Source organism: Cornus florida, unplaced genomic scaffold (assembly GCF_030987335.1).
Source record: "Cornus florida cultivar Cherokee Brave unplaced genomic scaffold, ASM3098733v1 CherokeeBrave_3.0.0_Hap2_Chr06, whole genome shotgun sequence".
Taxonomy (NCBI): Eukaryota; Viridiplantae; Streptophyta; class Magnoliopsida; order Cornales; family Cornaceae; genus Cornus; species Cornus florida.
The window spans coordinates 67,645,141-67,789,319 of NW_026775576.1; the positions used below are offsets into that span (position 1 = coordinate 67,645,141).

Consider the following 144,179-nt stretch of genomic DNA (forward strand, 5'->3'; position numbering starts at 1 on the left):
ATGAACCGAATGGAGGTAAATCTAGCGAGGAGCCTTTGAATAATAGTACAATAAGATGCGAGCGAAGGTTCGCATATGGTGTACTCGCCAGTCACTTGCTTAACAACTAGTTTAGAGTCCCCGCATATGCATAATCTCGAGATGCCCCTGTCAAGGGCTGCGAGTAGGCCAAGAATGAGTGCTTCATATTTAGCTTCGTTGTTAGAACAGCGAAAAGCGAGTTGGAAGGCCACGGTGATGTGTTGAGTTGGAGATGTGAAGACGATGCCTGCCCCTCCTCCCTTATTAGTGGAAGACCCATTAAAAGCAAGTTGCCACTCACTGTGACTGTCCTATATGGCAACAACCTAGAGTTCGTTAAGGGGTAATGCATCATTGAGGGGCTCGTGCCTTCGTTCGGGGAACTGGGTGAGCAAATCTACTAAAGCTTGGTTCTTAATACCCCGCGGTGCAAAGCACGTAATATCAAACTCTGAGATGGCTAAAAGCCATCGTGACGTTTTTCCTGAGATGATTGGCTTAGAGAGGAGGTGCTTGTACGGGTCACACCGTGTGATCAAATGGACGCGATGAGCTATAAAATAGTGTCTAAATTTTTATGCTGTAAATACAAGTGTGAGGCAATGGCGCTCGATGGTTGAGTAGCGAGCTTCAGCCTCTCGTACAAGGCGACTGAGATAATAGATTGGTCGTTCTTGCCCTTCGACTGTTTGCGTGAGAAGAATACCAATAGACTTGTCAGTCGAGGTAAGATAGAGAAGTAAAGGCTACTCCCTAATAGGTGGGTGCATTGTGGTCGAGGAGGTAAGAATGGACTTAATCTTCACAAAGGCTGTTCGATGAACTGCTGTCTAAATAAATTAGGCATTGCCTTTGATCAGTGCGCTGAAAGGGTGAGAGACCTCTGCAAGTGCTGGTATGAACCTACGCAAATATGAAACTTTGCCCAAAAAACTCTTGAGCAGTTTGAAAGAGGAGGGGCAGGGCATATCTGCAATTGTGCAAGCCTTGGTGGGGTAGAGGTCGATCCTTTAGCGATGCACTGAGAAGCCCAAAAATTTGCCTCGACTTACCCCAATTGCGCACTTAAGGGGATTCATGCGTAAATTGTACATGCGGCACCTTTTGAATACTTGACGTAAATCTTGAAGATAATTTTCTCGCTGTTTGGACTTCATCACCAAGTCATCGACATAGTCCTCCACCATGCGATGCAACATACCATGAAAAATGGCAGTCATAGCTCTTTGATATATGGCTCCGGCATTCTTTAACCTGAAAGGCATGACAGTGTAATGGAAATTGCCAAGTGGTGTTCGGAATGCAGTCTTGTGGGCATCTTTTTCAGCCATCCGTATATGATTGTAGCCACTGTATCTATCCATGAAGGAAAAAAAATGAATGCCCAGCTGTTTCATCAACTAGCGTGTCTATGATCGGAAGAGGGAAATCATCCTTTGGGCATACCTTATTGAGATCATGAAAATCGACACAGATCCGGATTTGCCCATTCTTCTTCTTCACGAGAACAATATTTGCTAGCCAAGTGGACTGTAAGATTGGTCTAATGAAACCTGCGAGGAACAAGTTTTCGACCTCTGCTTTGATCTGTAGCTCGAGCTCGGGACAATAAACTCGAGGTGCTTACTTGACGGGGCACGAGCCTGGGATGGTACTGAGATGGGGTGTCATGAGCTGAGGGTTTAATCCTGACATCTCATTATAGGTCCAAGCAAAGATGTTTGAAAATTCCTTCAAGAAGCAGATAAGGTTGTCTCACAGTGACCAGTCCAATTGCGAGGAAATGAAAGTCGTCTGTGGCTCTCATCCAATGGGGGCGAGATTAACTTCCTCGAGATCTGGAGGTTGTAGTAACTCCACGTCCGTAGGTATGGGTTCGTCAACAGGGCTCGCCGAAGCTGAGCCCGCACACCGTTATAAACAGTAGACGTATCGCCTATCCAGCAGCCGGACCCATTTACATTCCTGAGGAGTAGTGACTTCTGTGCTGCGACGGGGAACATATGGTTATGGCGGGTAAAATATGCCTTGCTATACCTCGTCCCACTTGGGCAGCAGAGTACGAATGATATACGCCTCTCCTTCTTCATCCTCATCGTCTAACTCATCAAAGAAGAAGGCCTCAGTAAAGTGCACCACGTGCTTGGCAAAAGGCTTATCCGAGCATGGGACCGAGATGACTTTGTTGCCCAAAATGCCTTTGAAACATTGGTGGTAGGTCGAGGCCACTATGCCGAAACGGTGCATCTATGCCCGTCCGAGGAGCACATGGTAGGAGGTATTGGCCTTAATGACATGAAACTTGGTGGGAGCGCGGAATCCGCCAACTGCTAGATTTTACGTAACCGAGGGTCTAGTGGGATTCATTGCCGAAACCATAAACTTCGATGGCCTCCTTGACAAGGCAATCTTGGGGCAAGCCAGCTTTCTGAAAAGTTGCCCATGGCATGATGTTAATGGAGGATCCATTATCTAGAAAAGCACGCCGGAACTCCCTACCATTAAGTTGCGCAGTGACATAGAGAGGATGATTCTGAGGAGTAGACACCCTCTTGTCAGATTCGGAGAAAGAAATGGTCAAAGGGGCCTGTTGGGAGGTATGCTGGCTTGACGCAATGGCTGCACAACACTCTTCTTCACTGTGTTGTACTTGAGCCTTCGACTGCATGGGATTGGTTTCTTCCAACTCATCATAATACGTGACCACAGCCACACCACGATGTCGAGGATAAGGATTGTGCCGTACATCCTTTGGCACGGTTAACTCGAGATCACCACCCTCTAGTCGTTACTGAAAGATTCACTTTAGAGTCCTACAGGCGCTTGTTGGATGTGTAGTGGCTTGATGGAAGATGTAAAGATTTGGATTGGCGCGATCCTGCATAGTTAGATCTTTGTGAGGAACAGGTAGCGCGACTACATTATGCTTGACCCATTGCTCTAGGGTGTTGGCGACTTCCTCGATACATACCGGGAAAGGAGGATGATCATTAGCTCGCTCAGCAGGAGGTCCCTTGGCTCTGGAATCTGCCTTGCGACGCTTCTTTGCTCTGTTATTGCGAGGAGCACTCGGCGTGTCTTTGCAAGTGACCTGTCCAGCGACCTCTGCTTTGGGAGGTGCGAGGTCCTTGCAAATGTTTCGCACAGCTGTGGTGAGGTTGCTGAAGCTGTTGAGTCCCAAGTTAACCAAGTGTATTCTGTAAGTCTTGGTCATGCCCTGTATGCAAATGTCAACTAGATCCCTTTCGCTACTACCCTCAAAACATTCCCTCGCACGGGCTTGGAAGCGAAAGATGAACTTAAAGGGCTCCTCGTGAGGCTCTTGCATTTCTTTGGTGAGTAAGAAGGTGGTGACCCTCTCGATGGCTTGGCCAAACTTGTCATGAAACTTTTGAGAGAGCTGTTACCAAGTGGTAATCGAGTCTGGCTCGAGGCTTCGAAACCATCTGTATACGAGCCCTGTGAGAGACTTGAAGAATTCTCGAAGGCGTAGAATCTCGTCATGGCTATGCTGGCTTAGAGATTTTATGAATCTCTGCAAGTGTTCATCGGCATCCCCTTTGACACCATCGTACTTGGGAAATTTCGGGATGATGTACCCCTGTGGGTACAGAGTCTGAGCGAGGCTTTTTGGGTATGGAGTACTAACACGCGTGCAACAGATAGGGCATGCTTCATAAAGAAATCACGCAACATGGATTTAGTGACATACTCCAGGAAAAGGTTTACCGGAGGAACAACTTGAACCGAGGTGGGCTTTGGGACTGTCTGGGCCTGCATCGGTGGATACCACAGTGGTGGCACTTGAGTGGATGAACTGCCTGGCTGGTCATGCTCAAGTAGGGCTACCTTTGCGGGAGAAGTGGTTTTGGCCTGTGCACTTTCTATAATCAAGGCTTCCAGTCTGTCAAGGCGATCGTTAAGGTCATAGTTGGACTGCAACAACTCCTCATGAACGGAAGGGGCTGCTGAGCTTTCCGGCATTGTGATGTGTGGTGCACGAACATTGGAAGCACATGACGGCATCTGGGACTGGAAGAGAGAGGCACCACCTCTTCCAACAGAGGGCTCTGAATGGTGAGTCTGCATATCCTGTGATTCTATCTGCTTGTATTGATATCCCCAGTAAAGTCGCCAAAATGTAGGGGTTCTTTTTTGACTAGGTACTAAACAATAATATAATGGTGATATCAGAAATACAAATACGAAGGAAAATAGAGGAAATACTCAGTGTAGGATGAGGAGGAGGAGAAGAAGACCAACTATCAAGATAAAGATGGTGGTAGGGCAAGTATACAATATCTTATGACAGCTTCCTCGTCTGGGATTGGTTATTCCTTCATAGGACAGTGTTGACCCTAAAGGTCATTCAAAGACCGTCTAATGATTTTGATGATTACAAAACATTAATAAGTGTTCTCAGACTAATGTTTATATTGAGCATGTAGAGAAAATGAATCAGATACGCAAAGCAGTTACAACCAAGCAAACAAAGACGAAAATACCATTTTGAACTAATCGATCAGATCCTACCATCTAACCGATTACATGTATTCAAACATTAAAACTCCTAACTCATCTAAACGGTTACATTGAGGTTTCTAACCGGTTACTTTAGATCTAGATCTGAAGTACTCGAGTACTTCTCACCTCCTAACTGGTTAGGTGTTCTTCCACTATAAAAACCGTCAATCACTTTCAAGTATTCTAATCGAACACAGCCTCTCTTCTACTCGAACACTCAATTATCTTCTTCCTCAAGTCACGATCCAATCACCATGGTTAGGGTTCGAAGTGGTGGTCTTCGTCCCAAAAACACCCCAATCCAAGGTGGTCACAGTGGCCGTAGCTCCGGCAGAGGCACTTCTCAATCCTCTTCCTCCTTTTTCATCGAGGAACCCTCTTCAGGAGAGGAATACAATCCCTCCTCTTCAGTAACCCAACAAAGAAAACAAAAAAGAGTTGAATCTCAGGAAGGGCCATCTCAGGATAATGCCCCAGTCCTTGCCACGTCCTATCTCACCGAGGAAATGGAACTGCTATTCAATTCTCGATTTCGCATTAGAGGAGTGGCTCAAGGTCGAATCTTTGAAGCGGAGTTTTGCATTCGAGAAAACCTATTATTTTATGAGAAATTCCAAGCTATGGGTTGGGATTCTTTTATTGGGATCGAGGAAACTTACTACCCCACCCTCATTCAAGTCTTCTACACTCACCTCACTCTCCAAAATAGGTTTCTTTACTCCAATGTCAAAGGAGTGAATATAAAGTTCAACTACAATCTTGGGGCTTGAAAACAAAGGAAAGAAAATCTATGCCTACAGATCTGAGATTAAGATTGACTGGTACAGTGAGATAATGGCAGTGATGCATCTCACTCAGAATTTTTTTCGCACAAAGGCATTTCCCCTCACCAGCACTGACTTCACAGTTAAAGCACGTCTCATCCACAATGCCCTATTCTACTGTGTCATTCCTCGAGGCAGCGGTAGAACCCATGTATCTCATCTTGATTTGTTCTTGATATGGTGCATCACGATGGGCGTAAAGCTCAATCTAGGGTACATTATTTTTCAGCACATTCTGCAGTTTCTTGCTAACCTGGATGACACCTCTTCAACTCTTGGTAAAACTACCAAAGTTGCCACCTTGCCCTACGGGATGTTCCTCACTCGAGTCTTCCGGCACTTCAATGTCCCTCTTGACTCGGAATTCCACAAAAAGGATCCAACTCAGGAAGACAAGCTTTCATTGAAAATCCTAAAAAATATGCAGTGTCATAAAGTCAATGGAGTTTAGGAATGACTTCCTACAGCTCCTGGACCTAAGCCTCCTGCATTGGCAGCTACTCTTGCACCAGAGGCCGATCCCTTTCAGCATAATCCATTCGACTTTGCTCATCTAGATGACTTCTTTCCCGAGGTCGCTATATAGTATCAGCATCAGCCTCCTGTTCCTCCCAATATCACTCAGCTCCTTCATGACCAACACGCCGAGACAATGGCAGCTATCCGAGCTCTGGGTGACCGGGTCACAGCTCTTGAGACTCGAGCTGATAATGTTGGGACGTCGCTTATCTCTCACTCCTATAATCAGTTATCCGACTTAAATGTCGTCATTCAGCGAGTTATGGAGACCTATGATCTCATTGATCGTCGGCTGGCTGTTCACAATGCCAATGCTGAAATTATGAAGGATTTCCTGAAATTGGTGGCTGAGCGTATTCAAATCATTCCTCCAAGCTTTGTGTTTCCAGAACAACGCCGTAGGACCGATGTTACACCTCCAACCCCACCCCCACCTCATAAGGGTCATGAACCTCCTGTGGAGATCATTGATTGATGTGGTTGACTTTAGATTAGTTTTTGCTGCTTTATGGACCCCCCTACCTTTTTGAGATGTCAAAGGGGGAGAATAGTGAAGTACATGATGTGTAAAAATTATATTTAAATATTTTTGCAAAAACATAGTGAAGTGAATGATATGCTTATTCTTGCAATGAAATTAATTTGAGTTATTTTTGCAAAAACATATCTATCATACATATTAAAGCTACATTTATCCTATGCACCATGACAGGGGGAGGAATCTTAAAATTGCATATAAGATATATCATATGAATATTTCCTATATGTATGAACACATCAATGTTTTGCCATTATCAAAAAGGGGGAGATTGTTGACCCTAAAGGTCATTCAAAGACCATCTAATGATTTTGATGATTACAAAACATTAATAAGTGTTCTCGAACTAATGTTTATATTGAACATACAGAGAAAAGGAATCAGATGCGCAAAGCAGTTACAACCAAGCAAACAAAGACGAAAATTCCATTTCGAGAGAAAACAAGATTCACCTCAGGCATAAAACATTGTTGATCAAATTGAAGAAAAAGGGGTAAATAGTTTGGTGAGTAATTAGGATCTTTGTCAAAGTAATTTATGAATCAGTTGAAAGCTCATATCTACAGGCTCATGCATTTACTTCAAAAACATTTTTCAAAATCTTGCATTTAAAAGAAAAATCAAAATTTCTTAGATCTTGTCACCGGTTAGGAGACACCATGTAACCGGTTAGATGAACAAAGCCGAAAGCTCGACCTGACTTAATGCATCTTGTAACCGGTTAGAAAGCTGGTTTTAACCGATTAGATCAACACACACAGAATGATACTTTCTTTCATGATCCTTTATAACCGGTTAGGAGAACCCATGTAACCGATTACCTTCACTCAAACAGAACGTAATTTTTCTTGGCCAATTATGTAACCGGTTAAAAAGAAATATATAACCGGTTATCTTCACTTGAACAGAACAACATTTTTCCTTGGCCATTGATGTAACCGGTTAGGTGTAACCGGTTAGCCTCACTAAAACAGAATGTCACTTTTGATGGGCAATCATGTAACCGATTAGGAAGTCCCTTGTACTCGATTAGTTGATCTTAAACTGGACAATCTCCTAGCTGATGTAACCGGTTAGAAAAAATCCTGTAACCAGTTAGATGAGATCCAATCTTATTTACTCGAGTTCTTCAAAGAAGCTAAGACATATCTAAAATCTTAGTATTTATTGCTCTAACGGTTACTTACACATTAAATGCTCCTCAACCTACTCCAACAGTCATATTTAAGCAATTAATGCACTTCATCTTCCTCCTCACTCTATATAAGGTCAAGCATTGAAGGAGGTTGTTGCGCGATTGAGAGAACAATTTGAAAAACCACTCAAGAGCATTTACTCCAGTACTTTTTTATTCAACTATATTAAGACTTGAGCTTCATTCTGATTTATTCATTACTCTAGTCTTGTGAGCTTACATCTGTATATCTATCTTAAGAAAGATTCAATCTTGTAATTCAACTACAATCTTTTCTACAAACTTGTAAGGGTTGGTGTGACCCAAAGAAGCCTAGGGGAAGGGTATTCTCCTAGCAAGAAAGAGAAGCAAGGACTTGTTTCATGTGAAGGTTTGCTCTCTACCCTTAAGGAGAAGCATTATTGGATTGAGAAGTCTCAAGAAGGATCTTGAGCCGAGGAGTAGAAACTTTCGAACCTCGCTAAAATCTCTGTGTCACTGTTTGCAATCTCTTATCCCTATCTCTCTTACATTTATGCTTTGTATGATTTATCTACTATAATTGTTTATTGCATACTAGTTGATTGAAAGTTGAATTTGTAAACTTGAAAAATTGCCCATTGACTCTATTCACCCCCCTCTAGAGTCAATTAGTGTCTGACAGACAGTACTATTTATAGATCCAGATTTCATTGGTTATTATCCAATGGTCCCTTCCATGCATGGTTTCTCGCATGCATTATTCCTAATCTGGATTACGTGAGTAATCCTGAAGATTTAGGAGTCTGAAGGGTCTAATCCTTTCCTCGAGTCTTGTCTTATATTGCCATGTCACTTCTCCCTTAATCAGGGGCATTAAATGTTGTTTGGCCGTCGGTTGGTCAAGCCTGACACAGCATTAATTGTGATTTTAAGGTTTGCTGTCATAACATGTATAATCCCATCATCTTGTTTGGACCTTGCTGAGAGCGAAGGCACCTCTTGACTTCTCATCCACCAATCCAAGATCCTCCTAAGTTTCCCAATCATAGATTCCCTTTAGCCATGAAAACCCTACCTTCGTCTCGCGCTATATGCAATCCCTAATGGCGTAACACCAGGACTCGAGGTATTCGAGAGTTGGTCTCTCGAGGCTTGATGGGCCTGGTGCCATGCCAGAGTTTAAGGTGCTCGAGGATCAGTTTCTCGAGGCTTGATGGGCCTGGTGTGGTTCCAGGGCTTAGAGTGCTCAAAGTTTGATTTCTCGAGGCTTATTGGGCCTAGAGCGATGCCAAGGCTTAGAGTGCTCGAAGTTTGATCTTTCGAGACTTGTTGGGCCTGGAGCGATGCTAGGGCTTAGAATGCTCGAAATTTGATCTTTCAAGACTTGCTGGGCCTGGAGCGACGCCAGAGCTTAAAGTGCTCGAAGTTTGATCTTTCGAGACTTGCTGGGCCTGGAGCGACGCCAGGGCTTGATAGGCCTGGAGCAATGCCAGGGCTTAGGGTGCTCGAAATTTGATTTTTCGAGGTTTGCTGGGCTTGGAGCAATGCCAGGACTTAAGGTGTTCGAAGTTTGATCTTTCGAGGCTTGCTGGGCCTGGAGCGATGCCAGAGCTTAGGGTGCTAGAAGTCTGATCTTTCGAGACTTTTGACTTTTCAAATTGCCACGGAGGATTTGACTAGGGCCATATTGACTTGTCAACATGCCACGTCAGCTTCTAATAAGTGACACCCATACTTGTATTCCTAATCATTTCAACGGGTGCTTTGTGGATGTGTTTCTTCCTCCTGTCCAGGTCTGGTATTGGGTAGTTAAGTTAGTTGAGAAGCAACTCTTATGGGTTAGCCATGAGTGTCTTTTTTACACAATATTAAAGTATTATTTGTTAGATTCAAATTTTGTTTGTTAGACGGGATTTTTTTTATTATTACGCATGTACAAGTATTAATTATATGCATATAATACACATTTTACATGTATGGAGTTGTTCAAGTCTTACAATTAGGCAAAAATATAAAAGTAAAAAAGTAGAATAAAAAAAATGAACCGAAAAAAAGAAACAATAACATACCAGAAATGAAGCTATTGGCAGGGTTCTCAATGTCCCCGGCCTCCACTATGATGATATTCAGAGTCATCGAGTGTCGTTGGAACATCTAGATGTAGAACAAATAGTTATTAAAATATATAACTAGTGACTTACTTCAGTGCAACAGTATGCTTATACACATGAGAGTGGTTCACAATAATTAATTTCAATAAAATAAAATAAAATAAAATAAAATAAAAGAAACTTAGTATAATGGGACTGATGTGAGCAAGTAGCAACTTAAGAGGAATTTTTTTTTTTTTTTTTTTTTGGTTAGAGTTGATGCTTCTTGGTCTTCTGAATATGAAAATGAAATTTTGCAATAAAAGTATAATTCCTATATTGAGTCATTTTAGTGTTCTTTTTATATATTCTAAGGACTTTGGATTTATAAGATCTTGTAGCATTTGGAGTCTGTAATACACATAAAGTTAAAATAGAACAGTAAAAATATAAATATATTTTTTTCATTTATAAACATATATAGTAAAGTTGGTAAAATTTATTGAATGCAATTGATTTAGGTCGATGTCTTTCCAAAAAAAAATAGTTGAAGAATAGTTTATATCCATTAAGACTAATTTGTTTTGAACCAATACAATATGCAGATAATAAATAACATAACAAGAGTAGATTAGGCGTTGCCACAAGTTTAAATTAGTTCCACTTGGAAATGCAGAGTTCATGCAAGAAATACATGCCAAAAGAGGAGTATCGGTGTTCCATGCGAACTCAGGGTAGCGACGAACCAATAACAGAGCAATATTTGTCATGAGAATTTAAAAAAAAAAAAAAAAAAGTTAATTAATTTAGTTGAGAAGAGAACTATATATTCTAATTTAAAATTTCTGATATTGTATTTGTTTGAAAAACATAAAAAGGAATGAATTACTTACCAAACAGACTATTGGATATCAGAACAGCAACAATAAAATTACCGGATTCTCCCCCATACGGCTTAGGTTCAACATCTTCTCTTGTGGCATCCAACAAGTAAAGAATCACATCCGTTTTGCAGCAAATAATAGCTAGTAGGAGAGGTAACAAATTGTCAATGCTCCGAACATTTGTCAAATTGTCAATGCTCCGAAGCAAGTAAAGTATCACAAGTGCTCTTTTTAGTGACACTCACCTTTTAATTTTATATTTATTTTTTATTTATTGCAATTTTTACTCCAAATTAACTTGGAAAAATTTTTTTCTCCAAATTCCTCAATTAATTGTTAACCACATATATCATAAAATGCCACTCAACTTGATGCCAGTATTTCAGTTCCCCTCCTTGGCCATTTGGTTATGTTTTCATTGTTTCGTCGACATTTTTTAACACCTACCATGAAAATTTATTGCATTTGGGTCAATTAATTTTACCTAATAAGACCACATTAAATTTTTGTATTGAAAGAATAGTTCACAGATTATGGTTCCCCCAGTGTCATTTGATTTCATAAAACAGGACCTTACTTGAATTTTAGCCGTTAAAGTTACCATTGAAATTCAAACGCATAGATAAAATTGTCAACATCCAATAAGTTCTCGTAGTTGAGTATCATGAAAACAAATCATCATACAGTAAGAGTATCATTTTTCTATGTGATATTGCGTCTGTTTAAAATAATTTCAAAGAGAGGTATATATAGCTCGATTTGGTTTGGTTTAGAGGTAAAACAAAACACCAAATTGATTCTTAACAGTTCCGTACAAGTTGTAAGCAAACTAAGCTATCTGAAGATACCATCTAAATTTAGATTTGCATGCTTGGAATAAAAGCAATGAGCTGCCTTATTTGTGACAGAAGTGATTCCTGTGTACAGTCTACTTCTAACTCTTTTCTTTTCTGAGTCTCGGTCACTTTAACTGTTCCTAAAATCCTGCTATTTTTACTTTTGATTTTCAATACGATTTGTCCTTATATTTGTGCTTTTGCTTTAGTACGATTTGTTCCTTTTATATTTCTATCGCTATATATTATTTATATAAAATAAGGTAAATGTTAATGGTCTTTAAAACCATTTAAGTTTTGATATGGTTTATTTAAAATTTTAGAAATGTTTTCAATGCAAAATATTTTCTAAACATAACATTTTCATGTAAAATGTTCTTTTTATTTTTTATTTTTCAGTGTTTAGCAATTATTAGTAAAATATATATTATCTTTTGTATTATGTGTTCGTTTATTACGCAATTGTCTTAATATCTCTCGATTTTAGTGCGCGGACCTAATTAACCCGTGACATTAGAATTGAAGGGTATCACAGGATACGTGGCTCCATCGCCTCACTGGTTAAACTTATGGGTTAGGTGAACATAATCTGTGGACCCCAACAGACTCATCTCGAGATGTTAGTGGGGATGTCCAAATGTTATGCAATTGTTGTCCTCGAGCCATGCGTTGATCTGGAGTGAGGGCGGAACTTACTGGGGGCGAGTGCTAAAGTGTGCCACGTGTAACTAGGGATTATGTTTCGCCCGTCTATTTATTCTTGCACTGATGTGCTAAGTGTAATTGTGGGATACGTCCCCTATAAATCATTTTTTCAAATTGGCACATGGTGACCAAAATGCATTTATACGATATTTTTTACAACACAATTTGACAAAGATGGATTTTTAGTAAAATTTGGTGAAATTTTAAATACCATTTAGCAAAAGCAAAGATTTATTAATAAATTTTAAATTGCTGGTATTTTAAAAAATGCTTTGTATTATACTTTTTATGAAAATAATGAATTAAATAAACTTAAATTTAAAATAAATGAATACTCGTATCATAAAACACGTAATTAGTTCTAATATTAATGTCCAAAAAATTTTAGGATAGTACCTAATTCACCACGAAACTGAATGACGTGGTGGATTTTATTTAATTTTTTAGTTCATATTATTATTGTTATTTTGTAGCTCAAAAAAAAAAAAAATTTCAAGCAGCGAGATGTACGTTAAATAAAGTCCAATTCTTCAGCCTTCAAAAATCAAAATTGATACCTGAAGTATGGGCCGTATGGAAAGATCTATTCTTCTTAAAAACTGACAAGAATCTTGGGCTTTTTTAACATTGCTTAGAATATAATAAGGACATCGGTTTTTATAGCATTTCTTTTGTAAATTTCGTAATTTTTTTCCCTTTTTTTTTTTTTTTTTAATTTCTGGAATGTTAAACAAGTTGTATATATGAAAAATATTAAAATAATATACAAAGTTTCAGCTTTTGCTGTATGAACAATGCGGGCTTGGCCTATTAGGCCCAAAGGCAAAAACAAAAGGAAAAATATCATACAGGCCCAAAAGGCTAATTAATGATTAAGTGAGTGTTTTCTGTATTGGCCATTTTTGCCAAAAAAAAAAAAAGTATTGGCCATTTGTCATTGCCGTAAAGTGAAAATATGAAATGAGTCTGTCTAGAGCCCCTTTTGTTTTTATATGTATCATAAATTTTGAGGATATATACCCTATTTAATTGTTGATTGTATAATTAAACAGTTTAAATTGAAAAGATTTGAACCCCATACTTTCACACATTTTTTTTTATTTATTAAACGTTGATTTGGCGTATGTTATACATTTACCTGTTTGTATTGTATTGAATTTTGATTCTATAAATAATACATCTTGAAAATATTTTGGTCATCGAAATATTTATTTAATTGTTGATTCTATTGTATATTCTATATTTGAATACACTAAGAGTGTGTTCAATTGCATATTTGCATTAAATTGGAGTTTTAGAATTGAAATTAATAAAATTGAAAAGAACTTTAATTCAATTTTCTGAGATACTTCTTTTTAATTTCACCAATTTCAATTTCGATATTTCAATTTCATATACCCGAACACAACATATTCCATTATACCACTTCACTTCTTCAGAACCTTTCATAACTTCTATTGTTAACAGCATCGTTATCTATTCTTTCACCATTTGCCAAAAAGAAATTTCCGTTTTTCCACTTTTATTCTTTCCCAATATGAACAAGACAAAAAAAAAAAAAAAAAAAAATGAACAAGACCCAATCTTTATTTTTCCTCTTTTATTCTTTCCCAATATGAACAAGACCCAATCTTTATTCCTATTCACAAGTGAGGGTGAGAGCACACATCATCTCTTATCTATTACCTCAACTCTTTCTTTATCAAGGTCGCACTAATTCAGTGGAATCTTTAAAAGTAGTAAAGTTACTCAAATACACATATTCTTAATATGTGTCCAAGCCATTGGTAAGACATGTTCTCAAAGAACATATCCAATCATTTAATTTTATTATATTATTATTTTAAAATAAGTTGAACGCCTAAAATGAACACAATGTTTTATAAAAATATTATTTTACACTAAAAATATAATTAAATAATAAAATAAAATGAATATTAAGAAGCGTCCATTTGACATTCTGATTGAAAATATGACATATTCAACACATAAATACATACATGTATTCGACACACGTTCCCAAGTCCATATAACATAGACACTATGAATTTTTTTTATTTTTTTAAATTCTTAAAAGTAACTAACAAAATGGGATACGATCATAACAGCTCAATTGTGTATCTTGAAATGTGTGTGTTCTTAATTATGTTCTCAAGTAGAACAATGTTAGTGAGGATACCGAAGTAGAGTGGGACGGGTCTGACCCAAGAGGAGAGCATCGGGTTGGGCAGCAAGTTCAAGCCCAAGCTTGAAGACTAATGCCACAGGCCCAACACCGGAGATCCACCAAATTGAGTCAAGCCCAAAAGGAAGAAGGCCCGAAGACGGAGAGTCCAACATAAGAAGTTAGTTATAACACTTGTAATTGCCTATAAATAGGCATAGAAGATATAGAAAGAGGGAGATAAAAAAATTGTGTAATGAAATATTAGAGAGATCGGGAGTGATATTTTCTTGCATTTACAATTGACGTCGTCTGTGGGAACGTTGAAGGTTGATTCTTGTTTGATCAACGTCATGTTGATTCAGACTGATTGGTGAAGACGAAGCTTGATTTCTAGAAGTTGAATCTAGATCTGAGAGATTGCGGTTTGCTCTTAAGAAGTTCTTGATTCCTGATTGATTTTGAGAAATTGGCGTTAGGTTTACGCAGCGGTGATTCATTCTATTGCGGCTCGATCTGACAAGTTCAAAGCCAGAAAAGCTCTGATCTACCAAAGGGAGAACATAATTTATAAAATTTGAGTCCAGATCTGACGTGATTCACGTCAGCGAAACTCAGATCTGACTTAGAATTTGTGATTCATGCCTTTGCTCCATTCTGGAATGATGACTAGGGGTGAGAACTCCAATACGGTAGAGAATGTCCAGCAGATGAAGCTTGATGAGTTGATGAGCATGATCGAGGCTCTCCTCTTGGCAAAGAGAATGCAAAGCTAAGGACTGAAATGCAGCGTTAAGAAGCTCCAGTGATTCCGCGATCGCTCCCAGCAGGAGAAGAAGTTGTACGTACCGGTGCGGCACATCACGGTGCGGAGGTAGGGAACAATCAGACAGATCTTCACCACGAGAAGGTCCGGCCAAATGATTTGCCGCCAAGTCCTCGTCGTGTTGATGATCGTGAAGGATCAACTCACGTGGATCCACGGCGTAAACAGATTAGGCAAAACGAAGCCATGACTTTCGATCCACATCAAGAAATGCTCAGCCGAGAAGAAGTAATGGAGTTTGATCGCCACAAAACTATACTGCCGTGGCACAAAGAGTTTATGGAGGAAAGATCATTCGATCCGTCTTATCGGCCTTCTATGGCAACGCTCGATTATCGAAGCTCAGAAAGGAGATCTATAGATTAGAGAACTACCACGGGGTTCCAGAGGGAGAATGAAGAACTCCGTTCAGCAGCTCGAATGGTTGATTTGCCGTTCACTGACAAAATTCTGAATGCTCCGAGTCCGAGGAAATTTTCAATGCCCGTTTTCATTCTGTTCAACGGGACGACCGATCCGATTGATCATGTATATCACATCCAGTTGAAAATGGCTTTGAACACTGAGAATGATTCCTTGATGTGCAAGTGCTTCCCTACGAGTCTAGCTGGACCAGCGCTCAATTGGTTCAAGAATCTGCCGAGGGGCTCAGTGGATACTTTCCGAAGCTTGTGTGATAGGTTCATAAGCCAGTACTATGGTAATAAACGTCCAGCAAAGGACATTTCGAGCATATTCACAATGAAGCAGCATGAGGACGAGCGTCTCTAAACTTTTCTTACCAGGTTTAACCTTACTAAAAGCATGATGATTGAATGTCATCCTTCTACGGCGGTTCAAGCGTTTAAATTGGCCATGACTCATGGCACTCCATTCCACACACGCTTGGTAATGAATACACCGAAGACTATGGATGAACTTAATGAAAGAGCTGATGGTTTTGTGCGCTTGGAAGAAGAAGAGGCAGCTAACGCTCGGAAGACATCCATCATATCAATAGAAAAGAAAACCAAAGCAAAGATCAGGCAAAAGCAGGTTCAGCCACAGCGTCAAACCTCCTGGAAATCTGAGAAGAGGCCCAGGGAGGAAGAGCTGGTTACTCCATTGAAAGTCACCTTAGCAAGGCTGTACTAAGAAAATAAAGATAAGTTTCGATCTCCTTTACCAATCAGACAGCCCCTTGAGCAGAGGGACCAGTCTAAGCATTGTGCATTCCATTCTGACTTTGGCCATCAGACTAATGAATACAGGAACTTAAAGAGATAGGTAAAGATGCTGATAGCCAGAGGGGAGTTCGCAAGTTATATTCAAGGCCTGGCGGTAGAACAGAACCTACCGATGGAGCAAGTGAAGAGGAATCAGAAGTCGAGCTCCCACAACACGCAACCAGTTCGAATAATCAATGCAATTCACGGTCGGCCTGAACCCACTGAGGAGTCAGATGAACTGCTTCGAACACGCCTTCGCCAGGCACAGATGAAGAGGATGATAGGCAGTGTAAACACTCTGCACCAGCAGAGTGCATCAACACAGATCAAGTTTGACAGAAACGACCTGTTATACGTTCAAATTCCTCACGAGGATCCGTTAGTCGTCAGTTTGACAGTAACAGAATGCCTGGTACGATGAGTCTTGATTGATCCTGGGAGCAGTGCGAATGTTATGCCGAGGGACACATTCAATCGGCTCGAAATAAAACCCGAGAGGCTCAAGCCCACTGCAAATCCCTTGCTAGGGTTCGATGGAAAATGGGTTGAACCCATCGGTAAGGTGGAAGTTGCAGTGCAGGCTGTAGAAAGGGTTCTGATAGAGAGCTTTGTTGTTGTTGAGATCCACCAATCTTACAACCTTTTGATGGGCAGAGGATGGATTCACAAAGTTCAGGGTGTTCCCTCAACTCTGCATCAGGTAATGAGGTGCCTAGGGCCTGACAAAAATAAGGTGATTGACATTCATTAGGACCAGGTTGCAGCTAAGGAGTATTATTCTGTGACTATGAAATTCGCTGGAAAAGGAAAAGCACATATTCGCTCGGCAAGCTTGAAATAGCAATTACAGGAACCTTCACCCACACAGAATGGGGAGGAGGAGCCTATGGACTTAACTGAAGAGCCTCTTGCTGATGTGCAGATCTACCATGACAGGCCAGAGCGAACAACCAGAGTGGGAATAAAACTTGCCGAGGAAGAAAAACGGGAGCTAGTTGATTTTTTGTCATGAAATGCTGATGTGTTCAGATGGAGTCACTTAGACATGCCTAGAATCAGTCCTTCTATATCATGTCATTCCCTTAACGTTAATCCGATCATGAAACCTGTAAGGCAGAAGCAGAGAAGGTTCGCTCCAGAACGCAATCAGATTATAGCCGAAGAGGTTGATAGGTTACTTGATGCAACGTTCATTAGGGAAGTACAGTACCCAGAATGACTCTCAAATGTTGTCGTTGTGCCAAAGAAAAATGGCAAATGGTGAGTATGTATTGACTTCACCAATTTAAACAAAGCATGTCCGAATGATAGCTTCCCACTGCCAAAGATTGACCAAATGGTAGATTCTACAACGGGGTACGAGCGTTTAACCTTCCTAGATGCTTATTCAGGCTACAATCAAATCCTCATGAACCCCGCTGATGAAGAGAAAACTTCTTTCGTTACCGAACGAGGGACTTACTGCTACAGATTCATGCCGTTCGGACTAAAGAATGCAGAAACAACCTACTAGAGGCTGATCAGCAAGATTTTTAAAGATCAGATGGGAAAAACTGTGGAGGCTTACATTGATGACATGGTAGTGAAGAGTAAGAAGAAAGTTGATCATCTGAAACATCTCCAAGACATGTTTGATGTGCTAAGAAGCTTTGGAATGAGGCTTAATCCAAACAAGTGTTCATTCGGTGTGAGTTCTGGCCAATTCCTAGGACATGTAGTTAAACACAGAGGAATAGAGGCTAGCCTAGCTCAGGCAGAAGCTTTGACCACAAATGTGGAACCGAAGACAATCAAAGAAGTGCAAGCTCTCACAGGTCGAATAGCTGCATTAAGCCGGTTCATCTCAAAGCTGTTAGATCGTTGTAAGCCATTCTTCGACACAATACGGAGCCATGGGAGATAGGTCTGAGGGGACGAACAGCGACAAGCACTGACTCAATTAAAAGAGTATATACAGAATCCACCAGTCATGTCTGCTCCTGATCCAGGAGAGAAGCTATTTTTATAACTTGGAGTATCTAGCATTGCAACAAGTACCATTTTGATTCGTTGCAAAGAAGGAGTGCAGTACCCGGTGTTTTATGTTAGTAAAACGATGACCGAGGTTGAACAAAGATATTCGAAGGCCGAACGGGTAATACTTTCGCTCGTTAATGCCAAGAGAAAGCTGCGGCATTATTTCGAGTCCTATCATATACTCGTTCTGACAACTTTCCCAATTAGAGAGCTCATGCACAAGCCGGACCTCTCGGGGAGAATGACGAAATAGGCCATAGAGTTAAGCTCATTTGACATAACATATGAGCCCAGAACAGCTATTAAAGGGCAAGTGGTGGCAGATTTTTTACTGGAGTACAATTCAGAAGATGCAGAGGAAGACCTTAGAAGATGTCCATAGAAGCTCTACGTAGATGGCTCCTCCAACCAGATGGGGGCAGGTATTGGGATCAAATTACAAACGCCAGAGGGCACGTCTTTGAGCCAAGCGCTCAGACTTGAATTCTAAGCCACTAATAATGAAGCAAAATACGAGGCGTTGCTCAATGGACTAAAGTTGGCCAAAGAGCTGAGGGTCAGCAACTTAACTGCTTTTAGTGACTCACAGTTAATTGTCCGTCAGGTGAATGGTGAGTACGAAACCAAGGACGAAACGATGGAAGCATATCGTTCTGCCGTGCTGCGTGAAGCCAAAGGCTTTAAGAAAATTGAATTCATCCGGTTGCCGAGAGAGCATAACGACAATGCCGATTGGTTAGCATGCAGTGCTTCGAGTTCTAGGGAGACATTGGCAAGGGTGATTCCAATAGGTATACTAAGCCAGCCATCCATCTTCGAAGAGCCTACAGGCTTCGATCCTTGGCAAGTGAATCTCATACCATATGAGCCGAGTTGGATTGATCCAATCATAACTTACATTCGGGATGGTACTTTGCCCGAGCAATGGGAAGAGGCTAGAAAGGTCAAATCGAATGCTGCAAAGTATGCCATAGTGCATAACCAGTTGTACAGAAGCTCTTTTTCCGGGCCATACTTGAAATGTGTCACCCCCACAGAAGCTCGGCAGATATTATGAGTTATTCATGAAGGTGTATGTGGAAATCATTTTGGGGGAAGATCTTTAGCGCACAAAGCAATGACACAGGGGTACTTCTGGCTGAACATGTCAAGAGATGCGGAAGAGTTCTCTAGAAGGTGTGACAAATGCCAAAGATACGGACCATTAATCCACTAACCACCTGAGGAGTTGCACGTAATGGCCACACCATTGCCTTTCGCACAATGGGGGATGGAGGTGGTTGGTCCTTTGCCAACTACAAGAGCTCAAAACAAATATGTGCTGCTGGCAACAGATTACTTTACTAAGTGGGTGGAAGTAGAACTGTATCCGAGCGTGACTTGGACTTATGTGAAACGCTTTATTTGGAGTAATATTATGTGCCATTTTGGTGTTCCGAGGTCATTCGTCATGGATAATGGGACAAACCTTGACAGCAAGCAAGTAAGAGAGTTGTTGAAAGAGTATGGAATTAATCAAAAGCTAGCGGCAATAAGTCACCCCCAGGCTAATGGACAAGCAGAAATCACAAATAGAATAATCTTTGCTTGCATCAAGAAGAAGCTTGAGGATCAAAAAGGAAAATAGTTAGATAAACTGCCGAACGTCTTATGGGCTTATAGAACGACCCCAAGACGACCGACCGAAGAGAGCCCATTCGTCATGGCGTATGGTACCGAGGCAGTTATATCGGTCAAGCATTTAGTTCCGACTGTCCGAAGCTTAGCATAGAGCCGAGAGCATAACGATAGTATGTTTAGGTTTAACCTCGATATATTGGAGGAAAAGAGAGATGCAGCGGCAATAAGGCTCGCATCCTACTAGCAGACCCTTATGAACAGCCATAACAAAAAGGTAAAGCACAGAGACTTTGCACCAAGTGATCTGGTTCTGAAAAGAAAGGTAGGAATGGTTAAGAAAATGGTGGCACCTTAGGAAGGCCCATATAGAGTTGCAGAAGTCTTAGGAAATGGAGCTTACACCTTAGAAACCATGACTGGAAGGCTGGTCAACAAGCCATGAAATGCTACATCTCTGAAAAGGTATTATCAATAGAAAGTCGAGTTCCAATTTATCATTGTTCATTTTCAAATTGTGTACCTATGAATGTACGAAATTTTGAAATCTATAAAGAACTATCTTCCTCTGAAAAAATTGAATGTTTGAAAAACTACAAAGTAAATGGCAACTGGCACTATGAGCCGAATGCCAAAAACTTGCCAAAAAATAAAAAGTGACAGTGGCAAGTGGCATTCTAGCCGAGCGCCAACCACTCTGCAAAGTTAGTGGCAGTTGGCACTATGAGCCGAACGCCAAAAACTTGCCAAAAAATAAAGAGTGACAGTGGCAAGTGGCATTCTAGCCGAGCGCCAGCCACTCTGTAAAGTTAGTGGCAGTTGGCACTATGAGCCGAATGCCAAAAACTTGCCAAAAAATAAAGAGTAACAGTGGCAAGTGGCATTCTAGCCGAGCGCCAACCACTCTGCAAAGTTAGTGGCAGCTGGCACTATGAGCCGAACGCCAAAAACTTGTCAAAAAATAAAGAGTAACAGTGGCAAATGGCATTCTAACCTAGCGCCAACCACTCTGCAAAGTAAGTGGCAGCTGGCACTATGAGCCGAATGCCAAAAACTTGCCAAAAAATAAAGAGTGACAGTGGCAAGTGGCATTCTAGCCGAGCGCCAACCACTCTGCAAAATTAGTGGCAGCTAGCACTATGAGCCGAATGCCAAAAACTTGCCAAAAAATAAAGAGTGACAGTGCCAAGTGGCATTCTAGCCGAGTGCTAACCACTCTGTAAAGTTAGTGGCAGCTGGCACTATGAGTCGAACGCCAAAAACTTGCCAAAAAATATAGAGTGACAGTGGCAAGTAGCATTCTAGCCGAGCGCCAACCACTCTGTAAAGTTAGTGGCAGCTGGCACTATGAGCCGAACACCAAAAACTTGTCAAAAAATAAAGAGTGACAGTGGCAAGTGGCATTCTAGCCGAGCGCCAACCACTCTGCAAAGTAAGTGACAGTTGGCACTATGAGCCGAACGCCAAAAATTTGCCAAAAAATAAAGAGTGACAGTGGCAAGTGGCATTCTAGCCAAGCGCCAACCACTCTGCAAAGTTAGTGGCAGCTGGCACTATGAGCCGAACGCCAAAAACTTGCCAAAAAATAAAGAGTGACAGTGGCAAATGGCATTCTAGCCGAGCGCCAACCACTCTGCAAAGTTAGTGGTAGCTGACACTATGAGCCAAACGCCAAAAACTTGCCTAAGCTGAATATGGAATTAATTGTTGTTACTGACAAGCAGGTGTAATCAATGGGAAAATATAAAAAATTTGGAGCAAAGTTCAGCCAAAAATTTGTTATCTCATTTATCATAGGAATTTTTGAGGTTACAACCTATAAAGTATATATATGACATGAATACAAAAAAAAAAAAAAAAAAAAAAAAAAAAAAAAAATTGTTGCAACAGGAGAACCCTAATTGGTTGCCTCTGTTCCATCACTATCCTGGTTAAGCTGACCTATCTCTTCGCCACCAATGGTCACCCCATCTTCACGAGGAGGAGAATCAAGTTGAATAACAGAGTTGATCTGCTGAGTCTCAACCTCGGCGGTGGTCGCAGAAGGGACCAGGGTGGACAGAGAAGGCACGTCCAAGGGCTGATCAGTGGTAGGAGTAAAGTGACCCTGGAAGAAGCAATCTCCTGACACTCATCAAAAATATGCTTAGCAAGAGTGGAATCTGGATCAACATAGGTTCCTGAGGATCAATGTCCAACTCCTTGTCAACCTCATTCAGAGTAGAACCGGTCTGGCCTTCAGCAGGAACGCGATCGGTGTAACCCTCTCGGAACCCCTGTGCATACCTGAGGGCACCAACCCTGGAAAAACGTGCATGAAGAGCCATCATACCGCCATTCACTTTGCCAATAATGTTAAGCAGGGCGTCGTGCTCTTCCAAGGCCCTCCTCTCGAAAACCATTCGAGCGGTCTGCTCATCACTAAGTAGGCGCTGAAGTTCTCCCTTCTCAGCCCTAAGTGAGTCACGCTCAATGTGCCAGACACTCTTCTCAATTTGTAGAGCGTCATTCTCATCCTGGAGAGTGTCTGCCTCCTTTTCCAGAGCATCTCTCTCTTTTTCAACCTTGTCAAGCTGAACCATCAGCTCGGTATTTTTGGCGCTGATGATTTCATTCTCCTTTTTGGCCGCATCAAAGCCGTCAGAAAACTTAAGAGCCTTGGCATTCCCCAACTCCACTTGCTTCTGCATGGCCATCATACCGAACAAGGTCTGCAGAAATATGCATGAATACTGGTTAAATCAAGCGCATAGTCAGAAGGGATGAAGGGAAAAGACTATGAAAAGATCTAGTGATTAAAGGGGAAACCAGATACCTCCATAACAGATAAAGGGAAACAGCTGAACACTTCCTTTTGTGACAAGCCTCTGGCCACTTCAATGTCCTTGGGAGTCCACATATTCTGTAATATGCCATGGTAGTAGGACCATCCCTGAACATTGTCTCGCTCGGCTTCATGCTTATCCCATCCGCTCGGACGAACCGAGGACTCCATGGCGCCATTACAGAGGCAAAAGCATTGTCTGTGACAGACCCAAAGGGTGGAAGGGGCCTGATTGGTAGAGACACGGGCGCATTCGACCCAGAGGTACGAACCCTTCTGCTTGGAGGGATACCATCTAAACCAGATGTACCCTCAGGCAAAGGCCTCTTTCTTTTCTCCTTTTCACGAACAGCAAAAGTGGTAGCGCTCGGAGGGTTGCTGACTAATGAAGTTGTGTTCAGATTGGTAGGCAAAACGTTGATGACCGGGCTGGCAGTTACCATAGTCGGATTGATAGGAGGGGAAGTGCCAGAGATAGTGGCAGAAGAAGATGCCGAGGCAGGAGAAAGGTAGCAGCAGAAGCATCAGCGGTCCTTGGAGGGTCTTTCTTCCTACCAAATGATGGGATCTTGAGCTGACTCATTGTGTTGCCGAGGACTAAAAGGGCAGAAAGGTTATCTGAAGTAAGGAGGTCTGAGCAGGAAGGGATGTCGTTCAGAACATACTTCTTCAGGTAATTAACCCTATCCCTGCAAACACCATAACTCAAGTCATTACAAGGAATGCCCAGGGAGTGGCATAAAAAAGTGCAAAAGCGAGGAATACAAGTTTCACAGAGACAATCGTTCTTATGAGTTTTGTATTTCTTATACGAAGAAATAGAGCACACGCCAAAGGCGCTCAGGATTGGATAATCCTTTGCAGCCGTGGAAGACCAGGCCCCCCTAATCCCTATTATGTTCTTTCTCTAACCCTTCTCAGATTTGATTGTGTCCTTACATATGGACTTCTTGTTAAACGGGTAAAAGTGGTAAAATGGTTCCTCAGTTTGGATTTTGCTAATCTTGTAACAAAAGAGAAGATCTATGAGATCAAGATCCAGACCTCTGTCACGGGTCAGAAGCAGCATAACAGATATGATTCTAAGGAAATATGGATTTACCTGCAAAGGGGAAATCCCTAATCTATTAAAAACACAGTTAAAGAAGGGGTGTAGAGGGAACCTAATGACGTTAAGATGAAGATGGGAAAATAGAACTTCGCCGGGAAGGAGACCCGTACCAGTTCTAACGTCTACATCTCTGAGACATACCCTAATTTGAACATCACTAGGGAGATTAAGTTTCATGCGAAGGATGTCTAAGTCGATTGTCATGATGAAAGCAAACAAGAACTCTGGGAAAGTAAAGCAAATCCCCAAAAAGAAGAAGTAGAAGCGAAACTGTGATACCCCTCGGATCCGAGACACGGGTTGATCAGGCCCAGGTCCGAGCCCGAGGGAATATCGAACAATTAATATTTTATAATGAACACGGAATACAAAATGAATTAAGAAATGAAATTAAAGCTGAAAAGAACTAGAAATAGAATCCGCAAAATATTATAATTATTAAAATCCATCAAACCCAAACTCCAAAACTCCATCAGTTTACAACTCGGGAATCCATCTCTAGTGGACCCCTATTAAACATCCAAACAGAAGATAAAACAACTGTAATAAACATCCAGAAATAAAACTATGGAGTGAATCCTACATTGTCCGAAGAGTGAATATAGACCTCTGCTCGGCACGAACACATCTAAGCCTGGAACTGTCGTGTACCTGAAAAATAGAAGTGGGTCAGACCCACGCGCAAGTTCTATACTACTACAATCCAAACAGAGGCCCGATACGCATATACATCCTAAACAATTCAACAATAGCTAATAGTCCGTAAATATATATATAGTCACACTAAAGGACTCTCACTGGACTACAGGCCGGTCTCAACCTGAATAAAGGTAACATACTAAAACGCACACGAAGTGGGCATATGTACCTATACCTAAACAGGGTACACCTCTAACCATCGTATCCAGCTATGCATTCCAATGCATATACGCTTCCTAACCGTTGATCCTGAGACTCAAGCTCATATCGAGGTACCATAACAATATATTTAAAGTCCATCCCGAATCCTAGTAGTGCTGCTCAACTAGTCGTTGCCATGACACTACAATTAATAGGACTTAACCTTTAGTTAATCCAATTCTTAATCCAGAGTAGGTAGGTTTTTGTATTTTGAAACCAAACCATCCCTAGCATACCACCGTCCCATACCGGTGTATACTACCCAATCATCCAGCAGTTGATAACATCAACAATTAAAGTAAACATCAGGTAAATCCATATTTCCATTACTGATACTAACAGACATGGTGTAAGCATCCATAAAAAGAATCAGATATATACATAAACAGATTCAGTTTTATATCTAACACTGATACTAACAGATATAATGTAAGTATCAAGAATTATAGTTACTGTATAAACACAAACTTTCTCAGTTTAGATTGCTTCATTCAAACAGATATAATGATGAGACTATTTCAAATTATCATTCAATACTGAGCAGTTGATATTACAAACATTTAATATAACCATCAACAAGTTCATTTCCTCCAACAGTTGATACTAGCAGTAATAGTGCAAGCATCAAGATAGAATTATAGTATGTATATATACATGCTTAGTTTTGGTTGTTTCTCAAAATCCAATTGATGCTAAATTTAAAACTTAGTTCCATTCAACACTAATGCATCCTACCCATATATAATTCAAATACAAGATCATGGTATATGGTGAAACATGTTCTAAAACCATTGTTCATCTCAGGAAAAAAAAAACTAATACAGAGAACTAACCACTGCAAGTCTATCAACTCCAATCATAGTATAATTATTTGTTCAAGTTCTTTACTGTCCAAGCTATTCCAAGTGGACAGATTAATTAACACTCCTTCTGGAACCTTAACCCAGACATGAGGCTCTTATAAACCTTACATATTCAGTTCTAACCTCATCTGAAAAGTTCCAAAATCATCCCCTGCATGAAAAACCAACTAGAAACGAAGAAAAAATTGAAAAACTGAGCAAGGAGACGTCTCCAAAAATTGGAGCCACCTCCTTTAAACATTGGAGCCGGCTCCAGTTTCTTGGAGCCGCCTCCACACTAAGGGGAGCCGGCTCCCTCCAAAGGAGAGCCGGCTCCCTCCCTCTCTGCTTCGTCGTTCCCTCCTCCGATGGACTCTGCAGCCTCTACGCCTCACTGTTCTGACTTCCAAATCCTGTAACCTAACCCTAATGTGTTCCCAGTCCATGTTTAAGTCCTTATACCATTATTAATCATGAACTTAAATCAAGAATTATGCACACAACTATCAAGTTTTAACAGTTTAATAACCATGGAACACATACTGGTGTGTATCAAACTTAAGCACGAACAGAGAAACGTTTTAAGTTACAATTAATCCTGGAACAGTTTAGGAATGCAAAGAACACGAAGCCTAAGGGAGAGAGTAAGGATAGAACTTGCCTTTTGAGATTTTTGTTAAAAATCTCCACGTTGTCTTCTACGATCTCCGGCAATTCCTACTGCAACTTCCTCTGTTCCTCGTCTCTATTTCCACAAACGTGTTTTGGTTTTACTTTTCTTAAAACCCTAAACAGACTTATCTTATATATTTATAGGCAACCAAAAACCTAAGTCCAATTATATCCAAAGTCTGAAACTCGGCCCATAAACACAACCTAGTTTATAAACCCTGTCGGCTCATTAAATTAAACCTAAACAGAACTAAACCCTAACCACACTTTTATACCTAGTCATTAATTAAAACATTTAATTATTAATTCAATTAAAGAAACAATAAAATTCCAAGTTAACGTAAAACAGAAAATAAAATACAATTTACAGAAAATTAAAGCCAAATAAATAATTAAAACAATTAACTTAAATAATCACAATTATCACAATTAATGTAAATAATTCAAATAATTAATTAAATCAAAGAAAACAAATAAACCAAATAATTAATTCAAATAATACAAATAAGTCAAGCAAGTCAAATAATTAAAAAGTCAATTAAAACATAAATTAAATACCAGGACTAATTAAAAAGTTAATTAAAACATAAATAAAACAATTAATGAACAGAAAACAATTAAACAAAATACCGAGACTATCCTTTTGAAAATTAGGGATATTACAGAAACTAACCTCGAAGATTAGAGACTGCAAAGAGCACTGCGAGATCGCTGGAAAAGAAGCTTTCACAAGAGTTCGCCAGAAGAGATTTGATTTGATTCGAAAGGGACAAGCAAGGATTCGACTAACAGCAAAGCAAGATGGAGATGGTAAAGAGGAATGTGGGGGCGTCTTTAAGACTTATAAAGACAAAGTGGGCCCGAAGGCCGAAGCGTCAGAAAAGCGATAGGTTTTTTGAATCTCAAGGCATCGTTTCTAGGTCCAACCTCCTTTTTCCCAAGAGATCTTTTTGAGCCGTCAAAGTCATGATTCGCAGCCATTAATAATTACCCCCTAATTTATTAGGGAGTAATTATGAGGACAGTTGAGGATACCGAAGGTAGAGTGGACCGGGTCTAACCCAAGAGGAGAGCATCGGGTTAGGCAGCAAGTTCAAGCCCAAGCTTGAAGACTAATGCCACAGGCCCAACACCAGAGATCCACCGGATTGAGTCAAACCCAAAAGGAAAAAGGCCCAAAGACTGAGAGTCCAACATAAGAAGTTAGTTATAACACTTGTAATTGCCTATAAATAGGCATAGAAGATATAGAAAGGGGGAGATAGAAAAATTGTGTAATGAAATATTAGAGAGATCGGGAGTGATATTTTCTTGCATTTACAGTTAGTAATTGTCCTATTTTCTTCATCGTTTATTGATTCTAAGCTTCATTTTTTGGGCATATTATTTGCACAACACCTCCTGAAGTATCATATTTTGTTACAAAATGCTCAATGCCTAAGTTAATTCTCATTAAATAACCATAATATCATTTTTATTGAATTTCACTTAATCATTTTTCTTATTAAAATAAATTAAGAAAAAATTTCATACTAATTTGATGGCATATTCTCCATTAAAGTTGCATAAATTTTCCTTTGATTCTTGATATTAAGTAAAAATCTTAAGTAGAAAATTTTAAAACAATTTAAGTAATTTCTTATTTTTTATCAATATATTGCATGAAAAAGAAAGTATTTTATTTAATTAATTTATTAATTGTTCATTAATATATTGTATGATAAAAAAGTTTTTCTTTGCGGCAAGAAAGTTTAACCTAAATATAATAAGTACGTTTTACTATAAATAGTAAAGTTTTAATAATAAATTAATTATTTTAAAAAATGGTAGTTATTTTTTTTTTCATTTTTATGATAAATTGATACATATAATAAAATTAAAGCAAACAATATAATTAATATTTATATAAGAGAAAAGATTAAAAAATATATTTAATAAGCAATGAAAATTTTAATGAGAAAGGTGTAAATAATCTTTTACATGGATTTGTCCTTAATTGTAATAAATTATTAATTCATGGACAGTTTGTAGTTCAAGGAAATTATTTACAAATTTAGGAAAAAAATATATATATATATTTACAAAAGGTAATAGTTTTTTTTTTTTTTTTGTTGTTGTTGTTGTTGTTGTTGTTGTTGTTGTTGTTGTTGTTGCACTTTAACCAATATTAAATGTATGTAAAAAAGCCTTAGACCCCAATTTGTATATGTCTTTCTCTGTGTATGTATGTATACATATATGTATATATAACACAAGTCTTAAAAGATACACTATAATACATAATTCAAGATCCATATTACATTGTTGATTACTTCATCAAATTTCCCCCCTCCCCCTCCCCCTCCCCCTCCAAAATTAATAATAGTCTTGCAAGGCTTGGGAATAAAAGGAAAAATAAAAGACTATTAGAAAAAAGCCAGTCTAAGTACAAATTAAAGTAAAATATTATTACCAAATACCAAAAGAGACCAGTACTTGATCATCCAGCCACCATAGAAGGGACTTGTTTGATGACCACAACTTTAGAAGATGACTCAAATGTGGATGGTTTCTGATTGCAGCTGTGACCATGATGACCACCACACTCACTCTCTTCTTCAATGGTTTCCAACTTCTTCTCCCAACTCAGCCTACTTCCTCTGCGCAGAAGTCGTGGTGGCGCCGCTTCCACAGCCTGATAAGTGGCACTCTCCGGTCTCGACGACATTTGCCTTCCTCGCTATCGATCAGTACCCTTTCCCCTACTGCTTTGTAGTGTGTGCTTCTGTGTGTTGTATGTGTTTGGTGATTGGGTTTTGTGTTGTCCAAGTGATTAGCCATGAAGACGTTTTATAAGAAACATGTACATGTTGTAGGATGTGTATATTCTCCAACAAAGTGTAGAACCAATTCTCACTAATCTTATCTTTTTCAACCCATTGGCAGAGAGTTATTCTATATATATATATATACATAATCTTTGGTTTTAAACTTAAATAAATGGAATAAACGAATATTATCTACTACACAAATATGGCCTAGTTGATTCTGGTGCAACATGGTCACATTGGAAGGTGCAACTTTTGGGTGCTCTTCTTGGGGCACTAAATGGTCAAAAAGGGAATATATGGTGGGAATTGAAATTGCAAAAGATGAACCCTATTTGGTCCAAAAGATGGGAATTGAGGACCTACAACCAAAGTATATGAATCCATTTAAAAGAGAATATATATGATATGGCACCATTTTTAGCTAAATATGATATACTATCATATTTATCTTCCCTAGGAAATCTTTTATTTTTCTATTATGACCACTAGGAATCAATTCATTGTGTCATTTGCCTATGTTAAAACTTGACTACCACTGCAGATTTTTTTTTTTTTTTCGCTGTTTCAATGATAAATGTTCAACAAGGACTCGTCATTAAAGATGAATAACATGTCTATCTATTTTTATAGAATTTAAATTAATAATGGATACATCAATTGATAATAATACTAATGACAAATCTTAACTATCACATTTAATCAACAGGTTAATGGCCTAACGATACCAAGCCTCTACTTCTCAAAGAAAGATTAGGAATTCGAATCTCAATAGAGACATGTGTGTATGAGTACCAATTAAAAAAAAAAAAAAAAAAAAAAAAAAAAAGACTCACATTTTTACGTTGAAGTTTGAGTTGTCCACACCAAGCTAGCTCAAACTCCCTCCTCCTTTCTAAGGGTGAGGAGATTATAGTATTTGGATAGATGCCCCTGGCAATGCTTTTCATCATACATTTTTTATTCACTTTTTTTTCCTCCCCCTCCTTAGCACAGGTTTTTTTCCGTACCATATTGGGAATTGATAAAATTTTCTATTTCTTTTTTCTTTTTGTGTGTGTGTTTCCTACATTCTATATTTTTATCTTCTTCTTCTTTTCTTTTTTTTTTCCCTTATTCCTCCCTTATTTCTTTTCCTCTCTTATTACAGATGTTTATTTGCTTGCCTCCACTCGTTACAGTCTCTCCATGTGAACTCACTATCTCACTCCAATTGAACTCATTATCTTACTCTATCTCCTATTTCTACTTTTGTGTCATAATTTTATTGAAAAAACAAAATGTGAATACAAGAATTGAAGAATCTGTTCAAGCACTGAATTGAATTTTTCTAACCTCATATTCTATTGTTATTTAACTTAATTTATTTTATAATCTTATTATTTTTGGTATCATAAAATTGTATATTTTTATTTGTACCCTTTTTTTCTATTATTTAATATGTCTACAGAAAAATATGGATCAATATATAAAAACTAAAAGAGAGGGAGAGAGAGAAACAAACTAATTCATCTTAAAAAAGAGCCCTTGATAAATTTGTTAAACTATAAAATAAATAAAAAATTAAAAAATAATAATAAAAATATGTTATGACAAATTTGTATACAAGAATGATGATTTTTAAATAAACATTATTAAATATTATTTTAATATTAATATATACTACTCCACTATAAACATGTTTAACTACGGAGTTCTGATGGGCTCACGGTCATCACAACTTTAAAACTAGTCGTGTGGTAACTCGCCCAGTTATACCCGCTCATAGAGGTCGTAACTTATTATATATTAAATTGTCATTTATATATATATATATATTTGGTCTAAGATTTCAATTATATTACCGAGACCCTAATATGAAGTTATTTATGTCATCAACCAATTATATCTTCTTTTTCTAAAAGTTAAATTTAACATTCAAAATTGAGAAAAAGTACAGCCCAATAGTTAGCCCAATGCTAACTAAATAAAACTATACAGGTACAGCCCAAAAAGGCCCAATGGGAAAGATACAACATTGTAGACATATAAAGCAGCCCAACAACAATAATGTGTGATATTGAAGATCAACACAACAATCCGATGATCAAGGAGCTAATTTCCAGTAGTGGTGAAAGAGATTCAACTCCTCTAGTTAGGTGGTTTTGCAGGTGGACGAATCACTGATTAAGGTAGGTTCCATTCCAAAGCAATTCTGGTGGTGTGGAAGGAATCAGTGATTATAGAGGAGAGTAGCTTTGCTCAAATTGTCTCCAAGAATAGGTTGAGGACTGAGTTGGCAATGAGTGTTGTCTTTTTGAAGATTCTGTTATTCCTCTCTTCCAGATATGGTAGACAATGGCTGTTAGTCCCCATTTTGGATATTGCATTGCTATGGATTTCTGAATTCCCCCTCCAATGGTGCGATGCCCAAACAATAAATTCTGCCCAAGAGGATAGTTAAATGTAGAACCCACGTCTTGCTTGTAAAAAGCTCCACAAAGGTTTGACAAATGCACAAGAGAAGAATAGATGATCATGTGATTCACCTTCAGTGTTACAAATAGTACACAATTAATGATGAGTTGATGTGTGATGCGCACCTTCTGTTGAGTGTTGGCAGTTTATGTTGTATGGCAACCCAAAGTGTAAACGAGTGTTTTAGAATAGATGGTTTGGACCAGACCAGATGCAGCCAAGGTAAGGTAGGGTGTTGTTGGTTGAAGTGTTTCATTGTTTTTGAGATAGAGAACTGACTGGAATTGGAGGGGAGCCAAATGAATTTATCTTTAATGTTAGGATTAGGGTTAGGTAATGAGCCAATGTTTTGCAGCTGTGGTAGGTGGTTGAGGATGGTTGTAGGGAAAGACCATGTGTTGGAGGTGATAAATGAGCTGACTTTTGTCATGTTACCAAACTCCATTTCTGCTCTTTGTTGTGGTTGAACAAGGTAGTGAAGTGGCCCAAGAGAACTCCAGTTGTCAAACCAGAAATTGGCTGAGGTTCCATCACCAATTTCTAGCTTGACAAGGGGGTATATTGTATCTCTGAGGCCAAGAAGTTTTCTCCAACTCCATGAACACTGACCTGAAACTTTGACATCCCAAATACTTCTACCTTTAAGACGATAGGTGTGAATCCATTTGACACATAGCATATCCTTTGAGCTTTAAATGTGCCAAAAATGTGTCATAATAGCACTCTCATTCCATGTATGCAAATTTGGTAAACCAAGTCCCCCAGCCCCTTTAAGAAGGCAGCATTTGTTCCAAGCAACTTTAGCACATGTCTTTTTCAGTATTAGACCAAACCACAAGAAAGCACCAAAGATACTTTCAGGTTCATATATAATGCTCATTGGTAAAATGAATTTAGAGCTCCAGTACATCTGAGTTGAGAATAGGAAAGATTTTTTCAGGTTCATATATACTTAATAAGTTGTAATCTTCCTGCAAGGGAAAGATTTTTCCTTATCCAATGTGCAATTCTAGATGTAATCTTATCAATTAAGGTTCTGCAGTCATTTGCTTTAAGCATAGTAGTAACCAATGGTACTCCAAAGTACCTCACAGGAAGGGTTCCTTTTTCAAATCCTAGAAAATCAAGGATGGCAATCTCTATTTGAGAGGTTACAACAGATAAGAAAACATGACTCTTGCAGTGGTTTATTTGAAGACCAGACAAAGTATGGAATTTCTCAATGGCAGTTAAAAATGTGTGCAAGGATGGGATATTGCCATGTGAAAATAACATGAGATCATCTGCAAAGATGAGGTGGGACAGTCCTAATTCCTTACACCTCCAATGATATTTGAAGGTCATTTCGGAGGTAAGTTTGGATACAATTGAGGAAAAGCATTGCATAACAATTGTGAAAAGGAAGGGTGAGAGGGGATCTCCCTGTCTCAGGCCTTTAATACTTCTGAAGTGGCCACATAGTTCACCATTGATTGATATTGAGAAGGAGGAGGTAGAGACACATGATTTAATCCATATCTGGAAGGGAGGGGGGAACCCTAACAGTTTAAGAGAGTCAAAGAGAAATTCCTAGCACACAATATCAAAGGCTTTTTTAATATCAATCTTAATGGCACATCTTGGTGAACTAGCATATTTGTGGTAACCATTGAGAAGTTCTTGTGCAAGAAGAATGGAGTCATCAATGTGTCTACCTTGAATGAAGGCTGACTGTGCAGGTCCAATGATGTAAGGCAATGTGGGTTTGAGCTTGTTAGCAAGGAGAGTGGATATGCAATTGTTTAATGTTGAACAACATGAGATAGGCCTGAAGTCATTTGGACTAGAGGGATTGGATGATTTTGGGACCAATGCAATATAAGTTGTGTTGATTTCTTTGAGAATTTTTCCATTAGTGAAAAAAATCCTTGATTGATTTGGTGACATCATGGCCAATGATTGGCCAACTTTTCTTGAAGAATAGGGCATTAAAGCCATCAGGCCCAGGAGCCTTGTCACCGTTCAATGAGAACATCCACTGTCTAATTTCCTCATCAGAAGGAATAGAACAGAGGGATGAGAGAAATTGTGATGGTAGAGTTGGTTGAATGAATGGGGATAGCTGCTCCATACCTAGATAGGGATGAGGATTCATTCCCAATACTATTGTGAAATGGTTGATGAGTTCAGCTTTGATTGAATTCTCAGTGTCCAACAGTGCTCCAGATGAAGATGTGAGGGTTGTGATCTTATTTCTGTTTTGCCTGGAAGCAATTGATTTAAAGAAGGAAGGTGAATTGGAATCACCCTCTTTGAGCCATTGGATTCTAGATTTCTACCTGTAGGACTTCTCTTCAGCTGCACAAAGTTTGGTGTAGTTGGAGCTCAGTTGCTTCTCTTGAAGTCTCAGTGTGTTGTCATCAAGTTTTGCATCAAAAGCAAGTTGGCATTTATCCAGGAAGTCCTTTGCATTTTGAACTTCGATCTTGATTGTCCTAAATTCCTTGGAGAAGGTTTTGTTAAGGGGTTGTTTGAGGGATTTAAGTTTTGTGATCACTTGATACATGGTGCAGCCATCCACAGGTTTAATCTAGAGTGAGTGAACAAGGGATAGAAACTCATCACTATCAGCCCAGCAATTGAAAATTCTAAATGGAATTTTCCTCGTTGGTCTTGGGTTACCAAGCTTTGTAATCATAGAAGAATGGTCTGAGATGCCTTGTGGGAGGAAAGTACAGTGAGAAAAAGGAAAAGTTTGGGTCCAAGAGTCATTAATCAAGACCCTATCAAGCTTCTTTGAAATATTTGACACACCAGGACTCTTGTTTGTCCAAGAGTGGTACATCCCAGAGAAGTTAAGGTCATCAAGATTGGCTTGATGAAGGCATTTTCTGAATTCCAACATGGCCTTTGTGGTTTTCCTTGAACCTCCTGAGTTTTCAGCAGTAGATTTAATGACATTGAAGTCTCCCCCTAATAATCCATGGTGAGTTTGACTGTGTAGAAGAATGTTTTTCAATATCATTCCAAAGATTCACTCTATGATTAGCCTCATTTGCTCCATACACAAAGGATGCATAAAAGGTAGTTCTGCAGTAGAGAATGGTTTCAAAGCAATGCATTGCCTGACTGGAGCACTGTAATACTTGTAAATTAACTGAATTGGGGTTCCATAGGACCCAAATCCTACCCAATTGTGAGAACTGATAATTGTGTGCAAGGTTCCAATTTCCTACAATAGCCCTATGCACCACATCAATGTTGATTGACTGGATTTTAGTCTCAATGATGGTAGCAATGTCCACCCTCCGATCTCGAAGAAGTTTCTTAACTTCAGCTTGCGTTAGGGAATCATTTAGACCCCTTGCATTCCAGATGGCTATTGATACCATTCGATGGTATTAAAGAAGCTGCCACTAGGGAGAAGGCTTCCGTTCTGAGGGCTAGCAGGTTTTTTGATTGAAACTTTCTTCTTTCCTTTGCGTTTATTGTCAACCAATGATATCTTGCCACACATTAATAAAAGTACAACCAAATGTATGTTGTGACATAAATAAAAATGTCACATTAATAAAAGTACAACCAAATATAGCTTCCGACATAAAACTGTTTTACAATCATTTGGTGCTACCCTGTTACAAATACAATCAGAATAATAATCTCTCTCCGCATATACCGTTGTATGATTGTTTTTTTGACAATTGACAATTTCTATCATGATTCATGTCCAAACTCCAAACAACATAATCGAATATATTTTAAATGACAATTGAATTCGTATATTCTAAATTTCCACTGTTTATTAACTTGTATTCAAGGTTTTTAGATCCAAATCCAGACTTATTTTTGGCTTGTTACTCAAATTTTTTGTCGTAAAGAAAAAAGGGTCATTATGTCTCTTAACCATAAATTATCACACCAAGGAGTTCAAAAGTGTGATCGACCAAACCAAAGAGAGCCTAAAATTATTATTCCAGAAAAAGTATGTCCCTAACTTTTATGAAAAACATAAACGACATTACAAATATTGATTCATAATAACAAAAGGCATTATTCAAAATTCAGTATTTCACGAAGTGAAAACTCCAGAACCCACAGCTTAAAATGTCAATTAATTTAATCACATATAATTTCTTAATAATACAAATTAACAAACGATAAATAATTTGTTAGACTTCCTCCCTTGTCTATTTGGTTTAGTAAAGGATACGATCACTTTGCTTACCGAAAATACTGGGGCCACAGGTAGAATTAACCATATCCAAAAGTAGAGGAAATTGCAAGGATGCAAACAAGGTCACTGGTATGCAGGAAAATGCAGTCACTGGAACGATGATCCATGCTTTCTCATATCCAAGGACTAGGTAGAGTGTGGTGCTAAAGGCGACCATCATGGATATCGTGGAGAAAAATAGGGTAACAAGACCAATAACTAATCTCTTGGGTAAGGTATAGAGAAAATCAATTTCTGCATAACGTGAAGTGAGGATGGACAAAAACAATAACACAGAAGAAGTAGATGAAAAAAGAGCAAGTGCATCTGATATAATAAAGATGATGAAGGCTCTGTCTTTAAAGAGAATTGGAAGGCCGCTTTTGTCATCATTTCCACCCGGTACTGTAATGGCAGCAGCAAAAACCATAGTAGCAACGAGAGCTGCTACAATTGTGCATGAGTTTGCTGTATCTTTTATCCATTTTTCTCCTTCTTTCACCAACTCTTCATGTGTCTCGGTAAATATCATTGCAGGTGTCTTATTTCTACTTAGCTCCCTCGTTCCATGAAAAATTGAAAATTTTTCTACTTCCTGCATGTAATTGGATGACTGTGTTAGAAAGCAAAGTTGATCATACAATAAGTCAAGTCCAATGGCAGGGTGATGTAAAGGAAATCTAGAATTTTCTTTTATTTTAAAAGAAACAAAAGTAAAAAGCTTTTTTTTGGGGGGTGGGGGGATGGGGGACCAGGGTGAGTTAAGATCGGACAAGCTCCTCTGACCGCTGAGGTCGAGGTTATTCTATCATTTCGCGATGATAGAATGAAAAATAAAAAATAAAAAGAAAATTCCTAACATTAGGCTTCTTCTATCATTTCAACATGTTATTACTTACTTTGTTTTAGAGTTTTTATTCTCTCTTATTTTATCTCTGAAAATTTTACTTTTTAAGTTACAATTGGCTGCCAACTCACATGCCATATCATTCATGATAATATATCATGAAAATCATTCATGATTTTTATCATTTCTCATAGGATAATAATGCTTGAGTCCTTCCATAGGAGGACAAACTTATCGTGCTAGAGGTGGTCTAATAAAAATTTGATACCTGTTCTAAAGTCAAAAATGGATTAAACTCATTTTTAACGGGTTACCTGTCTCAATCTCCATGCCCGTTTAAATAATTGTGCTTCCACTTCCAAAATTCCCTAACCCTAATCCAACCACCGTCATCTTCCACCCCTCCATCACCCAACGCCACCATCCTTTCACCATCTCTTCCTCTGCCACTCATTACCACAACACCCACCAAACTATCTCAAACCCAAAACTCAAACAACAAACAAGAAATCTGTTAAGTTAAAGATGAGTTGGGTTTGAAAATTAATACTCCATAACATTAATATAAGTCATGCAAATAACTATATGTCTCCATCGTTGATGGATACCTAATCACATGCATTTAGTCTATCCAACGACAATTAACTTCCTCCAACTATTTCCTTCAGCTACAATTCTCTCCCTCTGTTTGAATCATCTTTAATTTATGTGTTAAATTTGGTGAATTCTTGTTATAGTTCCACCAAATTAAGAGAAGAAATGACCGAATTAGAGAAACCTAATAAGGTAGAATCCGGTTTGTCAGCATCCTCACCTCCACCAGAACCTACCGAAACTCCAACAGACATTGCAGAGGAGAAATCTGTTATTACGCCACGTTTTTCTCCTGGTGAGAAGCTCTGACAGTCCAAACCACTCACCCTTGCCCAAAGTAGCATTCAAGTACATACAAGGGGAGCATAGCATCAAAGACCCTAGAATCCATCGGAGAGGTGGAGTGCATGTTAAGGTAGAAAGGTCTCCCGCAGATATCACGACTTTGATAAAGATTTCGGATGTGTTATTTTAGGGTTATGCTACGGACAGCAGAGATACGGTGGTGGCAGCTGCAAATGTCAGAGGTATTATGGAGGTTGTGCGTGATGAGGGAGGTCCGTTTCAGGCAGGGTTGTTTGCATTACAGAATGAGAAATATGTAGGCCAATTAACCCGTTATAAAAGCGGGTTTGATTTATTTTTATTTTTTTTTAATATTATATAATTATATGAAATCTGTTAGATTTTTATTAGACCAACTCAGCTAGCGGATAAAGTTGATCCAAGCATTGTCCTGTAGTATATAAGGATTGAGCCCACCACGTATGGGACCTCAGCAAGAGAGAAAAGAAAAAAAAAAAAAAAAAAGTGTGAAAACTTCAATAAATCAGATTGAGTTGTCAAGGCGTTGCTTGAGTTCACTACAAATTTATAAGGGTATCCATTTAATCTGTGAATTCAATCCGATCCCATTTGATCTGTACAATTCAGATTGTACTTTAGTGTATCAGTTCGGTCGTGATTTTATAAATAAGCTAATGTGGGTCAAGAACCCCTTCACCGCTTTCCTCTAGTTCATCAATCACCACATTGTATGAGCCATAACCAGAGTCTTTCTTAGACTGTTCCGACTCGTTTGGGTTTGGAGTTTTTGTTAGCAGTGACCATAAGGTAATGTAAAAGGATCGTTTATATTGTAGTCAATATATTACCCTGTAGGGTTGCTTTTAAATATATATATATATATATGTATATATACATTATATATGTAAATGTTTTTCCCATTTATGCTTTTTGTTTGTTTACGATGCGAAAAAATAAAAATAAAAGATGGTTTGCGATAGCAAAAATTGTGAGAAGAAGTTGTTGAGGGTTCCGATGCAAGTGAGGTAGAGGAAGGGCGGTGATGGTGGACGAGGTGGCCCGACGATGACAAGGAATGGAGGGTCTGACATTGAACACCAGAGAGGTAGACCCTAAGACCGAGCTACTATGCCGTAGCCATTAATAGAGGTTAGATCGTAAACATTCAGGTCCACCAGCACCAATCCGCTTATACTGCTAGTGGAATCTTTTCTGCACGTCACTTGAATCTATAAGCACACTCGTATATATGCATATATATATATATATATACACACACACATACATATCTAAAACACGATCAAAATTTTCAATTCAATGTAATGATTTTGAATCCCTTAACACATGGATTTTAAGAACACGAAGTTAAATTTAGAATTCTTGAACTCTGATATGTGGATGTGAAGAAGGAGAATCAATATATATGTGTGTTGGATATGTTGGTATGGTACCACAAGCGGCATGCTGATGCCTCATTGTTCTGCATTATGGATTTGTGGTTCCTTATTATTTATCAATAGTTTACAGGTCGGAATGGTGTCAAGCTGGGTGGGTTGTCGAACTAGGCGGGTTGAATGGTTCAGTGAAAGAAGAAAAAGATGACACAATGACTGGTTGGTAGTCAGACTGAGTCTCGCTGGAGAGTATGTGCACTGTAATAAGAGTGATAGAAATAGAGAGGGAAAGAGGTAGTTGGGTAATAGCCTAAAAACGTAGGGGTAATTTTGACATAAGTGTGGAAAATGAACAGTGAAAGTTGTCCCATAAGAATTTTTTTGGATTAAACTTTTCAAATATAAATTTATTTTTGTGTTGCGTGACTTTTTCACCCATTACTATTTGAATACAGTCATCTTTTGTGTATATGCTCAAAAACTTGTCGAAAATAAAATTCTCTTATATGCATTACCAGTGCAGTGAATTCATTCTTAAACACCTTTAATCAAATTAACTTAAAGATGACTATGAAATATAAATAAATCTGTTATTTAAAAGCAAATGATTACCTTAAACCATTGCAATTCGCGTTGCATCTGTAGAGCTGCACCAGCTGCATGAGCTCTTAGATAGAGTTTTTGTTCACTCTCTAAACATGCTGCTAAATCAAGACAAGTGCGAAGGTTTTTGTCTGCATACGATAAAATTGTTTCCCTTGCCTCCTCTCGAAATTGGTAGATGAGGTTGAATACGCTTTCACAACGATTCACAATAGCAACTTGGAATACATTTTGTCCCATGTCCGTTTCAATGTTAGCTATTGCATCAGGAAATACTGTAAAAATCACTTCAACAACTTCAGGGATCCCAACACTTGCTGCTTTTATTAAAGGTATCCTGATTGTCTCTTCAGCTTCCGAGTAATTTAACTTCGCGACATCGTTGCAAAGATGTTTGACAAGCTCAAGTACTTGATAATGTTTCCCTTTTAGCTCTTGCCAGTACTTTATCTCTGGCACTTTAATTCAAAAGAACTTTTAAGATGCAGATAGAAAAAGAATATATATATATATATATATATATATGCATATACTTGGAGTAGCAATTTACTCGTCCCATACCTAACATTTGAGTGACTTTCCAAAATACATTATACAACTTTTGCTTCACTGAAAAAAATAAATAAATAAATAAATCAGGAGTGAAGTTACAAAGATCAACAAGATAGCAAATTCATGTTACTTTTTATCTTTTTACTTTTTTTGCTAGACCAATGGTAAGAACAATACAACCCGTAACTCCACCATCCTTTTCAAGTAGTGGTTACATGTTTGGGCTGAAAATATTATATTTGTTACAGTTTATTTGTTTGTGTAATGTTGTTATGATGTTGTGTGTATATATGTTACTATAAATTAATTTTCCTACCATATAAAATACGAAATAATACAAAATGAATGGATTTTAACTGAGTTGGGCTTTTATTTCAACATGCAACCCAAGTCCAAAAATTGGTCAGGCCTGAAAATCTAGACCTGCCCCATGCTATGGGCCGACTAGATCAAGCCCATCCAAGGGCAGGCTCTGACACTCAATCATGTTTTTCAGTCCAATTCCAAATCTTGGGCTATGTTAGAAAGCACGGAATTCGGGTTTTAAACTAAAATTTCTCTAATTTTAAATTTAATGCTAATTCCCAAGCGCAAGGTAAATGACATCTAAAAAGGAGGGATAAAATTCAAAATCAAGTCTTACCATTAATCAAGAAAATAAAGTAAAAAAATCAAAATAAAAATCAATAAAGAAAAACTTTAACATACCAGGAATGAAGCTGTCGACAGGATTCTCGATATCTCCTTGATGGGTAGAATGGTATGCAAAGTCTTCCAACTTCATAGGAACGTCTAGGTGAGAAAAGAATATGTTAGTAAAAATGTCCTTATACAGATATGTGATTAAATTGCCTTGTAAGAGTGATGTTGAACAAGTGACAGTCTAGGATAATTTACAGAAAAACAATATAATATCAACACTGCCACAACTGATTGAGAGAGACACGACTCACCCCTCTCTCTCTTAATCAGTTGTGACAATGTCATCAAAGCTAGCATTGCTCTAATTTAATTTTCTAGCTTTGTAAGAGTGATTGAATTGCTTCGTGCTAGCTAGCTGACACCATCAACATATGACAAACAACAGACTCAAAATTGTGTAAGCAGAATCAAGAATCATGATTATTTTTTCTAGTTGTGCTTCTGGAATTTTTTGGGGAGAAAGAAGAAAGTACTAGTTTTGATTGGACTTACAGGAGTAAATTAAGCGTTGCCACCAATTCAAGTGTGTTCCGCTTCGGAATGCATAAGGCTTCAGAATGGTTAAATGCAATGCTGAAGAGAGCTCTCTCGGTGACCAGTTGGGAGCCATCCTTGCCCACTCGTGGTGGCGCTGAACCAACGACAGAGCAATGTCTGTAATAAAGCACTAAATTTATAATTTAAAATATATATATATATATATATATATATATATATATATGTTCAGTTGATCGGCTTTAAAAATCGACTTAGGTGAACCCGTGCCCTTGAGTAATGGTAATAAGTTGATGCCTTTAAGAACCAACCTATCGACTTTTTTTTTTTTGATAAGAAAAAGTGGGATTAAGAACCAACCTATCGACTTATATTAAAGTCGCATTCTTTTTAATAAATTAGGCTTTTAGATCAATAATGCATAACCTTCTTTTAATCCAACAACGTGAAGTGATTTAAAATGACTATTAAAGCATTTATTCTACTCAAGTATACGTAAAAGCACAAAATCATTTGCAAATAAAATATTAGTTACTCACCAAATTGATCACCAGCTATCATGACTTGAAGATCGATAGGAAAGTTTCCATCAGTTTTGATGTTGATATATTTAATAGTCACCTCCAATAAGTAGAGAATCAAATTCCTCCGGCGGAACATGACAGCTTCTTCGAGAGGTACACGTCGGTCAATGTTGCAAAGGTAAAGCGAACGCGGGTTCTTGTTCACTAACCACATGGCTGCCTCAATGTTACCCGCTCTTGCAGCATAGTGCAGAGCTGTGGACTTTCCAAAGGCGGAGCTTATAGCCACATCTTCAGGTGACATGAGCTCCAACAGGTTCTTCACAAAATGGTTCCCCTGTGCAGACCTAACCGCCACCATCAGTGCTGTATGCTTGTTGTTGGTGATCCTTGCCCTCACTGCATCTGGTTCTCTTTTCAAGAATTCTTTGGCGCTCTCCCAATCACCTGTCAATGCTGCTACGTACAATGGCCGGTATGCGCTTAGAAGATTTTTCTCAAATGTACTTTCTCTGTTTCCCTCTGCAATATATATATTATCAATCAATTAGATATATATATATATGTACATTTTCTGTTTCCCTCTGCCATATATATCATCAATCAATTAGATACATATACTTTAACTTAAATTAATTGCATGGTAGCTAGCTAATTAAGTACATAGCACTACTGTTTCTGCATGGATGTATGCATGCATGTGATGAAGTACTACTAGTAGTTCATGCATGGTATGTAGCTAGCTAGCTTGTAATATATTATAGGGTAAGTTGCACTCACCTCTCCTAAGGTTTGGGCAAATTATACAGAAGTAGGCCGTTTGGCCTTTCTAAGACAAACCTCCCAGTAACTATTGCCAAATTTTTCATGCCCCTCTTCTCTCTCCACCCTCTTTCTGCATTCTCCCTCTCCTTCGACCATTCACGCCACTGCCACTTTCATGAGCACCCCTCTTCTCCTTCCTACAACACTGCAATCTCCTCTCTTAATCCATTTATCTCACCTCTCTTTTCCCTCTTCGCAATTCTCTCTCCTCTCCACCATCCATCTTCCCTGCCAATTCCACCACCACTACAGAAGGATCTGATGAAGTCACCTCATCACATTTAGATTAAGACCTAATTTCATTTTAGTCCATTCGTAGCTACACCTATAACATATTTCGAAGAAGTGATAGAACAGAGTGTATACATACATACATATATATAGCACCCAATTGATGTTCATATATATATACAGACCTGTGTCTGATTCTATATATAACAGCGTGGATAAACTTCAAGCACAAGAGGTTTCCATCATTGAACCAATTAGCAACCATATGAATGAATATATAGAGAGAGAGAGAGGGACTTATCAAAAATATATATATAGAGAGAGAGAGAGGGATCAATTGAGTAAATTTGATGTGGAAACAAAAAAATCGAGCAATTTGATGATTAAAAAAAAGCTATTTACCAGAACCTTATGGCCTTTCACAATGTATTTCACAATGTATTCCGTTTCCTTGTTCCTCATCAGCCTCGCCGCACGGAAATTCCCAAATCCGAAATCCTTCACAAGCTCGTACTTGTAGATATAGAAATAATCGAACATCTCCACCGAAGATCATAAACTATTCGGAGCCAAGCTCACCGACCTGACTCCTCTACCTCAGCTGATTCGTCTCCTTCCAATTTCTCTAAATATGGCTTCTTCACACCACCGTTCTCTCCCTTCTCCCACTCCGTGGCTTCCTCCCTCGCTTTCAACTCGCCATCGTTTGCCACCGCAGCACCGATGGCTTGATCAGAGAGTGGAGAGAGAACTAATCGAGATAGACAGAATGAAGGCATCGTCGCCGTCACCCGGTGAAAGAAGTGGTCGTCGACAGTGGTGACGGATTCGATTTGGGGGATTTGAAATTGAAAAAAATTTATTAGGGCTTGGGTGGCGGATTACAGAGGGTGCATATTAGAGGGAATCAAGGACTTCGTGGCAGTGAAGAGGAAGAACTAAGGGTATGTTTGGTAGAGTGGGTTTGGAGGAGAAAGATAACATCCGTGATGAGATTTGTCCCGAGGAAAAGGAAAGGGAATAATAATTTTAATTTAGTATTATGTTTGGTTGTTTAATGAAAGAAAAAAAAAAAGGAAAGATAATAATTATATTTAAAAAAGAAAGAAAAAATAAAGAATTATTTTAATAAATTAATTAGTATATCTTTTTATATTTCAATAAATAAATATATATATATTCTCTACAAGAAAAAATAATAATAAAAAAATTAAATTAGGGCAAATCATTTTAGCCTCCCTAATCTCGCTTCTATCTCTATTATATATACACACACATATACTCTCCTATACTGATGGGCCACAAGAAAAGAAAAAAAAAAAATTAGGCAAATCATTTCAGCCTCCCCCAATCTCGCCCCCATCTCTCTTCTCGTTCTCAACTCTCTCTTTCTTTCTCTCTCTCTCTGCAAGAATCAAAAGTTCAAAACCCGTATGGTATATCATTTCAGATTATTTAGAAAATCAAAACCTATATCTTTCGCAAGGTTCCATATATATATATATATATATATATATATATATATATATATATATATATATCAGTTTCCATCGCCGGCTATTCCAGTTCAATCAAAACCCATACCTGTCGCAAGCTTCCATATATATATATATATATATATATATATATCAGTTTCCATCGCCCGCTGTTCCAGTTCAATCAAAACCCATATCAAGGGCAAGATTGGCATCTGAAATCACACACCAAGTCTCTTTTTCCCTTTTCCTTCATTTCCTCTCATTTTTGGGAGGTTAAGAAATTTACTGTTGAAGGCACAAGTTAAACCTCCAAACCCTTCCATTTCCTTCTATTTTCTTTCAACAATTTTTGCCAAACACAAATTTTTAATCCCCCTCCATCACCTTCCCTTCCCTTTCCTCCCATTTCCACTCTACCAAACTGACGCAAAGGAACTATAGGCGGTGGAAAGGTGGTGGTGACGGTAGGTAATGGCGGCGGAAAAGAATATATATAAAGACTAATTATTTATTTTCATTAGACATTAAATTATTTTTATTTTCTTTATATATAAATAAAATTTGAATTATAGAATATAAGTGAGAAACTAAGAAATTATTTATAACCTTTTTTTATAAAATTAGAAAAGATGTGAGAGAATAAAGTATTTATATTTTTATATATATTTTCCATTTTAATTAAATTTATTTATTTATTAAATTTTAATATTTCATCCCAAATTAAGTAATTCAAGTCGGGACTATTCTAAAAGGTAATAACTCTTTTTATTTTTAATAATAATATAAATATAGATATAAGATTCAAGTTGGGAATTATTCTAAAAAGCAATAAATATTGATGCGAGTAATGATACTTGCAAGACTTATTTCTTTTAATTAATCTGTAATTCAAGTCGGGACTATTCTAAAAGGTAATAACTCTTTTTATTTTTAATAATAATATAAATATAGATATAAGATTCAAGTTGGGGATTATTCTAAAAAGCAATAAATATTGATACGAGTAATGATACAAGACTTATTTCTTTTAATTAATCTATTTATGCATAAATAGAGAAGTAGGCCCTCCACTTGCATGTATTGTGCATAAATAATCAATCAATAACATTCCGTTAACGTTAAGTAATTCACTGCAACAAATCGGTACAAGTATATTACTCTTATAGATATAAGTAATTCAAGTCGGGGATTATTCTAAAAAGCAGTAACTTTTATTATTTTTAATAATAGTATAAATATAAATATATATATATAGATAATTAAAGTAGGGATTATTCTAAAAGGCAGTAAATATAGATATAAGTAATTCAAGCGGGGATTATTCTAAAAAGCAGTAACTTTTATTATTTTTAATAATAGTATATATATATATATATATATATATATATAGATAATTCAAGTAGGGATTATTCTAAAAGGCAGTAAATATAGATATAAGTAATTCAAGTCGGGGATTATTTTAAAAAGTAGTAACTCTTTTTTTAAAAAATAATAGTATAAATATAGATATAAAATTTCACAAAAAATAAAAATAAAACAAACAAACAAACAAAATTCTTCAAGGTCATATGACTCTATATGATTTTTCTTAAAATTTTACGAAAGTTTAAAAGGCTATTAAAGTCTTTTCACAGGCAATTCATACATTATTATATAAAATTTGTTTCACGGACAAGCTAAGAGTAAAAAGTTACTCCTATAAATCATGTCTAATTTGTTCAATTATAAAGGTGTAATTTACCCTAAATTGTATGCTTGTATTGATCATTAATGAGATCGGTATCAGCATGCGTGGCTGTGTGTATATGGCCTTGTTGGTTCTAATTAACCTGGTGGTGGTCTAGTGTAACAAGGAGGGGTTTGTCCCACATGTCGATTTTAGATAGGAGAGTGATTAGCTATATATGGATTGGGTGTTAGCTCTATCTAATAATTTAAGTTTTGGGTCGGATCGTAAAGTATTTACCCATTATAGTTGGTATTATAACCAGATCCCGATCCTTAATCCAGTGTCACGCCAAGCACCCAACTCGAAAGCATCCGAGGGTCTGCCATCCCGGTAGGTAGGATGACTCGACCCACAACGATGGTGTTGTGAGTTTGAGTGAAGGAGTTTGTCTCATATCGGATGAATATATATTCGGATGAAAGAGTAATTGGGTATATATGGTTAGAGTGGAAGAGTTTGTCCCACATTAGATGGATATGGATTCAGATGGAAAACTTGACTGAATATTATTATTATTATTTGGAAGGAAAAAACAAGGGTCAAGGGTAGAAAACACCTGAAATATGTTTATAGTACATATCACACCCTTGACACATTTGAAATTTATATCGACTAAATTTCCCTTATTGAATAATTTTATAAAATATATAAAAATAATTTTTTTTCTTTTTTTTTTGTCAAAAAACAAAAAAGGATACTATTTTCCCCATCATATCTTCGACTCTGCCGCCGCCTCCTCTTCCTGTTGATTACAACAGGAAAAGAGCAAGTTAATTTAAACACTCGATGCTCACCAACAGCCTCCATGGCTCAATCAGAGTCTTCTTGTTTGGAACCCTTTTGATGTCAATCTTGATATCTGTGAGAGAAAGCCTCTTGAAATTCATTTGGGTCCGCACCATATCCAAGGCATCAACAAGGGCCTGTCGATTCACAAGGAGCTCAATAAGATCAATAACCAATTTGTATGAATACTCTGCGAGGCAGTAAACAGCACTCTCACAACCTTCTGAAAGACTTTGTTACTCTGGGTCTTTCTCTACTGCTTTCTTCTTTCCTTGGTCCTTACGTGGTTCTCATGGTCAGGTTTGAGGCAGATTGAACAACGGTGAACACTGAAATTTCCGACGTGAAGCAGATGGATCAGCGGTGGAGACGACGAGCACGGACGGCAGAGGATGATTGCATGGGCGTTTTGGGAAGACTAAAAGGACAAAATGGGTATTATAACACTAATTTATGTCAGATTTATGACAGACCATTTTGCACAATATCAAAAGATTAAATGTGTTTATTACACCATTTTTAAAATAAGAGTAAAAGTACTGGGAAGGAAGAGTATACTTCAGGATGTTTTCAACACTTAGCCCTATAAACAATGCATATCTATGAGAAACTAAAGCTCAGTTAACTAAATGAAAAGAGTAAACCCCATGCATTATAAGTTGGGGCACACTGATTTTGATTCTGTAGTTGGTACATCCTATTAATTAATTGCTTATGAAATGCATGATTATATACAATATTCTAGTAATTAGCTACGTACTTTATACACGCACAAGTGTGTGATATTTGGAGCCACATAGATATTAGAGTCCACTTTATATATATACGGAGTACCTGTTTCGGAACTAGAGGCAGAGTCTGAGGAAGCCATTGATGGAAGGTTGAAGGTGTGCAAGTTCTTTCAGGCCCAACCAATTAATTCGCTCTAGTACGTACCAAATATCACAGTTCAGCTAGAGCTGGGTTACGTACGTGTATGATCTCTTTCAGAACTGTTATTTAAATCTAGTGTTAGCATATACGAAAGTTGAGGAAGCCAGCAAAGTATCCATGAGAGACTTGAGATAGCAAGCAAAGGATCTTGTCGATCAAAAATCAAAAAAGTTAAAGACTAATCCAACTGACCAACAACACATTGTATTCATTTTATTATTGTGTCTAGCCATTAATTTTTTCTTCCAATTTTGTTGATCATTTTTATTCTGTTTTCTTCTGCACACTGTTCTGTTTTAGCTTCCCATGAATTAGCTTCTTGGTAGAAAAGAAAAGGGCAAAAAATAATACAAGTACTATATATTACTGAAACAAACAAGCAGAATTTAAACTTTGCATTGTTAATTGTTGGAATAAAAGCAACTCATGAGTCATCTCCTAAGTTGCTTTAACACTTCCAATTCTTTTCTTCCCTCACACGCTAAATAACTTTTTCTCAAATTCGTTATATTTTTTATTTTCTTAATTGCATTCTCGATTTGCATAACCATGCAACTCAGGCCTTACTTTAGATTAAACATTTATGATGGCACGTGTTGTATTTGGACATATATATTTATATATATTGTTAGACACTAATTGACTCTAGAGGGGGGTGAATAGAGTCAATGGCCAATTTTTTTGAAAAAAAAAATTTACAATTTCAACTAGAGATAAATAATTATGCAATAATCAATTAAAGTAGATAATAATTCAAATCATAAATGCAAGAAAGATTGGGATAAGAAATTGCAAACAATGACACGGAGATTTATGGTGGAGAGCAAACCTTCACATGAAGCAAGCCCTTACTTCTCTTTCTTGCTAAGAGAACACCCTTCTCCTAAGCTTCTTTTGGGTCACACCAACCCTTACAGGTTTGTAATGAAGAATGTAAATGAAATATAAGATTGGATCTCTCTCTCAAGATAGATTTACAATTGTAGGCTCACAACTAAAGTAAGTATATAAATAAAATGAAGCTCAAATCTCTAGTATGGAATGAGTGATCAAATGATTGCCTTGAATGCTCTAGAATGGAGTTCTTGAATGCTCTTCAAATTGCTCTCAATGGGTGTATGTTATAACACAAGCTGCAGCTCCTATTTATAGAGAGTGAAGGTCAATATAGCTGTTGGAGGTCAATATAGCTGTTGGAGATGAGGTATCAATAATCCAAGTTCGCAGGTAGCCGTTTGATTTAAAATTGACTATGCATCGGTCGACTAATAGAGTATCATCGGTCGGCTGAAACCCTTTCGTCAACCGACTGATCCCCAATCGTCGGTCGGCCGAAACGATTGATAAAAGTTAATGCTCTCGGGACTTCAAGAAAGCTCCTTGTCGGTCGACTGATGCGTATTCTTCGGTCGGCTGATGCATATAAAACCCTTATCAGTTGGCTGAAACATTATGTTCAGTTGGCCGAAATGTTTCTTGGCCATAACCAACTCATTGTTATGAATCTTTGAATGTGATCCTCCATTTTTCTTCTTCTGTATCTAGGCTTTCAAATAAATTTTGGACAGTATATAATGCTATTCTACTCATGAAAGAACCTAGGATATGAGAGCTTCAATACATTTATACATTACTTTAACATTTGAATCTATGGCACTCCCTAAACTTATCTACCCCATTTGAATTGCCAATCTTGATTATTTATCTTCTCCATGTTTCACCTTTGAAGTTTGGAAGTGAATGACTTGTTTTTCTTTTGACTTTGGAGTGCATAGAAAATATCTAGCTTGGCTTTACCTTTCTTTGTTTTCCACTTCACTTTTAGACTAGCCTGTTAAATGTTCTCAAGGCAAATGTTAGTCCTTAAAATACAATTAATGTTTTGTGATCGTCAAAATTAATCTTGGGGTTAACAATTTCCCCCTTTTTGATGATAACAAAACATTTATGTGTTTTAGAAAATAGTGGAGTTGCATTAAAAAATACTCCCCCTATTGTTATACACATTTGCACTTCATAGCAAGGAAATCAAATGAAGATTATGAACATAGGCATTTATATTTTAAACTCCCCCTTACTTTGTGCATTACATGTCAAGACAGAGAATTTAAGCAATAAACACATACAAGGATACATATAGAGCCAAGGAAATTTTGCATGGATATAATATTACGGTTGAGTGCATATAGACATAAATTATCATAATAAGCAACTGTGTCAACAACTACATCAATAACTAAACCCAAACACCACCAAAATAAACCAATGGTCAACAAATATCGACTACATTTTCTCCCATTTTTTGTCATCCTCAAAAAGAAAACATAGCATAGAGAGGCAAAAAAAAAAAAAAACTGAAAAATAAAAGAAGGTAATGCATAGAGATCCTCGATAAGAAGGAAGATCGGCAGCCATACGTTGTTCCTTGAGATTCTTCTTGATTGAGTCGACATCACCCTCAATAGTGTCGAGACGCCCAACCATATCATTGACGGTAGCTTCAGTCTGGCGAGAGATGTTGATATGCTCATGTAGAAGAGCATTTTGCTGCGTGAGGAGCTCGAGAATAGCCGGATCGGTCTGTAGAGGTGGCATAGGAATGGGAGGATCAACTAGAGACGGATCATCATAATCATCATCCTCGTGGATAACAAGGGCTGGAATGTTAGGAGGGACAAGAAATTCCCCATCGTCCCCAAGTTCTCCCCTCTCTAAAGCCTCATTCTAAGCCTTCTCAATAGGATTGTACCACTACCCATCATGGTCCATTTTAAACCCCATTAACCCAAGAGTGGTGGATTTAAGTTTGTTTTTAAGCCCTTGATTCGTTTTTACTTCCCTTCCAACCGATACCCCCATAGCATGAAAGACACAACTCAAGGGCATAGCATAGAACAAGTGTTTGTCTTCACTCAGTTGGCAATCAAGAATATGATAAAACATGAGAAAAGAGAGATTAAAATCCTTACCATTAAGGATGCACCAAATGAGGAAGGCCTCCATGTATGAGACATCCGAGCGGCCTCCGGATTTTGGAAGGATTTTATACATGATGATATTGTAATTAACCCGAGCTTCCAAAGTAAGCTGTTTGGCGTGAACTTTTTGAGTATTTGTGATCCGCTTATTGTAGCTCATTTGCCGTACGGCCTCAAGCTCATTGAATCCCTCCCCTTGATACCATGTGAATGAGGTAAACTATTTGATGGAACCCTCAGGTAAGTCAAGAATGGAACGAATGGTTGGAATGCCCAACGAAAGACTCCATTTTCAGAGAATAAGGAACTTTTTCAAGATGTGTATAAAAGAGACGAACTAAGCGAGGATAGAATGGGACGTCCATAGATACATATTTTCCCAATCCTATGGTATCAAAGAGTTCGTAAGTGTTGAGATGAAGAGCCTCACATTCGGATTTAGACAAAACTTTCCCAAAGGCAACTTTTTTATGAAGGAATTTTGTATCATTTAGATTTTTCATGGCTGGGTTTTTGAAGAGAGCAAGGTTGGACACTGGCAGTGACTCAGTGTTACTAGCCTCGGCTTGCTCAGTATGACTAGCTTTTTTGCTTTTGGAAGGTGGGCGAGGGGGGTTTCTTCTAGGCTCAGAGGAAGACATAATATTTTAGGGTTAGGTTGGATGAAATTTTGATAGAGATAAAAACTCAATACTTGACAATATGTTGCTCAAAACAGTAACTCACAAAGCAATCACAGTGAATTGGTTCAAGAAACACAAGGAAGCTTCAATATATATACAGATGGAAAATTTAACAACAAGAACCCCAAACAAATGACTCAACTTTTCAACAATAAACCCAAAAATTTGTGCAAATTAAAAACCCGAATTTAATTTTGACAACACATCACAGAAAATCCTCAAATTTGGGCAAAAGAATCCTAGGGTTTTGATAGGATGAAAATACGACAAGATTGAAATTACGACAATTTTGAAATTCCAAAAGTGATACCCACAACTGAACAATTTCAGGGAGACATGACGAACCCCCAATTCGATTTCTAGATTGCAAAAATAGAAGCTTTGACAGAATAAGATTAGGGTTTTGCAAATATTAAAATAAATAGAAACCCTAAGATGAACACATAGGATGATATTAGGATTTTATAACATCAACTCACAGAATCAACATAGAATTCGTGCATGAATTTGGAAGATTTCACAGAGAGTGCATGAATTAGAGATCGAAACGTATATGAAAAGATGATACGAGATTATAAATTGATGAAGATGGGAATTTAAGATACACTTACCAGAGAGGATGAATTTTGGCGAAGGGGATGAACCAGTGGCGATTGAGAGACTTGGGAGAGGGACCAGCGGCGAAGATGGAGAAAAACCCTAGTTCTTAAAATGAATTGTCTAAATAAAACGATTTGAAACCCTAAATAAAATTCGCAGATCTAACTTTCGGTTGGCTGACATGACAACGTCGGTCGGCTGAACCTGTTTCTTTCGGTCGGCTAATAAGTGATTTTCAGCCGGCCGAAATACCCTTTATCACAATTTAGTTACTGGAAAGGACATCCTCCTCATATGTCATTCCAAGCTCTCTTTTGATAAAGCAAAATGTATCCTCTTGAAGGGGTTTGGTAAAAATATCCGCTAGTTGCTTATTGGTGCTTATAAAGACTAATTCAATGTCGCCCTTTGAAACATGATCTTTAATGAAGTGATATCGTATCTCAATGTGCTTCGTTCTTGAGTGCAAAATAGGATTCTTTGAAATACAAATAGCACTATTATTATCACATTTTATGGGAATGTGGTCAAACTTAAGTCCGAAGTCTTCAAGTTGTTGCTTAATGTAAAGCGTTTGGACACAACTACTTTTGGCCGCCACATATTCGGCTTTCGCCATTGACAAGGCCACAGAATTTTGCTTTTTGCAAGACCAAGATACTAGTGATTGACCAAAGAGGTGACAAGTGCCACTAGTACTTTTTCTATCAACTCTACATCCGGCAAAGTCGGCATCCAAATAGCTAACAAGATTGAAAGAAGTATTTCTAGGAAACCAAAGCCCCATATTTATTGTACCACATAAGTAGCGAAAAATACGTTTAACGGCACACAAATGAGATTCTTTAGGACTAGATTGGAATCTAGCACATAAGCATACACTAAACATTATGTCCGGTCTACTTGCGATTAAATATAAAAGACTACCAATCATGCCTTTATACTTCTTGATATCTATGATACCCCTCGGATCCGAGACACGGGTTGATCAGCCTAAGCCCAAACCCAAGGGAATATCAAACAATTAATATTTTAAAACGAACACGGAATACAAAATTGAATTAAGAAATAAAAATTAAGGCTGAAAAGAATACTAATTAAATAACATCCTCAAAGTATTAATGTTAAAATCCAATATTCTAAAACTTCCATTATTTTACAAATCGGGAATCCATCTAGTGGACTCTTAATAAAAACCAATCGAAAATAAAAACTGATGATAAAATCCAACTCTAAACATGGAATGAAATCCTACGTCGTCGGTAGAGTGAATGACCGCCTCTGCTCAGCTGAACAAGCCCTAAGACTGGAACCGTCCGTTATTTGAAAAATATAAGAGTGGTTCAGGCCCACGAACAAGTTCTAATCTAATTGTAATCCATACAGTAACCCGATACGCAGATACACCCTAAATATCTCAACAATATCTATCTAGTCCATACATATATATATATATATCCACACTAAGGACATTCACTGGACTATATAGGGGGTTTCAACCTAAAGAGAAGGCAATATGCAAAACGCACCTAAGTGGGCATGAGTCCCTAAGCCTAACAGGGTATACCTCAACCTATAATAGTCAGCTACGCATCCACTCCATATATACGCCTTAACCATCGACTATGAGACTCAAGCTCATGTTATGGTACCATAATCATATATATAAAGTCCATCCAAAACTATAGTATGTCACTCAATTGTTCATTGATTTGATATACGATTCATAATCCAGTTAGTCACCCAACTTATTCAGTTGATATGACTTAACTACAACCAACAGTTAATCCAGGTGGTCACTTAACTTACTCAGTTGATCTAACCTAAATATAAGTATGATTCAATTTTTACAATCCATTCCCTTATTCCAATAGGGTAGGTCTTAGAATTCTGAGTTAAGCCATCCCTAGTATGCCACCGTCCCATACCGGTGCATACAATCCACAACATCCAGATAATTGCCAGAATTTAAAATAATAATTCAGCAATTAAAGTCCAAAACCATGTAAATTACAGACCATAAATAATAGTACAGCAATTTAAATCCAGAATCATAATCCAGGTAATTACAGAATAGTATATAATATTTCAGCAATTATATCCAATCCTTAATTCATGTAATTTGCAGAAAAAGACAAATATTTTAGCAATTAAAATCTAGAGTATGTATAGGTTAAATCTGACAAATAAATAACCTTACTGTGCATTTAAAACGAGATTTAAACTCATGCTATAATCCATTAATTCGCTGAATTAAACTAAGCGATTAATTTCCCTCCAACCGTTAACAGCATGCAAAGTTGTATACTTTTTTACTGTTCTATCCATTAGCCTACAGGTATAATTTATGCCATATGAGGTTTTAATAATCCATGAAATTTCGTTTAAAACCCTCAGTACATTTCCACAAATATTTCAGAATACCAAATTCGTCCCAAACAGTGCCCAAAAGTCCAGATTTCACGAATATAAGGGAGCCTGTTCTTAAACTTGTAGAGCAGGCTCCAAACGAACATTGAGTAGGCTCAATTAAAAAAAAAGAGCTGGCTCCAAACACATTGAGCAGGCTCAATTAAAAAAAAAAAAAAGCCTGAACCTCTTTCGGCCTTCTGCTTCGTCTCCGGCCGCTTCCACCCCTTCTGTTCTTGGTAAAAACTGAACCTAAGGGTCTTAAATTATATCCAATTATCAATCCAGTCCTTTGTTTACCACAATTTGCATTAAAAGAACAATTAAAGCAACTACCGTTTTAACATGCTCAACGATTAAAAGGTGAAACCAACTTGCAGTAACACTTACAGATTAAGTTTAATACATACAGACGATGAACTTAATATATATTAAACATGCACGATTTAGTTTTATGATTCATTAAACCCTAGAGCCTATCTAGGTGCACAGAACACAAACCAACGGGAAAGAGGAAGAAAAGAACTTGCCTTTGCAGTTTTGGATTCAAAACTTTGTTGCCGTCTTCCTAAGTTTTCCGGCGACGTCCGGTTATCATCAACTCCACCTCATACTGCTCAGCCTTCCCTTCTCCTAAGTTCGACCCTTAAACCACAGCCGAGACCTTCACCAAGGTTACTCTGTTTCCCTCACAACCTCTCTTTGTTTCTCCTTTGTTTCTCGGTTTACAGAATAACGTTTTTAAGTTTTCTCAAACCCTAACCCACAGTAATGTTATATTTATAGGCTTAGGACACTAAAACCCTAATCCATGTCTAATTAAAGACAGAGCCCTAATACAAAACTTTGTCGACCCAACATGTATTCTAACTTAAAGCTATAACCGTAACACAAATTTAATAAACCCATTTTGAACAGTATAATAACTACACCAATTTAATTTCAATAAAACAAGTAAATTCCAACCAAAAATAATACAATTAATCAGTTTCAAATAAACCAAAATAAAACATTTAATTCATTTAGCGAAAATAAAACAAAAATACAATTAATTCCACTTAATTCAAATAAGTCAATTATAAAATAATAAAATCCAATAATAAATGCAATAAGATAAATAATAAAATACTGAGACTATCCTTTTAAAATTAGGGGTATTACAATATCTACATCTTTACCTTTCTCATCTTGATCAAGTTTCAAAGATGAACTCATGGGAGTTTTGGCATGTTTGAGTTCCTCCGAGCCAAATTTCTTTAGCAAATCTTTAACATACTTGGATTGACAAATGAAAATGCCATCAAGTGTTTGTTTGATTTGCAATCCTAGAAAGAAGGTAAGTTCACCCATCATACTCATTTCAAACTCATTTTGCATGCTAGAGGCGAACTTTTCACAAAGCACACTATTGGATGATCCAAATATGATATCATCAACGTATATTTGAATAATTAATAGGTTGCCATCAATGGTTTTAGTAAAACGAGTGTTGTCAATTTTTCCTCTAATAAAATCATTTTCAAGTAGGAAACCACTTAGTCTCTCATACTAAGCTCTTGGAGCTTGTTTCAAACCATACAATGCTTTTAACAATTTATAAACATGGTTAGGACAATCATAGCTCTCAAATCCCGGTGGTTGTTCTACATGCACTTCTTCCTTAATGAAGCCATTTAAGAATGCACTTTTTACATCCATTTGATATAACTTAAAGTTTTTATGGGATGCAAATGCAAGGAGCATTCTAATGGCTTCAAGCCTAGCAACGGGAGCAAAGGTTTCATCATAGTCAATTCCCTCTTCCTTGTTATACTCTTGAGCAACAAGTCTAGCCTTGTTTCTCACAAATTGTTCCTGATTCATCCTTTTTATTCCTAAATACTCATTTTGTTCCAATGATAGTCTTATCTTTAGGTCTTGGAACCAATTCCCAAACTTTATTTCTTTCAAATTGGTTAAGTTCTTCTAAAATAGGCCAAGATCCAAGACTCATCATTTTTGGCTTCATGAATATTTTTTTGTTCAATTTGGGAGACAAAAGCCACATAATTGCATATATCATTAATTTGAGACCTAGTACTTACTCTTTTGGATATATCGCCAATGATTTGATTTATTGGATGATTTGGCACTTGCTTCCAATCCTTAGGAAGTGTGTCTTTATGAGGATGACTTTTTTTTAGATCATCTTTGGGGAGATCTTCAAGAGATGAATTGTATGGATCAAGATTCTCAAAATTCTTTTCAATCTCAGTTACATCCTCATTATCATCCAATGAACATATAGAATGGGGTAATTGTGACTCATCGAATACAATATGTACGGATTCTATAACAACAAGTGTTCTTTTGTTAAACACTCTAAATGCTTTGCTACGAGAAGAATATCCTAGGAAAATACCTTTATCTAATTTAGGTTCAAATTTTCCTAGATTGTCTTTATCATTTAATACAAAACATTTGCATCCGAAAACGTTAAAATAATCAATGTTTGGCTTCCTTTTGTTCCAAAGTTCATAAGGAGTTTTATTACGAAGTTTTCTAATGATGACTCTATTTATGACATAGCATGAGGTACTAACGGCTTCGGCCCATAGAGATCTAGGAGACTTATGTTCATTCAACATAGTACTAGCCATTTCTTGGATAGACCTATTTTTTCTTTCAGCAACTCCATTTTATTGAGGAGTTCTAGGAGCCGAAACATTATGATTATATCCATTTTCATTACAAAACCTTTCAACATCTTGGTTGTCAAATTCTCTACCTCTATCACTTTTAATGGTTTTAATCTTATACTCTATTTCATTTTCAACTCTTTTACAAAATTTAGAGAAAATTGTATAAGTCTCATTTTTGTGTGTAAGGAAAAATACCCAAGTGAATCTAGAGTAGTCATCAACAATGACAAAAGCATAGAGTTTTTCACCTAAACTAGCTACTCTCTCCGGACCAAATAAGTCCATATGAATTAATTCAAGTGGTCTTGTAGTTGTTATATCCTTTTTTCTTTTGAATGATGACTTGATTTGCTTGCCTATTTGGCATGCACTACAAGTTTTATCTTTTGAAAAGTTAGTCTTTGGGAGGCCTTTGACTAACTCATGCTTAGATAATTTTGAAATCAATTCTATGCTAGCATGACCTAATCTTCTATGCCACAACTAACTATTTTCATTTGAAAATATAAGGCATTTAACATTTTGATCATGCAATTCACATAGAAGCAAGGTATACACATTACCATTTCTAAGAGCATAAAACACTTCATTGTTATTCTTTTCAACAATGTATTTATCCATTTTAAATAGCACATCAAAACCTTTGTCACATAATTGACTAATGCTAAGCAAGTTATGTTTTAAGCCTTTGATAAGTAACATATCATCAATAGATTGGGAAGAAGAGATACCAATAGATCCAATGCCAATGACCTTGCCTTTTGAGTTGTCTCCGAAAGTGACGTTTCCTCCTTTGTGAGGCTTGATTGAGAGAAATTTTGAACAATCTCCCGTCATATGTCTTGAGCATCCACTATCAAGGAATCACTTGTCCTTGGATGATGATGAAGTCTTCAAGCAAACCTACAAAAGGAATTTAAGTAATCTTCTTTTGGTACTCACATTTTATTGGGTCCATGAGAGTTAGGAAGAGGCATATATGTTCATTTAATAGCCCAAATTTCTTTTGTTTTGCATGGCCTAATGGGACAATGATTAATCTTATGTCCAAGCCTTTTACAATAATTGCATTTTGGACTTTGAGAGGAATTTTTAACAAAATAGTCATTCAAAGGTTTTCTCTTCTTTATTAGACAAGAATCTTTGTTGTGAGGATCATATTTAAGCCCATCCTTAGCATAAACATTTCTTTGCTTGCCAAGCATAAGACTTAAATTATCTCTACCTTTTGTGAATTTAGCTAAAGTCTCAATTTGATCTTTAATTATAACTTTCAAGGATTCATTTTCGGAAATTAAATCAATAGATGTCAATTCTTTAGCTAACTCACATTCTTTTTTCCTTTTTCAATACTTCATTTTCAAGAAAAGATTTTTCAAGCTTTTAAGAGATAATGTATTTTTCTCTTTTAAGACTAGCACACTTTTGAACCATTTTTCCTAATTCATTATTCAATTCTTTAAAAGCATCAAGTAAGTAATTGTGAGCATCAACTAATTCATCATAAGTAGTTTCTAAATCAAATGAGTCATGGTTAGAGTTTACCTCATCTTTATCGGCCATGAGGCAAAGACTGACCAATTCATTGAGTTCATTATCACTTCCGGATCTATTTGAATCATCATCCTCCAATGTAGCACGTATGGCTTGGGCTTTCTTTTTCCGTTCCTTTTCATTTTTGTATGCATAGCAATCCGATTTGAAGTGCCCCGGTTTCCACAATGAAAACAAGTAGGTGCTTCTCTTTTTCCTTGCTCACTTGTGGAACCACTTCTTTTGAGATTGTTGCTCTTTTGGTACTTCTTCATTTGAAGAACTCTTCTCATGGTTTTGGTGATGAGTGCAATTTCTTCATCTTCTTCATTATCGAGAGCTTTCTCAACTTCAACCTCTTTGGTGGTGGCTTGAAGAGCTAGATTTTTCTTGTGAGTTTCTTTGTTGTCATCTCCATTATTCATCTTTAGCTCATATGCCATCAAAGAACCAATGAGCTCATCAATAGGAAGTGTGTTGAGATTTTTGGCTTCTTGAATAGCGGTCTTCTTAGCTTCCCAATTCTTAGGCAAAGACCTAAGAATTTTTCTCATATTTTCGGATGATGTATATGACTTTCCAAGAGTTTTCAAATGATTAACAATGTTAGTAAACTGAGAATACATTTCACTAATAGTTTCCTTGTTATTCATGGTAAATAATTCATATTTATGGACAATCATGTTCATTTTAGATTCCTTAACATAACTAGTGCCAACATATGCAATTTCAACTTTATCCCAAATCTCTTTAGCCGTTTCACAATCTGAAACTCTATTGAATTCGTCTTTGTTTAGAGCACAATAGAGATTTGTGATAGCCATGACATTACATTTAACAAGCCTACGCTCATTTTGAGTCCACTTATCATCGGTTTTTGAAACTCTTTGATCATTAACAACTTTGGTTGGAATATGATCACCTTGTTCGGTGGCTTTCCAAGCATCGATGTCTAGACCTCTTAGAAAAGCTCTCATTTTGATTTTCCAATAGTTATAATCATTTCCATGAAACCAAGGAGGTCTATTGTTAGATTGACCTTCTTGATGAAAAATGGCCATGATCGTTCTCTAAGATGATTAGATCTTTAACTAGAGATTAGACTTTGATACTAATTGTTAGACACTAATTGACTCTAGAGGGGGGTGAATAGAGTCAATGGCCAATTTTTTTAAAAAATAATTTGCAATTTCAACTAGAGATAAACAATTATGCAATAATCAATTAGAGTAGATAATAATTCAAAGCATAAATGTAAAAGAGATTGGGATAAGAAATTGCAAACAATGACACGAAGATTTTAACGAGGTTCGGAAGCTCCTACTCCTCGGCTCAGGATCCCTCTTGAGACTTCCCAATCCACTAGAACTTTTCCTTTATGGTGGAGAGCAAACCTTCACATGAAGCAAGCCCTTGTTTCTCTTTCTTGTTAGAAGAACACCCTTCTCCTAAGCTTCTTTTGGGTCACACCAACCCTTACAAGTTTGTAATAAAGAATGTAAATGAAATATAAGATTGGATCTATCTCTCAAGATAGATTTACAATTGTAGGCTCACAACTAGAGTAAGTATATAAATGAAATGAAACACAAATCTCTAGTATGGAATGAGTGATCAAATGATTGCCTTGAATGCTCTAGAATGGAGTTCTTGAATGCTCTTCAAATTGCTTTCTATGGGTGTATGTTGTAACACAAGCTGCAACTCCTATTTATAGAGAGTGAAGGTCAATATAGCTGTTGGAGGTCAATATAGCTGTTAGAAATGAGGTGTCAATAATCCAAGTTCGCAGGTAGCCATTTGATTTGAAATTGACTATGCATCGGTCGATTGATGGAGTATCATCGATCGGCTGAAACCCTTTCGTCAGCCAGCGGATCCCCAATCGTCGGTCGGCCGAAACGATTAATAAAAGTTAATGCTCTTGGGACTTTAAGAAAGCTCCTTGTCGGTCGGCTGATGAGTATTCTTCGGTCGGCTGATGCATATAAAACCTTTATCAGTCGGCTAAAACATCATGTTCAGTCGGCCGAAATGTCTCTTGGCCACAACCAACTCACTGTTATGAATCTTTGAATGTGATCCTCCATTTTTCTTTTTCTGTATCTAGGCTTTCAAATAAATTTTGGACAGTATATAATGCCATTCTACTTATGAAAGAACCTAAGATATGAGAGCTTCAAGACATTCATACATTACTTTAACATTTGAATCTGTGGCATTCCCCAAACTTATCTACCCCATTTGAATTGCCAATCTTGATTACTTATCTTCTCCATGTTTCACCTTTGAAGTTTGGAAGTGAATGACTTGTTTTTCTTTTGACTTTAGAGTGCATAGAATATATCTAGCTTTGGCTTTACCTTTCCTTGTTTTCCACTTCACTTTTAGACTAGCCTGTTAAATGTTCTTAAGGCAAATGTTAGTCCTTAAAACACAATTAATGTTTTGTGATTGTCAAAATTAGTCTTGGAGTTAACACACACACACACACACACACACACATATATATATATATTATGCGATGTATATCACTTTATATTTAATTAGTAAGGGTAGTTTTGGTATATAAAATCATTTTCTTTTCACTCTCCTACTATTTAAACTAATGAAACAATATTTTCTTACAAATTTCTTTAAAAATATTCATGCTAACCAAATAGAAACTAAATTTTCTTTTTATTCACTTCACTTTCTTTTCCTTTTACTATTTACCATCAAATTTCGACTAACCAAACGGATCCAACATTAATATTTGTTTTAAGATTAGGTGTTGTGGACTCCATCATGCATTCATTTCATTGATGATGCTAAACGTGAAGATCGCATTGGTTTATATCATTGGCCAGGATTGTAAAGTAGACTAAGCTAAGAGGAAGAGTAGTATTACATATGAATCGGCTGTGAACTGATAAACAATAGTGCTATTATTATTATTATTATTTTTTGAACTTGGACTATAACCCAGGTTAACCCTTCAATAGCTCCGCGTGTGTTGATGTGTTCTTAAAGTTAATATGGTGGATGGTCCCATTTGTATTCGTTTGTGATTGGGCTTTGCTCCTGTTTGAATGTATTCTTTGGGCTCGCCCATGTTGTGGATTTGGCCATTTTTTGGGGCTTCGGCCCGATTGTATATTCTTCTTTCGTTTGTACCACCAATACTTTACCTTACGAAATAAAAATATTTATTTTGATTAACTCTTTATAAAATGGGTCAGGTTTCTATAAATGGTGCAGCCATGCCAACTTATTGAATTCCTAGTTTCAAATTTCATGACAAAGTATAGAATTTTTTTTATTTTTTTATTTTTTTTAAAAAAGGGTTGCGATCAAGCAGATTTGACCAACTAGTTTCAACTTGGTTTGCACAATTAATTCGAATTTCTATTGTATTTTTATCCGTTCATTTTTTATTCATCCAAATAAAAAGCCAAGTTAGAACTTAAAATAATTTTTATGTTATTTTATTATCCTTTTTAAAAATGAGTTGACCCGATGTATACTTAATCTACAAATTGAATAGAGTACATGTAAAAACAAAAGGGTCAATTACCTGGACTTCGCTGGAAGTTTTGGCAAACTACACAAGCTTGAGTCATACCTCGACTTTGAATGCATGTAAAAGGTCAATAGCGTCCTTAAATTATAATAATACACTATATTATATTTTATATAAAATGAAAAGTAAAATAGTTATTTTATTTGCTGAAAAGAAAATGCCAATGCTTTGGTTAGATATGTAGGAGAGAAAAGAAAGAAAATGATAATTAGTTATGAGAGAAAATAATAATAATAATAATATTAATAATAATAATAATTTACATTCATATTTGGATAGATAGGAGAAAAAATAAAAAAAATGTTTATTTTTGTTTGGATAAGATAGAGGAGATAAAAGAAAAAAAAAAAATTGATAGTAATCAAATTACTACCATACCTTGCATCTATAATTTTGGAGGTAGTTCAATGTTATAATTTTAAAGACTAATTTTGATATTATAAGAGTATCACTAATCTACTTTCCTTTCCTTTCAAATCTCTTCATTTTTTAAAAGAATGCAATATGAGGGATCTAGAGGGTTAGTTATCCCTCCAAATCTTTTCTTTTTTCCTCAAATCCTCCCATCACAATCCTTATTCTTTCCTTTCTTTTCTTTTCTTTTCGGTTCTTTCCTCATCCCCCAAATCCTTCCATCCAAATGATGCTTGAGAGTGCTTGAGTACAAAATTAAAAGAAATGACTTATTACTTTTACTGGCCCTCATGGCATTGAATAATTGGTGATTGGTAAAAAAAGTAGTGGGAAAGATCTAGGAATCAGGTAAAATACTACTACCATCCTATTAATTTCCAAATTAGATTTGGATTCCACTCTGTGATCCTTTCTCTCTCTATAAATAATCACAATTAACTTCGTCATTACGTAGTGCAGTGCAAGAGATCGAGTGTTATGTACCTATTCTGGTAAATATTACTGCATTATATACTTACTAAGTTAATTTTGCATATTTTCAAATATGCTAATTTTTTTAAAGTAGTAGGTTTGACTGTTAAGATTTTGAAACTAATTATAAATTTATACAAAAATACTATTTAATTGTTTTTATGATCCAAAATACTCTTAGTCAATAAAATAATTAATTACAGGTAATTAATTTGATCACTTTTGGAATCATTTATGACTATATATTATGTACCTAAGGTGGTAAATACTACTGTAGTATATACTTATTTGATTTATATATTCTGTATTCATATAAAATTACGGATTTTTTCTTTTCAAGTGTATTGCTGAAAACTAGGGTTTCTTTCTTTTCAATGATATATAATAATTATTAATTAATTAATTTAACTCCTAGCCTATCATTGGTTTTTTCCTTTTCATGCCCACTCGTCTTAGTCTTACCATGTCAATAATTGGTAAATATAGGATATATATTTATGATAATAATAGTAATCTATTAGTTCAATAAGATTAAAATTCATTTATTAATTTCAATACTCATCAATGATGTTTGTCCAATATGTATTGAACAGAGGTATGGATTTTGATAATGAAAAAGGCGGGAAGAGCAAGACCTATAACAATTGGGAGATGTATGTGGCGTTAACACTTTGTAGATGTATTTGTCGGTTGGTGTATTTTTGCTGCCTCATTTGGTTGGTGCTGTTGAAGAAGATATCATATGGTTTGTTGATACGAAATAATACAAAATGGATGGATTTTAATTTTTAACTGAGTTGGGCTTATATTTCGTTATCCAAACCAAGCCCAAATATTAATAAGTAATGATATATACAATGAGCAATTTTATATTTTGTGATTGGATCACAGTCTTATGGAATTTGAATTGAATTTGATTCAAATTCGACTCGTTTACAAATATAAACTGTTGAGAAGCCCACTGAGGCACGACTGGAAACGGGGCCTCAACATTAGCCCATTTTCCACGGTCAAGAACCGTCAAAGGAGAAACTGGATCACGACTCGAGGAAGCGTATTCAGGTGAAAGAACTTTGGGTGGTAAGTGGACGGTTGATATGACAGGAGAGACCGACGTAGATGGCTGAAAGACAAAGGGTAAAGGAGAACCTTCGTCATGGCTGACGTCATGAAAGGATGAAGACTGTGCACCAGTGCTCTTGCAGCTGCTGATGGCTGGGCAGCTCAACTCAAGATCAGAAGCTGAGAAGGAGGGGATTGATGATCTTCCAGAGGTACCTGTATACCAGAAGGACCGTCATACCTTAGATATGGTCCAAAGGGGAGATTATTGGTTACTGGCAGGTTGCATTGCTTCACTGTATGCCCTAAGCAACCACATAGATAGCAAAAGTGGATAATCTCTCGTATTGGAACGAAATCCACCTGGGTTCGCCATTAAAATTCATCCGGAGACCTCGTCGCAGAGGTCTTGTGAAATCCACCGTGACCCGGAGCCGTAAGAACCGTCCTCCATCTTTCACATTCTCTCTGATCTCCACTGCATAGGTATGGAGGAAAGAGGCAGCGATCTTTCTGCTAACACACTCGTTTATGCCTTCCAAAAGGAGGTTGGATGGATGGACCCAAAAGTCCACCATTCTGAATAGATCATCTGAAATGACTAGGTTTGGGCGCCATTGAATTAGGATAAGAAGGCGATTGTTGAAATGCCATGGCCCTGTAAGAAGAACCTGTTGTAAGACTGTCTCTTCTTGAAATAAGAATTGGTAGATATTTTCTGAGAGTTTCAGGACTTTAAGAGACGAATAAACCCATAATTTTCCAAGGGTGTCTCGCAGACCCCCCACATTAACGCCGGTCTCTTTCAACAATTTTCCTACAAGGCTTTTCTTGCACCATTTAATGCCTTTTGTAAGGTCATCGTCAGTAATATTAATGGTGATGTCTTCATCTTCAGTGAGAGTAAATCCTCCCACCTGATGAAGTAGTCGGTCATCCATAAATAGAGAAAGAAACAAGGAGACAAAAAGAACAATCAGAAAACAAGCCTCAACTAGCAGAAAAGAGGAAAGGAACTCTCACAGGAAAGAAAGAGAGAAAACCTCTACGGAACGAGAGGAAAATTACCACCTAATTCAACCTTCAACTTCAATTGTTCGTTCGTACATACATTTTGTTTGTGTATATTATCTAAGGTAGTAATATATATAGTTTAGTATTTTTTTTTTGGTTTTGGGATGGGCTTGAGCCCATCAATCCTAACACCTTGATATGCCCTTGTGTAAATATATGCGGCTGTCTCTTCAAACCCTCGAGATATTCATCACCACAAATCTTGCAAACCCTTTTTCTTGTTTATCACCACAAACCTTCCAAACCCTTAAAATCCTTCTATCGGTCATCATCATCTAAAGTATCGAAAAAGCTCGTATTTATCTCAAACCCTAAAAAAAACTCTGAATACATTCAAATTTCTTGATTTAAAATGAAAAACAATCAAACAATTTAAAAGAATTAGAAGATTATACTTATACACCACTTTTTTATTTTTGCCTAAGGCCTCAATTTAAATTGAGCCGCCCCTAGTGTTCTGGTATGAGCGTGAGGAGAGAAAGGACTCATCGGAGTCGTCTACTCTGGTGACCTTTTCAGGGCTCAATCTTGTCGGTTTGAGGGATCTAGCCAACTATAGTTTGTTGAGTTGGCAACGATACCAAGTCTTCCTAAGCATGGAGTTGTCTAGATGTTGTTTTCACTAAGGGGTTATGAAAGGTTTTTGGTGGGAAAGTTTGATCGAGATGTTGGGGATTTGGCAAAAATGAAATAATGGGCTTTGAGGGCTATGGAAATTCTTTGTGTGTTGCCATAGTCTATCTTTCTATACTCTTCTTTTTTTTTTTTTTTTTTTTTTTTTTTTTTTTTTTTTTTTTTTTCTAAAATATCTTTTTGTGAACTTAGAATTTCTATCAAAATTAATTTTGATCTAGTTACTCTTCGTCTTGAAACAAACTCAAGCAACACATTTTTTTTAAAATTATTTTATTTTATTTTATTTTATTAATGTCTATGTTTTTATCATATCTTTTTATAATAAACAAGCACAAGACTTTAACATCACCTGAGCCAAACTCTTTTTTTTTCCTAGGTTTTTTTTTTTTTTGGTTGGTTTGCTATTAACTTTTTATTTTAATTTTTATAAATTTTTTATTTTTAGTAACTATATATATATATTTTTGAATGTATTTGAAGGAGAATGGAATTTGGTAAAAAGTAATTGGACACCCCATTCTAATTTTGTTTTAAATATTGGGACTGATTTATAATACTTGCCCGAATTTTTTCCGTCTGAGAGTATACACTTATTTTGGAGTGGCATAGGCAGGGCCGGCCAATGCGACCAAGGCTGGGCCTCAACCTCAAATTTTGAGGCTCATAAGGGATGGAAAAAAGGAAATTAAGTTTAGGACAAGTCTTGGTCGCCTTGGGCCTCAAATTTAGAGGCCTCAAATTCTGAGGCCCGTAGGGGATAGAAAAAAATAAAAATAAAAAAAAAAGTTAGGGCAAGTTCCAGACGACACAATCTGCTTCGACACTCCGCAGGGCTATCGCCTCAGTTGTCTAGGTATGTTCATCCTCTCTCTCCCTTTGCATGAATCGATCTTTTATATATGTTTCTTTCTTTCGTTCATCTCATCATTTGATTTGTTCTAACTTTGGTTCGTTTGATTCGGGCCTTTACCTTTGTTCCAATATTGAAAAGTAGCTAGGGTTTTTTGTGTGTGTGTGTGTGTGTCACTGTGTGTGATGGCTATCAAAAGCTGAATGAATATATTATGGTTCTCTTAGTATGTGTGCCTTTCTGCATGTGTCTTTCATGGCGATCGAGTCCATAATCTATGGTGGGTACTTTTTTTTTTTTTTTTTACTCTCCCTAATTCCACTCCAATCTCACAACAGCAGCAACCATACCCCTTTTCCTCATAATTTTTTGCATTTTCACATTCAGTCCTACGAAAATTAAGGATCCCTTCTAGTGGGTTGAGCCGTTGAGGTAATAATTAACTTTTTCGATCTCTAAATTATGCTCATACATAAAAGTGCCAAATTAAGGGTTTTTTTTTATATATTTTATTTTTATATGAAGATACATACCACCATTATTGATGTTATTTGAAGTTGGCAGCTAGAATTTCAGTTAATAAGACTGTCAAAGCACTTGCCATCAGAATGTACAAACACATGGAAATCAAGAGCAGGCTTTAACAAAACAAAAGTTAATGGTTTTTCTATTAAGTTGCACATGTTTTCTGTAGCAATGATCAATCAACCACTGCTACTAAAGTTGATTCCTCATCCTGAAATCAAGAAAGGGGTAATTGACTCCCAAAAAGCACACAAAAAGTGTAGTGTAGTTAATATAAAGAGTGAAAGACAAAACTATATATGATAGTGGATGCCACATATAACCTAAAAATCCCACTAATTCTTCAGTACTACAAGTTCAGCCTCCTATATATATATATATAGTCACCTCATCTCCAAATATTTTTGTCATATGTAATCATCAAATTTTAGTAGCTATATAAACAATGAATGTAAAAGAAACTGCACATGCGCACAATTATTTATTGGTAATGATAAATTTATAATTATTAGTTAGTTGTCTTGTGCGAACTGCACATGCCCACAATTATTTATTGGTGGTGATAAAAATTTATAGTTAATAGTTAATTGTCTTAAGCACACGGCACATACGCACAATTATTTATTCGAAGAGATAGATTTATACTTATTAGTTAGCTGTCTTATGCACGCTGTATAGGCGCACAATTATTTGTTGGTAGTGATAAATTTATAGTTATTAGTTAGTTGTTTTTTGCACAATGCACAAGTGCACAATTATATTAGCTATAGAATCTGAAAACATCGTGTTAAAATTTCTCACTCTTATAATTTTTTTTTTGCGTGTATGAAACTTAAGGGCCTCACATTTGAAAGTCCGTCTAGGGCCTCTCAAAATATTTGGAATCTCAGGGCCGGCCCTGGACATAGGTTTATATAACAATATATTTCTAAGAAAAGTTATAGTTTAAAGTATATATTTGTTATTTATATTAAAACAAAATTTTATTTTAAATGAAACTTGTATTTTAAAAAGTAACTTATAAGAAACTCATATTTTAAAGAATTTGTATTTTTAAGGAAACTTGTATGCTTTAGGAAATTAATATTTAAAGAAAATATTCTTTTGGAAAAGTATATAATTTTTAGAAAATATTATTTCTTTAGACATCCAGTGCAATTAATTGTCTAATAGAATCATAGAATTATAGGTAGCTCTTGGTAAATTCTATATAGTATATGTACATATATGTCAATATATTATTGAGAAAGAGATTTATGTATACATACAATTTTTATTGCTGAAATTAGTTTTTTTTTTTTTAATCCTTTTTTCAATAGTATTAATTTCTCTTCATCCGGATGGGGGCTCTCATGCCCACATAATTATACTTTTTGATCATTGTCGTTTTTGTAGTAATTAGTTATTATTAATATTATTATTATTATTTCTTGGTCCTTTGGGCAGGTATGGGTGATGATAAACGGGAGAGAAGGTCCTTTACAAGTTGGGAGATCTGCGCGGCATCAATGTATTTCAGCATACATGCGACAATGCAGCTTGTTTTTTTGGTGCCTGTATTTGTCCATGCTGTGATAGATATAATATATATATGTAACTGATGATTATGTTGCATGCTTTGCACTTATTAAAATGATGGTGATCGCGGCCGTGTCAATTATGCCTACTTGGTGTTGTTATATCTTCTGTCAATACATCATAAACTTTTGTAGCGGCACTAAGATGGTGAAACCCTTGACAAATTTTTACACACCTGCTTGTTTGGAGGACGGGAAGAGACGTCGCATTTCAGTGATCAGCTTCTCAATCATATCTGGGTTGGCTGTTGTTTTAGTGCTGGTATCACTTTTGTGGAATGTCAGGGAAGATCCAAATAACGTAGTGGCTTCAAATATCATTGCAGTTTCTAAAGCCTTGTGCTTCGTTTTCTGGGTCTTAACCACCATACTACATGTTTGGAAATTGTATTCACTTGCTAGCTCCTCCATTAATGGTAGCGAGGGCGAGGTTGCAATGGTTCCATTAATGGCAGCGAGGGCGAGGTTGCAATGGTTGTATAGTTAGCTATTGCTATGTGAATGGATGAGAAAGCAGAAGTTGTGGAGCTTATGCTCTCAGTACTTGGCAGATGTAATGGTGGATAGATTTAAGTGCAACTTTACAACTTCATTTAATTTTTAGAGGAGATTCAAGATATATCTATGCATTATATAATATAAAGCAGTAGGCACTCTTGGAATGTATCTTTCTTTTCTCTTGTTTTTCCTGAAATGTTTTAGAAAGGAAGCAAGTTCATCATGGTTTTAAATCCCAACACAAACCTACACGGGCTGAACTCAATGCTGTTCACAATTGATGTTGTGCACCTTATTTGGTACTCAACGTTCCATCCTAGCATATTTTGCTCAAAAAATATCTACTCGGCAACAATATGGTGCAAGTTTCCTAGTCTCCATTGCAAGTTTCCTCGTGTATTAGGGCATCCAGCTTCTTGACTTTCCAAACTAGGTGTGTGTATAGGGGTTGTCTTTGTTCTAGAGAAAGGCCTTTCATCCTTGTGGACGGACGTCAAGTTAAGAGCACGCTTTCCCATAGTAATTCGACCTACTTGTTACGCCATAACCTATTTCTATCTATTTAGTGAATTGCTTTCCCCTTGTCATTGTTGGTGTGGCACTCCTGTTCCAACAAAGCAAGCAAGCTTGTCTATATTAACAATGGGGGAACACATAGAGAGGATAATGATTTAAAATCTGACAATGTGAATGGGGATGATATCGTCTCTTAGATATAATCTAATGAATAAAGATTTAAAATTCGACAATATAAATGGTGACTGATATCATCATAATGTCATTAATATCCATAATGTAATAATGATGTCATGTCATTAATATCCATAATGTAATAATGATGTCATCAACACTTATTTTATAAAAAATTAATTCGATTGAGGTATTTTTATTTTATATTTTTTTGTTATTCAAAATCTCCTAGGGGTGTGTGTCTAGGCTAGTCTCATAGAATTCATGTCACTATGCAATCGTCACTCCATCTAAGATCTTATATTATAAAAAAAAAAAAATTAATATGTGTCTGATTTGGTTCATCTTCCTTTCAAATATGAAATTTTCTTCTTTCCTTTTTAGTTTCATGGTGTCATCAAATATGAAATTTTCTTCTTTCCTTTTTAGTTTCATGGTGATGACACTTTAGTATGTTCATTGATTTACCTGCTGTGGGATAGAGCATACTTAGTGTTGCATCTTCACATGTATATTACAATCATGCACAATTTGTCACAAGGGTAATGATATTTGTAACACACGTAACTATCACAAACCCCTTAATACAAGGAAACAAAAGAAAAACACATTTCTGTGCAAAAAGGAGTAGCCTCTCTACAAGTTTAATAGTAAAATATTTGCAATACTATGTAACAAATCACAAACTTATTAAAAGTTAAAATATCACATTCAAAAGATGAATATCCAATTATGTCAATTATGTCCAAATAATTTTGGGGGACATACCTTTTTGGTTCACATTGTTGCTTGCATCTTCTGTAATCCGTTCCAAATGAAGCAAAATTTTCTGTTAGAGTTATAAAAATCAGAAAATAGACATCTAAATAGGTCTTCTGTTAGTTGCAGTTATATTTTCTTCTTCAACTTTTTTTCCTCCTGAAATGCAATCCCCAAATAAAAGAAGCTCCACCATCAAAAAAATATGAGAGGAATTCTTCAAATCAAGAAGTAAAGACGAAAAATTATTCAAAATTATATGTCAATCAATGATTTGTTTAAGAAAGATAAATAGTTAACAAAAATTTTAAAAAGAAAAGAAAAATGAGAGAACTTTGAAAAAAAAAAAAATTGGACTTTGATTCAAAAAAGGAAAATTTAACTTTTGTTTTTTTAAGGAAATTAAACGATTTTAAAGAGTAATAAAGAGAAGAAAAACAAAATTTAAGAGATAAATTTAGAAAATAAAAATTTTAGAATGAGTATTATATGGATTTTTTCATATATACATATAAAGAAATACAAATTTTAAGAGATAATTTTAGAAAATAAAAATTTTAGAATGGAAATTATATGAATTTTTTCATATATAAAATATAATTTTAGAAAATAAAAATTTTATGAAAATATTATATGAATTTTTTCATATATAGATATAACTATATATAAATGTAAAATATGTATTATAGTAAGTAGGTCCACCCCCGCTGATTATGAAGTATCTTTTCAAAAGAATAAGTTTAAAAATTCACTCAGTAATTAAAAATGACCACCATAAAAAAAATTGGACTCCCTGTAAGCTCAAAAAATTTGGAAGAGAGTATAGTTTTTTTTTATTTTCAAAAGAGAATAGGACCAAAACGGTGCCATTTGGTATATATATACACACACACACTTGACTCTCCTCCAAAAACCCTAGCCCCTTCTCTCAGGATCCGTGGTTCATGTCACCACAAACCCTCCATCTAAAGTGTCCGGACGGTGCGTATTCTCTCAAACTTTTGATTACGTCTAGGGTTTCTGTATTTTTTTTATATATTTTTTTAATGTGAGAAATAGTGATGTGGATCTTCTTTTCCATGTATTGAAAAAATATGTAAGGTTCAGTCTTTAGATATATATATTTTTTTCTTGTGAAAATTGGGAACAAAAACCTACAGTCTAGATTTATTCTATTTCCAATTTTGTTAATTTCTTTTAAATTTTCAGTTTGGGTTTAAACAGGACAACGATGGAGGTATTTATTTATTTATTTATATTTCAAGAAAGGAGGAGGATATATATTAATAAACCTAATGAGCAAGGTGATTAGATGATACCCAGTGGGGGTCAGTGGTTTTTTCTCTAGAAGTCCATACCAAGTGAAGTGGAAGTGAGGAAAATTAGATATCAGTTGTTCAATGTCCTGTAGAATTACTATAGATAAAGGGTGTGAAGGATGGAACTCAATAATATTTAAGTAGTCACATTCTTTGTCATAACCCCAATTTGCCAGAACCTTCAAACCTTGTCTCAGAACTAAAGCTTCACCAACCTCAGCACTAGCAACTGTAGAGAAGAAAAAAGAAGCATATAACCAATTCCATAAATCATATAACCAATTCCATTTTTTAATTCCAAGAGTAGTCTTACAAAGGCCATTCCACTCTCAAAGGACTAAGTCTCCAAACAACTTGAACAGCTGGACATTTAAATAGGAGATGACAAATTGATTCCTCTGCTGAATAGAGCATGAGAAACAATGTAGCGGCTTCAAATTTCATTTTAGTTTGTAGAGCCGTGTGCATCGTTTGCTGGGTCTTAGCCACTATACTACATGTTTGCAATTTGTATTCACTTACTAGACCCTCCATTATCAGTAGCGAGGTTGGAAGTGCTGTATAGTTAGCTATTGCAATAGTGAATGGATGAGAAAGGAGAAGGCGTGGCTTATGCTTTCAGTACTTGGCAGATTTACGGACGATAATACTGGCAACTTGAATTCTGAATTTGTACTTTCTTTCTTAATGTAACACAAATATACTTGGAAGGTCTATTATTTCCCTTCCATTTTCCTTGTGGATGAGAGAGGGAATTAGAGACTGCCTTTCATTACCTCAAAACAATCGAACCGGCCATCAACAGATGCATTCCTCATGAACTCATTAATGCAGGGTCTGAGACTCGAAGGGGGTTAGATAAACGTAGCGAGCCTTACTTTTGCATCAAGCGGAAAGACAGTTTCTTTTATTCGAACCCGCGACGTCCAAGTCACAATAGTGCTTCTTTTTATTGCCTTGTGTGGATGTCTTCCCTCCCCTGCTTTTGTAATAAGGCTGCGGTTAATAACCTTTTCATCTGGCTGGTGGGCTTCAATTTCATAAACATCGGATTCTCCCTCACCTGCACCTGTGTTAACCCTAGTTTCTACTTGGATGTGCCCCCTTCTGCCGAATCTAGCTGCCATTATAAAGGTTAGTCCTAACCGATGTCCTTGTTGTTTCTTGCCTTTCCACCTTTGAAGTTCACCCCATTCCTTCTTTGGGTACAGCTGTCTTCCTTCATATTAAACATTCAAACAACTTAGCAGCTTCAAATTTCATTGCAGTTTCTAAATCCCTGGGCTTCGTTTTCTGGGTCTTACTCACTATACTACATGTTTGCAATTCGTATACACTTACTAACTCCTCCATTATCAGTTGCGAGGTTGAAATTGCTGTATAGTTAGGTATCACTGTATTAGTGACTGAATGAGAAAGCTGAAGTTGTGTGGCCTATGCTTTCAGTACTTGGCAGATGTAATGGTGGATAGTAGATTTAAGTGAAGTGCAGGACATCCAGTGAATCACAGCTAATTGTCTTAAAGAATCATAGAATTATAGCGAACTCTTGGTAAATTCTATATACTATTTGTAAATATATGCGTATATATATGATTTTTATTGCTGAAATTAGAGTTTTTTTTTCTCTTCCCAATAGTATTAATTTCTCTTCATCCGGATGGGGGCTCTCATACCCACCGATCTTCCTCATAAACTTTTGGAGCGGCACTAAGATGGTGGAACCCGTGAAGGAGTTTTACACACCTGAATCCTTGAAGATTGGGATGGCGTACCAAACTTACAGGGGAGTGATCACCATTATAATCATGGCTGGGTCAGCTGCTGTTTTACTGTTTCTCTCTCTTTTGTCAAGTGCCGGGGAATATATTAAAGATTCAAACAATGCAGGGGCTTCAAAATTCATTTTAGTTTGTAGAGCCCTGTGCATCGTTTTCTGGGTCTTAACCACTACATGTTTGCAATTTGTATTCACTTAGTAGCCCCTCCAATATCAGTAGCGAGGATGAATGCGCTGTATAGTTGGCTATTGCAATAGTGAGTGGATGAGAAAGGAGGAGTTGTGGTTTATGCTTTCAGTACTTGGCAGATGTACCCAGGATAATGCTGGTGGATGTTATATTTAAGTGCAACAACTTAGTTTCATATGCAAGGAGATTCAGGAAAGATCTAGGCATGATAATATAAAGCAGTAGGCACTATTGGAATATTGTATCTTCTCTCTTGCTTTTCCCAAAATGTTTTGCCAGCGAAGCAAGTTCATCATGGTTTTAAATCTCTGTTTTCAGAGAATAGTCTTATATAGGTTTCTTAAAATTGATATTTGTTTTTTTGAGTTTCTGATCGACAACTGTTTTCAGAATTACAAGCTAAACATTTTCACAATTTTGAGATTATTATTTTTTTGCTCTCCCCCTCCTATTTAATTTCCATGTTATATCATGTAAAACTCCTCCTCTTTTTAGCTCTGACGTGGCTTAGCCAAATTAAATTTCTTTTCTTTTCTCTTTCACGTTGCTTATCATTACTTTTTTTTGGTTATTCAAGGCGTACGGTCTAGGTTAGGCAAATAGATTTCATGTTACTATGCAAATATGTAATCGATACTCTATCTCAGATCTTACTTTTTTATTTCGATTTGGTTCATCTTCCCTTCAAATATGAAATTTTGTACTTTCCTTTTTAGTTCCATGGTGATGACAATTTAGTATGTTCATTGATTTAGTTACTTGCTTTGGGTGACCTTTCTGAACTGTTGGTGGGATTAGGGCGCTTCAATATTTGAGGCCGTAGGGAAAACTGGCTTTTTAATAGAATCTCGTGTTGAGTAATATGTTCATTAATTGTTTCATTTTTTTTAACTAAATTTTTTTAGTTAGTTAATTGACTTGTGATTTGTAGTTCCATAGCAAAAAAAATCATTCCATATATAAAAATTGTGTAAAAAACACTCATACTAAAATTAAGTGTATTTGTATTATTAATCTTGTAAGCAAATTGTCCCTTAATCATCAATTTTGACCAATTTTTTAGAAAAATACTAAAATGCCCTCCTACTGATATAACTTAGGTGTGCAACCCCGCCCAACCCAAATCACAGCTTCGGCAGATCGCTTAGCCCTGTTCATCTTCGGCGTAAGAGCGCTTGATTAGTGAGTTATTACGCACTCTTTCAAGGGTGGCTACTTCTAGGCAAACCTTCTGGCTGTCTCTGCACCCCTACCTCCTTTATCACTGAGCGGTCATTTAGGGGCCTTAATTGGTACCTCCTTTATCACTGAGCGGTCATTTAGGGGCCTTAGCTGGTGATTCGGGCTGTTTCCCTCTTGACGATGAAGCTTTGTGGTATTCCACCTCTTGCTTGTTTTTGGTCCAAAGATGAAATTCTTAATGATAGTTGGTTGTATTCACCAATTTTTGCAATAATAGCTTGCTCTACAGTAGGATTAACTGCATTTTATATGTTTCGGATCTATTTACTTACTTTTGAGGGTCATTTAAACGTTCATTTTCAAAATTAAAATTTTGAAATTTGGACTTTTAAATTCATAAATCGAGCTCAAATTAGGTTGAATTTTATTAAAACCCAGACTTGTTCGGATTGGGCTCGGCCTCGACCCGAACACAGCCTAACCCAACTCAAAACCCAAAATTTCAAAAAATTTTATTTTTTATCTTCCAAATAATATATATTTCCTCCTCCTCCTCTACCGTTGCCGCTGCCACCGTCTCCCTCTCCCTCTCCCTCCTCCTCTACTGCTGCCGCCGGTTTATATATATAATTCCAATATTTATTTTTTTAGTTTGTGAGATGAACATTTGGGGAAAAAAATTTGATGGAGAGAGAGAGGGTTGTTTGGAAGTAAATTTTTTTTTTGGGTTATATTCTATTTTGAATTAGGCTCACCAAAACCAACAGGCCAGTGACCTAGCGGTACCAAGCCCCTACTTCTCAAAGAGAGGTCAGGGGTTCGAGTCTCAATGGAGGCATGTGTGTGTGAGTATCCAATTAGGAAAAAAAAAAGAATTAGGCCTACCAAAAACAAAAAAAAAAAAAAATTTAAAAATTATTTTTAGAAATCCATATGTAAAAATAAATATAACACGTATTTTTATGGAGGGTCTATTTTTTTTGTCGATTTTTCTAACCTATTAATTTTTGGACAATACTTAAGTCACAACATACTCACCGCTGATATGAACCAATATCCTTAGTTTTTATCCTTTGATATTTTGATGGTATCCAAATCTTCTTCTTGTTTTACTATTTTTAATTTTTTTTTTTTTTTTTTGTCAACTTCTATATATATATCTTCTCCATATTTTATTATTTTTGAACTTTAGATTTTTTGTACTAAATGTATATTGACGGTGTGGTATTAGCATGGAGAGAGAGAGAGAGATAGAGTGGCCAAATCTAGGGATGGCAATGGGGCGGGGTGGGGCGGGGATCTCATTCCCTATCCCCATCCCCAGTCAAATTTTTTACCCCCATCCCCTCCCCCATACCCGTTTAAATTTCAACCCCCTCCCCCGTCCCCCGCCCCGCCCCGCCCCGCCACATTAACTCCCGTCCCCGCCCCGCATAACTTTTTTAAAGTTCCAATTCACCTTCAACAAAAGCAATACAATTATAATATTTTTCAACCTAATAATTTAATAAAGCTTTAACACAATTATAACAATTTAAAACATATCATTTCAACCCGATCAAACTTATAGTAAAACCACATATAACATTTTTTGGAATAGTTTGGAAATTTTCAACATGATCAATCAAAACATATAACATTCTTCCAACAACGACTATGCTGCGAAGGAATAGATCTAGGGTTTCAGAAGTGAATATATTATATATATAGTTATGTAATTAGTAATATTTTATAACATGTAAGGGCAGTTTTGTAAAAATACACTATAAATGGGGCAGGGTTACCCTCCCCCGGCCCCCCCGTTCCTCGCCGGGGTTTCAAATACAACTCCATCTCAACCCTTTTTATATAAATGGGTCCTCAAACCCGCCATAACAGGGGTGGGGCGGGGATGGGGATTTTACCATCCCTAGCCAAATCCATTGCAAAAAAAAAAAAAAAAAAAAGGTTAACCCAGACATTTGGACCAACCCGAAAACAATTGGGTTGGATTTCATGGGTTGAAGTCCGAATTCGAGTTACCTCAGGCCAGCCCAACCCAGCCCAACCCAACCCGAAGCTGGGTTTAGATTGGGGTCGGGTTGGCCAGCCCAAGTTGCACCTCCTCTTTCTTTCTCATGCGTCTCTCTCTCCTCTCTCCAAGAAATCATTCCCTGCCGACCACAAAGTTGTTCACCATCGGTTCTAACAACTCAATAAGCATTTATCCCATATGCATCTAGTGAAACCCCAACTTCACAAACATAGATTCTCTGGTGATGATAACGGTAATAGCGACGATGACTACCACGGTCGAAACTGCTCATGCAGGTGATCAAGCTCAAATCATAGATGTTGTATCATTGCAAAGTCATTGATAATGGAACGGTATATATTAATTGAGTCTTCTTTTTTTTCAATTTACACTGGTTATATATATATGTATATGAAAATTCTTTGTGTGTTGCCATAGTCTATCTTTCTATACATTTTTTTATTCTTTAAAATATCTTTTTTGTGAACTTGGAATTTATATCAAAATTAATTTTGATCTAGTTACTCTTCGTCTTGAAACAAACTCAAGCAACACATTTTTTAAAAAATTATTTATTTTATTTTATTAATATCTATGTTTTTATCACATCTTGTTATAATAAACAAGCACAAGACTTTAACATCACCTGAGCCAAACTTTTTTCTTTCCTAGTGTTTTTTTTTTTTTTTTTAGTTGTTTTGCTATTAACTTTTTATTTTAATTTTTATAAAATTTTTTAGTTTTAACAACTATATTCTTGAATGTATTGGATGGACAATGAGAATTTGGTTAAAAAGTAACTACACACCCCATTCTAATTTTGTTTTAAATATTGGGACTGATTTATAATCCTTGCCCTAATTTTTTCCGTTAAGAGTATAGAGTTATTTTGGAGTGGCATAGGCAGGGCCGGCCCAATTCGACCAATGCTAGGCCTCAACCTCAAATTTTGAGGACCATAAGGGATGGAGAAAAAGAAAATTTTTAGGACAAGTCTTGGTCGCCTTGAGCCTCAAATTTTAGAGGCGTCAAATTTTGAGGCCCATAGGGGATGGAATCTGTTTCAGACGACACAATCTGCTTCGGCAGCCTCCGCTATCACCTCAAGTGACAAGGTATGTTCATCCTCTCTCTCTCTTCTCTCTCTTCTCTCTCCTTTTGCATGAATCGATCTTTTATATATGTTTCTTTCTTTCGTTCATCTCGTCATTTGATTTGTTCTAACTTTGGTTCGTTTGATTCGGGCCTTTACCTTTGTTCCAATAGTGAAAAGTAGCTAGGGTTTTGTGTGTGTGTGTGTCACTGTGTGTGATGGCTATCAAAAGCTAAATGAATATATTATGGTTCTTATAGTATGTGTGCCTTTCTACATGTGTCTTTCATGGCGATCGAGTCCATAATCTATGGCAGGTACTTTTTTTTTTTTTCTTTTCCTCTCCCTAATTCCACTCCAATCTCACTACAGCAGCAACCATACCCCTTTTCCTCATAATTTTTTGCATTTTCACATTCAATCCTACGAAAATTAAGGATCCCTTCTAGTTGGTTGAGCCGTTGAGGTAATAATTAACTTTTTTGATCTCTAAATTATGCTCATACTTAAAAGTGCCAAATTAAGGGTTTTTATTTTATTTTATTTTACATTTTAGTTATATATGAAGATACATACCACCATTATTGATGTTATGTGAAGTTGGCTCAGCTAGAATTTCAGTAAATAATACTTTCAAAGCACTTGACATCAGAATGTACAAACACATGGAGATCAAGAGCAGGCTTTAACAAAACAAAAGTTAATGTTTTTTCTATTAATTTGCACAGGTCTTCTGTAGTAATGATCAATCAATCACTCCTACTAAAGTTGATTCCTCATACTGAAATAAGAAAGGGGTAATTGGCTCCCAAAAAACACACACACAAAGTGTAGTGTAGTTAATAGAAAGAGTGAGAGAAAAAACTATATATGATAGTGGATGCCACATATAACCTAAAAGTCCCACTAATTCTTCAGTACTACAAGTTCAGCCTCCTATAGATATATATATATATATAGTCACCTCATCTCCACATATTTTTGTCATCTGTAATCAACAAATATTAGTAGCTAGAAAAACAATGAATGTAAAAGAAGCTGCAGTTTTCTGTTCTCTAGTAAACTGTTCTCTTCATTTTTTATTTTGTGCTTGTGAAAATTTTGCACTCTCGTTGTTATTAGTTAGCTGCCTTATGCACACTGTCACTGCACATGCGCACAATTATTTATTGGTGATGATAGATTTATAATTATTAGTTAGTTGTCTTATACAAACTGCACATGCGCACAATTATTTATTGGTAGTGATAAAAATTTATAGTTATTAGTTAGTTGTCTTAAGTACACTGCACAGACATCGCACAATTATTTATTGGTGTTGATAGATTTATACTTATTAGTTAGTTGTCTTATGCACATACAATTATTTGTTGGTGCACAAATATATTAGCTATAGAATTTGAAAACATCGTGTTAAAATTTCGCACTCTTATAATTTTTTTTTACGAACTTAAGGGCCTTACATTTGAAAGTTTGCCTAGGGCTTCTCAAAATATTTGGAATCTCAGGGCCGGCCCTGGGCATAGGTTTATATAAAAATATATTTCTAAGAAAAGTTATAGTTTTAAGTATATATTTGTTATTAATATTAAAACAAAATTTTATTTCAAATGAAACTTGTATTTTAAAAAGTAACTTATAAGAAACTCATATTTTAAAGAATTTGTATTTTTAAGGAAACTTGTATGCTTTAGGAAATTAATATTTAAAGAAAATATTCTTTAGGAAAAGTATATAATTTTTAGAAAATACTATTTCTTTAGACATAGAGTGAATTGCAGCTAATTGTCTAATAGAATCATAGAATTATAGGTAACTCTTGGTAAATTCTATATACTATATGCACATATATGCGTATATATTATTGAGAAAGAGATTTATGTATACATACAGCTTTTATTGCTGAAATTAGGCTGTTTTATTTATTTATTTATTTATTTTTTCAATAGTATTAATTTCTCTTCATCCGGATGGGGGCTATCATGCCCACATAATTATACTCTTTGATCATTGTCGTTTTTTTAGTAATTAGTTATTATTATTATTATTATTATTATTTCTTGGTCCTTTGGGCAGGTATGGGTGATGATAAACGGGAGAGATGGTCCTTTAAAAGTTGGGAGATCTGCTCGGCATCACTGGTTTTCTGCGTATTTGGGACAATGCAGCTTTTTTTTTTTTGGTGCCTGTATTTGTCCGTGCTGTGATAGATATGGAATATGAAACCAGTTATTATGTTGTATACTTTGCACTTATTAAAATGATGGTGAGCGCGGCCTTGTCAATTATACCTACTGGGTGGTGTTATATTTTATGTCAACACCTCATAAACTTTTGTAGCGGCACTATGATGGTGAAACCCTCGACACATTTTTACACACCTGATCAGCTGAACCTGGAGAAGTTTTACCGAGATCACATTTCAGTGATCATCATCGCAATCATGGCTGGGTTGGCTGCTGTTTTACTGCTGGTATCACTTTTGCTGAATGTCGGGGAAGATTCAAAGAATGTAGCGGCTTCAAATTTCATTGCAGTTTCTAAAGCCCTGTGCTTCATTTTCTGGGTGGTAACCACTATACTACATGCTTGGAAATCGTATTTAGTTGCTAGCTCCTCCATTAACAGTAGCGAGGTTGTAATGGCTGTATAGTCAGCTATTGCTATATATATGAGTGAATGGATGAGAAAGCAGTTGTGTGGCTTATGCTTTCAGTACTTCGCAGATGCAAGATGGAAGCTTGAAGAAATAAAGAAAGTAGGCAGGAAGAGAAGAGAAAACTCGCCTTTAAGTGTTTTCGCCTTAGCTGCTACTCTCTCTGCAATAAACTCGAAACATTTTAACCTTAGATTGACCCACCATCGCTGGCAGTCCAATATAATTGTTATTCCATCCAGATATCCCCAAAACTCTGCGGATCTGATTTTTGACATTCCCATGAGTCTTTGGGCTGAAAAATAGAGCAGATTTTTCAAAGTTGACTAGTTGGCCTGTAAGTCTTTCATATTGATGGAGGATAGCCTTCAAAACACCAGCCTCTTCAGTTGTAGGTCTGCTAAGTAGCAAAGCATCATCTGCAAAAGGAAGATGACTAGTGGGAATTGAGTTGCTACAAATTCGAACGCCTTTCAACTGCCCAGTCCGTAGAGCCTCCTTCCACCACTAGAAAAAACAATTAAGGTTATACTTTTAGCTGATTGTCGTTTTTTTACCTATTTGTATTCACTTACTAGACCCTCCATTATCCGTAGCGAGGTTGAAAGTGGTGTATAGTTAGCTATTGGAATAGTGAATGGATGAGAAAGGAGAAGTTGTGACTTATGCTTTCAGTACTTGGCAGATGTATAATGCAGGTGGATGTTAGATTTAAGTGCAACTTAATTTCATTTGTAAGGACAAATGCACAGTAGGCACTGTTGCAATATATATTTTTTCTTGGTTTTCCTGAAATGTTTTACAAAGGAAGCAAGTTCATCATAGTTTTAATTCCCAACACAAACCTACACCAGCCGAACTCATTGCTGTTCACAATTGATGCTGTGGACCTCAAATCGGTACTGCTCAAAAAAAAAATACTCACGCAACGATGAAGTGCTAGTTTCCTCTTCTCTTGGACATAACCTATGATAGATAATGATTTGAAATCTGACAATGTAAATAATGACTAATATTATTAATATTTATAATGCAATAATGATGTGAGCACTTACAAATATTTGTTAAATTAGTCGGATGAATTTTTTTGTGACAACAATGTCCCTACTAATTTTGTATATATTTGAGCACTAAATGAGTAAAACTCTTTGTGTGTCGTCCATCTTTCTATCGTATATATATATTTTCTATCTAAAATATCTTTTTGTGGCCCAGATATTATCTCTCTTTCTAATTTTTTTTTTTTTTTTTTTTTTTCTCTCTGAAAAATATTCTCCTCTAAAAAAAGCTAGATGTATATTTTCTTGTAAATGAATGAGCCTCCCTTAATTATATATTTATATAATAATAATAATTAAATTAATAAATTTGCTTTGGCACAAATTGTTATCAGAGGATTTCTATCAAAATTAAATTTTTTTTTTTATTTATTCAGAATTCCCTTTTTCTTTTCCAAACCATTCCTTGTGAATTTTTTTTAAATGTGTCTAGGTTAGGGTCATAGAAGTCATGTCTCTATGTAATCGGTTCTCTATCCCAAATCTTATATATATTTTTAAAAAAAATTAATTTGATTATGCGATGCTGTGTCTTGGTTTGGTTCATATTCCCTTTAATTTTGATTTTTTCTTCTTTCCTTTTTAGTTCGATGACGATGTAGTATGTTCATTGATTTAGTAACCTGCTCTCGTTTGCTGCCATGTAGGTGACCTTTTTGAGCTGTTGGGGGTATTGAGCTAATTGAGTTCTTTTGTAATTTTGTTTGGAGCTGCAGATATGCCATTACTTGGGGCATTGTGTTACCTAGTTGGGAGGGTCCGGATAGCTTTTTTAGAGAGAGATTTATTGCTGTTTGGGGCTTTGATTTACAACAGACAAATAAAAAATAATATAATTAGTATATTGTGAAAAAAATGCAAAAAAATAAAAATAAATAAAGGTTAGAACAAATTGAACAATTACCTTATGGAATAAGTTTTAAAATAATAAGTTATTGATATATATTATAATTTTTTTTTTTTTTTTTTTTTTCCTATTGGACATTTCCATTCTCGTGGATTATTGTATTATTATTATTCTTAAATTATCTATTAACTATGAAAGGTTTCATAAGTAAATATAAGGTTATTCTTTTTATATATAAAAAAACATAATATGATTAATATTGTGCCATTTCTGTATATTATCTAAGGTAGTAATATATGTAGTAATATATGTATATATATATGCGGCTGTCTCTTCAAACTCTCGTATATGCGGCTGTCTCTTCAAACCCTCAAGATCCTTTGTTCATCCCCACAAATCCTGCAAACCCTTTTCTTATTTATCACCACAAACCTTCCAAACCCTTAAAATCCTTCTATTGGTCATCATCATCTAAAGCATCGGAAAAGTTCGTATTTATCTAAAACCCTTTGATTATTTTTAGGGTTTCTTTCTATTTTCTTTAAAAAAAAAAAACTCGAATACATTCAAATTTCTTGATTTTATATAAAAAAAAACTCGAATAAATTCAAATTTATATGAAAATATATTTCTAATAAAACTTATAGTTTTAAGTATATATTTGTTATTAAAGGAACTTATATTAAAACAAAATTTTATTTCAAATGAAACTTGTGTTTTAAAAAGTAACTTATAAGAAACTCATGATTTAAAGAATTTGTATTTTTAAGGAAACTTGTATGCCTTAGAAAATTAATATTTAAAGAAAATATTCTTTAGAAAAAGTATATAATTTTTAGAACATACTATTTCTTTAGATCTCCAAAATTGCAGCTAATTGTCTAATAGAATCATAGAATTATAGAAAAATACTATTTTTAGACATCCAGTGAATTGCAGCTAATTGTCTAATAGAATCATAGAATTATAGGTAACTCTTGGTAAATTCTATATACTATAATATGTACATATATGTGTATATATTATTGACAAAGAGATGTATATTATTGAGAAAGAGATTTATGTATGCATACTATTTTTATTGCTGAAATTAGTTTTTTTCTTTTTTCAATAGTATTAATTTATTTTCATCCGGATGGGGGCTCTCATGCCCACATAATTATACTTTTTGATCATTGTCGTTTTTTTAGTAATTAGTTATTATTATTATTATTTCTTGGTCTTTTAGGCAGGTATGGGTGATGATAAACGGGAGAGAAGGTCCTCTCTTAAAAGTTGGGAGATCTGTGCGACATCACTGCTTTTCTGCATATTTGCGACAATGCAGCTTGTTTTTTTGGTGCCTGTATTTGTCCGTGCTGTGATAGATATGGAATATGAAACTAGTGATTATGTTGCATACTTTGCACTTATTAAAATGATGGTAATCGCGGCCTTGTCAATTATACCTACTAGATGTTGTTATCTCTCATGTCAATACCTCATAAACTTTTATAGCGGCACTATGATGGTGAAACCCTTGACACATTTTTACACACCTGAACATCTGAAGCTAGAGAAGCTTTACCGAGATCACATTTTAGTGATCATTATCGCAATCATGGCTGGGTTGGCTGCTGTTTTACTGCTGGTATCACTCTTGCTGAATGTCGGGGAAGATTCAAAAAACGTAGCGGTTTCAAATATCATTGCAGTTTCTAAAGCCCTGTGCTTCGTTTTCTAGGTCTTAACCACTATACTACATGTTTGGAAATCATATTCAGTTGCTAGCTCCTCCATTAACAGTACCGAGGTTGCAATGGCTGTATAGTCAGCTATTGCTATATATATGAGTGAATGGATGAGAAAGCAGCAGTTGTGTGGCTTATGCTTTCAGTACTTGGCAGATGTAATGGTGGATATATATATAGTAGATTTAACTGCAACTTTACAACTGAATTTAATTTGTAAAGGAGATTGAAGATAGATCTATGCATGATAATATAAAGCTGTAGGCACTCTTGGAATGTATCTTTTCCCTTGCTTTTCCTAAAATGTTTTACAAACGAAGCAAGTTCATCATGCTGTTCACAATTGATGTTGTGCACCTTCTCGGTAACTGCTGTTATCTATGCAATGCAGAATGGGTATCCTTAGATCACTTATTTTTCAAGTGTGAATACACTTCCCACATTTGGAGGTTCATCCAAGATGTTGCACGTTTCTACATTATGCCAAATTGCTGGAATGATTTGATTCACTGGTGTACTTCACACTGGAGTTCATCGGAGTTTTTAGTTCACAAACTTTTTTTGGCTGCAGCAGTGTACTTCATTTGGATTGAAAGGAATGCTAGAGCATTCAGGAACCAGTCATCCTCTGCTAATAGCATCATTGCCCAAATCAAGATTTGTGTTAGGGCAAGGCTTGCTACCATCAAGCTTAGAATCTGTTCAGACCTGAGAAGGATCACTTTATTATCCCAGCTGGTTAACCTATTCCATCAAGGTTGTTCCACTGCTTGTGGACACAATTGGCTTCTTTCATGAGCAACAATATTGCTGGGGTTATCATCACTGCTGTGGTATCACTTGCTTCTGCTGATGGAGGTCGAATGCTGGCTTACTCTTGTTTCCACGGTTGGTTTACTTCTGTTTGATAGATTTTATGTTCCTACTATTGTTATATGTTTGTTGTTGGATTATGTTTGTGGCCTGATGTTTTGGATTATGTTCCAACATTTATACGGGGATCTCATTGTACATTCTTTCTCTTATGTATACAAGCTTATCCTTTTAACTGAAAAAAAAGGACAAAGAAAGAAGAAATACAAAATTTTAGAGATAATTTTAGAAAATAAAAATTTTAGGGGGTATTATATGATTTTTTATTTTTATTATATATATATATATATATATATATTTATGTATATTTAGTATATGTGTTATAGTAAGCAGGCCAGGCCAGGGGGACACGTGCCCCTCTGGGCTCCTCCCTACTAATTATGAAGTATCTTTTCATAAGAATAAGTTTAAAAGTTCACTCAGTAATTAAAAATCACCGATATAAAAAAAATTGGATTCCGAAAAAGCTCTAAAATTTTGGGAGTGAGAGAGTATAATTTTTTTAGAATCATAAATTATCAATTTACTTTTTCGTACTAAATACAAGTACTGAATATAAGGGGTTTTTTTTTTTTCAAAAGAGAATAGGACTAAAACGGTGCTGTTTGGTGTATACTTAATATATATACACACTTGACTCTCCTACTCCAAACACTTTAGCCCCTTCTCTCAAGATCAGTGGTTCATGTCACCATTAGTATGATTCTGTCAGGAACCGAAACCGGTACGGTTCCTTAAAAATGGAACCGGAACCGGAACCGTTATATATGGAACTGAACTGGAACCATGAATACCAGTTCGGTTCCGCGGTTCCCCACCTAGTTACTTTTTCTCTATTGTTCCTTTACTGATAGTGAATTACAGAAAATAAAATAAAATAGCTAAAATATAATTAAACAAAATACAATAGCAAAAATAAAAATATAAATAAAGACAGGAAATAAAATTGAGGAGAGGACTGAGGAGAGGACCGAGGAGGGGAGGCATCGAGGCGAGGCGAACAAAAAGGACTGAGGAGAGGACTTATGAGGGGAGGCGATGAGGAGAGGCGAGGCGAAGGCAAGGCAGCCGCTTCAAATATCATAACAGAACTTGAGAGTTGAGATGAGAGCATTGAGAGGTTAGGTTTAGGTTTAGATGAGAGACTTGAGAGTTGAGTTTTTGTGAACCGGTGGATGTAATAATTGTAATTGACTCAACTGTTCACATATCGTGTATGTATTATGTAAGGTGGACCACGTGTAGTATGTAATTACTAATTAATAATATATATAATTAAATATATCTATATATACGGTTTCGGTTCCCAACAGTTCCCATAAGTCTGGAATCAGAACCAATGGTTCCGGATTTTCAAAATTGGGATTGAAAGCGAAACCGTGAACCGAAGTCCCCGGTTTGGTTCGGTTCTCATGGTTCCACGATTTTTTTGTGCACCCTTAGTCACCTCAAACCCTTTGGTTCATCAATGCAAACCCTCCAAACACCACAAACGGTAGAAACCGTTCTCTCATTCTTCACATTCATCACCATCTAAAGCATCCGAAAGGTTCATATTCTCTCAAACTTTTGATTACTTTTAGTGTTTCTGTCTATCTTTTTTTTTTGATGTGAGAAACAGTGATGTGGATCTTCTTTTTCATGTATTGAAAAAATTTGTAAGTTTCAGTCTTTATATATATTTTTTCTTGTGAAAATTGGAAACAAAAACCTACAGTCTAGATTTCTTCTATTTCCAATTTTGTTAATTTCTTTTAAATTTTCAGTTTGGGGTTTGAAAAGGTCAACGAAGTTGTCCGATTGAGGTATTTATTTATTTATTTTTCAAGAAAGTAGGATATATATTAATAAAACTAATGACCACCGGCGAAACCTCCAGACTGCTCTCACTGAGGAGGTTGTCTCCATGCTCCTTTCTGGATTGTGCCATTGTCCATCAATGGCCTTCTGGTTTTAGCTTATTGCCTAATGTTTGTTGTTTCTGGGGCTTTGCTAATGTTCTTGTTGTTTCTTGGGCTTGGCTAATGTTCTTGTAGGCTCTCTATGGGCAAACTTTGGTCTTGTACATTTGTCTCTTCTTTGAATTTAATTGAATTTATCTTTCAAAAAAAAAAAAAAAACTAATGATCAAGGTCATTGGATGGTACCCACTGGAGGTCAGTGGTTTTTTTCTCGTAACGCCCAACTGCTCACAGAATCAGCCACCTTGTTACAATCTCTAGAAGTCCATATACCAAGTGGAAGTGAGGAAAATTAGATATCAGTTGTTCAATGTCCTGTAGAATTACTATAGATAAAGGGTCTGATCTGAAGGATGGAACTTAATAATATTTAAGTAGTCACATTCAATGTCCACTTTGTCATAACCTTCAAACCTTCTCTCAGAACTAAAGCTTCACCAACCTCAGCACTAGCAACTGTAGAGAAGAAAAATGGAACTTGCTTCTCTGTGATTAAACATGCTTCACCAAATCTTCTTTCCATGCATGTGAGTCATGATTAATTAAATCAGCCACCACAGAGACATTTGCCGAACTCCTGTCTGGACTATTAGAAGGATTAATTCTGAAATATGGAACCCATTTATCTTCCCATATATTCACTTTCTTGCCATCAGAGATTCCACATTACATACCCCGAGAAATAACCTGCTTTGTTGAGAAAATGCTCCCCACATATAAGAAGCTCCAACATCACAAAAGATGAGGGGAACTTACAATCAGGAAAGTATTTAGATTTTAAAATCTTGAAAAAAAAGAGAATTCTCTTCAAGTTCCAGACTCCACGCCAATTTAGAAAGTAGAGCAATATTAAACACTTCAATCCCCTTAAACCCAAGACCTCCATATTCCTTTGGAGTGCACATAGTTTGCCAACTAATCCATTTCATTTTTGTAGAAAGTTTAAAAGACAACTGGTAATATTTTCGCAGATGCAAGATGGAAGCTTGAAGCAATTAAAGTAGGCAGGAAGAGAAGATCGAGAAAACTGATCTAATTAAAGCTTCCCTACCAGCTTTACTCATAAGCTTGCCTTTAAGTGTTTTCGCCTTAGCTGCCACTCTCTCTGCAATAAACTTGAAACATTTTACCTTAAATTGACCCACTATCGCTGGCAGTCCAATATAATTGTTATTCCATCCATATATCCCCAAAAGACTGCTGATCTTATTTTTGACATTCCCATCAGTCTTTGGGCTAAAAAATAGAACAGATTTTTCAAAGTTGACTAGTTGGCCTGTAAGTCTTTCATATTGATGGAGGATAGCCTTCAAAACACCAGTTTCTTCAGTTGTAGCTCTACTAAATAGCAAAGCATCATCTGCAAAAGGAAGATGACTAATGGGAATTGAGTTGCTACAAATTCGAACAACCACCTGTCTCAAAACAAACGTGAGCCCTTACTACAATGGTAAGACTCCTACAATCCATCTCTGAATCTAAAGGTGACACTACAAGTGACACTAACAATGCAATGCTCTCTCTACCCGAAGCATCTATCAATTGACTTGACCCCAAAAGCGTCATCGCTCAAGGAGAACTCAAAGAAAATGGCAACTCTAGCCATACAATCAGACAACCAAATCGATCACTATGACTGATCCCCAAAACAACCATCATCATTATCGATCAAAAGGACTACACCTGTCGGAACAAAACCCAACGCTAATTCCATCCAAACTGCACTCGTAGCTTGCCAGTACGGTAGCATGACAGTGCCATACACCTGCCCGCAACGTACCCACCCACCAAAATTGCAATCTCAGAGGAACCTTCCAAAACAACCAAGGATCCCAAAAGGTCCAAAACCTAACCATGGCCTAAAATCAACAAATCCAGTACTACGGTTGTGCCTAATGGCTCATCCCACGAGAGCCTAAACAAAAGGTGTCTCTCCACCTACCTCAAAACTAACTCTAGGTCAACAACAACCTAAACTACAATACAACCGTGACTACAATCACCATCAACCTCAACTCGAGCCTCAATGACCAATCTCGTGTTATACCAAATATGCAACACAGTTATGCATATACAAATCTGATCTAGAATACATCATATGTCATGCTCTTTACATAATAATTAAATCATGCTAAACAAACGGCATACTACATGTAGCACGTAAGCACATAAACATGTTATCAAATCAAAACATGTTATCATGAAGCATATAAACACATATAGTATGGCAACATAAGTATGATATGCACCCAAAACCCGTCGTCCAAGGTATTCAAACCTAGGAGCTCTGATACCACTTGTAACGACCCGGATTTCTCAACCCGGTGCGTTAGTGATGAACCGGAAGTTGACCCGATAACGGACCCGAAATGCGGAAGCGAAAGAAGCCAAATGACCTCAAGAGATGTACGTCATCCCTAAGGTCCCAAAATGACTCTCCATGAAGCCACGGAACTTAAATGAGCCAAGCAAATGAAGCAAGAATGCCTAACCTGAAAAGAGATGAACTAAAGGCAAAATGGTCATTTCTAACTGAAAAGGGTGCCACCGTGCACACCATTGGAAGGACAACGAAAAATGAACAAAATTAGACTCAAGAATCGTCTGATTCTGAGTCCGGGCAGAAAAGATATGAAATTCCAACACCCGATGCGAAAGTTATGAAGCAATAACTTAACATTTTCCAATATTTTCATAATAAACTTTGAAAACAAAAGTGCATAGAAAATGAGATACATGTCATTGGCCTCCGGCCTTATCTCATACATGTTAAATACATTGAAAAGAGTGCACTTACGTACACTTTACATATACGAATCAACGAATACAAGTTTAAATAAATAGGGCTACAAAGAGGTATCTTATGCTAACACTTGTATAAAATAGAAACTTAGAAACTGTAAGCCATCCAAGGGGCAATGGAATCTTCAAATCCTGAGTCCTGTACCTGAAATATGCCCCAGTATCGTAGGGGTGAGTAACATAAAGCTACTCGTAGGAGATGAGCATGCATCGACCTAGCATTTTACAATTTTATCACCTTATGGTGAAACATGTTAAAGGGGCTCATGCCACCTAATGTCTATGTCAAGATGAGACCCAGGAAGCATCCTAAGCTACCTAGATCATTTCTATCATAATCACATTGTTCATGCAATTCAAACAACATGGAAACATGTTATACAAGGCAACAAGATATAGATTCTCAAAGTCTTCAACTTGAAATCCAAAATACGAAAACAACAAGTGTGGGTCATGCCATCTAACGTCTATGCTCAAAATGAATCTATAAGGTCATTCCTAAACTACATTTGAACAGCAAAACACAAATTATGATATCGATGCAATTTAACCAACAATGGAACTTCTAATAGAACGCATGAAGCATGCTTTCACAAAGCTACATCTTAAGCTCAAAATAGAAAATCAAATACGGAACAACAAGTTACGATATCATCTAGTTATCAACTTGAAATAAAATACGAAATCAAACAAAGTGGATACTCGTACGTCACGCCGGATCAGACCGACAACATAGTTACTTTAGGGTTACTAGCCCATGGGTAACCTCCCTATGTGCGCACTAGACTATATAGAGGGACAATCCACCGTACTAGAACCAAGTTCTAGCTGTAGCCAAACAACGACATCACCAAGTTTCCAAAATCAACAAATTGTATAACAACGTATATATATCAACATGTATATACAAGATATCAACTATTTACCAAGCACAATCCAAAATTTGGAAACTTATACAATACATGCTTAAAATTCACAACTACTATGGCATGTAAGATATCAAATACAAAGTGTGCAATTCCTTACACATAGCAACAATATATTCAATAAGGAAAAACATATTCTCATGAATATAAAAGTAGCAACTATGTTATCCAATACTCAAAAGTAATCAAGTGAACATACATCAAATCCAAATCCATGATTTAAATATAGAAACAACTTCCAAAATACAATTAAATCCATGGAGTAATAAAGTAGAATTTAATTAAATATAAATAGTTAAATTCTCTAAATTCTAAGTTACTCCAAATAACCTCAATTTAATACATATTGAAAGACATGTCATGGTCATCATATATATAACATCAAATGACAAGTTAAGTGATTGAAACACTTAAAACAAAATTAATCAAGCTAATTAATTAATTTCCTCTAGATTTTTAAACAATTCCAAATGCCCTCAATTTAATCTATGTTAGAGAACATGCCAATGTCTATTTAAATACCACATTACAACTTGATTTAATACTTGATAAAACCATGTGAATTAAACTTTCACTAAAGATAAATATTAAATCAAAGTTGTAATTTTTAATCAAATGATCCAAATTTAATATATGTTAACCAGCATATCTAAGCATAATTTCCTAACATGTTACAATTCAAATCAAAGTTATACATCATCATAAATTTTAAATCTTATACAAAGAAATAAAAATTACTAACTTTCTAGATTTGATACAAGGCATACATATATGTTGTATAACCATGGCAAACACACAATACAACACACAAATAATCCTAAAACATTCCCTACCTCAATTGGAATGAAAATCCCAATTACCACCGAAATGAAATCGCCCCAAATTTTCGGTCCGCAAAACAGATTTTTCAGCTTGCTACCTTCAACTTGTAAAATTCATAAAAAATTCAATTCTAACCCAAATTGAATGAATCCAAAGCCCAATGAAAGCTTAAACACTGTAATTGGATAATATCAATTTAGTTTAACAAAATATTTTCCTAATTAAAACAGTTTTGACCCACAAATTTGAAACAAATTCTGCCCAGAAAACATATTTTCAGCTTGTAGCTTCCAACTTTGAAAATTCATGAAAAATTCATTTGACATCCAAATTGGGTAAACCTAATTTATTTTGGAAGTAAACATATGAGAGTGTGAAATTAGAAATTTAAGCCATGATCCAATGTCAAAAGGCTAGTGAAATAAATCATCTAAAAATATGTTTTCCAGCTGCAAAAAAAACATGGACATCAGATAGTTTCAGATTTTTAAAAAAATTTAGAAATGCTCTAAAATTGTGAAATAATTTTGAGTTGTGTAAAACCCATGGGAAAAGTTCTAGTAAAAATTTCAAGGCAATTGAAGCACCACAGCTTCATATAAAAATACATTTCCAGACTGAAAAGGAAAAGCTTCAAATTTCCAGCAACTAGCTTGCAACTTCAAAAATTCATAACTAATTCATTTTAAATCCAAATTACATGAAACCAAAACCAAATGAAAGCTAATTAAGTATATTTTCATATTCTATATTTAATTTGACAAGATTAATTTCAAATTAAAACACTTTAAGGGCAAAATACAAGTCCTTCTCTTCTATGCATGTAAAACACTCAATAATGACATAAAAATACTTTAAAATAATAGATCAATACCTCACTAGAGAATTAAATCTCTAGATGCCAAAGCAAAACTAGGAGTTAGGTTAGATCCTTCAAGGGTTTTGAAGAGGAGGATGAGGAGAACAAAAAATATTCCAAACTTTATGGTCTAAAGTAAGTGGAAGGGCCTCAAAGATCAAGGTCAATGCCTAAGGCTTCAAGCTCCATCCATGGAGGCTAGGGTTTTCTTGTAAGGAAGAGAATGAAATAATATGGTTAAGTATGAGTGGAGGAAATAGAAATCCTCCACTCACTATGTGCTCTTACACCACGGTCAACACACACATCTATGGTCAATTGCACAAAAACTCTCATTTAAAACCATAATCCCAAAATGGACCAAAGATATTTGCAAGATTAAATTGTGAACCTACACTTGTCACCAATCCATGGCTCCTTCCTAGGCTTAATCCCACACCTACACTTGTCAACCATACAAGCCAACAAGTGCACCAATTCTAGGCCAACAAGTGGGTGAATCCTCACCCTCCAAATGTCATCATCCAATGCATTAAAGTGTTTCCACACAAATGTCAACAAGTGAACCAATGAGAGTGTGACACTTGTCACACTTTTTCAAAAATTGCAAAAAGATCCTTTTTTAAAATATCTTCCAAATTTAATTGCAAAATGGTCCCCAAGATTAAAAATAATTTCTTTATTTAATTACACTAAAACCCCACAAGTTAAGAATAATTACACTAAAGTATGCATTAATGCCCATTTATGAAAGAAGTAAGCAATCAACATGCTTTTCTAGAAAAGTAAAAATACCACTATCATGGAAATCAAATATCATGAATGCATGCAAAACCAGAATCAAATCCGAGCACAAAAAGTGAGGTTGTGCAAGGAAAAAGGATAAACGAGAAAAAGACAAAATGTGAATAGTGTTTGGAAAAATAAAATATGGAAATGACACAATCCCCAAAGGAAGTTGTCAATCCAAGGAAAAGAGTCTTGGAAATCGTTCCAGAGCACTCGAGACGACATCAAGTGATGAAAAATCGAACCCAAAAAGGAAAAGACAACGGAAAAAAAATATCTGTTAAAATCTGAGAAAAAGAAAAGGAAGAAAAATGACCAGGTCATTACATGGACTTAGAATTAGGTTTTGGTTTTAATTGAAGCCTATAAATACTATATGATATGTCGACTTAGGGTTTTAGAATATAGAACCTCTATTCCCGTAGTGAAAAAGTAAATAGAGAGTTACAGAGAGAACTACAGAGAAAGATAAATGGAGGAAGTTTAGGGTTTTGCCTTAGGCTAGGGTTGAACCAAGGAGGAGGAAGAGCAGGGGTTGGCTCGTGGATAAAACCAAGAGCAGCAGAAGAGGTTTAACGGCAACAAAGGTCGCCGAAAAACCTAGGAAGAAGGCAGTTAAAACCTGTGACGGCCCAAGTTTTGTAAACCCGGTGCGTCAGTGATGACCAAAAGATGACCCGATAACGGATCCAAAATGCGAAAGTGACAGGTGTAACAAAGGTCTCTAGAGATACAATGCGTCTCTAAGACACCAATGTGACCCTCAATAAGGTCATGGAACCCAAAGGAAAACAAATGTGGAAGTGTCGTTTAAAAAAAAAGGAGAAAAAGGAACCTAGGGGCAAAATGGTCATTTTACAAAAAAGTAGTTTCAAGTGCTATTGGGCACACCACTGGGAAGACAATGAAAAACTAATCTTGATGGACTCAAGAATTTCATTATTCAGATTCCCAACAAAGGAGAAACGACAAAACAAAGAAAAACGAGCAATAAAACAAAAAGGGGTAAACTGGTAATTATCCAGAAATATCTGGGTGCAACTGAGCACACCGTTGGATAGACAATGAAAAATTAATCAATTTCAAAAAAAAAAATTCACTTGATTTGGAGTCCGGATGAGGGAGAAAGGTCAAAAACAAAATCGACGTCACGGCAGCCCGACGAAGGCCGTGACAGCTACAGTGCCGTCAACCCACTACGGCTGCAACTGAGAGTAAAAACGGGCATCTAAACGGACTTTTCTGGAAAACTCAAACAAGAAACCCCCCCTAAAATCAAGTTTCTTACCCCGATCACGGACGGAAACAAAAAAAAATGCATTGCAAAATCTCCAGAATGCCACCAAGAAAATCTGGTCAAGGGGGGTAAAAATTTCTCCGAGCTGCTTCCCAAAGAAAGGAAATAGGGCTTCGGGAGGTTTTTAAATTGCCTAAATTAAAAATTTAATCTTAAAATACATCCACAAGACCCCCAGAAGTTTCAGATCGGTCGTCACACTTTTAAAAAAAAGGTCGATGAATAGTACCAAGTACATTTGCACTAAAAATCTGCAAAACCTGGCAACAAGGATTTTTCGGACAAATATGGATTTTTAAGGGCCAAGATGGCATTTTCTGGAAAAACACAAAGAAAAACCCCCCCTCAAAAATGAGTTTTCTACATGACTTATGAGGAAAAATGAAAAAAAAAATATTATGAAAAACCCAAAATGCCCCTGGAACAGAATAGGGTAAAACTCCCTAAAAATGCCACTTAGAGTTTTTGTTTCATCAAGGATGGTGTTGTTTGCCAAAGTGAGTATGCAAGTGCATGCAATATAATAAAATAGATGTACCAACATGGCCTAAAGCCTCTTTACATTCCATTAACAAGTTTTAGCATACAAAGCCTCCATTTCTCACAATTAAGCTACAATAGCAATACTTGAGTTTTAGAGGAAACATACTTGTAACCTTTCAAGTTAATGGCCCTTGGCCTCATGTCATACATGTAAAATGCATTAAAAGGAGTGTACTTAGGTACACTTTATATACATAGAATCAAAGAATACAAGTTTGATACATAAAGCTACCAAACGATCCAAGGCAATGAAATCTTCAAGTCTTGAGTCCTGTACCTGAAATATGTCCCAGTAACGTAGGGGTGAGTAACATAAAGCTACTCGTAGGAGATGAGCATGCATCGACCTAGCATTTTACAATTATCACCTTACGGTGAAATATGTTAAAGGGCTCATGCCACCTAACTTCTATGTCAAGATGAGACTCAGGGAGCATCCTAGCTACCTAGATCATTTCTTGATAGTCACATTGTTCATGCAATTCAAACAACATGGAAACATGTTATACAAAGCAACTAGATATAGATTCTCAAAGTCTTCAACTTGAAATCCAAGGTACGAAAACAACAAAAGTGGGTCATGCCACCTAACGTCTATGTTCAAAATGAATCTATATGATCATTCCTAATCTACATTTGAATATCAAAATATAATTTATGATATCAATGCAATTTAACCGACAATGGAACTTCTAATACAACGCACAAACCATGCTTTCAAAAAGTTACATCTTAAGCTTAAAATAGGAAATCAAATAAGGAACCACAAGTTACGATATCATCTAGTTATCAACTTGAAATGAAATACGAAATCAAACAAAGTGGATACTCGGACGTCACGCCGAATCAGATCGACAACATAGTTACTTTAGGGTTACTAGCCCATGGGTAACCTCCCTATGTGCGCACTAGACTATATAGAGGGACAATCCCCCTTACTAGAACCAAGTCCTAGCCGTAGCCAACAACGACATCCCCAAGTTTCCAAAATCAACAAATTGTGCAACAACGTATATATATCAACATGTATATACAAGATATCAACCATTTACTAAGCACAACCCAAATTTTGGAAACATGTACAATACATGCTTAAAGTCTACAACTACTATGGCATGAAAGATGTTAAATACAAAGTATGCAATTCCTTACACACAGCAACAATATATTCAATAAGGAAAAAAAATATTCTCATGAATATAAAAGTAATAACTATGTTTTCTAATACTCAAAAGTAATCAAGTGAACATACACCAAATCCAAATCCATGATTTAAATATAAAAATAACTTCCAAAATGCAATTAAATCCATGGAGTAATAAAATAGAATTTAATTAGACATAAATAGTTAAATTCTCTAAATTCCAAGTTAATCCCAAATAACCTCAATTTAATATATATTGAAGGACATGTCATGGTCATCATATATATAACATCAAATGACAATTTAAGTGATTAAAACACTTAAAACAAAATTAATCAAACTAATTAATTAATTTCCTTTAGATTTTTAAATAATTCCAAATGCCCTCAATTTAATCTATGTTAGAGAACATGGCAAGGCCTATTTAAATACCACATTACAACTTGATTTCATACTTGATACAACCATGTGAATTAAACTTTCACTAAAGATAAATATTAAATAAAAGTTATAATTCTTAATCAAATGAACTAAATTTAATATATATTAAATCCAAGCATAATTTCCTAACATGTTACAATTCAATTCCAAGTCATACATATCCTTGAGCTTTAAATCATTTACAAAGAAATTAATTAAAATTAAATTTCAAGATTTATACAAAACATGCATACAAGTTGTATAAGCATATATAATCATCAATACAACCCAAATATAATCTTAAGACAACCCCAACCTCAATTTGAGATGAAAATCTCAAAAGCTATCAAAACGAAACAGCTCCGAATCCGACGAAACTCCTAGGTTTTGTCGGGGACAACACGATTTATATGAATCTCCAAGAAGCCCCATGAAAATTCAAACTTGGCCTAAATCCCAAACTCAAAATTTGGTCAGAAATGGTTTCTAATAAGGGGTAATGGTAGAGCACGACGAGGCGAGCAACAAATGCAAAGGCCGAAGGATTTTCACTTAGGAAAAGTAGGTTAAAGGAGGAGAGAGAAGATGGTAGCTCCATGGGCATCCATGGCTGCCTTTGGTCATGTAAGGAGAGGAGGAAGAAGAAGAAAATCTGATTTTTCTTCTTTAAGGCACCTATTTATAGTAAATCATAAAAAGTGCCCCGAAAGGGTCCCGCCGGGTCCGGAAAAGTAAATTTTGAGCAAACGCACTTAAACAGCAAAACTCCATGAACAAAAAAGATTCAAAATGAGAAAATATGAACAACAGAAGAAACGGCGTCAAAAATCGAGTCCCGAGCAGAAAGTTATGTCCCGAACAAGTTCGGCGGCAATCGGGTCCAAAAACTCTGAAACTGGAGAAAAATGACCAGAACGGAATTAAATGAATTTACAAGTCAACAAAAAGTGAAAATGAATCCCGTACGAGTATCCAGGCTCCAGACGAGACAATTTGCAATAACTTTCGTTAATTGCACAATGGCCCCCACAAAAAGGGTCAACTGCGAAATTGCTCCAGAATGAAAATATCTTCCAAAAGATATTTTCTTAGATGCCCCTGAAATAAAATATCTTCAAAAGATATTTATGAAAAACACCGGGAAATGAAATTAATTCAAAAGATTTATGCATCCATTCCCCTATGGGCACCAGGAGCAACCAGAGTACTTTCTTGCAAAAGTAAAGATACGTATTTCGTGGAAACCACTCATGATAAGGATACGATAAGGAAAATGACAGAATAGAGAAAAGATGAAATAGCGCATAATGTCCAAAAATGAAAAATACGAAAATGACTCGGTCCTCAAAAGAAGTTGTCAATTCACATGAAAGAGTCTCAGAAACCAATTCTGAGCACTCGAGATGACACTAAGCGACGAAAAACCATCCACTGAAAAGAAAAGACAACGGAAAAAATTTATCTGCAAAATTTGAGGAAAAAGGGAAAAGAAAGAAAATGACCGGGTCATTACAGGTTTCAAACCAAAACCTTAAGAGGCAAGTTCTTTTCTTTCTCTCTCCCATTGGCCTGTGTTCTGTGCATCCTTAGATGGTCTTTAGGGTTTTAAGTGATCATTAATTAAATTTTACATGCTTTTTATATGCTAAATCAATTACCTGTATGCGTTGAATTACACTGTTACAGTTCTTGCATCTCTGGTTTTCAGTTTGGTTTAAAAGCATGTTAAATCGGTAACGGTTTTAATCACTGTAATTGATTTGACCTGTTGTGAACAAGTCATGGGGATGATATTGGGTATAAATAGGACTCTTAGGTTCAGTATTAAAGATGAACATAAGGTTGGGAATGGCCGAAGATGAAGCTGATAGGCGAAACGGAGCAAAACTGGACAGAGGAGGCTCTTAGAGAGGGAGAACTGGCTCTGGTAAGCCAAAAGCAGGCTCCCACTCCTTAAGAGTAGGCTCTATGCTTCTAAGAGCAGGCTCCATGGTGCAAAGAGCCTGCTCTGTGGTTTTGAGAGTAGGCTCTCTTGGTTAGGCTGTGTTTGGGTGCGTTTAAACACTGTTTGGGATTCTAAATGGTTTCAGGGACTGGAATGAGAATTCTAAAACTAATTTCAATGGATTTTAATCCCTCTAATTGTATAATTTGGTCCATAAGGCAAATGGAATAAACAGTGTAAAAATAAGCAACTTTGTACGCTGCTAACGGATAGGAATGACTAAATTGCTAAATCTTGTTTTAAAAATTTAATGGACTGTAGCATGGACTCTAAACATGATATTATGCTATATTAGAGCCACATTAAAAAAATTAATGTCTTTGTGCTCATGGATTTAACCGTAGGAAAGTTTAACCAATTTTGTAGGTTGTTAACAAATAAGCAGTATTAAATTGGTTAGTTTTATTTTAAAATTTTAATGGATTGTAGAATGATTTTTAAATCATGTTCTGGATGTATAATAGAGTCATTTAATTATCAGACTTGTTTTATACTTACTTTGGATTATAACTGTTGAGGTATTATATTTTAATCTGCAATCATAGATTACGGTTTTGGAATTTTAATTGCTGAGATATTAAAACTCTATTCTATAATTACGTGGATAAAATGCTTTGGATTCTCTTTGTTAAACTGTTAAAAAAGGTTCTAGCAATTTACAGGGATGTTAGTTGGATTATGGGTTGATAAACTGTTTAAGTTCTGTTCTATCAGCTATATGGATTATGTGGATTGTATTTGGTGTACTCTATGAGGTGTTGCTTCATTTATGGATCATTTTCTTGATATACACCAGTATGGGACGGTGGCATACGGAGGGAAGGGTTAGATCAAAACGCTAACTCCTATCCATTCATACATACGGAATGGATTAACTAAAACAGTTAAATCTTGCATTGTTTCATGTCCTTTCAACTAAAACAGTTGAACGACATACTGGATGGTTGTTATATTTCTATATTAGGAAGAATAATGATTTAATCAAAATACTTAAATCCTAATTATATGTCGTGTTTGGACGACGAACAATTGACAAACACAACATTGTATTTGGATGGAAATTATATATATAATTATGGTACCACAATCTGAGCTTGAGTCTCACAGTCGACGGTTAGGGAGCGTGTATACAGTAGGATGCGTAGCTAGCTATGTTGGTAGAGGTATACCCTGTTAGGCTTAGGTAGTCATGCCCACTCAGGTGCGTTTTGCATGTTGCCTTCTATTCAGGTTAAGACCCTTATCATAGTCCAGTGAGAGTCCTGTAGTATATATATATATATATATATCTATTTATGACAATATAGATATTGTTGAGACATTTAGGATGTATATACGTATCGGGTCTCTGTTTGGATTGTAGTTAGGATAGAACTTATTCGTAGGCCTGACCCACTATTATTTTTCAGATAATGGATGGTTCTAGGTCTTAGAGCTTGTTCGTGCTGAGCAGAGACGGCTACTCATTCTATTGACAACGTATGAGGTTTCTTCATGGTTTAGCATTGGACTTCTTTTTGGTTGTTCGTTTTCCAGTGTTGGTTTTTATTAGGGATCCACCAGATGGATTCCTGAGTTGTATTAAAAATGGAGAAATTGGATGTATCAGAATAATTTTCTTATTTATAAAATTTTATTTTGAGGTTTCAGTTTTGGATTATCTTCTTAGTTTCTTTTCAACACTTTTATTTATTTCTGTTTATCTTAATTGTATTATGTGTTCGTTTATTGCTAATTGGTTTGATATCCTCGGGTAATCGGGTGTGGGCCTAGCCAACCCGCATCCGAAAATCTCGAGGTATCACAGTTGGTATCAGAGCACTCCAGTTTCTAGTGTCCTTAGCAATCTGGGGGTATCACAGTTGGCAATCAATACTTAATCTTGGTTGACTAGGCCTTGGTTTCGGATAACCAAACTTTGATTTATGATATTCAAGGGTTGTACCCTTACAATCTAACTTTTGGTGTTGGAACTATTTTCTCTTTCTAGAGTCCTATTTAAATCTGTTTGACCATTGATGTCTCGACCCTTTAATAAAGGAAGTAGTCGTCCTTACTCCTTTGGTAAGGGTTTTGTAATATGTTTAAGCTTCACTTAGCATGCCCTATTGATAAGGGAAATAATAATCTCGAGTTCACTTATCCCGCCCTTTTAATAATGGGTTATTTTTTACGAGCTTCACCCAGCTCGCCCTTTTAATAAGGGGATGTTTTGCCTAAACTTTATATGCTTGCCCTTTAATAAGGGAGTCAAAGTTTTTCACTTTTGTGGACTTATCCTTTATGCTTACTTTGCTTTGTGGCTATGGTGGTAGTGACCTGTCAAATTTAAAGTGCATGTGACTAAGCTTGGTTCCAGGTTGAAAAAACTATTGTTGGTGCTTGATGGTTAAAAACCTCATGGGACCACCTTGGACACGGTGGACTCATTGATTGTAGAAACTTCACTGGACTTAGAGTCCTTCCCGGTGTGTAGAGACTTACCATGTTATGGTTTCGGAGGATCGAGCACTGGTCTTGGACGACTAGTGCCCTCGAGGGGTCGCTAAAGGAGAGAGACTAGAAACCCGACTAGTTCGATGTACCAAGGTTGGTATGTCAATCTTCTAAACCTTGTTATCATATGTAGATTAACAATTGATATCGTCTGATCCACTATTCTGCCCCTGATGGTGGGATCTTAGGTGATGACCCATTCTATAGACGTTTATATAACAAATGATGCGACCCGAGCGTGTGCACAAAATAATGCACAACACTTTGAGTTTGGAAATTAGTGTCAAGTGGGCATCATACTTTAAACTTATAAACCGCTTAACACCTATACTATGTAGTATGAGTGAGAAGGGATCGTCCCAAGGGATTGTATGTGTTGGAATTTAACTTCAACTCTAGCGTATCACAAGATTGCAAAGGAGAGATTGATTGTTTGAATTAAACTAAAATTCAATTAATTAAAATGCAAGTGAAATAAACTAATGAGAGATAGGGATTTAAGAGATGAGAAGAGAGGACTTAGGGTGTTGGAATGACCATTAAGCTCATGTAATTAACCATTTGCTTTCCATTAATGAGGAATACATTGTTGTGAACAAAATGCGACTACTAATTGCAATATTAAGCATGGACCATCTAATTTAAGCATGAATTGTCTTACATAAACTAATTGTAGCACAACCCATCTAGTTTAAGCATGACCCATCTAGGTAGCAACAATTGTAGCACACATCAATCTAGAGAATCATGAAATTTGCAATAATAAGTCACGGATTATCTAAGCAATCATAGATTGTCTACCTATCTACAAGCATGAATTAAATTGTAGAACAACCCATCAAGCATAAGTATAGACCGTCTAATTAATTGACAAACCTATTCAATGAAAACCGATGCTTAGCCATCACTAAATCCTTAATTAATCACACATAGATATGCAACCAACATAGAGAATCTAGTATAGAGATCAATTCCCCAAATAATCACACATAAGACAACATATAATTAAAATAGAGAATCAATAGAAAGAATTAATTCACATGAATCATGTAAGAAATAATTCCTAATTTAATCACACATAGACATGTAAATAAACTAGAGAATTAATATGAAGAATTAAATCATAGAAATCATAAAAATATACCAAGATTCATGAAATTCACAAGGTTAGACACTAATCACAACAATATATATAAATCCCCAAAAATAGAAATACAAGGGTTTAGATTACACAAGACTTAGGGCTCATCCAAGCCCTAAGTGTAAATTTAGCCAATCATGGAGGAGGTGGATGTGGTCATGGAATCAAGCTCCAAATATGGCTCCATCTTCTTTTTCCTCTTCTTCTTTGAAGCTCTAGCGATGGAGAGAGAGAGTGGTCTAGAGATGGATCTTGAAATGTGCCTCCACTTTCCTCTTTTCTTCTAACCCTAATCTCTAACTTTGTTAGAGAGAAAAATAAAAAATACAATGCAAAAAATAAAAAGATAAAAAGTTTCTTTACAAATAGGTCTCTTCCCTTTATATAGAAGGTCCTTTTCTTAGTCACTAAGTCAGGAATATAGCCCCAAGAATATCTAATCCGTACTATGTGATAGGTGGACTTTTGGGCGCGCACGGAATAAGACAGCTTGCTGCCAGCAATATTCGATCGATCAGAGAAAAAGTTGGATCGATCCAACTTGGCAGTTTTTCAGCATTGGCCTCATTTTGCTCCAAATCAGCCTCTTTTTGCTCCGGATCATCACTAAGACTTAGTTTGACTCCAAAAAGGCCTTAAGAATCCATTTTTAGCCCATTTTAACATTATTGACCTGAAATAGACAAAAACACAAATAAGTACTAAAACGGGTAAATAAGATAGATAAATGTCCTAGAACACTCAAGCTTAAGGGGTTTAAAAGTGTAATTTTCAACGCTCATCAGCAAACGGGGTACCTAGTGCTGCAACAATTTACAGTTGTCTAAAAATATTAGATTGTGCTAGAAATGATTACTGAAAATTAACTTACAATGGATTATCAATCCAAAATTCCGCATAATCTGAAGTCGATAGGCAATTCCTGCAAAGGAAGAGAGGTGACGACTATCGTCTGGTAGGTGGAGGCTTTACTAGTAGGTAGAAACCCCCTTGTTGGTAGTGATTTTCTTAATAGGTGGAGACCTACTTATTTATGTAGGCGCAGAAGGACCAGGCCTTAGTCTTCAACGATCAGGCCTTGGTAGTTGGCTGCTGCAGATATGAGATAGAGTTTGGTCTTAGATGACCAAACCTCGGTAGTGAGGGGACCAAGCATCGCTAGATGGAAAACACCACATTGGACTGCTTGGATCGACGTACCATATTCTGATTATTGTCATCGTACACTAGGTGGCATCACGCAACCCACCGTTTTGCCCCCAATATGATGGATGGGTAAGCATGATGTAGAGATCCGTCCTTATATAGGAACATGGAAACCCGTTGTCAACTGATGACTTTGGGATGGTTTCCATGATTGGAAACTTTCGTCTTGCCGTCTGAGCCAAGTCGCGTCAGGATTATTATTTCTTCAGAGAACTAATCGTTTCCCATAGACGGCGCCAGCTGTTGGCCCGAAAATCCTCTCAACTCGGAAGATAACATTTACTTGCAAAACAAAATGACGTCATCTCGAATAGCACTGGTGAGGTGCCAGCCGAGGACCCTCCGATGATCAAGTTAGTACTGTAATTGTATCACATAATAATTATGTATATTCTCTTTAGGAATTTTTTATCGTACCTTCTTCAATGGCTTGGTGCCTTATTTATGGCTGTCAATTAGAATCAAATTGGCTCCGCCGATGTCAATGGTTGAGGTCTCCCTTATCATCCGCTTGTGCGAGATCAGAGGAGATCCGTTTATTGCCAGATTTGTCGGGGATATGATTTACTCTTTTGACTTCCTCAAATTATGCCAAGGTTATCCTTACCCTGTTGAACCACGTCATCTTTCATTATCCTTGATAATGAAATATTATCATTCTTATCCAATGAAAATATCATCATTCGAAAGTCGAAGAGGTCTGGCCGCTGGTCAACACTTAGTTGCCTCTATCGTTAGGTCAAGGTCGGTGAGGTTTATTTTTCCCTATCAGTTTTTGTCGTAACTTATTCCCGAGTCGTCTTCCTATTTATCGTCACTTCCCTTACCCTTGATAAGGGAATATCATAATCCTTATCCCGTGGAAATCTTATCCTTGATAAGATTTGTCATTATCCCATGGAACTTATCCAATGGAAATCGCTATCCTTGATAACGAATTATTATCCTTCGAAAGTAAAAGAGATCTAGCGGCTGGTCAACACTTAGTTGCCTCTATCATTAGGTCAAGATAAGTTTGGTTTATTTTTCCCTATCAGTTACCCCCCATTCCCAAGCTTGCTCATCTAGCTTTGGGAATGTGAATTTTTTGTTCCCTCGGGAACAGTGCCCGCGGGTACCGTTAATTGAACAGTAGAGAGTTCTCTTTTTTTTTTTTTTTTTTTTTTTTTTTGTACCCTCGGGAACTCTTCCCTCGGGTTTTTATTTTTGGTACCTTTGGGTACTATTTCTAGTACCCTTGGACACTCTTCCCTTGGGTACTATTCTTGGTACCCTTGGGTAATCTTCACTTGGGTACTATTTTTGGTACCTTGGGTACTCTTCCCTTCGGCAATATTACCTTGGGTACTTGTCCATTGGGTAATCTTTCCTTGGTAAGGGAATAAATTGTATGAGCTTCACTCAGGTCATCACTCCTTTAATAAGGGAATTAAATTTTACGAGCTTTACTCAGCTTGTCCCTTTAGTAAGGGATTTACTATCACTTATAGTAAAGGGATATTGATTACTGGATACATTCAGCCCGGATCCTTTTAATACAGGATATTTATTTACTATCCCTTATAGTACGGGGATATTGATTACGGGATTCATTCAGTCCGGATCCTTTTAATACATGACATTTTTTTACTATCCCTTATAGTACGGGGATATTGATTACGGGATTCATTCAGCCCAGATTCTTTTAATACAGGACACTCATTATCATCCTTTATAATACGGGAATATTGATTACGCGATTCATTCAGCCCCGGATCCTTTTAATACAGGACACTTATTATCATCCCTTATAGTACGGGAATATTTATTACGGGATTCGTTCAGCCCGGATTCTTTTAATACAAGACACTCATTATCATTCCTTATAGTACGGGAATATTGATTACGGGATTCATTCAGCCCAGATCCTTTTAATACAGGACATTTATTTACTATCCCTTATAGTACGGGGATATTGATTACGGGATTTATTCAGCCCGGGTCCTTTTAATATATAACATTCATTATCATCCTTTATAGTACGAGAATATTGATTACGGGATTCATTCAGCCTGGATCCTTTTAATACATGATATTTATTTATTATCCCTTATAGTATGGGGATATTGATTACGGGATTCATTTAGCCTGGGTCCTTTTAATACAGGACATTTATTTATAATCCCTTATAGTACGGGGATATTGATTATGGGATTCATTCAGCCTGGGTCATTTTAATACATGACATTTATTTACTATCCCTTATAGTACGGGGATATTGATTACGAAATTCATTTAGCCTAGGTCCTTTTAATACAGGACACTCATTATCATCCCTTGTAATACGGAAGGTAGTTATCTCGTGATGAGCGCTGAAAAGTGCGTATTTAAACCTCTTAAGCTTAGGCATTCTAGTACCTTTATCTATCTTACTTTACCATTTTAGATTGATTTCGTATTATTTCCATTTTCAGGCACTTATCCCGAAAATAAGCTAACTCAGCAAATAAGAGCAGAAATGTAGCAATTCTGAGATGAATCTAATAAAGGAACTAAGTGGAAGCAAAAGGAAGAAAAAGGTGGAAATCAACATCTTCAATCGATCTCAGAACAAAGTTCGATCTATAGAATGGATCATCACCTAAGATCCCACCATCGAGGGCAGAATAGTGGATCACACGATATCAATCATTGATCTACATATGATGACAAGGTTTAGAAGATTGACGTACCAACCTTGGTACATCGAGCTAGTCGGGCTTCTAATCACTCTCTTTTAGCGACCCCTCGGGGGCACTAGTCGTCCAAGACCTGTGCCCGATCCTCCGAAACCATAACCTAGTAAGTCTCTACACACCGGGAAGGACTCTAAGTCCAGTAAAGTTTCTACAATAAATGAGTCCACCGTGTCCAAGGTGGTCCCATGAGGTTTTTAACCATTAAGCACCAACAATGGTTTTTTCAACCTAAAACCAAGCTTAGTCACATGCACTTCAAATTTGATGGGTAACTACCACCATAGCCACAAAACAAGGCAAGTATAAAGGATAAGTCCACGAAAGTGAAAAACTTTGACTCCCTTATTAAAGGGCAAGCATATAAAGTTTGGGCAAAACATCCCCTTATTAAAGGGATGAGCTGGGTGAAGCTCGTAAAAAATAACCCTTTATTAAAAGGGCGGGCTGAGTGAAACTCGAGATTATTATTTCCCTTATCAATAGGGCATGCTGAGTGAAGATTGAACATATTACAAACCCCTTACCAAAGGAGTAAGAACGACTACTTCCCTTATTAATTGGTCGATACATTAATGGTCAAACAGATCTAAATAAGACTCTAGAAAGAGAAAATAGTTCCAACACCAAAAGTTAGATTATAAGGGTACAACCTTTGATTATCATAAATCAAAACTTGGTTATCCGAAACCAAGGCCTAGTCAACCAAGATTAAGAATTGATTACCTAAAGTCTACAAAGGCTCGGTCATCCAAGATCAGTGCCTGGTCACCCCAAGTCTGGTCATCAGAGACCAAGACCAGGGCCTAACTGACAAAAGTATGGTCATCAGAGATCAGGACTTAACCTATAAAGTTCAAGTCAAAAAATGATCCTCCTCACAAGTTCCTGAGAAGTTCATCTTTAAAAGGACGATGTTTATTGATCTGAAATTTATTGTTTTAAATGGAGGGTAGCTCCCTCACGTGTTATACCTATGTGGTAATTAATGCTTTACAAAAAGCTAACAATAAACCTAATTCCCTTACTAAAGGGACGAGCTAAGTGAAGCTCGTAAAACATAATTCCCTTACTAAAGGGATAAGCTGAGTGAAGCTCGTAAAACCTACTTCCCTTACTATCATCACTGCATATTTTTGCATCAACAGCTGGTGCCCTGGGCACTGTTCCCTCAGGAATAGTGCTTACGGGGTACTGTTAATGTGAACAGTACTTTTTTATTATTATTATTTTTTGGTACCCTTGAGTACTCTTCCCTTCGGTAATCTTATCTTCCCTTGGGTACTATTTTTGGTACCTGTGGGTAATCTTCCCTTGGGTACTATTTTTAGTACCCTTGGGTAATCTTCTCTTGGGTACTATTTTTGGTACCCTTGGGTACTCTTCCCGTTGGTAATCTTCCATTGGGTACTATTTTTGGTACCCTTAGGTACTCTTCCCTTGGGTAATCTTTCCTTGGGTATTATTTTTAGTACCCTTGAGTACTCTTCCCCTGGGTACAATTTTTGGTACCCTTAGGTAATCTTCCCTTGGGTACTATTTTTGGTACCTTTGGGTAATCTTCCCTTGGGTACTATTTTTAGTACCCTTGGGTATTCTTCCCTTAGGTACTATTTTTGTTACCCTTGGGTAATCTTCCCTTGGGTATTAAAAGGGCGGGCTGAGTGAAACTCGAGATTATTATTTCCGTTATCAATAGGGCATTGTGGGTGAAGCTTGGACATATTACAAACCCCTTACCAAAGAAGTAAGAACGACTACTTCCCTTATTAAAGGGTCGAGACATCAATGGTCAAACAGATCTAAATAGGACTCTAGAAAGAGAAAATAGTTCCAACACCAAAAGTTAGATTATAAGGGTACAACCCTTGATTATCATAAATCAAAGCTTGGTTATCCGAAACCGAGGCCTAGTCAACCAAGATTAAGAATTGATTGCCCAAAGTCTACAAAGGCTCGGTCATCCAAGATCAGTGCCTGGTCACCCCAAGTCTGGTCATTAGAGACCAAAACCAGGGCCTAACTGACAAAAGTATGGTCATCAGAGATCAGGACTTAACCTACAAAGTTCTGGTTAAAAAATGACCCTCCTCACAAGTTCCTGAGAAGTTCATCTTTAAAGGGACGATGTTTATTGATCCAAAATTTATTATTTTAAATGGAGGGTAGCTCCCTCACATGTTATACCTATGTGGTAATTAATGTTTTACAAAAAGCTAACAATAAACCGAATTCCCTAACTAAAGGGACGAGCTGAGTGAAGCTCGTAAAGCCTAATTCCCTTACTAAAGGGACGAGCTGAGTGAAGCTCATAAAACATAATTCCCTTACTAAAAGGATGAGCTGAGTGAAGCTCGTAAAACCTACTTCCCTTACTAAAGGGACGAGTTGAGTAAAGCTCGTAAAACTTAATTCCCTTATTAAAAGAGTGACGAGCTGAGTGAAGCTCATACAATTTATTCCCTTACCAAGGGAAGATTACCTAAGGGAAGAGTACCCAAGGGTACCAAAAATAGTACTCAAGGGAAGATTACACAAGTGGGATACCCCTCGATTCTAGAGCCACGGGTGATCAAGTCCGAGCACAGATCCGAGGGATACCAGACAATTAATATGTAAACAAGCAGATTTCAAAAGAATTAAAAGAAAATAAAATAATAAGCTGAAAAGAATTCTAAATGTAAAAATCCTTCAAAATAAAAGTTTAGTAAAATTTAAAACTTCAAATCTGTACAACTTGGGAATTCATCTAGTAGACCCCTAATAATCCCAAACGATAAATAAATCTACAGAATCAAAATTCAAAACTAAAATAAAAAAGAAAATCCCATGTAGTCAGAAGAGTAAGTGTCTGTATCTGCATTATCACGATCAAGCTCTAAGCCTGATAGTAACGAACACCTGAAAAATAAGAGTGGGACAGGCCAATATGGAAGTTCCATCTTACTACAATCCATTCATAAACCCGATATGCAGATACATCCTAGATAGCTCGGCAATATCTAAAATAGTCCATATAGATATAGATACATACTATAGGACGCTCACTAACCTATAGTCATCACACCTGAGTAGAAGGTAACACGCAAAATGCACGTAGCGTAGTCATGCACACCTAGACCTACCAGGGAACGTCATTAGGTCCAGTTATCCAACCAAGGCAATATACGCACCTTAACCATGATCAGGAGACTTAAGCTCATATCACGATACCATAATGATATATATATATATATATATATATATATATATATATATATATTTCCTAATACAGAGAAGTAAAGCAAACATTTGTTATGTCGTTCAACTGTTTTAGTTGACAGGACATGTATCCATGTAGGATTTAACTGTTGTAGGTAATCCATTCCGTATGTATGAATAGGTAGGAATTAGCGTTTTAATCTAATCCATCCCCAATATGCCACCGTTCCATATCAGTGCATACAATGCAAATGATCCATAAATGATGCACACTCAATTGAACATCAAATACCTCCCCAATATCCATATAATTGATAATGCCACTATTTAACAGTTCATCAATTAAAATCCAGCACAATATCCATGTAATTGACAGACATATTTTAATAGTCCTGCAATTAAAGTCCAAATCGATAATCCAAGTAATTGCATAATCAAGTTTAATATTTTAGCAATTAAATTCCAAAACCATAACCCATGTAATTTTAGATTAAGGTTTAATATCCCAGCAATTAAATTCCAAAACCGTAATCCATGTAATTGCAGATAAAGTTTAATATCTCAGCAATTAGAACCCAAAGTAAGCACAAATTAAGTTCGATAGTTAAATGACCCTTTTATGCATCCAGACCATGATTTATAAATCATACCATAGTCCATTGAATTGTTAAAACAAAATCAAACAATTTAATCCTGTGTATCCGTTAACAGTATGCAAGATCGGTTAAACTTTCCTACTGTTAAATCCAAGAGCACAAAGACACTAATTATGCGATGTGGGTTCTATTACCGCATAATGTAATGTGTGGAGTCCACAATACAGTCCACTAAATTGCTAAAACAAGTCATAGCATTTACATCCCCCAAATAGTCCATAAATTGATACAATTAATAACAAATAAATACCAAATTTATTCCAAACCAAGAATAATTAATTTCAAGTAATTCACTATACTTATAAATCTGTTTAGATATAATTAAATAGTATTAAATTATATATAACAGAAGCTCTGAATTCTAGCAAGTAATTTAATTAACCACAACAGTGTGTAGTCTACAGGTTTTTCTCTAAATCCATCTTGCTCCATTTCTTAGTCCAATTATGAGTTAATGTTTCCCCATATTATTACAGGTCTATAACAGTCCCATTTACCATTTAAAATAGTTTAAACGAAACGAGAAAGCCCTGTACATCTAAACAATGCCCTAAAACCATATATACATAATTCTGGGCGAGAACAGGCTCCAAACAATTGAGAACCAGCTCCATTGCAATGCGAGCCGGCTCCCCACCCTTGGGAGCCAGCTCTAAGGTGTTGGGAGCCGGCTCCCTACATGTGGGAGCCGGCTCTTTCACTCGTAAGAGCCGTCGTCCATTTTCCTCTGTTTTCTTCACCTTCGGCGATTCCCATGGCCTCTGTAATTGTTTTAATACTTGTTCTAGTATTCATTTCATATCCCAGATTAATTATAAGACATCAATATGCATCAATGATCTCAAATAAATAAAGCTTAAATGCAAAGATAGTAGGAACCCATTAACAAAACTTTTAGAACTTGCAAACCATACTAATTCAACGGGATTAAATATAGTTTAAACATGCATAAAAGATTTGTTTTAGCATTAATTAAACCCCTGGAGGCTACCTAGAATGCACAGAACACAAGTTTACAGGAAGGAGATAGAATAAAACTTGCCTTTAGGTTTCGGTTCGAAACCTTACAACGTCGTCTCTAAATTTCAGAATTCCAAGACTGTTCTCCACCTCAATTCACTATTCTCCTCCTCTGTTGCCTCTTAGTTCCACCCACGAGCAACTTCATTTCTTCCTTTATGAGCCTCTATATGTCTCGCTCAAGCCTCTCTCTGTTCTCTCTCAAGTTTCCCTCTGTTTTACCTCTCCAGTCGTGAATAGGGTTTTCCAACCCTAGCAGACGTAAACAAGAATATATATATATATAAACGTCTAAACCCTATGTCGGATTTAACGGTGTATATATATAAGCTTCCACTAAAATCTAATTCTAAACCCCAAACTAAATTATAAGTCGGCGACCACAACTATATAAAAATAAACCATATAAGCTTCTACATAAAACACGTCAATTAAATCACCAATTAATAAATAATAATTAAACAATTAATTTAAACAAACAAACAATTTTAATTAAACAATTAATTTAAAAAATAATAATACATAATTAACCAATTAAGCAAATAAGCACATAATTCACAAAAAAATGAAATTAAATTCTAATTATATCCTTTTGAGAATTAGGGGTATTACATTCTTCTCCCCTAACAAAAGAAATTCTATCATCGGAATTCACAAATCTCTGAATTCTTTATTTTAAATTCATTTCCATTCCATTGTGGACTCTGCCTCTATATACGGGCTCCACTGAATTCCAAATCCGTACAGAAAATTTATGGTTTCGATATTTAAGAAACACCAAATCTACACATAGGTTTTATCGTACAACCACTCATTTGTACCTAATATCTATACCAGGGTACCAATCTATAGTCCTCCAAGTGCCATAGAAAATCCACACAAAATTCCTATGCATGCAGCGCTTAACAAGTTGGTAACACTGAACTCTAGGCTACTGCCTAAATTGATAAACAAAATCCGTAAATTCAATTTAATATTTAAAACTGACCTTTCTTCAAAAAAAACATTGCGTCCAATATGAAAGACATCCCATCCACCATTTCCTGAGAAAAACTTTAATGTACAAGTTCAACTATGTACAAAATCCGACTGCCGCCTTCAAACCGCGCGCAATCCTCTACAAAAAATAGTATTTATCTCCGATGTATCCCGAAATAAAGGTAAGGTCTTATTACAACCTCGCTTCCATAGCAGACCAAACAAGTGAGAGATCTGCACTACATAATATCCAAAACCTCAACCGTTGGCACACTAACCTCCTTATGCCAACAATAACACATATAATAACTGAAAAGCGAGGTTATATCCTAAGCATATCCGCCATGATCAAATATAATGTCTCGATCTAATCTCCGGCCTAGAGATGCGAAGTATAGTTGTTGCTACAATACCTGCAGAAAATTCCTTTGATATAACACCTTATATTCACTATAATGAATAACCACATGCTATAACTCCGTTATCAGTGCAATGTAGAATTGATAAGAAACTCCCTAGGTAATTACTACTAGAAGTAATGTCCACAAACAAACCTACTCTATCCACCACTCTTAATCCACATGGAATTAAAATTCCAACCAATGTTGGTAATTTCTTCCAACCATCCACTCCGAATTAGTCCGACTCCCATTTTGATATATGAAGTGGCGCCTAAAACCGCCAATGATATCCAAGTATCAATTTTCCACCTTGCTAAAAACTAACCTTGTAAGCCGTGATGCAACTCATAACCATTTGACTGCACCGTAAAATTGATGAATGTTACATCTCAGTCACTCCGACCTTCCAGCATCATGAAGACAAACTACCAATCCTCCTTTAGTACCTTAAGCTCATCTGAGTAAGGTACTACCTCCTCCAGGTCAACTCCAACACTCTAAGTTGACCTCTTCAATTATATAAATATATATGAAATTAACTAATTAGAGATATACAAATATTAACGTATGTAGACTACAAGGTAAGGCGTATCATAATATAGAATGTTAAGATCGAAGACAAGAATGATAGTGGCAATAGCCATCATTACTTCTAAAGTATCTGGTATGTTCGTTATTAGGTATGATCAATAGAGATCATTAGTGTTGTGCAGTCACTTTCCATATTAATGTGGCGGAGGGGAGATATTTCTGCAAATAATATTGTGGGAATATCCATGTTGTGAGGGAAGTTTATTTCCATTGGGGTCGTCACTAGTTAGATGACAATGTGGTCTATTCGTTGTAGCAAGTACATGCAGCAAAAAAAAAAAAGGAGTCCTAGATAATATGGACAATTGGGTCTTTACTCAAATTGTATCACATAGGGGAAGCAATGTTGATTAGAAAGGAAAGGAGATTATCACATCACTATGTAACGAGTTATGTTTTAAATTGTTAGGCAATAACCTATAGTTAGCAAGGATATAACTGTGTATTTTGCACCATATGTGTAAAGGAGTTTTTATGTCTTTTACTGCTAGAAAATACAGTAATAGGGATAATTCCAGTGCATGTCAGTTGGTGAGGTCACGTTGCACATACATGCAACAAGTATGGATTAGTTTAGCATAGTCTTGATAAATTACAAGATATGTCTGCTAAGTATGAGTGGGTGTGGATGGATAAATTTCACACGAATAAAGGAAGAATGAAAATTTGGATTAAATAACTAGAGTTTCATGTCATGGGTTCGTGAACTCCGAGGACGGAATTCCTTTTGTTAGGGGGGAAGAATGTAATACCCCGATAATTTAAAGGATTTATTAATTGGGATTAATGAATTTTATTTTATTTTTTAAATGATTTATTTTATTTAATTGAGTGTTTAGATTAATTGTCTCATTTTAGTTAGATTTTATTTTGTGATTATGTATTTATTGATTTGATATGATGATTGATGTGTGTGTATTTAATTATTGATTGAATTGTGGCGTATTGATATGATGTGACTTAGTTGTAAATTCTTATTTGTTTATGTGTTTTATGTAATTAGTATTTTAATTTAAGTATTTATTTAATTATTTTATTTATTTAGATTAATTGGTTTGGGCTTAAGGAATGTTGGACCAAGGGATATGGTCTTGGGCTTGGATGAAGCCTTGATGGGTTAATTAATAAAGGCCAATGGGTATTTGATTATTTAAATAATCATTTTTATTGATTTAATTATATATAAATATAATTAATTGATAAGTGTTGTAGAAGGATATAGGTTTATGGATATATATATATATAGGATTTAGGATTTAATTAACCGATGGTTAATTATGGGAGATATATATATGCATAAGTAATATAATATATGTTTATATATATATATTATATTATTTAAATAATATTAGTTTATTATTTTATTTTGTAATCCTACTAGGAATAGGATTTAGGGTTTAATGTGTATAAATATACATATAAGGTTTAGGGTTAAGAGGTTTTCACGTTAGAAAAATAAAAGAGACAAAGAGGGAAGAAGAAGAGAGAACGGACAAGGAGTAGGCCGGATCTGAGAAAGCGGATACCGGAATTGGAAGAGACAATCAAAGGTTAAAGCTTCGATTTCGTTTCGAAATCTTCAGGCAAGTTGTCTCTAACTCTCCTCTTAGGACCCATAAATTTAGCACCTTGGGTGCCGAAATTTTAAATTTAATTCATTAATTAAATCATGTTAGCTCGGAATAATTAAAAATATAAACTATTATATATGATTTGTGAATTTTTGGGATTTTAATTGCGTGTATATGTGATGTATATTTTTTTAAAAAAATACTGTATAGGGGCATGTGTGACCCAAAAAGGGTTAATTATTTTTCTAGAATTTTTCTAGAATTTCTGGAATTTTTATGTATTTTTCTGGATTTATTTTATATTGTTATGATATTTTAGGAATTATATTTATTTATTTATGTGTATGATTATATATATATATATAAATATATATATACACTGTGTACATACTGGAGTATATCGGCGCCTAAATAGGGACTGAATCCAGTGTAGAGCGGCATATTGTAATTGTGTGTAAGCGGATCTTGGCCATTGGATTAGGATGATGAGGGGGCGGATGATCCAGTGAATCATGGTACAAGTTAATATGGTGCTCCCAAGATCTGGATTCTTAGATTTAGTTAAGCTTAAAGTTGATGGATCCAGTGCATCGCAGCACATAAAAGTCTAGTGCACGCAAGCATCAGGACCATGGATGAGGTTTGGTCAAAGGTTGTTTAATCCAGCGTGGCGCGCGCATGAAAACTGAACACATTCAGCGAATGAGAGAGCGCCACATCAGCCAGAGGAAGAATCAGGTGCATGTGCGGCGCGTGAGAGCACGTGGGAGCGCGTGAAGCCACGTGGATTCTTGCGGAGGTGCATGGAAGCGCGTGCCAGAGTTTTAGGCTCGTTTGGCGGCGCGTGGGGGCGCGTAAGGAGGTGTTTGGAGTCCTAGAAAGGTCCTATGGGGTTCGGTAAATTTTTAAAGTTGATGTTAAGCCTGTTAGGGTTGAAAATAACCACTTGAGGAGGTGTTCTTGATATTCTAAGAACCATAGAGTGTTACTACGAGGATTAGTAGTAATTATTTGGAGTAAATATAATAATCTATTATACTGTTATGGAAGGATGTAGATATATGTATATATAAGTATATATATATTTACATATATGTGTATACAGGGATTTTATTTAAATTATGATTAGTAAGGAAGGAGGGATGTATATATACATACACACACACACACACACATATATATATATATGATTTAAATAACCAAGGGTTATTAGGGAAAGATTATACACATATATATATTATATAAAATATGTGTATATGTTTGTATGTGAATTAAGATTATTATATTATTCTTTCTTATTTAATATATTTGGATAGACTAGTTATTAAATTGTAATATGCTTACAATGTGCATGGGATGTCTATATATGAATTAGACATGGTTGAGATGTAGACATGGATGAGTTGCCATAGGCGTAGTTATATTTCCTAGGTATTTGTATGAATAAAAATATATACTTAGAGGAGGCATGGTTGAATTGCCACATGTATAAATAAATAAATTTAAAGGAGGCATGAGTGGGTTGCCAAAAGTATAATACATATACTTAAAGGAGGCATAGTTGAGTTGCCAAATGTATAAATAAATATACTCTAAGGAGGCATGGTTGAATTGCTAGTATATAAATAAATATATTTATAATGGCATGGTTGATTTGCCAAAGTATAATTATTGCTATGTGTTTGATGATTAAAATATATCATCTATAAGTATTGCATGGATAGGTTGGATTAGGATTAATTAGATATTCTTAAATTAGAATAGTCTAATATTTTCAGGATAGTGTATTATTTTATACATGTTAACAAAATAATACTGGTGATGACATGGATGATTTGGCAAAGCCTAGTTGTGTGATTTAAATACTTATAAATGATGGTTTTGGTTTAGGGATGATTAAGAGTTAATCGTTGGTGAATGGTTTAATCAAATTAGTGAACCTATTAATTGATAGGATTACTGTTTTTATATATATTTGTAACATTTTATATTAAAGGTTAAAACTTTAATTAGGATGATTTTGGTTAGAGATGCTTTATTTATTTGTTTTCAGAGGCTTGGTAGAGGGAACTTGCTCGTGGGTCTAACCCACGATTTATTTTTCAGGTTATTAGAAGTTCCAGTCTCGAGGTTGAGGATCCGCAGCTGGGAGACTGTCATTCATCTACTCACTTTGTTTACCTTTAAATAGTATAGTTATTTATTGTTAGATGTTATATAAACTGGTGGAACATAAATTATGGTTTAGGGGTCCTTGACTTATGGGATTCCCGAGTTGTATTCTTTTTCAGAATTTGTAAATTCATGAAATGTTTTTGTAAAAGAGTTTTTATTTTATTAATAGAATTCCATTCAGCGATTTATTCATTTTTTATATTCCTCTTGTATTCTGTGTTCATTTAAGTACTAAATTGTTTTGATATTCTCGTATTTTCGGGTGTGGGCCTGGCCAGCCTACACGTGGAAATGTGGGGGTATCACATTAACAGTCTCCATTCCTAACAACGTGCAGGAAGCCTTAGCTGATCCTAGGTAGAAAGCAGCTATGAACGAGGAGATGAAATCCTTGCAGAAAAATAAAACTTGGGAACTCATTTGTGGGGGCAAAAATCTCCCCTTCCAATTAAGGCAAGACATATCATCACATAAGGGGACCTCCACAAGTACTGAGACTATTCAACTTTTCATATTGGGTTTCTACAAGAAGCTTGGGCCGGATCAACTAATCATAATGGGCTAAACTCATTAAAAAGGTCCGAGATGATGAGACCTCGAGGCCAGGTACAAATATATTACTAAACCCATTTTAGTAATAGTTCTATTAGAAGAAAAATTATAATTTATGGAAACCAAATAATGTAAATCCTTGTTATAAGGAAAGTATGATGTAATTCAGATTCTTAGGGGACAAGCAATGCGAGTACTAAAAGGAATCCATTAAGGTTTTTTCCTATATAAAAAGGGTTCATGACCCTCAATAGGGGTGAAGAGAAAAAAGGGCAAAGCCTCCAAAAAATAGAGATCCAATTCTCATTGCCATAATTACGTTCCGACCTGATTCCCACGCTCCATGCGGGATACGTAGGCAATCTAGGTAATCCTAGGTTCGATCGTATCATCAAAATACCTCCTCATCTCTATATAATTTCTCTTTGTTCTATATTATTATTTTGGGTATAATAGTTGTAGAGAATTTGTTGACTTGTCAAAGTCGAACGAATTTTTGCACCTACACTTTGGTGCCGTCTGTGGGAATCATATAAAAATATACTCCCACGAGTGATTAGTTCTTTGGCTCAGATCACATTACATGTGATGTGGGATTTGAACCTATTCCTTTCCAACCACCAAAAATTACAATTTTCCAGTAACGTGACTTTCCAACCACCAAAACTAATTGGACGTGCGCGATCCACTTTCTATCCGGCATGAATAAAGTTGGTTACTTCTGCTCCTAATATATATATATAATAATAATAATAATAAAGAAGGAAAATACAACGCCTCATGCCTTGCCAGACCAAGTTCGGCCCAACCCGGAGCTTGGATCACCGACTCGCTCCACATGACCATCCAAACAGCCGTCCTCAACAAAACCCTAACCACCTGAAGTGCCGAGGTTCATTGCTGCTCCTGCAACATCCTCACCATGCCGCCTCCATATCAAAGGAGTAAAGGCAAAGTAGGAGTTTCGGAGGTCTGGGAAGGTACTGGATCCAAAGGGGTTTCAACCCAACCTTTTTAGAATACAAAGTGGCGATGATTTCTAATCAATCTGTAGCTTGGATGATCCAGTAGCATTAATCCAATGGAGGACAATTTTGCAGTTAATACTCAAAGATGTCTAGAAAATTCTTAAAGGTATTCTAATGATTCAATCTTCAACCAAGGTATGATTGCGGAATTCCTCTGTTCAATTAATAGTTCTTTCTCAATTTCTATTATTGAATTAGAACTTAATTTTTAGTAGAAATCAAGATGAAATAATTGATATCTTTAATGAGGATATACACAAAAGAGAATCTGACGGTACACATAGGTATTGCAATCAGGCCAGAGAACATGCTTTCAGTGGTCACGATTCAATTAAGAAAAGCAACAAAAAGAGTATCACTATTATTGTGAAAATAAACAATACCCATAAGAATCCTAATTAACTTAAAAGAACACATTTCAGTGTATGTAAATCAAGAATATCATATCTAGCTTTAAACAATATATTTGTTTTCACTCTGGCCACCTATATATATCTCCTTTCTCTAGCTCTGAGAGAGAGTGGTCATCCTACTTCTGTAACAATGAAGATATCAACAAATATATATATATATATATATATATATATATATATATATATCACTTACTCTCAAGCTTCATTAGTCTCCTGAATTTTCGTTCTTTGCAGGTGATTGAATGATACTTGTATTTCTTTGAACTGTTATTCTAAAAACGTACTATATAAAGAACTAACCAGTACAACAATTACCTTGAAAAATATAGAATGCATGTATTTGTCTGTGAATGTTAACCATGGCTGATTACGTGAAATGTGTCAATTAATTGTATGAAATTACTATGGTTTAACCATCTTGCAATAAAGGTTGTATATAGTATGGTATGAATTCTCTGCAAATCAAGTTGCAGTAAATTGCAATTCTAGATTCGCGAGAAAATATGCTAGTGCCTTTGGAGCATTACTTTTTAAATATTTATTTTTAAACTCCAGTTCTTACCACTTCTTTCCTATTGAGGATTGCTCTGGTTTGCACGAAATTCTTTCTTTGAATGCTTTGATCCATCAAAGATGCCGCATTGACGCTCAACGCTACAAACTTCAGTAGACTTATTGGCCAGGTATTTTAAACATCCCAGGCCTTTTTAGACACGAATTTCTCTAATCAGATAAGTTTCCCAACTTGATTTTTACAGTTAGGGCTAAGCTTTTTGTGATAGAAATCTTTGTTAAAAATTAAATACATATTATATATATATATATACACACACACACACACACACATGATGTAATCAGACTTCGTACATTGCTAATACAAAGTTATTGGTAAGTGAATAAGATCTAATTTGGCATGAGCCCTTGCAAATCACAACTTCCTTGATCATTATTTTTTTCCTTAAATGAAAGAGGATGTTGGTATAAAAATAAAGTAGTTGGTATAAAAATAAAGTAGTTGCAGGAATTGATATTTGTCATAGGAAACTAACTATTCATATATGGGATATTAGTTATTCTGGACAAGTGTTTATTAATTTAGCTAGTTTTGATTAAGATTTTTATTTAATTGAATGGCATAATTCAATTGGTTCTTCATTCTCTCTCCTAATATAGAATGTCATTAGAAAAATTCTAGGGAAGAATTCTAATGAAGCTAGTAGGATGACTATAACCTTGCTCTAGAAGTCCATTATTATGCGGCTCATAAATAATAGTGAAGGAGTACAATTTTTATTATGCCATATATCAGTATTATCAGCACAAGGAGTTGCCATAGTGGCACTACAACTACTCCCCCTACCAATTTATCTCCAAAAGAATAGATAAATTTTCTTTTGCTATAAGCTTAAATGATGTAAATTAAAATTATATGCACAAATGCATTCTTTTACAATCAACTCTTCATTTCAGTTATAGAGGTACATTTAAATTTGCAATTGATCAATTAATTGATAATAGTAGAAAAGTGTTTTCATAAGCACTATATAACATATATTAGAATGCACACAAAGAGTTAACATGGTACTTGTACTTAGATACGGTTGTCAATGATATATACGTGTGAGGTGCCAAATATATTTCAACTGATATTCTAAGCTCTAAACAATTATTCATTATATTGTTTGAACAAATATATATACATGCAATCATAAGGTTAATTTATTCTTATGATATAAATTTCCCATGCTTGCCTTTGGTACCACTATCTATGGTCCATAATTCATTTGTCATTGCAAAGTGGTAGAGCTTATCTAGGCGATATCATCTATAACTACATGACTACTGATCAATTCAACATATAAAGTCTCATTGCCTGCCTAGACCTATCACCAAAGCATCATCGAACTCTGGAAGTACCAAGCATAATTGAGGCAGATGCACATGCGTGGAAGTAAAAGGCACGAAGAGCCACTCTGTCTAAAAAGAAAAAAGTGGCAAATGGCCTAACTATGCGGCTATGTGAGGGCCATCCTAACCACAAAAAGCCTCAGACCTCAAGAGTCCTACGGCATCAAAAATTCCTCTAAGGCACAATACTGAGGAACAACAAAGCCTCGGACCTTTAGAGTCCGACGGCATCAAAAATTCCTCTAATGCACAATGCCGAGGAAAACAAAGCCTCGAACCTCAAGAGTCCGATGGTATCAAAATTCTTCTAAGGCACAATGGCAAGGAACAACAAAGCCTCGGACCTCAAGAATCCGACAGTAAAAATTCTTATAAGGCACAATGCCGAGGAACAACAAAGCTTCAGACCTCAAGAGTCCGACAGCATCAAAATTCCTCTAAGGCACAATGCCGAGGAACAACAAAGCCTTGAACCTCAAGAGTCCGACGGCAAAAATTCCTATAAGGCACAATACCGAGGAACAATAAAGCCTCGGACCTCAAGAGTCCGACAGCATCAAAATTCCTCTAAGGCACAATACCAAAGAACAACTAAGCCTCGGACCTCAAGAGTCCGACGGCAAAAATTCCTATAAGGCACAATGCCGAGGAATAACAAAGCCTCGGACCTCAAGAGTCTGATGGCATCCAAAATTCCTCTAAGGCACAATGCCGAGGAACAACCATAGCCTCGGACCTCAAGTGTCCGATAGTATAAAAAATTCCTCTAAAACACAATGCCGATGAATAACAAAGCCTCGGACCTCAAGAGTCCAACGGCATCCAAAATTCCTCTAAGGCACAATGCCGAGGAACAACTATAGCCTCGGACCTCAAGAGTCCGACGGTATCAAAAATTCCTTTAAGGCACAATGCCAAGGAACAACAAAGCCTCGGACCTCAAGAGTCCGATGGCATCCAAAATTCCTCTAAGGCACAATGCCGAGGAACGAAAAGCCTCGGACCTCAAGAGTCCGACAACAAAAAATTCTTCTAAGGCACAATGCTGAGGAACAACAAAGCCTTGGGCCTCAAGAGTCCGACGACATCTAAAATTCCTCTAAGGCACAGTGCCGAGGAACAACAAAGCCTCGAACCTCAAGAGTCCGATGACATCCAAAATTCCTCTAAGGCACAATGTCGAGGAACAACCATAGCCTTGGACCTCAAGCATCCGACGGCATCAAAAATTCTTCCAAGACACAAAAAAGTGCCAAAGAATAAAATTATATGAAAATTACATCGAACTTAAAGAAGTCAAAGGTTAAATTTTCATATAAAATTCTCCAAGGCACAAAAAAGTGCCAAAGAATAAAATTATATGAAAATTACTTTGAACTAAAAGAAGTCGAAGGTTAAATTTTCATATAAAATTCTCCAAGGCATAGAATAGTGCCGATGAATAAAATTACATGAAAATTACCTCGAACTCAAATACGTCGAAGGTTAAATTTTTATGTAAAATCCTCCAAGGCAAAAAAAGTTCCAAAGAATAAAATTATATAAAAAGTACCTCGAACTAAAAGAAGTCTAAGGTTAAATTTTCATATAAAATTCTCCAAGGCACAGAATAGTGCCAATGAATAAAATTACATGAAAATTACCTCGAACTCAAATAAGTCAAAGGTTAAATTTTTATGTAAAATCCTCCAAGGCACAAAGAGTGCCAATGAATAAAATTACATAAAAATTACCTCGAACTCAAATAAGTTGAAGGTTAAATTTTTATGCAAAATCCTCCAAGGCACAACATAGTGCCGATGAATAAACTTTCATGAAAATTACCTCGAACTCAAATAAGTCGAAGGTTAAATTTTCATGTAAAATTCTCTAAGGCACAAAATAATGCCGATAAATAAAATTAGATGAAAATTACCTTGAACTTAAATAAGTCAAAGGTTAAATTTTCATGTAAAATCCTCCAAGGCACAAATGTAATTACCCTAGTTTTCAAAAGGATAAGATTGGAATTTAAATTTGATTCTTTGTGTCAAATTGTTTATTTGAATAATGGTTTATTTTAATTAATTGTTTTATTTAAATGAATTGTTTTTTTATTGTGTTTATTTGAATTAATTATTTATTTTTTGATTTTCGGTGGTTACATTAATTAATTGTATTTTAATTACGTTAATTACTTACAGTCTTTTGAATGTCACGTATGTGGAGCCGTAGATTATAATTTAGGTGCCATGGATGATAACTTAGGTTTTGTTCTATGGGCCGACTAGGATTTAGATTAGGGCTCTATCTTTAGTCCTACAGGGAGTAGAGTTTTATTAAGTCTAGATATACATATAACAGTATGGCACCTTAGGGTTTTAGCAAACACAGGCCCTATTTACGTTCAGAGTTGTTGAGAGAAAATAAAGAGGAACAGAGAGAGGTTGTGAGAAACAAACAGAGCAACTTTGGTGAAGGTTTGGCCGTGGCTTGAAGGACGGACATAGGAGAGAGGAAGATGGAGTAATAAGAGATTGAATAATGAATTAGTTCATCGGGAAAAACTTAGAAAGATGGCAACAAAATTTTGAATCCAAAACTATAAAGGCAAGTTTTTTTCTTCCTCCTTCCCTTTGGCTTGTGTTCTGTGCACCTAGGTAGCCTTTAGGGTTTATTAATCATGAACTAAGTTTTACAGTTATATTAGATGCTATATTGATGCTCTGTATGTGTTGAAATCTGTTCAAGTATAGTTTGTGCATATCTGATTTAAATTGTGTTCATAAAGCATGTTTAGTTTGTAGAACTTGTAATCTCTGTATTGGATTTCTACTGCTATAAACACACTAAAGGGATTGTACTGGACACAGTTAAGACTATTAGGAACAGTTTAAAGCCAGATAGAAAGGGTTGGAAGCGGCCGGCGTTGAAGAAGAAGATCGCAGAAAGTGCAGACGCAAGAGACGGCTCTCAGAGAGGGAGGGAGCCGGTTCCCCCCCATTGTAGAGCCAGCTCTAGGAGAGGTAGAGCCGGCTCTACCTATCTAGAGAAGGCTCTAAGAATTTGGAGCTTGCTCTTTTGTTTTCTAGAGCCTGCTCTACAAGTTTTAGAGCAGGCTCTCCCATATGAATTGTTTTCTGAAGTTTTCTGGGCAGTGTTTGGATGGTTTAATGTTTTTGAACTGCTTTGTGAGTGTACTGGGGTTCCTAAGTGAAGTTTTAAGAGTTATTAAAATCTCTTATTGCATGGTTTATGTCCTATGTAAAAGAATGGAACTGTATAAAAGTAAACAATTTAGCATACGGTTAATGGATGGGAGGAACTGAATTGTTTAATTTAATTTTAACAATTTGTTAGATTATAGCATGAATATAAATCTTGTTTAAAATGCATGATTTTTATATTTGACTTTGATCATCTGTTATTTGTGAAAACTTGTCTGCAATAGTTTTGTCATGTATGGCTTTTATCATCTCTGTTTTAACATAGAAGTCACCACTGTACAATTTTTGGTATTAAATTTTAATGAAATAAATCAAAGTCTGGATTAATAATAGATGTAATTTCAGACCTGTAAGTTCAATTTAGAGGAAGAACAGTAAGGTCGGATGTGCCGGAGATAAAGCAGAAGTCGTGTGTAGTAGGGAAAAGAGAAGGCTTTTGAAAAACTTAGAGAAGGCTCTCCCTTAGTTGGAGACGTCTCTTGTAACTTAAAGCATTCTCCAGTTTTTTAAGAGAAGGCTCTAGGTGGTTTAGAGCCTTCTCCAGTTTTTTGGAAAAGGCTCTTTTAAATAGTACACATTCTGAGTATTTTTTTTCCTATGATCTGTTTGATACTTTGGAGCGTAGGAATGATTCTGTTGATTCTGGGGTTTCACAAAAGGATTAGAAGGCTGGTTTTTGGTGTTATTAAATCCTTAAATTGAGTAAGGTTGACCTCTAAGTGAATGGAATTAACAGTGCCTATTTTAATAATTGTGCGTACGGTTAACGGCTGGAAGGAGATTTATTGTCTAGTTTTATTTTGACAATTTAAGGTGCTATATCATGATTCCAAATTAAGTTTTAAATACATGGTGAAGTATTTTAATTAACAAATTGGACTTGGGGCATAGTGTATGGCTTCGTGTTAAAGGAAAACAAAATACGAGTATAGAACTTAGTACGCTTTTACCAAATGGAAGGAACTAAATTGCTTAAATTAATTTAGCAATTGTTTGGACTATAACATGATTATAAAACTTATTTAAATGCATGATAGAGTTGTTGATTTATAAAAACTGATCTATGCATGCTCTGGATGCTGGTTGTTGAACTATTAAACCATTTCTTGCAATTACATAATTTGGATCTTGGATTTAAATTGCTGAAGCTTCAATCACTTTTTTGCAATGATATGGATATTTGGTTTTGGAATGTAACTTACTTATTATTTATATGTTGTAATTTACATGGATATGGAGGATTGTATGTAACGGTATGAGACGGTGACATACTAGGTATGGTTTAGCTCAAAACACTAATTCCTACCTTATAGATTTTAATTGGTGAACAACTTTATCTGTTCTATCAATTATATGGATTTTGTGGATTGTATGCACCGGTATGGAACGGTGGCATACTAGAGACAGACTGATTCCAAATACTCAGTCCTACCTATTTTGGAATAAGAGTACGAATTATAAAAACATAATTCTCCTTAAATTTAAGTCTGTGCAGTTGAATAAGCTGAACGACTTATTGGGTCTCTTATATAAGTCTGTGCGGTTGAATAAGCTGAATGATTTATTGGATTTCCTGTGGATGGATATGAATGGATTTTAAATATATTTTTATGGTACCACGAGATAAGCTTGAGTCTTAGGCTCATTGGTTAGGGCGCGTATATGCAGTGGATGCGTAGCTGGATATAGTAGGTAGGTGTACCTTGTTAGGTCTAGGTACTCATGCCCACATTTGGGTGCATTTTCGCATGATGCCTTCTATTCAGGTTGAGACCCCTGTTGTAGTCCAGTGAATGTCCTTAGTATGGATATATATATACTTATGGACTAAATAGATATTGTGAGGTATCTAGGGTGTATCTGCTTATCGGGTCTCCGTATAGATTGCAGTTAGCTTAGAACTTGTTCGTGGGCCTGACCCACTATTATTTTTCAAGTAACGGACGGTTCCAGGTTGTAGAGCTTGTTCGTGCTGAGCAGAGACGGTTACTCATTTTTCCGACGATGTAAGAGTTTTCTTCACGGTTTAGCATTGGAGTTCTTCAGTTGTTATTTTCCAGTGTTAGAGTTTATTAGGGGTCTACCAGATCGATTCCCAAGTTGTATTAAAAATGGAAAAGTTGGATGTATTAGAATAATTCTTTGTCTATAAAATTTTATTCTGAGGTTTCAGTTTTGGATTATTGTTCGAGTTTCTTTTCAGCCATTTTTATTTATTCATGTTTATCTTAATTGTATTCTGTATTCATTTATTGCTAATTGGTTTGATATCCTCGGGTAATCGGGCGTTGGCCTGGCCAACCTACATCCAGAAATCCGGGGGTATCATAGTTGGTATCAGAGCACTCCAGGTTCTAGAGTCCTTAGGAGTGTTTTCGTTATAGGACTTCCGCGTTACGTCTCTTAAAACTTAGAGCCATATTAGGATTCGTTGTACTCTCTTTACGGTTCATTCGGAGGAGTTGATGTCAATTATATTCCATAAATGGTTGACACAATGAGGAGGATGGGTTCAAGGCAAAAGCGATACGGACCCAAAAGAGTAAAGGAGTAGGTTGTCGAGTTCTTTGCCAGAAGCAGAACTTGGGATCGAAGGTTTAGTTCCAAGGTTAGCATTACTTAGAAAGTATACACCAAGAACGGATCAAAGTGTAGGTGTTAAGTCACCGCATGTCGGGGCCAACACAACTTTGGATGATCTCAAAAAGGAGACAAGCGAAGAGTAGGATTCTGAAGAGGATCCTAAAGGAGGAGATATCAGCATCTCCAAGAAAGGGGACATTGAAGCTTGAAGATAAAGGATTACACGAGGGTGTTCTCATTCACCCGCAGTATAGTGACAGATACTGATAGCGTTGGTGTGAACCAATCTACAGATGGATGAATTTTCATATCATGTCTTAAAGAGTTAATTGAAAAGTACTTTTTTAGGAGTTTAGGAATCGGATGGAGTTCTTATCAGAACAAGGATGTGATTTTATCTCACGTTTAGGAGAGTATGGGGATTAGGCTGTGACATTATAAGTTGCTCTGGAAAGCCACGATAAACGGTTTGCATTTCGCGTATGAGGAGGATAAGGGGTAAGTCTTTGGTATTTGCTTAGGCAAAAGAATGTTACTTTTAAGCTATGGTTACAGATAGGTTTCAAGGTTGGATGATTACCAACGAAACTGTGAAATGAACTTTTGTGACATAATTTGGGAACTTGAGTTCAAATGAGGTTTTTCTTCTCTGGAATGGAGGATGTTTTAAGTAGAAATTATATTTTGGTTATTTTGTTGTATTGTGTGTATCTATGTGTTTGATTTTTTTTATTCTGTGTTGCATTTTGTTATTAAGTGTTTCATTTTGGTTAATTGGTTCAGGATTTGGAATAGGGTTTAGTTGGGGCATACGTATGTCAGCCAACTATTATTGTAATAACATGGAGTAATAGTGCTATATGCGCTAGGATTTGTGGATATAGGGTCGTAGGATTGGGTAGAGATACAAACTTCTAGCCAATCTATTGGACTTGGATATGCATTAATATGATATGCTACTTAGGAAGGGATGGTTAAACTACTAATACGAGTCAAATAATCTACAATGATTAGTTTGATATGTTCTATGCTAGGTAGGGATTCATTTATACAACGCTATAAGAATGGTGGTTATTAATGTCTTAGGGAATTCGTGAGGCTGTGGTAAGAAAAGATCACTGTAATGCTACTATGGTTTGGATGGAGGATTTCGGGCTGGTAGGTACTTATTGGAATGACGTCGGGTGGGGATAGTGGATTGATTTAAGCTTTATCAGTATATTCATAATCCAGACATTATTTTACAAGGGTGTCATTTGAAGGGTTTGCTGGTGTTGCACTCGGAGGAGGGACCAAAATTTATACACTGTACAAAATGTGGAAATTTTTTTTTTAGGGTTATCTTTCGCAACAATTAGTTGTTACTCTGATACTGAAGACTATATGGCGGATGGAAAAAGGTTTCAGATTCAATTGAATGAAGACAAGGAAGGTGAGATCTAACACCTATATAAGGAAGCGGTGCACGGTGGGTGAGAAAAAGTCGTAATAAGTTGACTTTCGATGGATGGAGCCGAGGTTTTTACGAATCGACTAGCATTGGGACGTAGTGTTTTTGTCACCATCTTTAATATGATCGAGCTGGACTTTCGAGATTACTATATCCTTGTAGACATTCTTATGTTCAGGGGGAGATGATAGAACCTTTTCACGGATTTAGATGAGGGGTTGCTGACTTTTACATTAGGTCAGGATTTTGGTTGGGATGTTGGATCGGTTCTATATCGTAGTTAAAGTTTCAGTCTGTATAACAATGACACGGGCTGTTATCACAGGAAATAAAGAAGTCAACTGCACATATTGGGGTTGATCTTCGTGGAGGTGTTACCTTACTCAGTTAGAGCTTAAGGTACTGACGGGTGATTGGTAGTTTTTGCTAGTGTTGTCAGAAGGAATGTGATTGCACAATCGGCACTTCTTTTCAATGCACTCGGACGAGTATAAAGGTTCCTCAGGACATCGACTGTCTGGTCACGTGAACTGGATGATGTAAGACAGGCTTAATTTGTCTATCTGGATTTGTTGTTTATTCAAAATTAATGTTATGCGTTTGATATGCATGCTCGGACTATAGGTGATTTAGTTCTTTGTTCCGTGGTTTAGTTCTTTGTTCCGTTTCAAAGCGGTATATGGTTAAATTAAGGCATGATTGATTTATCAAGTATAACTAAATATACTTAAGGCAGCATGGGTGATTTGCCACAAACATGGTTGAATTGTCAGCATGGCTGATTTGCAAAGGTTTAATACAATATACAAAAAAGGGGGCATGGTTTATTTGCCAAAATATAAATAACTATACTTAGGGAGGCATAGGTTAGTTACCAAGTTATGACTCAATATATTCGTACTGATAGAGCTGAGTCCATGCGAGAACGGAAATGAATTTTAAAAGAACTAATTCAAAGTTTCGTGAATTCCGAGGACGGAATTCCTTTTGTTAGGGGGGAAAAATGTAATACCCCTAGTTTTCAAAAGGATAAGATTGGAATTTAAATTTGATTCTATGTGTCAAATTGTTTATTTGAATAGTGGTTTATTTTCATTAATTGTTTTATTTAAATGAATTATTTTTTTTATTATGTTTATTTGAATTAATTAATTGTATTTTGATTTTCGGTGGTTACATTAATTAATTGTATTTTAATTACGTTAATTACTTACAGTCTTTTGAATGTCACGTATGTAGAGCCGTAGATTATAATTTAGGTGCCGTGGATGATAACTTTGGTTTTGTTCTATAGGCCGACTAGGATTTAGATTAGGGCTCTATCTTTAGTCCTACAGGGAGTAGGGTTTTATTAAGTCTAGATATATATATATATACAATAGTATGGCACCTTAGGGTTTTAGCAAACACAGGCCCTATTTACGTTCAGAGTTGTTGAGAGAAAACAAAGAGGAACAGATAGAGGTTGTGAGAAACAAACAGAGCAACTTTGGTGAGGGTTTGGCCGTGGCTTGAAGGACGGACATATGAGAGAGGAAGATGGAGTAATAAGAGATTGAACAGTGAATTGGATCGTCGGGAAAAACTTAGAAAGATGGCAACAGAATTTTGAATCCAAAACTATAAAGGCAAGTTCTTTTCTTCCTCCTTCCCTTTGGCTTGTGTTCTGTGCACCTAGGTAGCCTCTAAGGTTTATTAATCATGAACTAAGTTTTACAGTTATATCAGATACTATATTGATGCTCTATATGTGTTGAAATCTGTTCAAGTATAGTTCGTGCATATCTGATTTAAATTATGTTTATAAAGCATGTTTAGTTTGTAGAACTTGTAATCTCTGTATTGGATTTCTACTGCTATAAACACACCAAAGGGATTGTACTGGACATAGTTAAGACTATTAGGAACAGTTTAAAACCAGATAGAAAGGGTTGGAAATGGCCGGCGTTGAAGAAGAAGGTCGCAGAAAGTGCAGATGCAAGAAACGGCTCTTAGAGAAAGAGAGAGCCGGCTCCAGGAGGAGGGAGTCGGCTTCCCCCCATTGTAGAGCCAACTTTAGGAGAGGTAAAGCTGGCTCTACCTATCTAGAGAAGGCTCCAAGAATTTGGAGCCTGCTCTACAAGTTTTAGAGCAGGCTCTCCCACGGGAATTCCTTTCTGAAGTTTTCTGGGCAGTGTTTGGATGGTTTAATGTTCCTGAACTGCTTTATGAGTGTACTGGGGTTCCTAAGTGAAGTTTTAAGAGTTATTAAAATCTCTTATTGCATGGTTTATGTCCTATGTAAAAGAATGGAACTGTATAAAAGTAAACAATTTAGCATATTATTTAATTTAATTTTAACAATTTGTTGGATTATAGCATGAATATAAATCTTGTTTAAAATGCATGATTTTTATATTTGACTTTGATCATCTGTTATTTGTGAAAACTTGTCTGCAATAGTTCTGTCATGTATGGTTTTTATCGTCTTTGTTTTAACATAGAAGTCACCACTGTACAATTTTTGGTATTGAATTTTAATGAAATAAATCAAAGTCTGGATTAATACTAGATGTAATTTAAGACCTGTAAGTTCAATTTAGAGGAAGAACAGTAAGGTCGGATGTGCCGGAGATGAAGCAAAAGATGTGTGTAGTAGGGAAAAGAGAAGGCTCTTGAAAAACTTAGAGAAGGCTCTCCCTTAGTTGGAGACGTCTCTTGTAACTTAGAGCCTTCTCCAGTTTTTTAAGAGAAGGCTCTAGGTGGTATAGAGCCTTCTCCAGTTTTTTGGAGAAGGCCCTTTTCAATAGTACACATTATGAGTATTTTTTTTCCTACGAACTGTTTGATACTTTGGAGCGTGGGAACGATTCTGTTGATTCTAGGGTTTCACAGAAGGATTAGAAGACTGGTTTTGGGTGTTATTAAATCCTTAAATTGAGTAAGGTTGACCTCTAAGTGAATGGACTTAACAGTGCCTATTTTAACAATTGTGCGTACGGTTAATGACTGGAAGGAAATTTATTGTCTAGTTTTAATTTGACAATTTAAGGTGCTATATCATGATTCCAAACTAAGTTTTAAATACGTGGTGAAGTATTTTAATTGACAAATTGGACTTGGGGCATAGTGTATGGCTTCGTGTTAAAGGAAAACAGAATACGAGTATAGAACTTAATACCCTGTTACCAGATGGAAGGAACTAAATTGCTTAAATTAATTTAGCAATTGTTTGGACTATAACATGATTATAAAACTTATTTAAATGCATGATAGAGTTGTTGATTTATAAAAACTGATCTATGCATGCTCTGGATGCTGGTTGTTGAACTATTAAACCATTTTTTGTAATTACATGGTTTGGATGTTGGATTTAATTGCTGAAGCTTTAATCACTTTTCTGCAATGATATGGATATTGGGTTTTGGAATGTAAATTACTTACTTATTATTTATATGTTGTAATTTACATGGATATGGAGGATTGTATGTACCGGTATGGGACGGTGACATACTAGGTATGGTTTAGCTCAAAACGTTAATTCCTACCTTATGGATTTTAATTGGTGAATAACTTTACCTGTTCTATCAATTATATGGATTTTGTAGATTGTATGTACCGGTATGGGACGGTGGCATACCAAGGACAGACTGATTCCAAATACTCAGTCCTACCTATTTTGGAATAAGGGTACGAATTATAAAAACATAATTCTCCTTATATTTAAATCTGTGCAGTTGAATAAGCTGAACGACTTATTGGATCTCTTATATAAGTCTGTGCGGTTGAATAAGCTGAACGATTTATTGGATTTCCTGTGGATGGATATGAATGGATTTTAAATATATTTTTATGGTACCACGAGATGAGCTTGAGTCTCAGGCTCGTTGGTTAGGGTGCGTATATGCAGTGGATGCGTAGCTGGATATAGTAGGTAGGTGTATCTTGTTAGGTCTAGGTACCCATGCCCACCTTTGGTTGCGTTTTCGCATGATGCCTTCTATTCAGGTTGAGACCCCTATTGTAGTCCAGTGAGTGTCCTTAGTGTGGATACATATATACTTATGGACTAAATAGATGTTGTGAGGTATCTAGGGTGTATCTGCGTATCGGGTCTCTGTATGGATTGCAGTTAGATTAGAACTTGTTCGTGGGCCTAACCCATTATTATTTTTCAGGTAACGAACGGTTCTAGGTTGTAGAGCTTGTTCGTGCTGAGCAGAAACGGTTACTTATTCTTCCGACGATGTAGGAGTTTTCTTCACGGTTTAGCACTGGAGTTCTTCAGTTGTTATTTTCCAGTGTTGGAGTTTATTAGGGGTCCACCAGATGGATTCCTGAGTTGTATTAAAAATGGAAAAGTTGGATGTATCAGAATAATTCTTTATCTATAAAATTTTATTCTGAGGTTTCAGTTTTGGATTATCGTTCGAGTTTCTTTTCAGCCATTTTTATTTATTCATGTTTATCTTAATTGTATTCTGTGTTCATTTATTGCTAATTGGTTTGATATCCTCGGGTAATCGGGCGTGGGCCTGGCCAACCCGCATCCGGAAATCCGGGGGTATCACAACAAAGAGTTCCGATGAATAAAATTACATGAAAATTACCTCGAACTCAAATAAGTCAAAGGTTAAATTTTTATATAAAATCCTCCAAGGCACAAAGAGTGCTGATGAATAAAATTACATAAAAATTACCTCGAACTCAAATAAGTCGAAGGTTAAATTTTTATGTAAAATCCTCCAAGGTACAAAATAGTGCCGATGAATAAACTTTCATGAAAATTACCTCGAGGTCAAAGAAGTCGAAGATTAAATTTTCATGAAAATTACCTACATTGCCGCTATCAAGGCATATTGTTCCAGTTTTTTAAGTGACATATAACAAAGGCAAAACAAAAATGAGACATATTTTTCTTTCCTTAATGGGGCAAATACCTTCCGTAATGAAGGCAAGATAAGTAGCCCTAAAGAGCTACTAAGAAAAGAAAATATGTTCTCTCACTTTTGAATCCTCGACCCCCGAGTCTGAAGAAAATATATTCTCACTTTTGAATCTTCGGACCCATGAGTCCGAAGACCTTATCTCACTTTTGAATCCTCGGACCCTTGAGTCCAAAGACCTTATCTTACTTTTGAATTCTCAGACCCACAATCCGAAGACCTTCTCTCACTTTTGAAATCTTCGAACCCACGAGTCCGTAAAGTTACTCTTAGGTATGAAGCCAAGGATATCACAAGCCTCGGACTCCAAGAGTCCGAAGATATCAATAAACTCCTTTAAGGCGCACAGCCTAGGAACCACAAGCTTCGGACCATAAGAGTTCGAATGTATCAATGTAAATATAAGCCTTGGACCTCAAGAGTCTGAGGGCATCAATAAAATTCCTCTAAGGCAAAGGCAGAAGTCGAGGAAATACAAGCCTCAGACCTCTAGAGTCTGGGGGCATCAATAAAATTCCTCTTAGGCGAATACAGAAGCCGAGGAACTATAAACTTCGGATCCCAAGAGTCCCACATTAGTAAATTCCTTTAAGGCACATGTAGAGGCCGAGGAATTACATGTTCCGACCTCAATATTTCGAAGATATTAATAAACTACTCCAAGGCATATATCACTGTCAAGGAAAAGCATGACTTGGGGTCCCACATTAGTTAATTCCTTTAAGGCACATGCAGAGGCCGAGGAATTATATACTTCGGACCTTAATATTTCGAAGATATTAATAAACTACTCCAAGGCATATATCATTGTCAAGGAAAAGTATAATTTAGACCACAGAACTTCAAAGGAATCAGTAAAATACATGTTTCGGGCCTCAAAGGCCCGAGGCATTAGTCAAATACCTCGGATCTCAAGAGTCTGAAGACATCAAAAATTCCTCGCATAGCCAAGGAGCCTCGAGCCTCGGACATTTTGGTTTACTACAATTACTATTACAAATCATTAGCTACGATTAATTCCCTATAGCTATGGTTGTTACGTCAAACAAAAAGGAATTGAGGGCAAAGTGTAGAGGCAAAAATCTCCCCTTCCAATTATGACAAGATACATCATCATATGAGGGGACCACCACAAATACTGAGACTATTCAACTTTTCATATTGGGCTTCTACAAGAAGCTTGGGCTGGGTCAACTAATCATAATGAGCTGAACTCATTAAGAAGGTCCGAGATAATGAGACCCTGAGCCCAGGTACAAATATATTACTAAACCCATTTTAGTAACAGTTCTATTAGAAGAAGAATTATAATATATGGAAACCAAATAATGTAAATCCTTGTTATAAGGAAAGTATGATGTAATTCAGATTCTTAGGGGACAAGCAATGCGAGTCCTAAAAGGAATCCATTAAGGTTTTTTCCTATATAAAAAAGGGCTCATGACCCTTAATAGGGGAGAAGAGAAAAAAGGGCAAAGCCTCCAAAAATAGAAATCCAATTCTCATTGCCAAAACTACGTTCCGACCTGATTCCCACGCTCCATGCGGGTTACGTAGGCAATCTAGGTAATCTTAGGTTCGGTCGTATCATCAAAATACCCCCTCATCTCTATATAATTTCTCTTTGTTCTATATTATTATCTTGGGTGTAATAATTGTAGAGAATTCGTTGACTTGTCAAAGTCGAACGAATTTTTGCACTTACATCATTGATCCTCCACCAGGAAAGAAACCAGTTGGATGTCGATGGATTTACACTGTGAAGTATAAAGCCAATGGCACAAAATCAACACAGTTCAAGTCTTGCTGTCTTTAGCTGTGAACTTAGATTGGCCATTGCAATAATTCGATGTGAAGAATGCCTTTCTGCATGGTGAATTATCTAAAGAAGTCTACATGGATCTCCCACCAGGATGCATGATACCCGAAAAGTATAGTCGGAAGGTGTGCAGGGTAAAGAAATCATTAGATGGGTTGAAACAATCTCCGAGAGCATAGTTTGGAAGATTCACAAAGTCTATGGTAGCCTTTGGCTAGCGTCAGAGCAATTCTGACCATACGTTATTCCTGAAGAAACAACAGGGTAAGATCACTGCACTCTTATATATGTAGATGACATGGTGGTTACAGGGAATAACCTGAATAAATGAAGGCTCTCAAGAAGTTTTTATCGAAAGAATTCGAAATGAAAGATCTAAGTCCTTTGAGATATTTTCTTGGGATTGAAGTATCTCAATCTAATAAATGAATCGTTATATCTCAAAGAAAATATGCCTTAAATTTATTACAAGAGATTGGTATGACAGCATGTCAACCAGCTGAGACACCAGTGAAAGAAGGACTGAAGTTATGTGTTGAGTCCAATCAAGTACCCGCTAATAAAGGAAGATACCAAAGACTTGTAAGGAGATTGATGTACTTAGCACACACGAAACCGGATCTGGCTTATGCATTGAGCATTATTAGCCATTTTATGTATGATCCTGGAGAACAACATATGACTGCAGTTATGCGCATTTTAAGGTATCTGAAATCTGCTCCTGTAAAAGGAATTTTGTTCACTAAAAATGCTGGTTATCAAAACATAGATGCATATACTGATGCTGACTGGGCTGGAGCTATAGATTACTTTACTTTTGTATGAGGTAATCTTGTTACATGGAGAAGCAAGAAATAGAATGTTGTTGCTTGTTCGAGTGCAGAAGCTGAATTTAAAGGTATGGCGCTTGAACTTTGTGAAGCATTGTGGTTAAGACTTCTCTTGCCGGATTTGGGTTATCTACCTGGGCAACCTATTCGACTATATTGTAACAATAAAGCAGCATGTGATATTGCCCATAATCCAGTTTAACATGATCGTATGAAGCATATCGAAATAGACAGATTCTTCATTAAGAAGAAGTTGGATGAAAAAATTATAGAGTTACCTAAAATTCGATCTGAGGATCAACTAGCTAACATTCTCACCAAAACAGTTTCAAATCGAGTGTTTTTAAAAATTTTAAACAAGTTGGGCATATGTGACATCTATGCACCAACTTAGGGGGAGTGTTGAGATTTTATCCGGAATTATATAGATTATACAGTTATAGGATTGAATTATTTACTCCTTGATTTAGGGCTAATTGATAAGTAATTAGTTTCCCGATTATTGTATAATTAGTTACCTATTTTAGCTAGGTTTCAGTCTATATAGTGAATGTAACACCATCAGTAAATATATCGAATATAATTTTAATTCTCATATTCGTTCTCTGAATTGCAAGAAGATGTAAGGAGGGAGAGAGAGGAAAAGTAGTAAGAGAATTATAGAAGGCCAAGATAGGAGAGAGATGGCATTAGTTCCAAGAAATATACAAACAATTACAAATAAGAAATTCGCAAACTGAAACGCACGTATATAACTTACTGATGATGATATATATGGCGACAAACAAAGGTGACAATGCAGTCAGAGTAATGGCGATGCGACCAGGAGAGAGAATTTCTCTACAAATAGAATGCCAGGATAAGAGAGAGGGCATTAGTTCAAAGAAACAAACAATTACAAACAAGAAATTCACACACTAAAACACACGTATATAACTTACTAATCACATATATGACGAACAGAGGTGACAAGGAAGTTGCGGTGATAGCGATGCAACCAGGAAAGATTTTGTGGAGGGCAAGGTTAAAGCGATGTGGAATAGAGCAAGGCTAACCTTGCCCAGGTTAATAATAATAATTAATACTACTATTTCATATTAGCCATAGCCTAGCCCAAGTTGCCCAATTCATAATAAAACATAAATGATAAATGGCCCAGCTCAAAAACGAAACCTTCAAACAAATTAGAACTAGAAGATTGAAAAAGACCTAGGAATTGTTTAGCATGATGTGGTATTGTATTTGGTGTTTTCATCTTTACTGCTTCAAATTTTTTTTTTTTTTCAATAAATTCTCTACTTGAATTTTTATTAAGCCCCTTCATATTTTCAAATCCTGACTCTGCCCTTGGAAGAGAGCGACTCAACCAAATGCCTCTCTCTCTCTCTTAAGGATGGCAATTTTCTCCAACCCGCTAGGTTTCCGTCCCGCTCCGCTCCTAATGGGGCGGATTTGGTAACTCTATAAATAGGTTTGGATCAGATATGGTAAAAGAATTGAAAACCCGAAGCGGGTTTGGGGCGGGGGCGGATTTAGTGATGCCCCCACCCCCACCCCCGCCCCGCCCCGACGCCGATTATATATATATATATAATTGTGCATGTGATTCAATTCTCAAGAATCAATCAAGAATTCTATATATATATATATATATATATATATATATATATGTAAAAAGTATATGTTTAAGTTAAGTGTCCATTAATATATTTTGATTAAATATTCTCCAGGATCATTACTTAGTAAAATTTCATAATTGTGCATGTGATTCAATCCTCAAGAATCAATCAAGAATTCAAGATCTTAATATTCTATCCCAAGTCTAGGAATTAATTCAGCAATCTCAACTTTAACGTAATTAAACAAAGTATGCGGGACGGAGTCAGTATTCTAACTACCGGAGTAGGGGCAGGGATGGTATATCAATTATAAACCTGTCCCGAACTTGAAACGGAATTAGTATGACGAATTTTTTAACAGGGCTAAAATAAGGTCTAGCAAACTCCACCCGTTGCCATCTCTTTCTCTCACACACAAAATAATACGTAGTATATATGTAAACAAAGTCTACTTCCGCATTTGTTCCCATTGCGTTTCAGTTATCTCTAAATAATACGTAGTATATATGCAAACAAAGTTTACTTCCGCATTTGTTCCCATTGCGTTTCAGTGTCGTCATGCTTACGACCAAGTTGGCAGTGGACTTTATTCCCTATGACCAGTTGTATAAAAAAAAATTCCCTGTCTGTGTCTGTGCGTGTAGTTGATATTATTATTATGTGGGGACTTCTTTTGACATAAGCACAACAAAGGGAGGTGATGATAAAAATATAAATTTGATTTTAAAATAATTAGTTTATATAAATTAAATAATATCAAATGTTAAATTTTTAATTGGATCATACCAATGGTTAATAGTGAGCACCTATCCATTAATAAATAGGTGAGTATTGTCATTTTATCAATACGAGTTCCTTGGAGAGAACACGGGAGAGTTCGTGACTGTATTATATTTCGATATTACAAATAATTAGTGAGAGATGTGCAAGTTAACATGTTAACATTTCTGTCCTATGTAGACTGAGCCATGCCCACTTACTGATCGCTATCTATGAATGGAACGTGTTAATTAGATGGACATAATCCAGCCATAGATGTAGTTTCCTATTATATATATATATATATATATATAGTGGCGTTTAATTGCTCCATAAGAGTATAGAGTTTAATCTTAATCTTAGAATCTAATCATACGTAATTAATTAGTCAGTGTTTGGTTTTTATATTTAAGGCAATTGCTTTTTTTTTTTGAGATAAAAATTCTATATTATTAATAGGAAATGACAAAACTATACAAGTTTTTAATAAAAACAAATTAAATCAAAATTGGTTAGGATTTTATTTTATATATTTTATACGAATTCTCAAACCATACCAATTAAAAATTTAAAAAAAATAGGAGTTAGGGTTTAGGGATTTAGAATTTAGGGTTTAGGATTTAAAGTTCAGGGTTTTAAGGTTTAGGGTTCCTTCCTATCCGAATTCTCAAACCATACCAATTAAAAATAAAAAAAAAAATAGGGTTTAGGGTTTTAGGGTTTAGGGTTTAATATTTAGGGGTTTAGGGATTTAGGGTTTGGGGTTTAGAGTTTTAGGGTTTAGGATTTAGGGTTTAATGGAAACAAATTAAATCAAAATTGGTTATGATTTTCTTTTATATCTTTTATACAAATTCCTTCCTATCCGAATTCTCAAACCATATCTTTTAATTTGTTTTAAATTTTTCCAATTTGGTTTTAATTTGATTTAATTTGTTTCCATTAAAAACTTGTATAGTTTTGTCATTTCCTATTAATAATATAGAATTGCTATCTCAAAAAATAAGCAATTGCCTTAAATATAAAAACCAAACACTGACTAATTAATTACCGTAGGATTAGATTCTAAGGTCAAGATTAAAAGTGAATATGCAACTCTATACTCTCAGGGAGCAATTGAACGCTACTCTGTGTGTGTGTATATGTATATATATGTATATGTATATATGGGTCAAGCGCAGAAAATACCTTTTTACAGTACATATCACATCTTTCGCGTGCAAAAAGTACCCCTAAAGTTATTTAAATCCTAAATTGACTAAATTACTCTTACTAATTATTTAATAAAAAATACAAAAGTAAATAATTTTATAAAATGATCGAAAATGACACTATTCTCGTACAACAAATGCCCCTAAAATTTCAATCTGGTACAAATGCGTCATTCTGACAAATTTAAACCCTAAGTTGATTCAATTACCTTGAACCATTTTATAAAATATATAAAAATAAATAATTTTGTAAAATGATCGAAAATGACACTATTCTCGTACAACAAATGCCCCTAAAGTTTAAATCTTGTGCAAATAGGTTTTTTTAACAGATTTAAACCATAAGTTGACTAAATTAGCCTTACTGGACCATTTTATAAAATATATAAAAATAATTAATTATATATATTTTATAAAATGACCAAAAATAACACTATTGGAGGACACCGATAATGGACAAGTAAAGATAAAAATATAAAAATATAAAAGAAAAGTAAAGATAAAAATAAAAAATAAAAAACAAACTTAAAGTGCAAACGAAAAAAAAAAAAAAAAATCAAACTCCAAAAACCACTTTTGGGAGTTTTTATTTTTTATTTTTTTGCAATTGTTGCTACAAAATAAAATAAAATATAGAAAAAAAAAATAGTAAAAAAGAGTAAACTGAAATCTCAAAAAATTTAAATCCTTATTCTAAAAATTCTCAAAGTTTAAAAACAAATGTTTAAAGATATATATAGAAAAAAAATAAAAAAAAAATAAAAAAATGTAATGTGCACGTAACACCCCTATACTATGATATTGATAACATATATATCCTTTTGGGCATTTTCAAAAGAATAAAAGAAAAAAACGAGTATTACAATATTAATTTATGTTAGAGAATGTGGTATTTTTGCACAATGTGAAAAGATTATATGTATTTTTTTCATATTTTTTCAAATAAAGAGTAAAAGTGTTACGCAAAATATATTTTAAGTGTGTTTTCTATCCTTATCTTATATATATATATATATATATATGTATATATTCATTTATATTACTTACATGCTAGCTAAATACATACGTAATGGCTAGTTCTGTTCCTGCATGCATGGTTTACATGTTCTAGTACTAGACAGTGCTAGGTTTATATGTTCCTAGTACTAGACAGTGCTAGTGAATCTAGACATAATTAATTAGCCCAATATACCATCAAAGATGACTTTAATTAAAATAGAATATATTCAAATCACGATCAACAGCATAATGATGGAGAACCCCACTGAAGGTCAATTAATTACTAATTGAAAAGGTTAATCCTGATGTGCACGTTTCGACAGGTACCGATTTTGATTAATTCTATATGTAGTTAGTACATCCTTAATTAATTACATTGCGAATTACTATATTAGAACCTTACATTAGGCATTTTCATCGAATGACTATTCATTATATTTTCATCCAAGTGGGGATGATGGGATCGGTGAGAAGAGTCTCATGCATGTCATTTTGCCGCAGCACTCATTCTGTTCATCGCCTCTGCTGATGCTTGAACTTATAAAATGATATAGCCTCTCTGTTGGTGTAGATACTCGTGCTTGAACCTAGGGACGGAGCCCCCATGCTGGCTCATTAGAGAATATTTAATTTTTATACCTATAGTTTAATAAATTATACAAAATGCCCACCCTGAATATTCTTTTTTCAAAGCTGCCCCCTTAGTCGTGCTACTGTTATTTTTCATTTTTTATTTTTACATTTTAGGCATATAGTTTATTAAATTATACTAAATTACCTTCTAAAATTAATTTTTTTTTTCAAAAAATCCTTCTAATTCTTTATTTTTCCCCTTCATACTCTTCTTTTTCAATTATTTTTTTTTAATTCTCCTGCAAGAAAATTGCATTTCCTTTCTTCAAACAAAACCCAATCTTTACCTCAATCCATTAATATTTATCTCAACGCATTTTAATCTTTTTTCAACATGTTTAATTTTTTATTCTCAAACATTTTTTTAATCCATAGTTTATAGTAACTTGAGTTTAAAAAAGATATTTTTTTTAAAAAAAAAAGTGAGGTTTCTTTTGCAGCTAGCTAGGAGACTAATGATCCGTTCGGTAAGAAGGAAAAAAAATTGAATTGAAGGGATCGAGAAGAAAGGATAACTGAGACATCCCTAGGGAAGAAATTAAGCGTTTCCCTTTTTTTGTTCGGTTGGATGGAAGAGAATAGAAAAAACTGACAATATAATTAAATCCATCCTTTACTTTATTTATAAGATTTATTAAATATTTATGAAGAGTGATGTAGTAATTTAAAATTTCTATAATAAGTTTACTTGTTTCACTCATCATTCCTATTTTTCTTCCTACCGAACATAGCATAAAGGGAGCTCTCTCAATTAATAATTGAATATAATTCATAATCTCTAAGGGTGCACAAAAGAACTGTGGAACTGAATCAAATCGGATCAAATTGGAGCTTCAGTTCCGATTCTCACGGTTCCAGTTTCAAAATTTAGGAACCATCCATTTACGGTTTGTTTCCGTTCCAGTTCGACTGAAACCACGCTTGTGTGTGTGTGTGTGTGTGTGTGTGTGTACATATATACTTGTTTGTTTAAATAAGTAGGGTTAATTACAACGACACCCCTTGAGGTTTGATGTATTGACAGTCATATACAACTTAACTGTTTTTTGGACAAAGACACCCCCTGTAATAATTGTAATCCAAACAAACCCTTAAAACATTTGAAAAGACAATATTGCCCTTCAATATTAATTCATTTTTATTGTAAAATATCATAACTCATAAAAAGTCAAATTTGCCCTTATATATATATATACTATCTACACTATTGCCCATATATATGTATGGAATAGCATAGAGGAAAAGAGGAGCAACGGCATCCCCACCACTACCACCCACCAATACCACTCATTGCCACCACTACCACCCACCATCACTAGCCATCGCTACCACTACCACCCACCATCACCAGCCATCGCCACCACTACCACCATCACTCGCCATCGCCGCAGATCGATGTCGCGTATTGGTTCCAATCAAACCCTAAGAGCCATTCATCAATACCGACGGTGTTTCTTGCCCCGAAACCCTAATCGTCAGTTTCGCTGTCGTGGGTAAAACAACCTATCTTCGCCATAGATCGACTATTTGCGTATTGGGGAGCACCGTCGTAAAGAAAGAGAGAATGTTGAAACAACTATGGAAGGTGGACTCTAGCTCCGGGAGTGGTTGAGGCTTGTTTGAGATTTCATTCTCTGGCACACAGACCATATTCCTTCTCCAGCAGAACCGCGATGGTGAGTAATTTACTAGCCGACATCCGTAACGAATCGCTGATTAGCACCCCAATCATGGAAGTGGTCTTCTTCATTTGTAGTTTGATTACCGGTGGTGGGTCTTCGGGCTTGTTACCGTCGTTGAACAAGAAGAAGGGTGGGTACGTCTTCGGGGTCATTGAAGAAGAATAATAGGTGGGGTGGGTCACCACCGCAAAAACCCCAAGTTCCACCATCCGGTAAAGATCAAATCAGTCCGAATTGATTCACAAAATTCTACAAACCCTAGGGTTTGAAATCGACGTATTTTGGTGAAGAAGATGCCCCTAAAGTGTTATAGGTTAGAAAAGTAGGTTGATCAATTCAAAGAAGCTCAGAGAAATGGTGGTAACAATGGTCAGATCCCTAAAATGCATAATATATGTATGTGTGTGTATGTATATATTTATATAGGGAAAATTAGGGTTTGTGATTTGTAGAAAGAGAGATAGAATATGGGGTTTGCGGCCATGGTGGTGAACAATAGAGAGAAATGGTGGCTGTTGTGGAGCTTTGCGGTGGTGGTGTGGAGGATGAAATGACAGTAGGTGGTGGGGGCGTAAAGAAATTGAGGTAATGGAGGGTGGGGGTGGTTGGGGTTGTGCAACAGATATTATATAAAGGTGTTTTAGTCTTTTTAAATGTTTAATATTTTATGGTTAAAATGAATTAAATATTAAGGGCACTCTCATCTTTTTAGATCTTCTAAGGGCATGTTTGAACCCTTGGGGTTGTCTTTGTTAACTTTATCAAACCTAAGGAGTGTCATCGTCCAAATAACAACTAAGTTGTATATGATTATCAATACATCAAACTTCAAGAACAGGAGTGTCGTTGTAATTAAGTCAAATAAGTAAGTATACGTAATTTAGTTACTATTATAATATTATCCAGTACTGCGCCCACGTAGTCCATGTTAGTCTAGGTCATTGACTTGAGAGTCATTGTAATTTGTAAACCATATACACATCTCATCTTCTCATACCAAACACTCTCAATTTGAAGCTGCGGCGCCGCCTCTTCTTCTCATCTTCTGTATCCGATTCGTGGTTCCGGCTGTGTTGATAGCCCACATCGTCTCAACCGATAGCCCAAAGCAAACCCCTAAAATTAGAGAGAGAAATGGTTGGCGTTTGCAACTGATATCTCAAGAAACAAGAGTAGCCCCCATTTGTTAAATCCGCTACATCAGTTCCAGCTGCTTTCACCAAAATTGCCTTTTTCACGACAGTGCAAGACCTCGAATCAGCCACATAAAAGGATCTCAGTATCGGATTTCTAGATGCCTCTTCCCCTTCTTCTTCCTCTATCTCTTGATTGAGGTGAGGTGAGGTGAGGTGAGGTGAGGTTTGGTTA

General features: G+C 36.0%; 4 protein-coding genes across 6 annotated transcripts in view; 2 read left to right on the top strand and 2 right to left on the bottom strand.

Moving 5' to 3' along the window:
- Positions 1–16,359: 16,359 nt before the first annotated feature.
- On the top strand, positions 16,360–17,514 carry LOC132314263 (uncharacterized). The gene is made up of 4 exons (XM_059813145.1): positions 16,360–16,673; positions 16,740–16,995; positions 17,146–17,231; positions 17,325–17,514. Exons 1-4 carry the CDS (start codon positions 16,360–16,362, stop codon positions 17,512–17,514), a joined length of 846 nt encoding a protein of 281 aa, XP_059669128.1.
- A 17,942-nt stretch (positions 17,515–35,456) lies between these two features.
- On the bottom strand, positions 35,457–47,763 carry LOC132311844 (uncharacterized). 3 transcript variants are annotated; one of them, XM_059809967.1, is made up of 7 exons: positions 47,634–47,763; positions 41,766–42,272; positions 41,224–41,385; positions 40,738–40,821; positions 40,039–40,086; positions 39,487–39,935; positions 35,457–36,328 (listed from the first exon to the last, which is right to left on the bottom strand). In XM_059809967.1, the coding sequence occupies exons 1-7, from the start codon at positions 47,668–47,670 to the stop codon at positions 35,717–35,719; spliced, it is 1,899 nt and encodes a 632-aa protein (XP_059665950.1). In that variant the 5' UTR covers positions 47,671–47,763; the 3' UTR covers positions 35,457–35,716. The 3 variants fall into 3 exon arrangements, with proteins under 3 accessions (XP_059665950.1, XP_059665952.1, XP_059665951.1); XM_059809969.1 differs by lacking the exon at positions 47,634–47,763 and adding an exon at positions 43,215–43,785; XM_059809968.1 differs by lacking the exon at positions 47,634–47,763 and adding an exon at positions 43,209–43,785.
- Positions 47,764–63,898: 16,135 nt separating this feature from the next.
- On the bottom strand, positions 63,899–65,066 carry LOC132314264 (uncharacterized). Its single transcript, XM_059813146.1, has 2 exons — positions 64,520–65,066; positions 63,899–64,341 (listed from the first exon to the last, which is right to left on the bottom strand). Exons 1-2 carry the CDS (start codon positions 65,064–65,066, stop codon positions 63,899–63,901), a joined length of 990 nt encoding a protein of 329 aa, XP_059669129.1.
- Positions 65,067–143,316: 78,250 nt separating this feature from the next.
- The window catches only part of LOC132314265 (uncharacterized), a 10,550-nt gene continuing 9,687 nt past the window's right edge, over positions 143,317–144,179 (top strand). Inside the window, exon 1 of the mRNA XM_059813148.1 lies at positions 143,317–143,396. Coding sequence (XP_059669131.1) covers positions 143,317–143,396 — 80 coding nt within the window. The remainder of the gene's footprint in view (positions 143,397–144,179) is intronic.

What these genes read in the sequence shown, in the direction of transcription:
- LOC132314263 (XM_059813145.1), top strand. Translation starts at nt 16,360, where the DNA reads ATGCTGATAGCCAGAGGGGAGTTCGCAAGTTATATTCAAGGCCTGGCG. An exon ending in TTCCCTCAACTCTGCATCAG is followed by an intron (nt 16,996 to 17,145) that starts GTAATGAGGTGC and finishes TAGCAATTACAG; the next exon opens with GAACCTTCACCCACACAGAA. An exon ending in GTGCAGATCTACCATGACAG is followed by an intron (nt 17,232 to 17,324) that starts GCCAGAGCGAAC and finishes TGATGTGTTCAG; the next exon opens with ATGGAGTCACTTAGACATGC.
- LOC132314264 (XM_059813146.1), bottom strand. Translation starts at nt 65,066, where the DNA reads ATGGATGACCGACTACTTCATCAGGTGGGAGGATTTACTCTCACTGAA. An exon ending in CACAAGACCTCTGCGACGAG is followed by an intron (nt 64,342 to 64,519) that starts GTCTCCGGATGA and finishes TCTGGTATACAG; the next exon opens with GTACCTCTGGAAGATCATCA.
- LOC132311844 (XM_059809967.1), bottom strand. Translation starts at nt 47,670, where the DNA reads ATGGCTTCCTCAGACTCTGCCTCTAGTTCCGAAACAG. An exon ending in GATAGCTGGTGATCAATTTG is followed by an intron (nt 41,386 to 41,765) that starts GTGAGTAACTAA and finishes GCTTTATTACAG; the next exon opens with ACATTGCTCTGTCGTTGGTT. An exon ending in GCAACGCTTAATTTACTCCT is followed by an intron (nt 40,822 to 41,223) that starts GTAAGTCCAATC and finishes TTTCTCACCTAG; the next exon opens with ACGTTCCTATGAAGTTGGAA.